This window comes from Electrona antarctica, assembly GCF_951216825.1.
Source record: "Electrona antarctica genome assembly, chromosome: 7".
Lineage (NCBI taxonomy): Eukaryota > Metazoa > Chordata > Actinopteri > Myctophiformes > Myctophidae > Electrona > Electrona antarctica.
The window spans coordinates 13,781,865-13,926,043 of record NC_136812.1 but is presented as its reverse complement, the minus strand read 5'-3'; the positions used below and the strand labels follow the sequence as shown (position 1 = coordinate 13,926,043).

General features: G+C 43.8%; 3 protein-coding genes across 3 annotated transcripts in view; 2 read left to right on the top strand and 1 right to left on the bottom strand.

The window, feature by feature from the left end:
- Positions 1 to 63,205: 63,205 nt before the first annotated feature.
- LOC306926126 (uncharacterized protein) lies at positions 63,206 to 80,270 on the top strand (the record flags this gene model as incomplete). The annotated part of the gene is made up of 17 exons (XM_079505386.1): positions 63,206 to 64,808; positions 65,198 to 65,337; positions 66,945 to 67,124; positions 68,037 to 68,379; positions 68,710 to 68,870; positions 69,787 to 69,815; positions 70,069 to 70,103; positions 71,344 to 71,572; positions 73,919 to 74,078; positions 75,710 to 75,839; positions 76,243 to 76,277; positions 76,415 to 76,505; positions 77,974 to 78,008; positions 78,262 to 78,325; positions 78,522 to 78,599; positions 78,782 to 78,807; positions 80,233 to 80,270. Exons 1-17 carry the CDS (start codon positions 63,499 to 63,501, stop codon positions 80,268 to 80,270), a joined length of 3,084 nt encoding a protein of 1,027 aa, XP_079361512.1. The 5' UTR covers positions 63,206 to 63,498.
- A 4,411-nt stretch (positions 80,271 to 84,681) lies between these two features.
- On the bottom strand, positions 84,682 to 115,130 carry prkaa2 (protein kinase, AMP-activated, alpha 2 catalytic subunit). The gene is made up of 10 exons (XM_079506700.1): positions 114,911 to 115,130; positions 112,452 to 112,593; positions 109,868 to 109,961; positions 105,966 to 106,110; positions 102,145 to 102,232; positions 101,195 to 101,419; positions 98,969 to 99,131; positions 97,478 to 97,816; positions 91,423 to 91,549; positions 84,682 to 90,001 (listed from the first exon to the last, which is right to left on the bottom strand). The coding sequence occupies exons 1-10, from the start codon at positions 115,005 to 115,007 to the stop codon at positions 89,748 to 89,750; spliced, it is 1,674 nt and encodes a 557-aa protein (XP_079362826.1). The 5' UTR covers positions 115,008 to 115,130; the 3' UTR covers positions 84,682 to 89,747.
- A 4,384-nt stretch (positions 115,131 to 119,514) lies between these two features.
- The window catches only part of plpp3 (phospholipid phosphatase 3), a gene marked incomplete at its 5' end in the record, with an annotated part of 52,694 nt that continues 28,029 nt past the window's right edge, over positions 119,515 to 144,179 (top strand). The window contains 3 exons of the mRNA XM_079505385.1: positions 119,515 to 119,520; positions 122,988 to 123,092; positions 134,969 to 135,023. Of these exons, the coding sequence (XP_079361511.1) occupies positions 119,515 to 119,520; positions 122,988 to 123,092; positions 134,969 to 135,023 (166 nt within the window). The remainder of the gene's footprint in view (positions 119,521 to 122,987; positions 123,093 to 134,968; positions 135,024 to 144,179) is intronic.

Genomic DNA, 144,179 nt, shown 5'->3' with positions numbered 1-144,179 from the left:
GTGTGTTTCATTCAATGAAACAATTGACGAATTTCATTTCTTCAAGACAATCTACGAATTTCATTTAATTTCCCATCCATTGGACTCCCATCATGGCAAGGTAACTATATTACCTTTACTATATGGATTAAGGGAATCTGCTAAATGCCTAAATAGTACATTGTTACATTGTTAAAATAATATTCAATATATACACAGCAAGGTGTGTATATATTTTTATTTTATCAACAATGTACAATTTAGGTATTTAACAGATGCCCTTAATCCAGAACAATTTACAGTAAGCAATAACAACAACTTGCTAATAATGAGCATTTTTGTTTTGTTTTGTTCTTTCTTTCTCTCAAGGTTACAGAGCCTATAGGTTGAAGCTATATATATTAAGTGACAGATCACATAATACTTCAAGAGAATATGATGCTACAGATCTTGACTCCTAACCACTAATGAAGAACCGTACAGTCATGCTACTTGGACTGCTCATGAAAGAAGATTGATATGAGGAAAATATACCAGCATCCCTCCAGAACCTGCACATCGACTAGCCAGTGAGCTTGGCCAGGACGGAATCCACAGTAAGAGAGGGCAAAAGTGCTGGGCTGGATGGCATTCCCCCGATGGTCTTAAAGAACTGATCTCGACCTAACATCATCCCGGTGCCTAAAGCTGGAGACCTCTCAAAAGCAGACTACTACCGAGGCATCAGACTGACACGTACCACCACAAAGGTCCGTCCATCCATCTTCAACAGCTTCTCCGTAGACGGGTCATGGGGGAAACCGCTCCACCAGAGAGCTCCAGACCTCCCTCTCCAAAGCAACATTAGTAACTTGATTCTGGGGGATCCCGAGGCGTTCCCGGAAGATTTTGGAGATAGAATTCCTCCATCTCATCGTTGGTCTTCCAGCGGGAAGTTCGCGGACCTCCCTAGGGAGACAATTGAGAGGAATCCTAACCAGATGTCTCGAGGTCAGTGACTCCACTCTGAGTACTCAAATGAACTTCTCACCCTAAGGGACATGCCAGCCACCCGTTTGAGAACTCATTTGGCCGCTTGTATCCACAACCTTATTATTTCGGTCATGACCCAGACTTGACCCAGGCTCTAAGTCAGGGGTCGGCAATTGAGATTGTCCTCGGGCCAATATTATTCCCAGACATTCCATCGCGGGCCGGCCGTCTGGCGCGTGCGCGCGCTTCGCGCGCGTGCGCGAAAAATTTCGGGTCTAATTCGGGTCTAATTCGGTCTAATTCGGGTCTAATTCGGGTCTATTTGACCAATATAAATCAACTTTTTTCTTTTTTTTTTGCTGGAAAAATATGGTGCTGACACGACGTTATGCTGCTTTCACACGGGCAGATGCAAAGCTACACTAGTACACCTAGTCACAGAACAGTGTCGTCGTTAAGCAGCAGGAGGATCCCACTGGCAGCACCTGTCCGTTTATCATTAGCACAACCACGAACGTCCAACACTAATGATAAACGGACAGGTGCTGCCAGTGGGATCCTCCTGCTGCTTAACGACGACACTGTTCTGTGACTAGGTGTACTAGTGTAGCTTTGCATCTGCCCGTGTGAAAGCAGCATAACGTCGTGTCAGCACCATATTGACTTAAAAAAAAAAAAAAAAAAAAAAATATTAAAAAAAAAAAAAAAAAAAAAAAATTCTCAAAATTATCTCACGGGCCAGATATTATTTCTGGGGGGCCAATTTTGGCCCGCGGGCCGCCTATTGCCGACCCCTGCTCTAAGTCATACTCCGCTAAGATGCTGCGTGTATCCACCCAAGCCCTGGTCTTCTCTGCAGCGGAATACTGCGCCGCCCCAGTCTGGAGCAGAAGCCCTCATGCGAGAAAGGTCAACGTGGCAATTAACAACGCCCTCTGAATCATAACGGGATGCCTGAAGCCCACCTATGTGTTCCTCTTGCCAGTCCTTGCGGGAATGGCACCGGCCGGCCTCCGACGGGAGGCTGCCACCCTCGTCCTGGCCAGGAAAGCTAAAAAAAAAAAAGCCTCCAAGCAGACTCAAGTCACGCCACCTCTACAACAAGGCAGCACAAGAGATGCTCAACTCCACCTCTGAGGACATCTCCAGAGATGCTTGTTTGGCAGCTACGTGGAAGCAGGAGTGGGAGTCAGCCGGGCCCTCCTGCATGCATCGCTACATCTGGGAACCAGGAGATGGCGCCATAGGAGGAGATGACCTACCTCGCCAGCAATGGACCACACTGAACTGCTTAAGAACTGTGGTTGGGCGCGTCAATGCATCAATGCAGAAGTGGGGATTGGCGGACAGTGCGGCGACCCTGAGCAGACCGCCGACCATATCAACACCTGCCCCTTATACAGACCACCCTCGGAAGCCAGCCTCTTTGACCTGGGACCAGAGATGCGGGCATGGCTCCACGACACCGAGTTGGACCTCTGACGTTACACGAAAGAAGAAGTCATACCCAGCATGCACTCCAAGAGATGACCAACAATCTACATGAGCATGAAGAAAAGGTTGCTTTACGGATAAGCCAAGAAAAGACCATGGCCATGACCGTCAGACAACACCAACACCTTCCACCACTCACCCTAGGCCAACACTACATAGAGTACATTGACAACTTCACCTATCTTGGAAGTAACATCTCAAATACAGGAGACGTGGAGAAAGGCGTCAAAATCAGAATCGGCAAAGCTGCAGGAGTGTTCCAACGGCTCTGCAACATCTGGTCGTCCAAAGCCATCACTACGGCTACCAAGCAGACTCAAGTCACGACTACATGTCAGTGGTCACCCTAACAGCGACCTACGCTGTGAGACGTGGATGAAGACAGCCAGCATCAACCAACAAGTTGGATGTCTTCCACCTGAACAAGACCCAGAGGTACTTAAACTTGGATTGGGGGGCACCTTCCCTCATCATTCGAGGGCCCTCGATCTGCGACACAAGCTGCTTCCACTTGTCTCTGTTGCTCATCGCCACACCAAGTTCATTCAGTCAGTCCTGTGTCCCTACTCACAACATCTGGAGATGTGAGGTCTTGTTCCTCTTGATAGGCAGGGTAGTCTCCACAGAAGAATATCCAAAATGACCTGGTCTTTTGCTCTGGTAGTGTCCAGCAAAACAGTCTTCTTTGTGCCACAACTGAGATGGGGGGAATGATGCCTCCATAAATCTGAGCTTTAGTTGGATGGTCCTTTCATGAAAGGTTCTGGACACACATGAGTCTTGTGTATGTTCCGTCAAGATCCCGAAACTCCTTATTCATTGTCCATTGTTGTTTTGGCATAAAGGATACTTTCCACACAGGCTTTGAACAGGTTGATCTTGGTAGCTCTTGAGATGTCTGACTGCCATATACGATGTAGCTTATTACAAGCACCCCAGGCCTGTCAAGTCCTTTCTGCTACTGACTACATATGATTCAATATATTTGAATACCTCTGTTTCTTTGATCACCCAAACATCCACTCCATAGACCGCTGTGACATCAGTGTCTTCATTTAGAAGCAGGCATTCTGTCTTTTCGGCATTCGGCAATAGGCCAACGTTCTAGTGATAACAGCCCTTGAGCAGAGGATATGTGTTCAGCAATCAGTGCAATGTCGTCCACATAGTCAAGATCGGTCAACCACTTCTGACTTTGCCTATTGTGAGACCTTTGGAGGAGATGGTATCTATCGCTTGCCTGAGGACATAGTCGGCGACAAAGAAAAGGAGCCAGTGTGTCGCCCTGAAGGATGCCTGTGGTTGTCTGGAATTATTTTGTTGGTCCCTCAATGCTCTGCACAAAGCAGACAGGGTTCTCATGCTTCACTGCTATTGCCTTCACCATTTATTCTGGTATTCCATTGTTGAGCAGCACTTGACCTACTTGGACTCCACAATCCATCGGTTTCCTGCTGTGAACCCTGGCCTCAGATGTGGAGATGCTGATCCTCACCTAAAGCCGCCATACACGACAGCAAAACCGGTCCAGTGAGAGCTGAAGGTCTTGGACCGATGGTGACATCAGGACCACATCTGCCAAAAGCAGTGAAGCAACCCTTAGCTCGGTTTACAACGCAATGATACTGACCAGGATGCCATTGACCCTCACCTGAGGGAGAACCAAAATGGTGTTTGAGAGGGAGGAATACCGTAGCCCAGATCTTGACACTAAGGAGAATGATTGAGGAGGTGTGTGTACTTCCACTTCAAAGATCCATTTGACTTGATTCACAGAAACACGATGGTGAAGTTCCTCAGGCCTGCGGTGTCCCTCCCAACTTACTCTGGGCGACAGACCATGTATGTAGGAACAAGGACCAAGGTGGTGACCCGAGATGGCAACAGTGAGGAGTTTGACTTCCTTCCCTTCCTCTTCATCATAGTCCTGTTTTATGCACTCAGGAAGGCCATCAGTGGACGAGAGCAGGATCTTTGCTTCACTCCAACTCCAAGGAGGTCAAGACGACACCCCCAGTTGTCCTGACAGACCTGGACTATGCAGACGACATCAGCCTGCACTCCGACAACATGAACAAGCACAACAACTCCTGAAGAGTAGAGTTAGTGTTGGCCTTAAAAGACAGAGCCATGAGCCCAGGACTAACTGGGCTCATGGGTTAACTCGGCCAAGCAAGATCTCAAGGAGGGGAAGGCGCTTGCATGGACGGTCCTTAACGGTTTTACTGCTCCTGGCGGAACGTTCCGTCATAAGGAATCCAACCAACAACTGCTTCTGGCATAATGTTCTGTCTGATAAGCTTTATTATTGATATCAAAACGGATTTATTTATTTTGTATTATTATTTTGGCTTGGCCTTTCCTCCTTTAGCGATCCTAGACCGGATTGCGTAACCGCGCTGCCGTCCCATTATACAGGCTGAATAACCCAATCTATGGAGCTCTCCATGGTTTGGATGAAATGTGCGATGTTTGGAGGTCTTTGCTGATTATCCGGTGGTTTAGATGGAAACATTGGTGCTTTCTAGAGCAAGGATGGCTTCATTTTAGCTCGCTAGCAGTGATGCTATTTATTTAGCATTAAAGATGGACGCTACAGACAGGATGTCAATCCAGTGTGTGCTGCATTGAAATAGGCTCGGCAGTCTGCGGTTGGCTCTGCGTCCAGCAGGAGGCAGTATATGGGTTCATGGCATGACCGGTGTATGGAACTCCAACCTCCCCATCAAATCAAGCTCTTCTTCTTCTATGCAACGGTCGTCTGTTATCCTATGAGTGAATGCTGGACCCTGAAGCCAACCCTGCAGAGGTCTCTAGACGGGTGATCCACCAGAATGTTGCGTGCAGTACTTGACATCAGCAAGAATGTACATGTTACCAACAAGATCCTGTATGAGGGAATACCACCTGTATGAGGGAATACCACCTGTATGAGGGAATACCAAGGGTGAGCCAGAAAGTAGCAGCAAGGAGAATGAGACTAGCGGGACACTGCCAAAGACAACCTCAAGTGCTGTTGGAACCAACACACGGACATCAATCACGAGAGACATCCCACACTAATATACGTGGATGTACTCAAGAATCATGCAGGAGTGCAGAGTACCAACGAACTGGCCAAATCTATGGAGAACCGGGATGACTGGAAGCCATGATTGAGAGTTCGTCTGGCTCCAGCAGATGGATATGGCATTGTCTTTTAAGCAACACCCACAGAGGAGGTCTCTCTAATCTGACGTCTCGCTGGTACATCCTGGAATGCCTCTGCAAAGGTCCTACAAATCTACCTAAACCCTGTTCTTCACTGCAGCCAAATACTGAAACTGGGAGGTCGGGGTTCCTACCAAAGATTGTAGAAATGGGACCCAATGCCTCCCTGCTTGGCACTCAAAGGGTTGGATTGGGGGTCAAATCAACTAATCAAATGATTCCCGAACACGGCACGGCTACAGCTCACCGATCCTTGGCTGCGGCTCACCTCTCAAAGAGATTGCTCAAATAGCTTTGGCTGGTAAGGGCCGAAGTCGGTTGTAGGCGATTTGTGCCTCCTGCAGCTACAGCTCATTGTTATACCATGTTGTTGCTCTCGCCAACTTTGTCTACCAAACTGCTGATCCCTGGTAAGTTGAGCAAGGACCCCAGTACAGCCTGATGAAACCGACAGCCACTGGGAAGAATCCCCCTAAATGAGAGGAAGAACCCATAGATTTCCAGGACCACTCCAATGATGGGACAGCAGACTTTGACTTTGAACAAGAGATGCTCAGATCCTTCCCTGAGGACCTGTGTCTACAAAGGCATGGATGTAGTCCTCCTGGAAGCAGGAGTGTGATGCTGCTGGGCCCACAGGTTGTCACCGCAACATCTGGACCCAGGAGAAAGCATCACAGGAGGGAGATCTGCCACAACGACAACTGACCTTGCTGAACACACTTAAAAACATCCATGAAGAAGTGGGGCCTGGCACACGGCACAGTATGCTTGAGCAGACTGACGATCACATAATCACCACCTGGTCCCGTTTTTAGACCACCATCGATGTGGTAGGCTGCCTGAGACGAGGGTGTGGTGGCACGGTATCGAGTTGGACATCCGATGAAGATACATGAAGACGCCCAAGTCTCACTCATGTTGTAATATATATTTGAAACAGAAGTAATGTTTGCTAATTGTTGCGACCGTACCCGTCAGTCCTTCAGTGACTCCATATATGGCCGTTAGTGCGTCACGCCTCGTGACACGTCACACCACCATATATGGTCGTCAGTCCATCATGCCTCGTGACACTCTCCATATATGGCCGTCTCCATAATATGAAGATCACGACACTGACCTCATCAAACCCTGGATAGCCATATATGGAGAAGACTGGATCATCACATATCTGCATATATGGAGCCGCTAGCAACTCTACATCTGACCTCAAACCCTTACATCTCCATATATGGAGCTGACCTGTTCTGACATCCATATGTTTATCCCACCCCACCCATCCTTCCTCTTTGATGTCTCCCTTTTGACTGATACCTGTCCATTCAAACTCTAGACGGAGAGCACTTGCCTGGAAATCTTTGCACGGGATGAGGAGGGTGTGGAAATCAGATATGGGAGAAGACCTTAAGAGGCGGCTGTTCATAGCTACTGTGGAGTCAGTAATGCTGTATGGGGCCGAGACATGGACCCTTACAATACAACAGGAAAAAGCCCTGGATGGAGTCTACACAAGAATGCAGGTGTCACATGGACGGACCGCATCAGAAATGTGGACCTCCTATGGGGACCTACCACGGGTCACGGACAAAGTCAGAGAGGGCAGGATGAGGCTGGCAGGACACTGCATCAGGCACCCAGATCTTGAGGCAAGTAAATTTACCCTATGGGAGCCAACCCAGGGCAAAGCCAGGAGGGGAAAGGGGGGAAAGAAACACCTATGTAGACGTGCTGCGGTGCGACAGCTTGGCTGACAACACTGAAGAGCTCAAGAACCTGATGTTGGATAGGAAATTGTGGAGGGCAGCGATCCAGGAATCCCGAGTTGGTGTTTGCTAGACCACTTTCGCAGCAACTAATGTTGATCAGACCTCATCAAACCCTGTACACTCGACTGCTGCATATATGGCCAGACCTCATCAAACCCTGTACAGTCGACCCTGCCCCCGCTGCCACCCATAGATCTCCATATATGGAGCCGACCTGTTCTGACATTCCAATATGTTGATCTGACCTCATCAAACCCTGTACACTCAAGACATGCTCCATATATGGCCAGTACAGAATTCATTCCATATGTTGATCTGACCCCCCCATGCCAAAGCGCCAGTGCTCGCCCAGCAGTCTGCCGGGGCGAGGTCGCTTCTAGCCCTCAGGGCGACTTACTGCATTATGCTTCATGTTGACTGTAATACTCAATTTACTGTCTTCCAGATCAATCACTTATTTATAAGCTCAAACATACCCCCAACTCTATTCCCAAACATTTTACTAATTACTTTCAAGCTAATTCTTAAATACACAAACACAACACTAGACAGGGTACTCATCTTCAAACTCTCCTTTATTGTACCAGTCATACCAGTCAGTTTTACATCAAATACAGATACTACACTATACGACACATACTCTACTGTCTTCTCTTCATTTATAGAACAACACATTGAAGTATGCTCTGATTAATCAGATCATGATTCTTATTCTAATTATTATCTTTATAGAAGCCGATGTGGCAACTATGTTGACAATACTGTCTCGATAATCATGTTATACTGTAGATAATCAAGTGTCTTTTCAATCATGTTCTAGGCCTTTTCTTTATACTATGCAATCATGTTATCTGGAAATAATTTGTATGTTGCTTTCAAATCATTTTTTTTAAATGCTTTGTTAAATGCTTTGTTGTACACATGTATACACCCTTTAGGCTTCTTGCCTCCTTTTTCACTTTTTCCTTTCGTATTGTTTTTATACTGTGCAAAATCAAATATTATTTATGTATATTTATTTGTATGTATACCCAGTGTGTTCCTGGCTGTGTTGTGCTCCCCCTCCCCCCACCTCAACAGTGAAGTAAACAGGGAACTGGACGTGTTCATAAACAACCACCTGGCGTTCCAGAAAGCCCCCAAAGCTACTTGGATAAGTCACTGTCTTTTAAGCAACACTCACAGAGTGCTCACGGAGAGGCGAAAGTGTCATCAAAGGTCTTGACATCTCGCTGGTACGTCCTGGGATGCCTCTGCCAAGTGTGGTGACTGATACACTCGAGAAGGTGCCAAACCAGGCAGAAATATTGCAGAAATTTGAATTGCACAAAGTCAACTTTTTCAGGGTAATGAGGTTCAACAGCATGGGCCAACTTTAAGTTCATTTCAGGGTAAAAGGATAACACTGTTGTCGTCTTCAGGGGAATGTACTCAGGTAGGTTTTTCACTCCTTTTCCATATTCCACTTTATTTGTGGATTTCTGCACATCACAGGTACGTAATTCAACTCAAATCACCACCGGTTGGTTCAGGTTAACTGAACAAGATCCCACAGAAAAGTACGGTTTAACTTTCTCTCTCGGGTTTCAGATAAGGCAGTTCAACTCAGATACCGGTAAGTATATAATCCAACAGTCTATGAAGGTAAATAGGATAGGATTTATCTCCGGTAAGTATTTCCGCTCAGCCTAGTTGAGTATTTTTTTGTTACTCCTTGTAGACTGTGTACTCAGGTAGGTTTTTTTTCACTCTGTTTCCATATCCCGTATATTACTCCTTTTTATACTGCTTGCCACACCTGGGCAATTCCACACAGGTGCGGCGTGATCAAGCTGATGCAGGAGATGGACAGGTGTGTATCTTCCTTCTATGACACGGCCCAGGCTGTGATGACGCAGCCTTCTTCCTCTGTGTCTCATCCGCTCTCCGGGAAGACCCATGAATTAGTAGGATCTTGCAGGCACACAGCGCAGCATGCTTGAGCAGACTGCCGATCACATAATCACCACCTGGTCCCCTTTTTATAGACCACCATCGGAGGGCCGGTAGGCTACCTGAGACGAGGGCGTGGCTCACGGCATCTAGCTGGACATCCCGTGATGATGACGATACACTAAAGAAGACGTCCAAGTCTCGCTCTCATCTTGTAAAGTGTATTTTGTAATATGCGTTTCATGTTGATTGTAATGTAATATTATTATATTATGCTTCATGTTGACTGTAATATTATAATGTCTTTACCCCATGTGTTCTGTGCTGTGTTCTGCCCCCCCCCCCCCCAACAGGGGAGGGGAGAGGTTGGGGGGGGGGTCCCCACTCTCGGCCTGCACCTTGTCGTGGTGAGTGGGCTTTAAACCAAGACAGGCCATTTTCTGCCATTTACTCATTTACTGCCACAGTGAATGAATACATTTGACTAATTTTCGGGTCATATAAAAGCAGGGAATCATAGCTTAAAATTGACATTGGTTGTTCAGTTTGACCCACCAGTTTTGGAGATGTGGCTTATAGAGTAATGTCTTGCAGAGAAACGGCGAGTTGAGAAAACAGGCTTGAAAGGTTCACTTCTGTGGTCTCTAAGATTACACCTAGCTACATGTTTAAGCATTTATTTACATGTCGATTTCAGCTCTGACATTTATTTCAGACATGCTCTAGTATGTGAAGAGTCTGCCTGTGCTATTAACTCATTTTGTATTAAAAAAAAGTTTTTCTCCTCTGGTGAAAAGCTGGAGGTTGCGCGATGGCAGGCTCTCAGTCAAATCTGGTCACAAATAATCCACCCCAGATTTTCTCTGTTCTTACGACCGAACCCACGACCCTGTTGATAAACACAGAGGTTTACTCTGTTCTTACGACCGAACCCACGACCGTTGATAAACACAGAGGTTTACTCTGTTCTTACGACCGAACCCACGACCGTTGATAAACACAGAGGTTTACTCTGTTCTTACGACTGAACCCACAACTCTGTTGATAAACACAGAGGTTTACTCTGTTCTTACGACCGAACCCACGACCGTTGATAAACAGAGGTTTACTCTGTTCTTACGACCGAACCCACGACCGTTGATAAACACAGGTTTACTCTGTTCTTACGACTGAACCCACAACTCTGTTGATAAACACAGAGGTTTACTCTGTTCTTACGACCGAACCCACGACTCTGTTGATAAACACTGAGGTTTACTCTGTTCTTACGACCGAACCCATGACCTGTTGATAAACACAGAGGTTTACTCTGTTCTTACGACCGAACCCACGACCCCGTTGATAAATGGAGGTTTACTCTGTAATTACGACCGAACCCACGTCCGCTTAGATAAACACAGAGGTTTTCTCTGTTCTTCCGCAAAAAAGAAAAAAAAACTTTTGTCGGTCATCCGTCCTAGCCCATTCTGGACGGGAACCCCTGTAGGTGTTCCCGTCCAGAATTATGTTATGCTTTTGCTATTGAAAAATAGCAGATCTACAAGCTCATATAGCGATCTTGCAGGTCTGCTATTTTAGAAAAATCGTGAAAATGTGGCGCAAATCTTTGAATATATATATATATATATATACTTTCAGAGCAAACGTTTTTTTAACTCTAATCTTTGCTACTGGGGGGGTCCCTGGAACTACATATTTTCAGATGGGGGTCGGCGGCCAAATCACCATCATCATCATCATATACTATAATACTATATATATATATATATATATATATATATATATATATATATATATATACTATAATAATTAACCAAATGTGTGTCTGTCTGTGTGTCAGAAACACTGCCGTAGCTCCTCACTGCCTGCACCAATCACTCTCACTTTTCACACAGGCATTGACCATAATAATATGGAGGTCTTAACAAAGCCCTTTTTCCAATTTAACAAATTATAGATTATAATGAATTTATTAGTGAATTAAAAATGCGCTCAGGGCGCAGTACCCCCTTGCGCCCACAAGGAGGGGGGGGGGGGGGGGGGGCAATATCTCACAATGGGTAAGGGCTATATCATTCTGGGGGTCTTTGACTAAAATAGTTTGAGAACCACTGGCATAGAAACAGGGTTTTCAGAAAACTGTCATGATTTAGAAGACTTTTTTTTTAGAGGGCTGTCTTACTGAGACATGTAGTCCAGGAAATTAGTGAGCCCAGTGTCCATGACATCATGGAGCCCATGGACACTTTGAAATACTGAAATATCTAAAAACACATATTCCCCACATAAAAAACCCAGGAAAGTGTTTCTTGTCTCCCAAACATCATTAAAATAAGATTTGGTTGCAAAAGGGGTGAAGTGGCCCTTTAACCCATTTAGACCTGAGTTAAAAACATTCACTTTAAAAGAATATATATTCAAAGATTTGCACCACATTTTTACGATTTTTCAAAAATAGCAGACCTACAAGCTATGAGCTTGTAGATCTGCTATTTTTCAATAGCTAAATTATAACGATGTTTAAAACACCAAAAGGGGTTACCGCCCAAAATGGGTTAATATGAAGAAAAACAAAAGAAACAACGTATTGACTAATTTATTTTCCCATTTTCTGCCTTTTCACTTTGGCCGACATCTTTGGCACCCTTTTTCCCAGCCTGGGAATGGCACTCCTGGTTCCCTAGGACAGGGTTCCATTCCCTGCGGTGTCCTGGTTCCCTAGGACAGGGTTCGATTCCCTGCGGTGTCCTGCTGATTGCATTTACAGGTTTAACACATTTAGACCCATTGATTCTACAGTACAAATATCTTCTAAATCCTGAAAATAGAGGAATGGAAGCGCTGCAGGGATCTGTTAGTGGCTCTTACATGGGTGCTCTTTGGTGATACAGGTAAGACAATATAGACAAAAGGTATCCTTCCTCCAAGTTGTACTGCTTGTCAAGGTGTAAATTGCAGACTTGAAAAGAGTCCAAGGCACTCTATCTTTGGTGAAAAATTAAATAGTTTATTTGATGATGAGCAAGGCAAATAAATAACAGGAACGTTTCGACCAAAAGGTCTTCGTCAGGGTCCGTCTGCCAGCTTGGCTGATTAGTCACCCTTAAATACAACCAGACCATGTCATTACATCGTTATTATTTCATTGTCTCCACCAGGCCGAAGGCATGGGGAGAGAGTATGTTTTGCACTCCGTCCGTCCGTCCGTGTGTCCGTCCGTCCGTCCGTGTGTCCGTGTGTCCGTCCGTCTGTGAACAGCTAATCTCCGGCACCGTTAACCCGGTCGATGCCACATTTTGCACACACACTCCCTGGATGCCAACGATGAACCTCTGCCCCAAAATTTCCAGAACGGCCTGTTATAGCGCCACCAGGAAGCCGCTTTGTGCAAAACAAGTTTTTGGACAGTACACCTACAGATTTTGTCCAAACATCACGGAAATTGGTACACAGTCTCTCTAGAGCCATTCAACGAAACGGGTTTTTCAGATTTCTCAGACTCCATCCTGATTGGCTAAGATTGGCTTCCAAAGTTCGCAGGAGTGCTCAGTTTCAAACAAAATGCTGCAAATCATGAACACATTGTGTGATTTCCGTGAAATTCTGCACGGACATTCCCACTAGGCCGAGGAAGAAATGCCACATGAACATTTTCAACTCAGCCTCATGGTGGCGCTATAACTGGCCGAAAAGTGTTTTTACCGCTAACTGCATCTGTGGATAACTTTGTATGCCAACTCCCTAGAGGCCAAGGAAAAACCTTTTCCTGGAATTTTTCACATCTGCTCTTTATAGCGCCACCAGGAGGCCGACATATGTAAAACACATTTTCTAATATTTCTCCTTCAGATTTTATCCAAATTTCACGCAAATCGGTACACATGCTCTCCATAGTCATGTGATCAAGACGGGTTTGTTTGATTTCTCATAATCCACCCTCATTGGCTACGATTGGCTTCTAAACTTTTCAGGAGTAGCCCGCTTTGTACCCGTTTTGTACAAATCGCCACAACTACTCAACGCAGTGTCCGATTGTGGTGAAACTGTGGATGCGTATTCCCACTACGCTTTGGAAGAAATGCCACTTGACAGTTTTCAAATCAGCCTCATGGTGGCGCTACAACAGGCCAAGCCACGTCACACACACACACACACACACACACACACACACACACACACACACACACACACACACACACACGTTTATATTGCTCCTAAACATTTTGCCAAACATCACACTCACACTCCTATCCTCCTGGTGGAGACCTGTGCCCAGAAGGGCACTTTTTCTAGTTGGTATATAAATTATTTCATTTTAGTTACATTATTTCGTTGTATAAATATTATGTTGATTACACATCATAAGAAGTTCAATAAATTAAAAAAACTAATTATAAAAATAACAAAACACCCAAAGTGACCAGCAACAAGTGAAAACTAAAAGACAAATATAGCTGCAAGCAGCGATAAGGCGGGACCAAGAAAGAAGACAATACGGAATAAGAACAATATGCACAAATAAGACTGACAAGCTGAGTTGTCAGTACCCGGATTTGAACACAACCTTGTGGTCCAAAGGAAAGAGCTCTACTGACTGAGCTATCTGGACACAGTCAGTTGTAATTGCAAACAGAACATGACCCTCTACTATTGCATTCAATTCAGTGCTATAGCGCCACCCTTTGGCCAATTGGAGTAAGACTGCTTTCAGTACTATTTGGCATGACCCTTTACCATACTGTAAAATATCAGCATATGACGCTGCATGTATGTATTAGGGGCAGAAGAAGTAGTTTCACAAAACAGCAATTTTCATTGGCTCATAAAAACGTCATTTTTTCACTTAACAAAAATGTGCTACGATTATTTGTCCGTATAGGTTCAAAGTTCACGTGTAGAAGTTTTCGTGCATTTTGATCAAAGATCCTGGGAGCAGATACACTTTAACTGTTTTTCATATAATTCAAAATGGCGGGTGATCTAAAGGTCAGAGGTCAAAAGTCAGAACACGAAAGTTGTTCGGCATGAGGAGACACATTATGTGTATCAAAGTGTCATTGCCAACGGTTCATGAGATATGCACGTTCAAAGTTTGCATTTTCAATTGAGTGCTATAGCGCCACCATTTGGCCAATCGTCATGGGCTTCGCATAGTCACCGTTTGGCATGGCCCTCTACCAGATTACCGCGTTTCGCAAAAAACGACTGCACGGTTCAGCCAGAACAGCTATTTTTGGCGGAAGAAGAAGGAGAAGAAGAAGAAGAATAAAAATAAACACAAAAACAATAAGTGACCAAAGTCACGTCGTGACTTCTTGGTCCCTTAATTAATGGGAATACAAAGGGAAAAGTATAAAGTAAATAATTATATTGACACATTTAAATAGTAACCCAAATCACAGAGAAAATGCAGGACCATCAGAGAAAAGGCAGGAAATCAACTTCATCATTTAGGCCAGGAAACATTGTGGCTTTTAGAGTTTTTTTGAGTCTATCACCACCTCTGATGTCGCTTGGGATAGCTTCAATTGCTGTAGCTTTCAGGGAGGAGGGGCTCCCGTGCCCTTTTTCATGATAATGGACAGCCATCGGATAGTTGGGATTGTTTGTGCGAATAGCCGTTTTGTGTTCTCCCAGTCTGTCCTTAAATCTACGCTTGGTTCTGCCTACATAGAAACAACCACAGGGACATTCGAGGCGATAAACAATGATGTGTTGCAGTTGGCAAAATGGTTGATTTTGTATACATGGTTGGTGAACACATCAATAAATGTATTTGTTTTGGGAATGTTGGCACAGTGGGTACAGTGACCGCATGGAAAATCGCCCAGGTTTCTGGAGCCAGCTAGATTTAGGTGGCAAATGCGCATTAGCTTGTTCTGTAGCGTGGGTGCCCTCTTGTTAATAAAGGTGGGTGGTGCAGAGAAGATCTCTTTCATAGCTGGGTCGCTGTGTAGCAGACTCCAGTTGTGCTTATTGATGTTGTGGATTTGAGCCGACTGTTTACTGAACGTCGATTGTTTTTGTATGGGCGTTTCTGTTTAGCACTCAAGAGGCTCTTTCTCTCCATCGCTTTTACCTTAAGGAGTGATGTTTCCATCTCTGTGTGTTTGTAGCCACGCTCCATGAACCGGTTCTTCATATCAACAGCTTTGGAAAAGTCATTTTCCTGGTCACATAATATGTGACGCTGAAATTGACCGAAGGGGATATTTTTGATGAGGTGAGAAGGATGAAAGCTGCCTCCCCAGTGTCCCCCCCAGTGCCTCCCCAGTGTCCCCCAGTGCCTCTCTAGTGTCCCCCTCCCCAGTGCCCCCCATTGTCTGCCCAGTGCCCAGTGTCTGCCCAGTGCCCCCCAGTGCCTCCCCAGTGTCTGCCCAGTGCCTGCCCAGTGCCCCCCAGTGTCTGCCCAGTGCCCAGTGTCTGCCCAGTGCCCCCCAGTGCCTCCCCAGTGTCTGCCCAGTGCCTGCCCAGTGCCCCCCAGTGTCTGCCCAGTGCCCAGTGTCTGCCCAGTGCCCCCCAGTGCCTCCCCAGTGTCTGCCCAGTGCCTGCCCAGTGCCCCCCAGTGTCTGCCCAGTGCCCAGTGTCTGCCCAGTGCCTCCCCAGTGTCTGCCCAGTGCCTGCCCAGTGCCCCCCAGTGTCTGCCCAGTGCCTGAAGTAGCCTGGGGTCCACCTATGCTTTCTATGGCATAGGCAGCTCCCGGCAGTTTAAAGTTAAGGGATGCAATAAAACAACGACCTCTGCCTCCACGGGATGCACTACTGTACTGTTTTTTTATTCTAGTTTATTTTGCTAGCTTTAGTTATAATACTCATTTCTTATTCTGTTTTCTACATGATTATAGCCATATAAAATTAAATGGGAGCTAAATGCTGCAATTTGTAAAAATGGCAAAAAATATGACTCCTAACGTCGTTGAAGTGGGACTCATAAAATGTCCCTGGGACTCATCTAAAAGACCATCCTGGGGCTCATCTAAAAGACCATCCTGGGGTTCATCTAAAAGACCATCCTGGGGCTCATCTAAAAGACCATCCCTGCATCATTACATTGAAAACCTATTTACAACACTGCCTGCCATTTTGAATTGTATCCATCTCCTCCCGCCAGAAATTGTCTACACATGAACTTTGGACCTATACCGATTTATGTATTTATTACATTAACGACATGAATCCTAGAATCACTATTCTGAGGGGAACATTAGCAAACAAATCAGATCTACAAGCTCACAAGCTCATGATTTTGGAGGATTTGAAAAAATATAAAAAATGAAAAAACGACATAGTATAAGTCCATGGTCTCGGACGGCATACTATAGTATGCTGTTTTTCATGATTTTGGAGTGGAGGATATGAAAATCACGAGAAAAAAAGGACATACTATAGTCCATGGTTTCGGACTGCATGAGAAAAAGATGAAAATAATGGCATCCTATAGCATGCGCTCCGAGACGATGGACTAGCCTGTCGCTTTCTGTGATTTTCACCTTTTTTTTCAATTCCTCCTAAATCGAGAAAAATGGAACCCTATAGCATGCACTCCGAGACGATGGACTATAGCCTGTCGCTTTTTTCCCCCTGTGATTTTGACCTTGGACGATGGACTACTATACTATACTAAATATCGGAAAAGGCTATAGTCACTATAGCCTGTCGCTTTCCGTGATTTCCACCTTTTTTTTCAAATCCTCCGAAATCGTGAAAAATGGTAAACTACTTATTTTAATGATTTTGTCGGACGTCGGAAAGAGTACGTTTAAAAATATAGCTTTGTGATTTATTATTTTATATACTGTTATTATTGCCTACAGTGTAAATTGTGAAATGACTACTGTTGAAATGTAATGAATGTGATTGCTGTTGGACCTGTAAATTACAACAAAACAAACTAAGGCACTGGTGTGGTACTTCCTGGTTTACCAGAACGGGGTTCAACTCCCTGCAGTGCCCTGCTCAATGTGTTGTATTTACATGATTTATCACCGCATGCGCTCCGAGACGATGGACTATAGCCTGTCGCGTTCCGTGATTTTCACCTTTTTTTCAATTCCTCCGAAATCGGGAAAATGGCACCCTATAGCATGCGCTCTGAGACGATGGACTATAGCCTGTCGCTTTTCCGATATTTTCACCTTTTTTTAAATCCTCTGAAATGTGAAAAATGGCACCCTATAGCATGCGCTCCGAGACCATGGACTATAGCCTGTCGCTTTTCCGATATTTTCACCTTTTTTTAAATCCTCTGAAATGTGAAAAAATGGCACCCTATAGCATGCGCTCCGAGACCATGGACTATAGCCTGTCGCTTTCTGTGATTTTCACCTATTTTTCAAATCCTCCGAAATCGTGAAAAATGGCACCCTATAGCATGCGCTCTGAGACGATGGACTATAGCCTGTCGCTTTCTGTGATTTTCACCTATTTTTCAAATCCTCCGAAATCGTGAAAAATGGCACCCTATAGCATGCACTCCGAGACGATGTACTATAGCCTGTCGCATTCCGTGATTTTCATCTTTTTTTTCAAATCCTCCGAAATCGTGAAAAATGGCACCCTATAGCATGCACTCCGAGACAATGGACTATAGCCTGTCGCATTCCGTGATTTTCACCTTTTTTTCAAATCCTCCGAAATCGTGAAAAATGGAACCCTATAGCATGCGCTCCGAGACGATGGACTATAGCCTGTCGCTTTTCCGATATTTTCACCTTTTTTTTAATCCTCTGAAATCATGAAAAAATGGCACCCTATAGCATGCGCTCCGAGACGATGGACTATAGCCTGTCGCTTTCTGTGACTTTCACCTATTTTTCAAATCCTCTGAAATCGTGAAAAATGGCACCCTATAGCATGCGCTCCGAGATGATGGACTATAGCCTGTCGCTTTTCCGATATTTTCACCTTTTTTTAAATCTTCTTAAATCGTGAAAAATGGCACCCTATAGCATGCGCTCCGAGACCATGGACTATAGCCTGTCGCTTTTCCGATATTTTCACCTTTTTTTAAATCCTCCGAAATGTGAAAAATGGCAGCATGCGATCCGTGACGATGGACTATAAGCCTGTCACTTTCTGTGATTTTCACCTATTTTTCAAATCCTCCGAAATCGTGAAAAATGGCACCCTATAGCATGCGCTCCGAGACGATGGACTATAGCCTGTCGCTTTCTGTGATTTTCACCTATTTTTCAAATCCTCCGAAATCGTGAAAAATGGCACCCTATAGCATGCGCTCCGAGACGATGGACTATAGCCTGTCGCTTTTCCGATATTGTCACCTTTTTTTTAAATCCTCCTAAATCGAGACAAATGGAACCCTATAGCATGCACTCCGAGACGATGGACTATAGCCTGTCGCTTTTTTCCCCCTGTGATTTTGACCTTGGACGATGGACTACTATACTATACTAAATATCGGAAAAGCGACAGGCTATAGTCACTATAGCCTGTCGCTTTCCGTGATTTCCACCTTTTTTTTCAAATCCTCCGAAATCGTGAAAAATGGTAACCTACTTATTTTAATGATTTTGTCGGACGTCGGAAAGAGTACGTTTAAAAATATAGCTTTGTGATTTATTATTTTATATACTGTTATTATTGCCTACAGTGTAAATTGTGAAATGACTACTGTTGAAATGTAATGAATGTGATTGCTGTTGGACCTGTAAATTACAACAAAACAAACTAAGGCACTGGTGTGGTACTTCCTGGTTTACCAGAACGGGGTTCAACTCCCTGCAGTGCCCTGCTCAATGTGTTGTATTTACATGATTTATCACCGCATGCGCTCCGAGACGATGGAGTATAGCCTGTCGCGTTCCGTGATTTTCACCTTTTTTTCAATTCCTCCGAAATCGGGAAAATGGCACCCTATAGCATGCGCTCTGAGACGATGGACTATAGCCTGTCGCTTTTCCGATATTTTCACCTTTTTTTAAATCCTCTGAAATGTGAAAAATGGCACCCTATAGCATGCGCTCCGAGACCATGGACTATAGCCTGTCGCTTTTCCGATATTTTCACCTTTTTTTAAATCCTCTGAAATGTGAAAAAATGGCACCCTATAGCATGCGCTCCGAGACCATGGACTATAGCCTGTCGCTTTCTGTGATTTTCACCTATTTTTCAAATCCTCCGAAATCGTGAAAAATGGCACCCTATAGCATGCGCTCCGAGACGATGGACTATAGCCTGTCGCTTTCTGTGATTTTCACCTATTTTTCAAATCCTCCGAAATCGTGAAAAATGGCACCCTATAGCATGCACTCCGAGACGATGTACTATAGCCTGTCGCATTCCGTGATTTTCATCTTTTTTTTCAAATCCTCCGAAATCGTGAAAAATGGCACCCTATAGCATGCACTCCGAGACAATGGACTATAGCCTGTCGCATTCCGTGATTTTCACCTTTTTTTCAAATCCTCCGAAATCGTGAAAAATGGAACCCTATAGCATGCGCTCCGAGACGATGGACTATAGCCTGTCGCTTTTCCGATATTTTCACCTTTTTTTTAATCCTCTGAAATCATGAAAAAATGGCACCCTATAGCATGCGCTCCGAGACGATGGACTATAGCCTGTCGCTTTCTGTGACTTTCACCTATTTTTCAAATCCTCTGAAATCGTGAAAAATGGCACCCTATAGCATGCGCTCCGAGATGATGGACTATAGCCTGTCGCTTTTCCGATATTTTCACCTTTTTTTAAATCTTCTTAAATCGTGAAAAATGGCACCCTATAGCATGCGCTCCGAGACCATGGACTATAGCCTGTCGCTTTTCCGATATTTTCACCTTTTTTTAAATCCTCCGAAATGTGAAAAATGGCAGCATGTGATCCGTGACGATGGACTATAAGCCTGTCACTTTCTGTGATTTTCACCTATTTTTCAAATCCTCCGAAATCGTGAAAAATGGCACCCTATAGCATGCGCTCCGAGACGATGGACTATAGCCTGTCGCTTTCTGTGATTTTCACCTATTTTTCAAATCCTCCGAAATCGTGAAAAATGGCACCCTATAGCATGCGCTCCGAGACGATGGACTATAGCCTGTCGCTTTTCCGATATTGTCACCTTTTTTTTAAATCCTCCTAAATCGAGAAAAATGGAACCCTATAGCATGCACTCCGAGACGATGGACTATAGCCTGTCGCTTTTTTCCCCCTGTGATTTTGACCTTGGACGATGGACTACTATACTATACTAAATATCGGAAAAGCGACAGGCTATAGTCACTATAGCCTGTCGCTTTCCGTGATTTCCACCTTTTTTTTCAAATCCTCCGAAATCGTGAAAAATGGTAACCTACTTATTTTAATGATTTTGTCGGACGTCGGAAAGAGTACGTTTAAAAATATAGCTTTGTGATTTATTATTTTATATACTGTTATTATTGCCTACAGTGTAAATTGTGAAATGACTACTGTTGAAATGTAATGAATGTGATTGCTGTTGGACCTGTAAATTACAACAAAACAAACTAAGGCACTGGTGTGGTACTTCCTGGTTTACCAGAACGGGGTTCAACTCCCTGCAGTGCCCTGCTCAATGTGTTGTATTTACATGATTTATCACCGCATGCGCTCCGAGACGATGGACTATAGCCTGTCGCGTTCCGTGATTTTCACCTTTTTTTCAATTCCTCCGAAATCGGGAAAATGGCACCCTATAGCATGCGCTCTGAGACGATGGACTATAGCCTGTCGCTTTTCCGATATTTTCACCTTTTTTTAAATCCTCTGAAATGTGAAAAATGGCACCCTATAGCATGCGCTCCGAGACCATGGACTATAGCCTGTCGCTTTTCCGATATTTTCACCTTTTTTTAAATCCTCTGAAATGTGAAAAAATGGCACCCTATAGCATGCGCTCCGAGACCATGGACTATAGCCTGTCGCTTTCTGTGATTTTCACCTATTTTTCAAATCCTCCGAAATCGTGAAAAATGGCACCCTATAGCATGCGCTCCGAGACGATGGACTATAGCCTGTCGCTTTCTGTGATTTTCACCTATTTTTCAAATCCTCCGAAATCGTGAAAAATGGCACCCTATAGCATGCACTCCGAGACAATGGACTATAGCCTGTCGCATTCCGTGATTTTCACCTTTTTTTCAAATCCTCCGAAATCGTGAAAAATGGAACCCTATAGCAAGCGCTCCGAGACGATGGACTATAGCCTGTCGCTTTTCCGATATTTTCACCTTTTTTTTAATCCTCTGAAATCATGAAAAAATGGCACCCTATAGCATGCGCTCCGAGACGATGGACTATAGCCTGTCGCTTTCTGTGACTTTCACCTATTTTTCAAATCCTCTGAAATCGTGAAAAATGGCACCCTATAGCATGCGCTCCGAGATGATGGACTATAGCCTGTCGCTTTTCCGATATTTTCACCTTTTTTTAAATCTTCTTAAATCGTGAAAAATGGCACCCTATAGCATGCGCTCCGAGACCATGGACTATAGCCTGTCGCTTTTCCGATATTTTCACCTTTTTTTAAATCCTCCGAAATGTGAAAAATGGCAGCATGCGATCCGTGACGATGGACTATAAGCCTGTCACTTTCTGTGATTTTCACCTATTTTTCAAATCCTCCGAAATCGTGAAAAATGGCACCCTATAGCATGCGCTCCGAGACGATGGACTATAGCCTGTCGCTTTCTGTGATTTTCACCTATTTTTCAAATCCTCCGAAATCGTGAAAAATGGCACCCTATAGCATGCGCTCCGAGACGATGGACTATAGCCTGTCGCTTTTCCGATATTGTCACCTTTTTTTTTAAATCCTCCTAAATCGAGAAAAATGGAACCCTATAGCATGCACTCCGAGACGATGGACTATAGCCTGTCGCTTTTTTCCCCCTGTGATTTTGACCTTGGACGATGGACTACTATACTATACTAAATATCGGAAAAGCGACAGGCTATAGTCACTATAGCCTGTCGCTTTCCGTGATTTCCACCTTTTTTTTCAAATCCTCCGAAATCGTGAAAAATGGTAACCTACTTATTTTAATGATTTTGTCGGACGTCGGAAAGAGTACGTTTAAAAATATAGCTTTGTGATTTATTATTTTATAGACTGTTATTATTGCCTACAGTGTAAATTGTGAAATGACTACTGTTGAAATGTAATGAATGTGATTGCTGTTGGACCTGTAAATTACAACAAAACAAACTAAGGCACTGGTGTGGTACTTCCTGGTTTACCAGAACGGGGTTCAACTCCCTGCAGTGCCCTGCTCAATGTGTTGTATTTACATGATTTATCACCGCATGCGCTCCGAGACGATGGACTATAGCCTGTCGCGTTCCGTGATTTTCACCTTTTTTTCAATTCCTCCGAAATCGGGAAAATGGCACCCTATAGCATGCGCTCTGAGACGATGGACTATAGCCTGTCGCTTTTCCGATATTTTCACCTTTTTTTAAATCCTCTGAAATGTGAAAAATGGCACCCTATAGCATGCGCTCCGAGACCATGGACTATAGCCTGTCGCTTTTCCGATATTTTCACCTTTTTTTAAATCCTCTGAAATGTGAAAAAATGGCACCCTATAGCATGCGCTCCGAGACCATGGACTATAGCCTGTCGCTTTCTGTGATTTTCACCTATTTTTCAAATCCTCCGAAATCGTGAAAAATGGCACCCTATAGCATGCGCTCCGAGACGATGGACTATAGCCTGTCGCTTTCTGTGATTTTCACCTATTTTTCAAATCCTCCGAAATCGTGAAAAATGGCACCCTATAGCATGCACTCCGAGACGATGTACTATAGCCTGTCGCATTCCGTGATTTTCATCTTTTTTTTCAAATCCTCCGAAATCGTGAAAAATGGCACCCTATAGCATGCACTCCGAGACAATGGACTATAGCCTGTCGCGTTCCGTGATTTTCACCTTTTTTTCAATTCCTCCGAAATCGGGAAAATGGCACCCTATAGCATGCGCTCTGAGACGATGGACTATAGCCTGTCGCTTTTCCGATATTTTCACCTTTTTTTAAATCCTCTGAAATGTGAAAAATGGCACCCTATAGCATGCGCTCCGAGACCATGGACTATAGCCTGTCGCTTTTCCGATATTTTCACCTTTTTTTAAATCCTCTGAAATGTGAAAAAATGGCACCCTATAGCATGCGCTCCGAGACCATGGACTATAGCCTGTCGCTTTCTGTGATTTTCACCTATTTTTCAAATCCTCCGAAATCGTGAAAAATGGCACCCTATAGCATGCGCTCCGAGACGATGGACTATAGCCTGTCGCTTTCTGTGATTTTCACCTATTTTTCAAATCCTCCGAAATCGTGAAAAATGGCACCCTATAGCATGCACTCCGAGACGATGTACTATAGCCTGTCGCATTCCGTGATTTTCATCTTTTTTTTCAAATCCTCCGAAATCGTGAAAAATGGCACCCTATAGCATGCACTCCGAGACAATGGACTATAGCCTGTCGCATTCCGTGATTTTCACCTTTTTTTCAAATCCTCCGAAATCGTGAAAAATGGAACCCTATAGCATGCGCTCCGAGACGATGGACTATAGCCTGTCGCTTTTCCGATATTTTCACCTTTTTTTTAATCCTCTGAAATCATGAAAAAATGGCACCCTATAGCATGCGCTCCGAGACGATGGACTATAGCCTGTCGCTTTCTGTGACTTTCACCTATTTTTCAAATCCTCTGAAATCGTGAAAAATGGCACCCTATAGCATGCGCTCCGAGATGATGGACTATAGCCTGTCGCTTTTCCGATATTTTCACCTTTTTTTAAATCTTCTTAAATCGTGAAAAATGGCACCCTATAGCATGCGCTCCGAGACCATGGACTATAGCCTGTCGCTTTTCCGATATTTTCACCTTTTTTTAAATCCTCCGAAATGTGAAAAATGGCAGCATGCGATCCGTGACGATGGACTATAGCCTGTCGCTTTCTGTGACTTTCACCTATTTTTCAAATCCTCTGAAATCGTGAAAAATGGCACCCTATAGCATGCGCTCCGAGATGAAGGACTATAGCCTGTCGCTTTTCCGATATTTTCACCTTTTTTTAAATCTTCTTAAATCGAGAAAAATGGAACCCTATAGCATGCACTCCGAGACGATGGACTATAGCCTGTCGCTTTTTTCCCCCTGTGATTTTGACCTTGGACGATGGACTACTATACTATACTAAATATCGGAAAAGCGACAGGCTATAGTCACTATAGCCTGTCGCTTTCCGTGATTTCCACCTTTTTTTTCAAATCCTCCGAAATCGTGAAAAATGGTAACCTACTTATTTTAATGATTTTGTCGGACGTCGGAAAGAGTACGTTTAAAAATATAGCTTTGTGATTTATTATTTTATAAAATTGTTATTATTGCCTACAGTGTAAATTGTGAAATGACTACTGTTGAAATGTAATGAATGTGATTGCTGTTGGACCTGTAAATTACAACAAAACAAACTAAGGCACTGGTGTGGTACTTCCTGGTTTACCAGAACGGGGTTCAACTCCCTGCAGTGCCCTGCTCAATGTGTTGTATTTACATGATTTATCACCGCATGCGCTCCGAGACGATGGAGTATAGCCTGTCGCGTTCCGTGATTTTCACCTTTTTTTCAATTCCTCCGAAATCGGGAAAATGGCACCCTATAGCATGCGCTCTGAGACGATGGACTATAGCCTGTCGCTTTTCCGATATTTTCACCTTTTTTTAAATCCTCTGAAATGTGAAAAATGGCACCCTATAGCATGCGCTCCGAGACCATGGACTATAGCCTGTCGCTTTTCCGATATTTTCACCTTTTTTTAAATCCTCTGAAATGTGAAAAAATGGCACCCTATAGCATGCGCTCCGAGACCATGGACTATAGCCTGTCGCTTTCTGTGATTTTCACCTATTTTTCAAATCCTCCGAAATCGTGAAAAATGGCACCCTATAGCATGCGCTCCGAGACGATGGACTATAGCCTGTCGCTTTCTGTGATTTTCACCTATTTTTCAAATCCTCCGAAATCGTGAAAAATGGCACCCTATAGCATGCACTCCGAGACGATGTACTATAGCCTGTCGCATTCCGTGATTTTCACCTTTTTTTCAAATCCTCCGAAATCGTGAAAAATGGAACCCTATAGCATGCGCTCCGAGACGATGGACTATAGCCTGTCGCTTTCTGTGACTTTCACCTATTTTTCAAATCCTCTGAAATCGTGAAAATGGCACCCTATAGCATGCGCTCCGAGATGATGGACTATAGCCTGTCGCTTTTCCGATATTTTCACCTTTTTTTAAATCTTCTTAAATCGTGAAAAATGGCACCCTATAGCATGCGCTCCGAGACCATGGACTATAGCCTGTCGCTTTTCCGATATTTTCACCTTTTTTTAAATCCTCCGAAATGTGAAAAATGGCAGCATGCGATCCGTGACGATGGACTATAAGCCTGTCACTTTCTGTGATTTTCACCTATTTTTCAAATCCTCCGAAACCGTGAAAAATGGCACCCTATAGCATGCGCTCCGAGACGATGGACTATAGCCTGTCGCTTTCTGTGATTTTCACCTATTTTTCAAATCCTCTGAAATCATGAAAAATGGCACCCTATAGCATGCGCTCCGAGACGATGGACTATAGCCTGTCGCTTTTCCGATATTGTCACCTTTTTTTTTAAATCCTCCTAAATCGAGAAAAATGGAACCCTATAGCATGCACTCCGAGACGATGGACTATAGCCTGTCGCTTTTTTCCCCCTGTGATTTTGACCTTGGACGATGGACTACTATACTATACTAAATATCGGAAAAGCGACAGGCTATAGTCACTATAGCCTGTCGCTTTCCGTGATTTCCACCTTTTTTTTCAAATCCTCCGAAATCGTGAAAAATGGTAACCTACTTATTTTAATGATTTTGTCGGACGTCGGAAAGAGTACGTTTAAAAATATAATTTTGTGATTTATTATTTTATATACTGTTATTATTGCCTACAGTGTAAATTGTGAAATGACTACTGTTGAAATGTAATGAATGTGATTGCTGTTGGACCTGTAAATTACAACAAAACAAACTAAGGCACTGGTGTGGTACTTCCTGGTTTACCAGAACGGGGTTCAACTCCCTGCAGTGCCCTGCTCAATGTGTTGTATTTACATGATTTATCACCGCATGCGCTCCGAGACGATGGACTATAGCCTGTCGCGTTCCGTGATTTTCACCTTTTTTTCAATTCCTCCGAAATCGGGAAAATGGCACCCTATAGCATGCGCTCTGAGACGATGGACTATAGCCTGTCGCTTTTCCGATATTTTCACCTTTTTTTAAATCCTCTGAAATGTGAAAAATGGCACCCTATAGCATGCGCTCCGAGACCATGGACTATAGCCTGTCGCTTTTCCGATATTTTCACCTTTTTTTAAATCCTCTGAAATGTGAAAAAATGGCACCCTATAGCATGCGCTCCGAGACCATGGACTATATATAGCCTGTCGCTTTCTGTGATTTTCACCTATTTTTCAAATCCTCCGAAATCGTGAAAAATGGCACCCTATAGCATGCGCTCCGAGACGATGGACTATAGCCTGTCGCTTTCTGTGATTTTCACCTATTTTTCAAATCCTCCGAAATCGTGAAAAATGGCACCCTATAGCATGCACTCCGAGACGATGGACTATAGCCTGTCGCTTTCTGTGATTTTCACCTATTTTTCAAATCCTCCGAAATCGTGAAAAATGGCACCCTATAGCATGCACTCCGAGACAATGGACTATAGCCTGTCGCTTTTCCGATATTTTCACCTTTTTTTAAATCTTCTTAAATCGTGAAAAATGGCACCCTATAGCATGCGCTCCGAGACCATGGACTATAGCCTGTCGCTTTTCCGATATTTTCACCTTTTTTTAAATCCTCCGAAATGTGAAAAATGGCAGCATGCGATCCGTGACGATGGACTATAAGCCTGTCACTTTCTGTGATTTTCACCTATTTTTCAAATCCTCCGAAATCGTGAAAAATGGCACCCTATAGCATGCGCTCCGAGACGATGGACTATAGCCTGTCGCTTTCTGTGATTTTCACCTATTTTTCAAATCCTCTGAAATCATGAAAAATGGCACCCTATAGCATGCGCTCCGAGACGATGGACTATAGCCTGTCGCTTTTCCGATATTGTCACCTTTTTTTTAATCCTCTGAAATCGTGAAAAATGGCACCCTATAGCATGCGCTCCGAGACCATGGACTATATCCTGTCGCTTTTCCGATATTTTCACCTTTTTTTAAATCCTCTGAAATGTGAAAAAATGGCACCCTATAGCATGCGCTCCAAGACGATGGACTATAGCCTGTCGCTTTCCGATATTTTCACCTTTTTTTAAATCTTCTGAAATCGTGAAAAATGGCACCCTATAGCATGCGCTCCGAGACCATGGACTATAGCCTGTCGCTTTCCCGATATTTTCACCTTTTTTTAAATCCTCTGAAATCATGAAAAATGGCACCCTATAGCATGCGCTCCGAGACGATGGACTATAGCCTGTCGCTTTCTGTGATTTTCACCTATTTTTCAAATCCTCTGAAATCGTGAAAAATGGCACCCTATAGCATGCGCTCCGAGACCATGGACTATAGCCTGTCGCTTTTCCGATATTTTCACCTTTTTTTAAATCCTCTGAAATCATGAAAAATGGCACCCTATAGCATGCGCTCCGAGACGATGGACTATAGCCTGTCGCTTTTCCGATATTGTCACCTTTTTTTTAATCCTCTGAAATCGTGAAAAATGGCACCCTATAGCATGCGCTCCGAGACCATGGACTATAGCCTGTCGCTTTTCCGATATTTTCACCTTTTTTTTAATCCTCTGAAACCGTGAAAAATGGCACCCTATAGCATGCGCTCCGAGACCATGGACTATAGCCTGTCGCTTTCCGATATTTTCACCTTTTTTTAAATCTTCTGAAATCGTGAAAAATGGCACCCTATAGCATGCGCTCCGAGACCATGGACTATAGCCTGTCGCTTTTCCGATATTTTCACCTTTTTTTAAATGCTCTGAAATGTGAAAAATGGCAGCCTATATGCGATCCGTGACGATGGACTATAGCCTGTCGCTTTCTGTGATTTTCACCTATTTTTCAAATCCTCCGAAATCGTGAAAAATGGCACCCTATAGCATGCGCTCCGAGACGATGGACTATAGCCTGTCGCTTTCTGTGATTTTCACCTATTTTTCAAATCCTCTGAAATCATGAAAAATGGCACCCTATAGCATGCGCTCCGAGACCATGGACTATATATAGCCTGTCGCTTTCCCGATATTTTCACCTTTTTTTAAATCCTCTGAAATGTGAAAAAATGGCACCCTATAGCATGCGCTCCGAGACGATGGACTATAGCCTGTCGCTTTCTGTGATTTTCACCTATTTTTCAAATCCTTTGAAATCGTGAAAAATGGCACCCTATAGCATGCGCTCCGAGACGATGGACTATAGCCTGTCGCTTTCCGATATTTTCACCTTTTTTTAAATCCTCTGAAATGTGAAAAAATGGCACCCTATAGCATGCGCTCCAAGACGATGGACTATAGCCTGTCGCTTTCCGATATTTTCACCTTTTTTTAAATCTTCTGAAATCGTGAAAAATGGCACCCTATAGCATGCGCTCCGAGACCATGGACTATAGCCTGTCGCTTTTCCGATATTGTCACCTTTTTTTTAATCCTCTGAAATCGTGAAAAATGGCACCCTATAGCATGCGCTCCGAGACCATGGACTATAGCCTGTCGCTTTCCCGATATTTTCACCTTTTTTTAAATCCTCTGAAATCATGAAAAATGGCACCCTATAGCATGCGCTCCGAGACGATGGACTATAGCCTGTCGCTTTTCCGATATTGTCACCTTTTTTTTAATCCTCTGAAATCGTGAAAAATGGCACCCTATAGCATGCGCTCCGAGACCATGGACTATAGCCTGTCGCTTTTCCGATATTTTCACCTTTTTTTTAATCCTCTGAAATCGTGAAAAATGGCACAATATAGCATGCGCTCCGAGACCATGGACTATATCCTGTCCCTTTTCCGATATTTTCACCTTTTTTGAAATCCTCTGAAATGTGAAAAAATGGCACCCTATAGCATGCGCTCCAAGACGATGGACTATAGCCTGTCGCTTTCCGATATTTTCACCTTTTTTTAAATCTTCTGAAATCGTGAAAAATGGCACCCTATAGCATGTACTCCGAGACCATGGACTATAGCCTGTCGCTTTTCCGATATTTTCACCTTTTTTTAAATGCTCTGAAATGTGAAAAATGGCGGCCTATATGCGATCCGTGACGATGGAATATAGCCTGTCGCTTTCTGTGATTTTCACCTATTTTTCAAATCCTCTGAAATCATGAAAAATGGCACCCTATAGCATGCGCTCCGAGACCATGGACTATATCCTGTCGCTTTTCCGATATTTTCACCTTTTTTTAAATCCTCTGAAATGTGAAAAAATGGCACCCTATAGCATGCGCTCCAAGACGATGGACTATAGCCTGTCGCTTTCCGATATTTTCACCTTTTTTTAAATCTTCTGAAATCGTGAAAAATGGCACCCTATAGCATGCGCTCCGAGACCATGGACTATAGCCTGTCGCTTTCCCGATATTTTCACCTTTTTTTAAATCCTCTGAAATCATGAAAAATGGCACCCTATAGCATGCGCTCCGAGACGATGGACTATAGCCTGTCGCTTTCTGTGATTTTCACCTATTTTTCAAATCCTCTGAAATCGTGAAAAATGGCACCCTATAGCATGCGCTCCGAGACCATGGACTATAGCCTGTCGCTTTTCCGATATTTTCACCTTTTTTTAAATCCTCTGAAATCATGAAAAATGGCACCCTATAGCATGCGCTCCGAGACGATGGACTATAGCCTGTCGCTTTTCCGATATTGTCACCTTTTTTTTAATCCTCTGAAATCGTGAAAAATGGCACCCTATAGCATGCGCTCCGAGACCATGGACTATAGCCTGTCGCTTTTCCGATATTTTCACCTTTTTTTTAATCCTCTGAAACCGTGAAAAATGGCACCCTATAGCATGCGCTCCGAGACCATGGACTATAGCCTGTCGCTTTCCGATATTTCCACCTTTTTTTAAATCTTCTGAAATCGTGAAAAATGGCACCCTATAGCATGCGCTCCGAGACCATGGACTATAGCCTGTCGCTTTTCCGATATTTTCACCTTTTTTTAAATGCTCTGAAATGTGAAAAATGGCAGCCTATATGCGATCCGTGACGATGGACTATAGCCTGTCGCTTTCTGTGATTTTCACCTATTTTTCAAATCCTCCGAAATCGTGAAAAATGGCACCCTATAGCATGCGCTCCGAGACGATGGACTATAGCCTGTCGCTTTCTGTGATTTTCACCTATTTTTCAAATCCTCTGAAATCATGAAAAATGGCACCCTATAGCATGCGCTCCGAGACCATGGACTATATATAGCCTGTCGCTTTCCCGATATTTTCACCTTTTTTTAAATCCTCTGAAATGTGAAAAAATGGCACCCTATAGCATGCGCTCCGAGACGATGGACTATAGCCTGTCGCTTTCTGTGATTTTCACCTATTTTTCAAATCCTTTGAAATCGTGAAAAATGGCACCCTATAGCATGCGCTCCGAGACGATGGACTATAGCCTGTCGCTTTTCCGATATTGTCACCTTTTTTTTAATCCTCTGAAATCGTGAAAAATGGCACCCTATAGCATGCGCTCCGAGACCATGGACTATAGCCTGTCGCTTTTCCGATATTTTCACCTTTTTTTTAATCCTCTGAAACCGTGAAAAATGGCACCCTATAGCATGCGCTCCGAGACCATGGACTATAGCCTGTCGCTTTCCGATATTTTCACCTTTTTTTAAATCTTCTGAAATCGTGAAAAATGGCACCCTATAGCATGCGCTCCGAGACCATGGACTATAGCCTGTCGCTTTCCGATATTTTCACCTTTTTTTAAATCTTCTGAAATCGTGAAAAATGGCACCCTATAGCATGCGCTCCGAGACCATGGACTATAGCCTGTCGCTTTTCCGATATTTTCACCTTTTTTTAAATGCTCTGAAATGTGAAAAATGGCAGCCTATATGCGATCCGTGACGATGGACTATAGCCTGTCGCTTTCTGTGATTTTCACCTATTTTTCAAATCCTCCGAAATCGTGAAAAATGGCACCCTATAGCATGCGCTCCGAGACGATGGACTATAGCCTGTCGCTTTCTGTGATTTTCACCTATTTTTCAAATCCTCTGAAATCATGAAAAATGGCACCCTATAGCATGCGCTCCGAGACCATGGACTATATATAGCCTGTCGCTTTCCCGATATTTTCACCTTTTTTTAAATCCTCTGAAATGTGAAAAAATGGCACCCTATAGCATGCGCTCCGAGACGATGGACTATAGCCTGTCGCTTTCTGTGATTTTCACCTATTTTTCAAATCCTTTGAAATCGTGAAAAATGGCACCCTATAGCATGCGCTCCGAGACGATGGACTATAGCCTGTCGCTTTCCGATATTTTCACCTTTTTTTAAATCCTCTGAAATGTGAAAAAATGGCACCCTATAGCATGCGCTCCAAGACGATGGACTATAGCCTGTCGCTTTCCGATATTTTCACCTTTTTTTAAATCTTCTGAAATCGTGAAAAATGGCACCCTATAGCATGCGCTCCAAGACCATGGACTATAGCCTGTCGCTTTTCCGATATTTTCACCTTTTTTTTAATCCTCTGAAATCGTGAAAAAGGGCACCCTATAGCATGCGCTCCGAGACCATGGACTATAGCCTGTCGCTTTCTGTGATTTTCACCTATTTTTCAAATCCTCTGAAATCATGAAAAATGGCACCCTATAGCATGCGCTCCGAGACCATGGACTATAGCCTGTCGCTTTTCCGATATTTTCACCTTTTTTTTAATCCTTTGAAATCGTGAAAAATGGCACCCTATAGCATGCGCTCCGAGACCATGGACTATAGCCTGTCGCTTTCCCGATATTTTCACCTTTTTTTAAATCCTCTGAAATCATGAAAAATGGCACCCTATAGCATGCGCTCCGAGACGATGGACTATAGCCTGTCGCTTTTCCGATATTGTCACCTTTTTTTTAATCCTCTGAAATCGTGAAAAATGGCACCCTATAGCATGCGCTCCGAGACCATGGACTATAGCCTGTCGCTTTTCCGATATTGTCACCTTTTTTTTAATCCTCTGAAATCGTGAAAAATGGCACCCTATAGCATGCGCTCCGAGACCATGGACTATAGCCTGTCGCTTTCCCGATATTTTCACCTTTTTTTAAATCCTCTGAAATCATGAAAAATGGCACCCTATAGCATGCGCTCCGAGACGATGGACTATAGCCTGTCGCTTTTCCGATATTGTCACCTTTTTTTTAATCCTCTGAAATCGTGAAAAATGGCACCCTATAGCATGCGCTCCGAGACCATGGACTATAGCCTGTCGCTTTTCCGATATTTTCACCTTTTTTTTAATCCTCTGAAATCGTGAAAAATGGCACAATATAGCATGCGCTCCGAGACCATGGACTATATCCTGTCGCTTTTCCGATATTTTCACCTTTTTTGAAATCCTCTGAAATGTGAAAAAATGGCACCCTATAGCATGCGCTCCAAGACGATGGACTATAGCCTGTCGCTTTCCGATATTTTCACCTTTTTTTAAATCTTCTGAAATCGTGAAAAATGGCACCCTATAGCATGTACTCCGAGACCATGGACTATAGCCTGTCGCTTTTCCGATATTTTCACCTTTTTTTAAATGCTCTGAAATGTGAAAAATGGCGGCCTATATGCGATCCGTGACGATGGAATATAGCCTGTCGCTTTCTGTGATTTTCACCTATTTTTCAAATCCTCTGAAATCATGAAAAATGGCACCCTATAGCATGCGCTCCGAGACCATGGACTATATCCTGTCGCTTTTCCGATATTTTCACCTTTTTTTAAATCCTCTGAAATGTGAAAAAATGGCACCCTATAGCATGCGCTCCAAGACGATGGACTATAGCCTGTCGCTTTCCGATATTTTCACCTTTTTTTAAATCTTCTGAAATCGTGAAAAATGGCACCCTATAGCATGCGCTCCGAGACCATGGACTATAGCCTGTCGCTTTCCCGATATTTTCACCTTTTTTTAAATCCTCTGAAATCATGAAAAATGGCACCCTATAGCATGCGCTCCGAGACGATGGACTATAGCCTGTCGCTTTCTGTGATTTTCACCTATTTTTCAAATCCTCTGAAATCGTGAAAAATGGCACCCTATAGCATGCGCTCCGAGACCATGGACTATAGCCTGTCGCTTTTCCGATATTTTCACCTTTTTTTAAATCCTCTGAAATCATGAAAAATGGCACCCTATAGCATGCGCTCCGAGACGATGGACTATAGCCTGTCGCTTTTCCGATATTGTCACCTTTTTTTTAATCCTCTGAAATCGTGAAAAATGGCACCCTATAGCATGCGCTCCGAGACCATGGACTATAGCCTGTCGCTTTTCCGATATTTTCACCTTTTTTTTAATCCTCTGAAACCGTGAAAAATGGCACCCTATAGCATGCGCTCCGAGACCATGGACTATAGCCTGTCGCTTTCCGATATTTCCACCTTTTTTTAAATCTTCTGAAATCGTGAAAAATGGCACCCTATAGCATGCGCTCCGAGACCATGGACTATAGCCTGTCGCTTTTCCGATATTTTCACCTTTTTTTAAATGCTCTGAAATGTGAAAAATGGCAGCCTATATGCGATCCGTGACGATGGACTATAGCCTGTCGCTTTCTGTGATTTTCACCTATTTTTCAAATCCTCCGAAATCGTGAAAAATGGCACCCTATAGCATGCGCTCCGAGACGATGGACTATAGCCTGTCGCTTTCTGTGATTTTCACCTATTTTTCAAATCCTCTGAAATCATGAAAAATGGCACCCTATAGCATGCGCTCCGAGACCATGGACTATATATAGCCTGTCGCTTTCCCGATATTTTCACCTTTTTTTAAATCCTCTGAAATGTGAAAAAATGGCACCCTATAGCATGCGCTCCGAGACGATGGACTATAGCCTGTCGCTTTCTGTGATTTTCACCTATTTTTCAAATCCTTTGAAATCGTGAAAAATGGCACCCTATAGCATGCGCTCCGAGACGATGGACTATAGCCTGTCGCTTTCCGATATTTTCACCTTTTTTTAAATCCTCTGAAATGTGAAAAAATGGCACCCTATAGCATGCGCTCCAAGACGATGGACTATAGCCTGTCGCTTTCCGATATTTTCACCTTTTTTTAAATCTTCTGAAATCGTGAAAAATGGCACCCTATAGCATGCGCTCCAAGACCATGGACTATAGCCTGTCGCTTTTCCGATATTTTCACCTTTTTTTTAATCCTCTGAAATCGTGAAAAAGGGCACCCTATAGCATGCGCTCCGAGACCATGGACTATAGCCTGTCGCTTTCTGTGATTTTCACCTATTTTTCAAATCCTCTGAAATCATGAAAAATGGCACCCTATAGCATGCGCTCCGAGACCATGGACTATAGCCTGTCGCTTTTCCGATATTTTCACCTTTTTTTTAATCCTTTGAAATCGTGAAAAATGGCACCCTATAGCATGCGCTCCGAGACCATGGACTATAGCCTGTCGCTTTCCCGATATTTTCACCTTTTTTTAAATCCTCTGAAATCATGAAAAATGGCACCCTATAGCATGCGCTCCGAGACGATGGACTATAGCCTGTCGCTTTTCCGATATTGTCACCTTTTTTTTAATCCTCTGAAATCGTGAAAAATGGCACCCTATAGCATGCGCTCCGAGACCATGGACTATAGCCTGTCGCTTTTCCGATATTGTCACCTTTTTTTTTAATCCTCTGAAATCGTGAAAAATGGCACCCTATAGCATGCGCTCCGAGACCATGGACTATAGCCTGTCGCTTTCTGTGATTTTCACCTATTTTTCAAATCCTCCGAAATCGTGAAAAATGGCACCCTATAGCATGCGCTCCGAGACGATGGACTATAGCCTGTCGCTTTCTGTGATTTTCACCTATTTTTCAAATCCTCCGAAATCGTGAAAAATGGCACCCTATAGCATGCACTCCGAGACGATGTACTATAGCCTGTCGCATTCCGTGATTTTCACCTTTTTTTCAAATCCTCCGAAATCGTGAAAAATGGAACCCTATAGCATGCGCTCCGAGACGATGGACTATAGCCTGTCGCTTTCTGTGACTTTCACCTATTTTTCAAATCCTCTGAAATCGTGAAAATGGCACCCTATAGCATGCGCTCCGAGATGATGGACTATAGCCTGTCGCTTTTCCGATATTTTCACCTTTTTTTAAATCTTCTTAAATCGTGAAAAATGGCACCCTATAGCATGCGCTCCGAGACCATGGACTATAGCCTGTCGCTTTTCCGATATTTTCACCTTTTTTTAAATCCTCCGAAATGTGAAAAATGGCAGCATGCGATCCGTGACGATGGACTATAAGCCTGTCACTTTCTGTGATTTTCACCTATTTTTCAAATCCTCCGAAACCGTGAAAAATGGCACCCTATAGCATGCGCTCCGAGACGATGGACTATAGCCTGTCACTTTCTGTGATTTTCACCTATTTTTCAAATCCTCTGAAATCATGAAAAATGGCACCCTATAGCATGCGCTCCGAGACGATGGACTATAGCCTGTCGCTTTTCCGATATTGTCACCTTTTTTTTTAAATCCTCCTAAATCGAGAAAAATGGAACCCTATAGCATGCACTCCGAGACGATGGACTATAGCCTGTCGCTTTTTTCCCCCTGTGATTTTGACCTTGGACGATGGACTACTATACTATACTAAATATCGGAAAAGCGACAGGCTATAGTCACTATAGCCTGTCGCTTTCCGTGATTTCCACCTTTTTTTTCAAATCCTCCGAAATCGTGAAAAATGGTAACCTACTTATTTTAATGATTTTGTCGGACGTCGGAAAGAGTACGTTTAAAAATATAGTTTTGTGATTTATTATTTTATATACTGTTATTATTGCCTACAGTGTAAATTGTGAAATGACTACTGTTGAAATGTAATGAATGTGATTGCTGTTGGACCTGTAAATTACAACAAAACAAACTAAGGCACTGGTGTGGTACTTCCTGGTTTACCAGAACGGGGTTCAACTCCCTGCAGTGCCCTGCTCAATGTGTTGTATTTACATGATTTATCACCGCATGCGCTCCGAGACGATGGACTATAGCCTGTCGCGTTCCGTGATTTTCACCTTTTTTTCAATTCCTCCGAAATCGGGAAAATGGCACCCTATAGCATGCGCTCTGAGACGATGGACTATAGCCTGTCGCTTTTCCGATATTTTCACCTTTTTTTAAATCCTCTGAAATGTGAAAAATGGCACCCTATAGCATGCGCTCCGAGACCATGGACTATAGCCTGTCGCTTTTCCGATATTTTCACCTTTTTTTAAATCCTCTGAAATGTGAAAAAATGGCACCCTATAGCATGCGCTCCGAGACCATGGACTATATATAGCCTGTCGCTTTCTGTGATTTTCACCTATTTTTCAAATCCTCCGAAATCGTGAAAAATGGCACCCTATAGCATGCGCTCCGAGACGATGGACTATAGCCTGTCGCTTTCTGTGATTTTCACCTATTTTTCAAATCCTCCGAAATCGTGAAAAATGGCACCCTATAGCATGCACTCCGAGACGATGGACTATAGCCTGTCGCTTTCTGTGATTTTCACCTATTTTTCAAATCCTCCGAAATCGTGAAAAATGGCACCCTATAGCATGCACTCCGAGACAATGGACTATAGCCTGTCGCTTTTCCGATATTTTCACCTTTTTTTAAATCTTCTTAAATCGTGAAAAATGGCACCCTATAGCATGCGCTCCGAGACCATGGACTATAGCCTGTCGCTTTTCCGATATTTTCACCTTTTTTTAAATCCTCCGAAATGTGAAAAATGGCAGCATGCGATCCGTGACGATGGACTATAAGCCTGTCACTTTCTGTGATTTTCACCTATTTTTCAAATCCTCCGAAATCGTGAAAAATGGCACCCTATAGCATGCGCTCCGAGACGATGGACTATAGCCTGTCGCTTTCTGTGATTTTCACCTATTTTTCAAATCCTCTGAAATCATGAAAAATGGCACCCTATAGCATGCGCTCCGAGACGATGGACTATAGCCTGTCGCTTTTCCGATATTGTCACCTTTTTTTTAATCCTCTGAAATCGTGAAAAATGGCACCCTATAGCATGCGCTCCGAGACCATGGACTATATCCTGTCGCTTTTCCGATATTTTCACCTTTTTTTAAATCCTCTGAAATGTGAAAAAATGGCACCCTATAGCATGCGCTCCAAGACGATGGACTATAGCCTGTCGCTTTCCGATATTTTCACCTTTTTTTAAATCTTCTGAAATCGTGAAAAATGGCACCCTATAGCATGCGCTCCGAGACCATGGACTATAGCCTGTCGCTTTCCCGATATTTTCACCTTTTTTTAAATCCTCTGAAATCATGAAAAATGGCACCCTATAGCATGCGCTCCGAGACGATGGACTATAGCCTGTCGCTTTCTGTGATTTTCACCTATTTTTCAAATCCTCTGAAATCGTGAAAAATGGCACCCTATAGCATGCGCTCCGAGACCATGGACTATAGCCTGTCGCTTTTCCGATATTTTCACCTTTTTTTAAATCCTCTGAAATCATGAAAAATGGCACCCTATAGCATGCGCTCCGAGACGATGGACTATAGCCTGTCGCTTTTCCGATATTGTCACCTTTTTTTTAATCCTCTGAAATCGTGAAAAATGGCACCCTATAGCATGCGCTCCGAGACCATGGACTATAGCCTGTCGCTTTTCCGATATTTTCACCTTTTTTTTAATCCTCTGAAACCGTGAAAAATGGCACCCTATAGCATGCGCTCCGAGACCATGGACTATAGCCTGTCGCTTTCCGATATTTTCACCTTTTTTTAAATCTTCTGAAATCGTGAAAAATGGCACCCTATAGCATGCGCTCCGAGACCATGGACTATAGCCTGTCGCTTTTCCGATATTTTCACCTTTTTTTAAATGCTCTGAAATGTGAAAAATGGCAGCCTATATGCGATCCGTGACGATGGACTATAGCCTGTCGCTTTCTGTGATTTTCACCTATTTTTCAAATCCTCCGAAATCGTGAAAAATGGCACCCTATAGCATGCGCTCCGAGACGATGGACTATAGCCTGTCGCTTTCTGTGATTTTCACCTATTTTTCAAATCCTCTGAAATCATGAAAAATGGCACCCTATAGCATGCGCTCCGAGACCATGGACTATATATAGCCTGTCGCTTTCCCGATATTTTCACCTTTTTTTAAATCCTCTGAAATGTGAAAAAATGGCACCCTATAGCATGCGCTCCGAGACGATGGACTATAGCCTGTCGCTTTCTGTGATTTTCACCTATTTTTCAAATCCTTTGAAATCGTGAAAAATGGCACCCTATAGCATGCGCTCCGAGACGATGGACTATAGCCTATCGCTTTCCGATATTTTCACCTTTTTTTAAATCCTCTGAAATGTGAAAAAATGGCACCCTATAGCATGCGCTCCAAGACGATGGACTATAGCCTGTCGCTTTCCGATATTTTCACCTTTTTTTAAATCTTCTGAAATCGTGAAAAATGGCACCCTATAGCATGCGCTCCAAGACCATGGACTATAGCCTGTCGCTTTTCCGATATTTTCACCTTTTTTTTAATCCTCTGAAATCGTGAAAAAGGGCACCCTATAGCATGCGCTCCGAGACCATGGACTATAGCCTGTCGCTTTCTGTGATTTTCACCTATTTTTCAAATCCTCTGAAATCATGAAAAATGGCACCCTATAGCATGCGCTCCGAGACCATGGACTATAGCCTGTCGCTTTTCCGATATTTTCACCTTTTTTTTAATCCTTTGAAATCGTGAAAAATGGCACCCTATAGCATGCGCTCCGAGACCATGGACTATAGCCTGTCGCTTTCCCGATATTTTCACCTTTTTTTAAATCCTCTGAAATCATGAAAAATGGCACCCTATAGCATGCGCTCCGAGACGATGGACTATAGCCTGTCGCTTTTCCGATATTGTCACCTTTTTTTTAATCCTCTGAAATCGTGAAAAATGGCACCCTATAGCATGCGCTCCGAGACCATGGACTATAGCCTGTCGCTTTTCCGATATTGTCACCTTTTTTTTAATCCTCTGAAATCGTGAAAAATGGCACCCTATAGCATGCGCTCCGAGACCATGGACTATAGCCTGTCGCTTTCCCGATATTTTCACCTTTTTTTAAATCCTCTGAAATCATGAAAAATGGCACCCTATAGCATGCGCTCCGAGACGATGGACTATAGCCTGTCGCTTTTCCGATATTGTCACCTTTTTTTTAATCCTCTGAAATCGTGAAAAATGGCACCCTATAGCATGCGCTCCGAGACCATGGACTATAGCCTGTCGCTTTTCCGATATTTTCACCTTTTTTTTAATCCTCTGAAATCGTGAAAAATGGCACAATATAGCATGCGCTCCGAGACCATGGACTATATCCTGTCGCTTTTCCGATATTTTCACCTTTTTTGAAATCCTCTGAAATGTGAAAAAATGGCACCCTATAGCATGCGCTCCAAGACGATGGACTATAGCCTGTCGCTTTCCGATATTTTCACCTTTTTTTAAATCTTCTGAAATCGTGAAAAATGGCACCCTATAGCATGTACTCCGAGACCATGGACTATAGCCTGTCGCTTTTCCGATATTTTCACCTTTTTTTAAATGCTCTGAAATGTGAAAAATGGCGGCCTATATGCGATCCGTGACGATGGAATATAGCCTGTCGCTTTCTGTGATTTTCACCTATTTTTCAAATCCTCTGAAATCATGAAAAATGGCACCCTATAGCATGCGCTCCGAGACCATGGACTATATCCTGTCGCTTTTCCGATATTTTCACCTTTTTTTAAATCCTCTGAAATGTGAAAAAATGGCACCCTATAGCATGCGCTCCAAGACGATGGACTATAGCCTGTCGCTTTCCGATATTTTCACCTTTTTTTAAATCTTCTGAAATCGTGAAAAATGGCACCCTATAGCATGCGCTCCGAGACCATGGACTATAGCCTGTCGCTTTCCCGATATTTTCACCTTTTTTTAAATCCTCTGAAATCATGAAAAATGGCACCCTATAGCATGCGCTCCGAGACGATGGACTATAGCCTGTCGCTTTCTGTGATTTTCACCTATTTTTCAAATCCTCTGAAATCGTGAAAAATGGCACCCTATAGCATGCGCTCCGAGACCATGGACTATAGCCTGTCGCTTTTCCGATATTTTCACCTTTTTTTAAATCCTCTGAAATCATGAAAAATGGCACCCTATAGCATGCGCTCCGAGACGATGGACTATAGCCTGTCGCTTTTCCGATATTGTCACCTTTTTTTTAATCCTCTGAAATCGTGAAAAATGGCACCCTATAGCATGCGCTCCGAGACCATGGACTATAGCCTGTCGCTTTTCCGATATTTTCACCTTTTTTTTAATCCTCTGAAACCGTGAAAAATGGCACCCTATAGCATGCGCTCCGAGACCATGGACTATAGCCTGTCGCTTTCCGATATTTTCACCTTTTTTTAAATCTTCTGAAATCGTGAAAAATGGCACCCTATAGCATGCGCTCCGAGACCATGGACTATAGCCTGTCGCTTTCCCGATATTTTCACCTTTTTTTAAATCCTCTGAAATCATGAAAAATGGCACCCTATAGCATGCGCTCCGAGACGATGGACTATAGCCTGTCGCTTTCTGTGATTTTCACCTATTTTTCAAATCCTCTGAAATCGTGAAAAATGGCACCCTATAGCATGCGCTCCGAGACCATGGACTATAGCCTGTCGCTTTTCCGATATTTTCACCTTTTTTTAAATCCTCTGAAATCATGAAAAATGGCACCCTATAGCATGCGCTCCGAGACGATGGACTATAGCCTGTCGCTTTTCCGATTTTGTCACCTTTTTTTTAATCCTCTGAAATCGTGAAAAATGGCACCCTATAGCATGCGCTCCGAGACCATGGACTATAGCCTGTCGCTTTTCCGATATTTTCACCTTTTTTTTAATCCTCTGAAACCGTGAAAAATGGCACCCTATAGCATGCGCTCCGAGACCATGGACTATAGCCTGTCGCTTTCCGATATTTCCACCTTTTTTTAAATCTTCTGAAATCGTGAAAAATGGCACCCTATAGCATGCGCTCCGAGACCATGGACTATAGCCTGTCGCTTTTCCGATATTTTCACCTTTTTTAAATGCTCTGAAATGTGAAAAATGGCAGCCTATATGCGATCCGTGACGATGGACTATAGCCTGTCGCTTTCTGTGATTTTCACCTATTTTTCAAATCCTCCGAAATCGTGAAAAATGGCACCCTATAGCATGCGCTCCGAGACGATGGACTATAGCCTGTCGCTTTCTGTGATTTTCACCTATTTTTCAAATCCTCTGAAATCATGAAAAATGGCACCCTATAGCATGCGCTCCGAGACCATGGACTATATATAGCCTGTCGCTTTCCCGATATTTTCACCTTTTTTTAAATCCTCTGAAATGTGAAAAAATGGCACCCTATAGCATGCGCTCCGAGACGATGGACTATAGCCTGTCGCTTTCTGTGATTTTCACCTATTTTTCAAATCCTTTGAAATCGTGAAAAATGGCACCCTATAGCATGCGCTCCGAGACGATGGACTATAGCCTGTCGCTTTCCGATATTTTCACCTTTTTTTAAATCCTCTGAAATGTGAAAAAATGGCACCCTATAGCATGCGCTCCAAGACGATGGACTATAGCCTGTCGCTTTCCGATATTTTCACCTTTTTTTAAATCTTCTGAAATCGTGAAAAATGGCACCCTATAGCATGCGCTCCAAGACCATGGACTATAGCCTGTCGCTTTTCCGATATTTTCACCTTTTTTTTAATCCTCTGAAATCGTGAAAAAGGGCACCCTATAGCATGCGCTCCGAGACCATGGACTATAGCCTGTCGCTTTCTGTGATTTTCACCTATTTTTCAAATCCTCTGAAATCATGAAAAATGGCACCCTATAGCATGCGCTCCGAGACCATGGACTATAGCCTGTCGCTTTTCCGATATTTTCACCTTTTTTTTAATCCTTTGAAATCGTGAAAAATGGCACCCTATAGCATGCGCTCCGAGACCATGGACTATAGCCTGTCGCTTTCCCGATATTTTCACCTTTTTTTAAATCCTCTGAAATCATGAAAAATGGCACCCTATAGCATGCGCTCCGAGACGATGGACTATAGCCTGTCGCTTTTCCGATATTGTCACCTTTTTTTTAATCCTCTGAAATCGTGAAAAATGGCACCCTATAGCATGCGCTCCGAGACCATGGACTATAGCCTGTCGCTTTTCCGATATTGTCACCTTTTTTTTAATCCTCTGAAATCGTGAAAAATGGCACCCTATAGCATGCGCTCCGAGACCATGGACTATAGCCTGTCGCTTTCTGTGATTTTCACCTATTTTTCAAATCCTCCGAAATCGTGAAAAATGGCACCCTATAGCATGCGCTCCGAGACGATGGACTATAGCCTGTCGCTTTCTGTGATTTTCACCTATTTTTCAAATCCTCCGAAATCGTGAAAAATGGCACCCTATAGCATGCACTCCGAGACGATGTGCTATAGCCTGTCGCATTCCGTGATTTTCACCTTTTTTTCAAATCCTCCGAAATCGTGAAAAATGGAACCCTATAGCATGCGCTCCGAGACGATGGACTATAGCCTGTCGCTTTCTGTGACTTTCACCTATTTTTCAAATCCTCTGAAATCGTGAAAATGGCACCCTATAGCATGCGCTCCGAGATGATGGACTATAGCCTGTCGCTTTTCCGATATTTTCACCTTTTTTTAAATCTTCTTAAATCGTGAAAAATGGCACCCTATAGCATGCGCTCCGAGACCATGGACTATAGCCTGTCGCTTTTCCGATATTTTCACCTTTTTTTAAATCCTCCGAAATGTGAAAAATGGCAGCATGCGATCCGTGACGATGGACTATAAGCCTGTCACTTTCTGTGATTTTCACCTATTTTTCAAATCCTCCGAAACCGTGAAAAATGGCACCCTATAGCATGCGCTCCGAGACGATGGACTATAGCCTGTCACTTTCTGTGATTTTCACCTATTTTTCAAATCCTCTGAAATCATGAAAAATGGCACCCTATAGCATGCGCTCCGAGACGATGGACTATAGCCTGTCGCTTTTCCGATATTGTCACCTTTTTTTTTAAATCCTCCTAAATCGAGAAAAATGGAACCCTATAGCATGCACTCCGAGACGATGGACTATAGCCTGTCGCTTTTTTCCCCCTGTGATTTTGACCTTGGACGATGGACTACTATACTATACTAAATATCGGAAAAGCGACAGGCTATAGTCACTATAGCCTGTCGCTTTCCGTGATTTCCACCTTTTTTTTCAAATCCTCCGAAATCGTGAAAAATGGTAACCTACTTATTTTAATGATTTTGTCGGACGTCGGAAAGAGTACGTTTAAAAATATAGTTTTGTGATTTATTATTTTATATACTGTTATTATTGCCTACAGTGTAAATTGTGAAATGACTACTGTTGAAATGTAATGAATGTGATTGCTGTTGGACCTGTAAATTACAACAAAACAAACTAAGGCACTGGTGTGGTACTTCCTGGTTTACCAGAACGGGGTTCAACTCCCTGCAGTGCCCTGCTCAATGTGTTGTATTTACATGATTTATCACCGCATGCGCTCCGAGACGATGGACTATAGCCTGTCGCGTTCCGTGATTTTCACCTTTTTTTCAATTCCTCCGAAATCGGGAAAATGGCACCCTATAGCATGCGCTCTGAGACGATGGACTATAGCCTGTCGCTTTTCCGATATTTTCACCTTTTTTTAAATCCTCTGAAATGTGAAAAATGGCACCCTATAGCATGCGCTCCGAGACCATGGACTATAGCCTGTCGCTTTTCCGATATTTTCACCTTTTTTTAAATCCTCTGAAATGTGAAAAAATGGCACCCTATAGCATGCGCTCCGAGACCATGGACTATATATAGCCTGTCGCTTTCTGTGATTTTCACCTATTTTTCAAATCCTCCGAAATCGTGAAAAATGGCACCCTATAGCATGCGCTCCGAGACGATGGACTATAGCCTGTCGCTTTCTGTGATTTTCACCTATTTTTCAAATCCTCCGAAATCGTGAAAAATGGCACCCTATAGCATGCACTCCGAGACGATGGACTATAGCCTGTCGCTTTCTGTGATTTTCACCTATTTTTCAAATCCTCCGAAATCGTGAAAAATGGCACCCTATAGCATGCACTCCGAGACAATGGACTATAGCCTGTCGCTTTTCCGATATTTTCACCTTTTTTTAAATCTTCTTAAATCGTGAAAAATGGCACCCTATAGCATGCGCTCCGAGACCATGGACTATAGCCTGTCGCTTTTCCGATATTTTCACCTTTTTTTAAATCCTCCGAAATGTGAAAAATGGCAGCATGCGATCCGTGACGATGGACTATAAGCCTGTCACTTTCTGTGATTTTCACCTATTTTTCAAATCCTCCGAAATCGTGAAAAATGGCACCCTATAGCATGCGCTCCGAGACGATGGACTATAGCCTGTCGCTTTCTGTGATTTTCACCTATTTTTCAAATCCTCTGAAATCATGAAAAATGGCACCCTATAGCATGCGCTCCGAGACGATGGACTATAGCCTGTCGCTTTTCCGATATTGTCACCTTTTTTTTAATCCTCTGAAATCGTGAAAAATGGCACCCTATAGCATGCGCTCCGAGACCATGGACTATATCCTGTCGCTTTTCCGATATTTTCACCTTTTTTTAAATCCTCTGAAATGTGAAAAAATGGCACCCTATAGCATGCGCTCCAAGACGATGGACTATAGCCTGTCGCTTTCCGATATTTTCACCTTTTTTTAAATCTTCTGAAATCGTGAAAAATGGCACCCTATAGCATGCGCTCCGAGACCATGGACTATAGCCTGTCGCTTTCCCGATATTTTCACCTTTTTTTAAATCCTCTGAAATCATGAAAAATGGCACCCTATAGCATGCGCTCCGAGACGATGGACTATAGCCTGTCGCTTTCTGTGATTTTCACCTATTTTTCAAATCCTCTGAAATCGTGAAAAATGGCACCCTATAGCATGCGCTCCGAGACCATGGACTATAGCCTGTCGCTTTTCCGATATTTTCACCTTTTTTTAAATCCTCTGAAATCATGAAAAATGGCACCCTATAGCATGCGCTCCGAGACGATGGACTATAGCCTGTCGCTTTTCCGATATTGTCACCTTTTTTTTAATCCTCTGAAATCGTGAAAAATGGCACCCTATAGCATGCGCTCCGAGACCATGGACTATAGCCTGTCGCTTTTCCGATATTTTCACCTTTTTTTTAATCCTCTGAAACCGTGAAAAATGGCACCCTATAGCATGCGCTCCGAGACCATGGACTATAGCCTGTCGCTTTCCGATATTTTCACCTTTTTTTAAATCTTCTGAAATCGTGAAAAATGGCACCCTATAGCATGCGCTCCGAGACCATGGACTATAGCCTGTCGCTTTTCCGATATTTTCACCTTTTTTTAAATGCTCTGAAATGTGAAAAATGGCAGCCTATATGCGATCCGTGACGATGGACTATAGCCTGTCGCTTTCTGTGATTTTCACCTATTTTTCAAATCCTCCGAAATCGTGAAAAATGGCACCCTATAGCATGCGCTCCGAGACGATGGACTATAGCCTGTCGCTTTCTGTGATTTTCACCTATTTTTCAAATCCTCTGAAATCATGAAAAATGGCACCCTATAGCATGCGCTCCGAGACCATGGACTATATATAGCCTGTCGCTTTCCCGATATTTTCACCTTTTTTTAAATCCTCTGAAATGTGAAAAAATGGCACCCTATAGCATGCGCTCCGAGACGATGGACTATAGCCTGTCGCTTTCTGTGATTTTCACCTATTTTTCAAATCCTTTGAAATCGTGAAAAATGGCACCCTATAGCATGCGCTCCGAGACGATGGACTATAGCCTATCGCTTTCCGATATTTTCACCTTTTTTTAAATCCTCTGAAATGTGAAAAAATGGCACCCTATAGCATGCGCTCCAAGACGATGGACTATAGCCTGTCGCTTTCCGATATTTTCACCTTTTTTTAAATCTTCTGAAATCGTGAAAAATGGCACCCTATAGCATGCGCTCCAAGACCATGGACTATAGCCTGTCGCTTTCTGTGATTTTCACCTATTTTTCAAATCCTCTGAAATCATGAAAAATGGCACCCTATAGCATGCGCTCCGAGACCATGGACTATAGCCTGTCGCTTTTCCGATATTTTCACCTTTTTTTTAATCCTTTGAAATCGTGAAAAATGGCACCCTATAGCATGCGCTCCGAGACCATGGACTATAGCCTGTCGCTTTCCCGATATTTTCACCTTTTTTTAAATCCTCTGAAATCATGAAAAATGGCACCCTATAGCATGCGCTCCGAGACGATGGACTATAGCCTGTCGCTTTTCCGATATTGTCACCTTTTTTTTAATCCTCTGAAATCGTGAAAAATGGCACCCTATAGCATGCGCTCCGAGACCATGGACTATAGCCTGTCGCTTTTCCGATATTGTCACCTTTTTTTTAATCCTCTGAAATCGTGAAAAATGGCACCCTATAGCATGCGCTCCGAGACCATGGACTATAGCCTGTCGCTTTCCCGATATTTTCACCTTTTTTTAAATCCTCTGAAATCATGAAAAATGGCACCCTATAGCATGCGCTCCGAGACGATGGACTATAGCCTGTCGCTTTTCCGATATTGTCACCTTTTTTTTAATCCTCTGAAATCGTGAAAAATGGCACCCTATAGCATGCGCTCCGAGACCATGGACTATAGCCTGTCGCTTTTCCGATATTTTCACCTTTTTTTTAATCCTCTGAAATCGTGAAAAATGGCACAATATAGCATGCGCTCCGAGACCATGGACTATATCCTGTCGCTTTTCCGATATTTTCACCTTTTTTGAAATCCTCTGAAATGTGAAAAAATGGCACCCTATAGCATGCGCTCCAAGACGATGGACTATAGCCTGTCGCTTTCCGATATTTTCACCTTTTTTTAAATCTTCTGAAATCGTGAAAAATGGCACCCTATAGCATGTACTCCGAGACCATGGACTATAGCCTGTCGCTTTTCCGATATTTTCACCTTTTTTTAAATGCTCTGAAATGTGAAAAATGGCGGCCTATATGCGATCCGTGACGATGGAATATAGCCTGTCGCTTTCTGTGATTTTCACCTATTTTTCAAATCCTCTGAAATCATGAAAAATGGCACCCTATAGCATGCGCTCCGAGACCATGGACTATATCCTGTCGCTTTTCCGATATTTTCACCTTTTTTTAAATCCTCTGAAATGTGAAAAAATGGCACCCTATAGCATGCGCTCCAAGACGATGGACTATAGCCTGTCGCTTTCCGATATTTTCACCTTTTTTTAAATCTTCTGAAATCGTGAAAAATGGCACCCTATAGCATGCGCTCCGAGACCATGGACTATAGCCTGTCGCTTTCCCGATATTTTCACCTTTTTTTAAATCCTCTGAAATCATGAAAAATGGCACCCTATAGCATGCGCTCCGAGACGATGGACTATAGCCTGTCGCTTTCTGTGATTTTCACCTATTTTTCAAATCCTCTGAAATCGTGAAAAATGGCACCCTATAGCATGCGCTCCGAGACCATGGACTATAGCCTGTCGCTTTTCCGATATTTTCACCTTTTTTTAAATCCTCTGAAATCATGAAAAATGGCACCCTATAGCATGCGCTCCGAGACGATGGACTATAGCCTGTCGCTTTTCCGATATTGTCACCTTTTTTTTAATCCTCTGAAATCGTGAAAAATGGCACCCTATAGCATGCGCTCCGAGACCATGGACTATAGCCTGTCGCTTTTCCGATATTTTCACCTTTTTTTTAATCCTCTGAAACCGTGAAAAATGGCACCCTATAGCATGCGCTCCGAGACCATGGACTATAGCCTGTCGCTTTCCGATATTTTCACCTTTTTTTAAATCTTCTGAAATCGTGAAAAATGGCACCCTATAGCATGCGCTCCGAGACCATGGACTATAGCCTGTCGCTTTTCCGATATTTTCACCTTTTTTTAAATGCTCTGAAATGTGAAAAATGGCAGCCTATATGCGATCCGTGACGATGGACTATAGCCTGTCGCTTTCTGTGATTTTCACCTATTTTTCAAATCCTCCGAAATCGTGAAAAATGGCACCCTATAGCATGCGCTCCGAGACGATGGACTATAGCCTGTCGCTTTCTGTGATTTTCACCTATTTTTCAAATCCTCTGAAATCATGAAAAATGGCACCCTATAGCATGCGCTCCGAGACCATGGACTATATATAGCCTGTCGCTTTCCCGATATTTTCACCTTTTTTTAAATCCTCTGAAATGTGAAAAAATGGCACCCTATAGCATGCGCTCCGAGACGATGGACTATAGCCTGTCGCTTTCTGTGATTTTCACCTATTTTTCAAATCCTTTGAAATCGTGAAAAATGGCACCCTATAGCATGCGCTCCGAGACGATGGACTATAGCCTGTCGCTTTCCGATATTTTCACCTTTTTTTAAATCCTCTGAAATGTGAAAAAATGGCACCCTATAGCATGCGCTCCAAGACGATGGACTATAGCCTGTCGCTTTCCGATATTTTCACCTTTTTTTAAATCTTCTGAAATCGTGAAAAATGGCACCCTATAGCATGCGCTCCAAGACCATGGACTATAGCCTGTCGCTTTTCCGATATTTTCACCTTTTTTTTAATCCTCTGAAATCGTGAAAAAGGGCACCCTATAGCATGCGCTCCGAGACCATGGACTATAGCCTGTCGCTTTCTGTGATTTTCACCTATTTTTCAAATCCTCTGAAATCATGAAAAATGGCACCCTATAGCATGCGCTCCGAGACCATGGACTATAGCCTGTCGCTTTTCCGATATTTTCACCTTTTTTTTAATCCTTTGAAATCGTGAAAAATGGCACCCTATAGCATGCGCTCCGAGACCATGGACTATAGCCTGTCGCTTTCCCGATATTTTCACCTTTTTTTAAATCCTCTGAAATCATGAAAAATGGCACCCTATAGCATGCGCTCCGAGACGATGGACTATAGCCTGTCGCTTTTCCGATATTGTCACCTTTTTTTTAATCCTCTGAAATCGTGAAAAATGGCACCCTATAGCATGCGCTCCGAGACCATGGACTATAGCCTGTCGCTTTTCCGATATTGTCACCTTTTTTTTAATCCTCTGAAATCGTGAAAAATGGCACCCTATAGCATGCGCTCCGAGACCATGGACTATAGCCTGTCGCTTTTCCGATATTGTCACCTTTTTTTTAATCCTCTGAAATCGTGAAAAATGGCACCCTATAGCATGCGCTCCGAGACCATGGACTATAGCCTGTCGCTTTTCCGATATTTTCACCTTTTTTTTAATCCTCTGAAATCGTGAAAAATGGCACAATATAGCATGCGCTCCGAGACCATGGACTATATCCTGTCGCTTTTCCGATATTTTCACCTTTTTTGAAATCCTCTGAAATGTGAAAAAATGGCACCCTATAGCATGCGCTCCAAGACGATGGACTATAGCCTGTCGCTTTCCGATATTTTCACCTTTTTTTAAATCTTCTGAAATCGTGAAAAATGGCACCCTATAGCATGTACTCCGAGACCATGGACTATAGCCTGTCGCTTTTCCGATATTTTCACCTTTTTTTAAATGCTCTGAAATGTGAAAAATGGCGGCCTATATGCGATCCGTGACGATGGAATATAGCCTGTCGCTTTCTGTGATTTTCACCTATTTTTCAAATCCTCTGAAATCATGAAAAATGGCACCCTATAGCATGCGCTCCGAGACCATGGACTATAGCCTGTCGCTTTTCCGATATTTTCACCTTTTTTTTAATCCTCTGAAATCGTGAAAAATGGCACCTAATAGCATGCGCTCCGAGACCATGGACTATAGCCTGTCGCTTTCCCGATATTTTCACCTTTTTTTAAATCCTCTGAAATGTGAAAAAATGGCACCCTATAGCATGCGCTCCGAGACGATGGACTATAGCCTGTCGCTTTTCCGATATTTTCACCTTTTTTTTAATCCTCTGAAACCGTGAAAAATGGCACCCTATAGCATGTACTCCGAGACCATGGACTATAGCCTGTCGCTTTTCCGATATTTTCACCTTTTTTTAAATGCTCTGAAATGTGAAAAATGGCAGCCTATATGCGATCCGTGACGATGGAATATAGCCTGTCGCTTTCTGTGATTTTCACCTATTTTTCAAATCCTCCGAAATCGTGAAAAATGGCACCCTATAGCATGCGCTCCGAGACGATGGACTAGCCTGTCGCTTTCTGTGATTTTCACCTTTTTTTTAATCTTCTGAAATCGTGAAAAATGGCACAATATAGCATGCGCTCCGAGACCATGGACTATATCCTGTCGCTTTTCCGATATTTTCACCTTTTTTGAAATCCTCTGAAATGTGAAAAAATGGCACCCTATAGCATGCGCTCCAAGACGATGGACTATAGCCTGTCGCTTTCCGATATTTTCACCTTTTTTTAAATCTTCTGAAATCGTGAAAAATGGCACCCTATAGCATGGACTATAGCCTGTCGCTTCCTGTGATTTTCACCTATTTTTCAAATCCTCTGAAATCGTGAAAAATGGCACCCTATAGCATGCGCTCCGAGACCATGGACTATAGCCTGTCGCTTTCCGTGATTTTCACATTTTTTTCAAATCCTCCGAAATGTGAAAAATGGCGCCCTATAGCATGCACTCCGAGACGATCGACTATAGCCTGTCACTTTCTGTGATATTCACCTATTTTTCAAATCCTCTGAAATCGGGAAAATGGCACCCTATAGCATGTGCTCCGAGACCATGGACTATAGCCTGTTGGTAACCTAACTGTAGGGAGTACAAACACAGTAAAGAACCTGGGGGCTATCTATGAAAATGCAACACAATGAGCAGAAAATTAAAATGAACCATGTAAATACAACAAATTGAGCAGAGCACTGCAGGGAGTTGAACCCCATTCCGGTAAACCAGAAGTACCACACCAGTGCCTTAGTTTTTGTTTTGTTGTACAGGTCCATTGGTTGAAATGTAAATTTTACATTTCAACGGTAAAGTAATTTCACAATTTACATTGTAGGTTTTTTTGCACACACACTCCCTGGATGCCAACGATGAACCTCTGCCCCAAATTTTCCAGAACGGCCTGTTATAGCACCACCAGGAGGCCGACTTTTGAAAAACACATTTTTTTATATTACTCCTCCAGATTGTGTCCACAAATCCCACAAATCGTTACAAGACAGATCTGTCCCATATTTCTTATTCCATCCTAATTGGCTAACATTGGCTTTCAAAGTTTGCAGGATTTGCCCGTTTTGAACAAAAAGCCTCAAATCATGAACGCAGCATGCAATTTACGTGAAATCTTTCACAGACTTTCCTACTAGGCTGAGAAATATATCCCACCCTTTTCACATTGGCCTGTTATAGCACCAGCAACAGGTGGATTTTTGCAAAACATATTTTTGGAACAAAATGCCTCAAATCATCCAATTGCCATCCAAGGCGTAAGAAGAAATGGCACCCTTTTCACATTGGCCTATAATAGCGCCACCAGGAGGCCATAACCTGACCTGCCCTGGTGGAGATCGACCTGTGCCCCGAGTGGCACTTTTTCTAGTTTGCTATGCTTTTTTAAAACTTTCTCTTGCCGACCTCCCACATTTCATTCGATGATTAACAAAAAACAGTGTTGGATTGATGACATACTGGCAGAAATGATACAGCACCTGGGACCTAACGCAAAGACCTGGCTCGTGGGGATGCTGAACACATGCATGGCACAGAAAACCATCCCTTCTGTCTGGAGAAAGGCCAAAGTGGTTACAAGCCACAAACCTGGCAAAGACCCATCATCCCCAAAGAGCTACCGACCCATTTCCCTCCTCTGCATCACCTACAAGCTCTATGAGAGGCTGCTACTCCAACGCCTCATGCCACTCAGACAACAAGCTGACTAAAGACCAAGCTGGTTTCCGTCCCGGCCGCTCCTGTGCTGGACAGAGCTCAACCTCACCCAACACATTGAGGATGGGTTTGAGGGAAAACAAATAACTGGAGCAGCATTCAGAGATCTCTCTGCTGCCTATGACACTGTCCAACACAGCACAATGGTCAGGAAAAGCCTCCTCAACAACAGGCGCTTCTATGTCCAGTTAAATGACCAGAGGAGTAAATGGAAAGCCCAAAAGAACGGCCTCACACAAGGTAGCGTGCTCGCCCCCCTCCTTTTCAATATCTACACAAACGACCAGCCACTACCCACAGAATGCCAGCGCTTCATCTACGCCGGCGACCTCTGCATTACCACTCAACAAGCAGACTTCCAGAAGATTGAGTCTGTCCTTGAAAGTGCCCTCCAAGAAATGTCAAGCTACTACAATACAACCACCTGAAACCCAACCCATCAAAAACCCAACTATGCAGCTTCCACCTGAGGAGCCGAGACGCGAAAAAACAACTGAGTGTCACTTGGGATGGTCACAAACTCTCCAACCATACACACACCATGTAACTTGGAGTTACACTGGACAGGAATCTCCTTCAAAAAACACCTGGAGAACACAAAAGCCAAGGTCAACACCCATACCCGTGAAATAAATGTTTACACACCTCATGCAGGCAGGCAGGCAGGCAGGCAGGCAGGCAGATCCATCCCAAAGCTTCCCTCAGGGAGCCCAGCTAGCCAGCAAACCCGCCTAGTCAGCCAATGCAGCCAGCCAGCCCCGCCAGTCAGCCAGTGTAGAAAGTCAGGCTGCCAAGCCTGCAGCGCACATCAGCCCTTGCAACCAGCCATGCAGCCAGCCTTGCTCAGTCAGCTCAGCCAGGCCTCTCTCGCGGCCTGTTTCTCTCTGTCTGCCTGGCCCGGTCTGCCCCGCCTGGCCTTGCAGCAACAGAACCAGCCGGCCTGGCAAGCCAGCCAGCCAGCTTGCGTTTTCCCAACGCACCTTTTTCCCAATGCACCTTTTTCCCCAACGCACCTTTTTCCCCAACGCACTTTTTTCCCCAACGGGACTTTTTCCCCAACGCACTTTTTCCCCCCAACGGGACTTTTCCCCCAACGCACCTTTTTCCCCCAACGCACCTTTTTCCCCCCAAAGGGACTTTTTCCCCAACGCACCTTTTTCCCAACGCACCTTTTTCCCCAACGCACCTTTTTCCCAAAGCACCTTTTTCCCCAACGCACCTTTTTCCCAAAACACCTTTTTTGCCAACGCACCTATTTCCCAACCCACCTTTTTTCCCAACGCACCTTTTTCCACAACGCACCTTTTTCCCAACGTAGCATTTTTCCCAACGCACCTTTTTCCCAACGCACCTGTTTTCCCAACGCACCTTTTTCCCCAACGGGACTTTTTCCCCAACGCACCTTTTTCCCCCCAATGGTACTTTTTCCCCAATGCACCTTTTTCCCCAACGCACCTTTTTCCCCAACGCACCTTTTTCCCCAAACTTTTCCCCAACGCACCTTTTTCCCCAATGGTACTTTTTCCCCAATGCACCTTTTTCCCCAACGCACCTTTTTCCCCAACGCACCTTTTTCCCCAACCTTTTCCCCAACGCACCTTTTTCCCCAACGCAACTTTTCCCCAACGCACCTTTTTCCCCAACGGGACTTTTTCCCCAACGGGACTTTTTCCCAACGCACCTTTTTCCCCAACGCACCTTTTTCCCCAACGCGCCTTTTCCCCCCCAATGGGACTTTTTCCCCAACGCAACCTTTTCCCCAACGCACCTTTTCCCCAACGCACCTTTTTCCCCAACGCACCTTTTTCCCCAACGGGACTTTTTCCCCAACGGGACTTTTTCCCCAACGCACCTTTTTCCCCAACGCACCTTTTTCCCCAACGGGACTTTTTCCCAACGCACCTTTTTCCCAACGCACCTTTTTCCCAACGCACCTTTTTCCCCAACGCACCTTTTTCCCCAACCACCTTTTTCCCCAACGCACCTTTTTCCCAACACACCTTTTTTGCCAACGCACCTTTTTCCCCAACGCACCTTTTTCCCAACACACCTTTTTTGCCAACGCACCTTTTTTCCCAACGTACCTTTTTTCCCAACGCACCTTTTTCCCCAACGCACCTTTTTCCCAACGCAGCTTTTTTCCCAACGCACCTTTTTTCCCAACGCACCTTTTTCCCCAATGGGACTTTTCCCCAACGCACCTTCCTTTTTCCCCAACGCACCTTCCTTTTTCCCCAACGCACCTTTTTCCCCAACGCACCTTTTTCCCAACGCACCTTTTTCCCCAACGCACCTTTTTCCCAACGCAGCTTTTTTCCCAACGCACCTTTTTTCCCAACGCACCTTTTTCCCCAATGGGACTTTTCCCCAACGCACCTTCCTTTTTCCCCAACGCACCTTCCTTTTTCCCCAACGCACCTTTTTCCCAACGCACCTTTTTCCCCAACGCACCTTTTTCCCCAACGCACCTTTTTCCCAACGCACCTTTTTCCCCAACGCACCTTTTTCCCAACGCACCTTTTTCCCCAACGCACCTTTTTCCCCAACGCACCTTTTTCCCAACGCACCTTTTTCCCCAACGCACCTTTTTCCCCAACGCACCTTTTTCCCCAACGCACCTTTTTCCCCAACGCACCTTTTTCCCAACGCACCTTTTTCCCCAACGCACCTTTTTCCCCAACGCACCTTTTTCCCCAACGCAGCTTTTTTCCCAACGCACCTTTTTTCCCAACGCACCTTTTTCCCCAATGGGACTTTTCCCCAACGCACCTTCCTTTTTCCCCAACGCACCTTCCTTTTTCCCCAACGCACCTTTTTCCCCAACGCACCTTTTTCCCAACGCACCTTTTTCCCCAACGCACCTTTTTCCCCAACGCACCTTTTTCCCAACGCACCTTTTTTCCCAACGCACCTTTTTTCCCAACGCACCTTTTTCCCCAATGGGACTTTTCCCCAACGCACCTTCCTTTTTCCCCAACGCACCTTCCTTTTTCCCCAACGCACCTTTTTCCCAACGCACCTTTTTCCCCAACGCACCTTTTTCCCCAACGCACCTTTTTCCCAACGCACCTTTTTCCCCAACGCACCTTTTTCCCAACGCACCTTTTTCCTCAACGCACCTTTTTCCCCAACGCACCTTTTTCCCAACGCACCTTTTTTCCCAACGCACCTTTTTCCCCAACGCACCTTTTTCCCCACACACCTTTTTTGCCAACGCACCTTTTTCCCAACGTACCTTTTTTCCCAACGCAGCTTTTTTCCCAACGCACCTTTTTCCCAACGCAGCTTTTTTCCCAACGCACCTTTTTTCCCAACGCACCTTTTTCCCCAATGGGACTTTTCCCCAACGCACCTTCCTTTTTCCCCAACGCACCTTTTTCCCCAACGCACCTTTTTCCCCAACGCACCTTTTTCCCAACGCACCTTTTTCCCAACGCACCTTTTTCCCAACACACCTTTTTCCCCAACGCACCTTTTTCCCAACACACCTTTTTCCCCAATGGGACTTTTCCCCAACGCACCTTCCTTTTTCCCCAACGCACCTTCCTTTTTCCCCAACGCACCTTTTTCCCAACGCACCTTTTTCCCCAACGCACCTTTTTCCCCAACGCACCTTTTTCCCAACGCACCTTTTTCCCCAACGCACCTTTTTCCCAACGCACCTTTTTCCTCAACGCACCTTTTTCCCCAACGCACCTTTTTCCCAACGCACCTTTTTTCCCAACGCACCTTTTTCCCCAACGCACCTTTTTCCCCACACACCTTTTTTGCCAACGCACCTTTTTCCCAACGTACCTTTTTTCCCAACGCAGCTTTTTTCCCAACGCACCTTTTTCCCAACGCAGCTTTTTTCCCAACGCACCTTTTTTCCCAACGCACCTTTTTCCCCAATGGGACTTTTCCCCAACGCACCTTCCTTTTTCCCCAACGCACCTTTTTCCCCAACGCACCTTTTTCCCCAACGCACCTTTTTCCCAACGCACCTTTTTCCCAACGCACCTTTTTCCCAACACACCTTTTTCCCCAACGCACCTTTTTCCCAACACACCTTTTTCCCCAACGCACCTTTTTCCCAACACACCTTTTTTGCCAACGCACCTTTTTCCCAACCCACCTTTTTTCCCAACGCACCTTTTTCCGCAACAAACCTTTTTCACAACGCAGCTTTTTTCCCAACGCACCTTTTTCCCAACGCACCTTTTTTCCCAACGCACCTTTATCCCCAATGGGACTTTTTCCCAACGCACCTTCCTTTTTCCCCAACGGGACTTTTTCCCCAACGCACCTTTTTCCCCAATGGGACTTTTCCCCCAAAGGGACTTTTGGGACTTTTTCCCCAAATGGACTTTTGGGACTTTTTCCCCAATGGGACTTTTCCCCCAAAGGGACTTTTTCCCCAACGGTACTTTTTCCCCAACGGTACTTTTTCCCCAACGGGACTTTTTCCCCAACGGGACTTTTTCCTAGTACAGAGAGATGCAGTGTAAGGTGGAGGTTAGAACAGAGAGATGCAGTGTAAGGTGGAGGTTAGAACAGAGAGATGTAGTGTAAGGTGGAGGTTAGAACAGAGAGATGCAGTGTAAGGTGGAGGTTAGAGGGAGATGCAGTGTAAGGTGGAGGTTAGAACAGAGAGATGCAGTGTAAGGTGGAGGTTAGAACAGAGAGATGCAGTGTACGGTGGAGGTTAGAACAGGGAGATGCAGTGTAAGGTGGAGGTTAGTACAGAGAGATGCAGTGTACGGTGGAGGTTAGAACAGGGAGATGCAGTGTAAGGTGGAGGTTAGAACAGAGAGATGCAGTGTAAGGTGGAGGTTAGAACAGAGAGATGCAGTGTAAGGTGGAGGTTAGTACAGAGAGATGCAGTGTAAGGTGGAGGTTAGTACAGAGAGATGCAGTGTAAGGTGGAGGTTAGAACAGGGAGATGCAGTGTAAGGTGGAGGTTAGAACAGAGAGATGCAGTGTAAGGTGGAGGTTAGTACAGAGAGATGCAGTGTAAGGTGGAGGTTAGAACAGAGAGATGCAGTGTAAGGTGGAGGTTAGAACAGAGATGCAGTGTAAGGTGGAGGTTAGAACAGAGAGATGCAGTGTACGGTGGAGGTTAGAACAGGGAGATGCAGTGTAAGGTGGAGGTTAGTACAGGGAGATGCAGTGTACGGTGGAGGTTAGAGGGAGATGCAGTGTAAGGTGGAGGTTAGTACAGGGAGATGCAGTGTAAGGTGGAGGTTAGGGGTACAGGATACAACTACAGGATACAACTACAGGATAAAACTACAGGATAAAACTACAGGATAAAACTATAGGATGAAACTACAGGATAAAACTACAGGATAAAACTATAGGATAAAACTACAGGATGAAACTACAGGATGAAAATATAGGATAAAACTACAGGATGAAACTACAGGATGAAACTACAGGATAAAACTATAGGATAAAACTATAGGATAAAACTACAGGATAAAACTACAGGATAAAACTACAGGATACAACTATAGGATAAAACTATAGGATAAAACGACAGGATAAAACTACAGGATAAAACTACAGGATAAAACTAGACAGTCGTTAAAAACAAAGTCGTGCTAAAAACAAAGTCGTGCTATACTGTGATTTTGTCTGGAAATGTTCTCTCACAAGCCATATGAACTTGTAACCTGAATGCAAAGGACCAAGTGCTGAAAACCACTGATCCAATGTGGTTTTCAGTGATCCAATGAGATGAGCGACCATGCATGCGCATGTTGGCTCATCTCATTGGATCAGTGGTCTGTCCACCCCCCCACCTCCATAATAAGCTTTTCAATCCCTTGGGAAAGTTTATATTAATTAAAGTATGCATGGGGTCTTGAACTTACAAACTGAGTGACTTGAGTTACGGTATGTGTGCACAACACACTCATCCACTGGGACTGGAATATCATAGCATCTTGTTCTCCAAGTTCTGCTCAGGCTTTCACCTGGAACACTGGCTTTCAGAATGTACAGTATCTATAGCAGGCAGCACCTCTGTTTTATACCAGTGGTTCTCAAACCTTTTCATGCCAAGGACACCCAAATTGATGTATTTGGCCATGGACCCCCTTCTGAATATATCCCCAAGAAGAGAAAATTATTCATCATTTTTCAATAACAGCAGATGTACAAGTGTCACAAAGTGACTCACTGTGAGCTTGAAATTCTGCTATTTTTGAAAATCCAAAGTATAAAATATGGATAAAGTGGTTAGAATGATTGTGATACTGATGCTGGTGACCCCCTGGAACCCTCCAAGGACCCCTGGGGGTCCCCAGACCCCACCTTGAGAACCACTGTTCTACAGGTAGCCTAGCCTCGGAGACCGCACCACATGCAGGCATTTTGTTTTACAGTTAGCCAGAGATCCTAAAGCCAAGGCCCTAAGTTAGGTTTAGAATTTCCTAGAAGTCAAAACACAAATTGGCCTAATTTAATCCTCTCATGTTACATTCCAGCAAGCCAAATGACATCATGATGGCGTTATGATGATGTCCTCCAGTGACTCCGGTGACGTTCAGGACTAGGCCAGATCACAGCCCATATGGGGATGATCTTTAAGACATTTCCAGGATGTCTTCACCAGTTGAAATAATGAAGCTTATTCGGGGCCAGATCTGACTAGTTATGATATGACTTAAGTTGATCGGGCCTCGATCGGACTCTCTCTGATCCAGGGTCATCAGTCTTAGTGGGCAGATTTTATGTTGGTTTAAATCAGGTGATATTCTAGGCCAGATGTGACTAGTCTTGGTTTGACTTGATCTGGCCCCAATAGAGACGTCACTAATTCGTCCAGGTCCTGACCGTGCTTGCTGGGATAACTGACAGAAAACGTTATTTGTTTGTCAATAGTCATATTGACATACAAACTGAAGATTAAGTTTGTTTTGGTTCCGTTTTTCCTGTTGTCCGAAAAACTAAAAGATGACGTAGGCCATAAGTAAGGTGATGAAATGATGTTCTGTCATAGCATACCTATTTACACACACATCGACGGTGGGTGCTGCTGCAGGGCCAATAGATCCAGTGAGATCGAAACGTTGTCTGATAATAAAATAATTCCTTTACCTGAAGCTGGTGTGGGGGCCTATACCTTCCATTATGGTCTGTCATCCAATCATTTTAACGCGAGACCTCATCAATTATTTTCCTCATTGAAACTATACGGTAACAATGTAACAAGATTATAAGAGAATCTTGCAATAAGGCATGTTTATTTGTATAGCAACGAGGCAATTTAAAGTACTTTATATAAAACATTAAGCATTAAGACTTTAAGACACAGCATTAACCACTTCAACCCGATGGCCTGGAGTCTCCCAAGGCTGTAAATCTGCTAGGACCCCACCTGTTTTCAATCGACACTAAATATACTTGCCAACACTAATTGATCTACAAGCTCACAATGTGTCACAACGAGATGCAATGTGAGCTTATAGATCGGCGATTTTTGCAGAATGTTCTCCCCAGTACATCCGGCTATCGGTTCAAGTTAAGAGTAAGTAAGACACATTATAAAATCACATTTTAATATTGTCTCTGTCGGGTGGAAACCTTATAATGTCCAAACAGTCCAAAACTGTTACTGTTACGAAGGATATGAGATGTCACTCTGACGTCACAGCAGTGCCGTCAGAGGCGACATCTTCGGACTATAAATATATCAGCCTAGGCAGGTTACAGCAGAATTAAGCTTGGACATCGATAGTTTGTGACCTTACTCACCTTTGACTATAAAACCACCTTCTAGAGTTCGCTTTCTGCCCTTTACTATATAAGGTGCAAACTCTCGGCTGTAATTCCCAGACCAGATTGAGACTCTATCAGAGCCTCGGGAACAGTTACTTTTCAGGATTAAAAAAGTAGAAGATCTGAAACGTGGCGCAAAGCTATAGCAGTCCCAAGATGACATATGCCTCTCTAGTCTGTTGGCCAAAGAGTGGCACTATAGACTAGACTAGAGCAAAGGTCACAGGTTTGTAACACAATTTGAGTTCCTCCTCCTTTACAAAATGCCGTTTGTTTTTTGGTTTTGTTTCACCACTCCCAATTTCACTTGCGTATATATATTTATTATCCTATGAGTTGAGTTCTCTTTCCTGATTTTCAATTGGGCGGTGACAGGCATTTGCAAACTGACCTGACCTGTAGGCTCTGTAGCCTAATAGGATGCAAGGCACAGAAAGTTTCCCCAACCTTTGCTGCAACTATACTGGTTCATCAAGTATGACAATTTGTAATAGCATTCTCTTTTGATCACATTGATTAGGCTATTGATAAGTTGTTTTGAGTATTTTATTTTGAGTATAGGCTATTATCTTGTTTTGCACTCCTATAGGCCATCAGTGGTGTACTGTATAGGCCTACTCGTACTGTACTCAATTTAACTATTTTTTCAAATTTAAATACTTTTACTTCTACTCCATCTCAGAGGCAAATATTGTACTTTTTATTCCACTATACTAGCCCATATTTGACAACTTCAGTTACTTTGTAGATTTAGTTCATTATTACATTAACAACTTCAGGCCTATATGACTCAAAGTTTATTGCTTTTTTTCCAGATCATTTTTCTAATTAGGAGATGCATCTCAAAGGAGATGCATGAGAATGTAAATAAAATAATCATCAATTTAGACAAGAAATGAAACAAAACAAGACAAAGTAAACAATACAATACCATACCATACCAAACTCTACAGAAAAGATTTAAATGGGGCATTGTGTATACGTATACAGCCTACTTTACTTACTGGTAACATATGCCTACTTTACTTATATTTTGATGCCAATACATTTTAAATTACATGGACAGAGTATTCCAACAGTGATAATACTTTTACAAACATATGTGTCAGTACTTCTTCCATCACTGGTGGATAGGCCTACTGGCCTACAGTATCACAAGTCATCATATTCGTTTATATGGAACAGCGCCACGCACACGCCTATATAGCCATCAACTCGCGGTGACACGCGTTTGCGCTCGTGAGCGCGCGCACGCTGTGCCAGCCAGGCTGCATTCCAAAGGTATGAAACCAAGCTGTTGATCATCACGTCTCCATGTGGCGTTACAAGCTCTGCAAAACCGGCGAGAGACCAGTTCGACGAGAGTTTTTTTTTGTTAAAGATGCGCGTCAATTTCCCCACTGGGTCATTCCTACACCGAAACCGTGCCAGCCTGCGCGCGGGACGCACTCTTCTTGAGCAGGAGTCTGGTGGCGTATCGTGAACAGAAGTACAGAACAACTCCAGAAGGGAACACATCGACGAAGAGCATCGGCAACGGGACATATTTATCGAAGCGTTATAATTACACACATTTAGCCCTAGGCTACTTTGTATTTGTAAAGAATGACGGGGGAATGGATCATGCGCGCAGCATGAGATACTGAAGAGGCCAATTGGAGTTTTCTTTATACCTGCTGACGTTCAAGTGGATAAAGCTGCATAATGGATCAGGTATGGAGCAGTGTTATTAATATCATAATCTATAACCCGATAGGATAGACCACGCTTTATTTTCACTGATAGTGCTTCGTGTATGATAAATTATGAAGGTGTCACTTTATTTATGATTGAAATGATGATGATTACTATATTTACCCAGGGTATCTGGGCTAAGCTCAAGAACTTGTTTCCAGCCAGGCCCTGTTCATAGAACACATTTCATCGTAGTGGTTCAATGCCTTGTTCAAGGGCACTTCAGCGGTGGTAATTTTAACGTGTCGGACCGCTGATTCGAACTGGCGACCTTCCGGTATCAAGACCGCTGCCACCGATAACACGATAGGATAGACCACGTTTTCTTTTCACTGATAGTGCTTGGTGTATGATAATTTATGAAGGTGTCACTTTATTTAATTCCACAAAGAAGAGTTGTGATATGATAAAGTAACACAAATCAAGTTCAAAACATGGCAAGCCAATGGCATCTCTAACATAAATAATAAGTTTGTTCCTTTTATAGCACTTAATTTCCCCGTATAGGCAATAGGCATGCATGGCCATGTACATGTATCTGTGTTGGGAGCCCCTCGAAAACGAGATGGTAGGCCTACATCTCAAGGGTCTTAACGAGATGGTAGGCCTACATCTCAAGGGTCTTAACGAGATGGTAGGCCTACATCTCAAGGGTCTTAACGAGATGGTAGGCCTACATCTCAACGAGATGGTAGGCCTACATCTCAAGGGGCTTAACGAGATGGTAGGCCTACATCTCAACGAGATGGTAGGCCTACATCTCAAGGGTCTTAACGAGATGGTAGGCCTACATCTCAAGGGTCTTTTTCCTTGAAACTTGAATCATCATATAAATATAGTAGCCTATACAATAGCATGGTATAGTGGTAACTATGCTATTAATTCTAACAGATACCCTGTATTGTTTGTATTTTCGCATGTGTGTCTTGCGGGGAGAGCAGAGCAGTGTGTGTGTGTGTGTGTGGGGGGGGGGGGGGGGACAGACGCTATTGTTCAGAAGTGATTTAGGTTGATCTGTGACAGGATTCCAAAGCTGGTCCATCCACTTTCTCTACCCACAGTCAGCTGCACAGCAACACGAGTAGACAAACGGCCCATTAGTCAACAACATATCACAGGGTTGCAAAATTACAGTTATTACTGAAATGATTCACCTGAAAAGCATTTCCTTTTCTTGATATCTAGGCTAACAGTAGTGAGGAAAACACAAACTCCCATTTCAATAAACGGATGCGTTTTTTGCAAACCCAAACATAATGTCTTAATATTGACAGTGATACCATATACATTGTCTGTTTATGCATCATGCATTCCTTTCTCCAGGACGATCTGATGGACTTCAACGCCCTGCGGGCTAAGTTCCAGGATGAAGACATCCTCCCGAAGCAGCCCAGGACCAAACCCGCTCTCCCACAGAAACCCAAGGTCGTCTCCCCTCCCCAGAGCCCCACGGCTAACAGCCCCACCCAATATCTGCCGGCTGGGGCGCGCCCGTCCGTCCTCACCTCCATCTACCACACGCTGGACGCTAAGAACTCCCAGGGTCCCAAGGTGGTCTTCAAGGAGGACAAAAAGGAGTCCAAGAAGCCCCTGATCCCGACTAAGAGCAAGGACAAGGGCGAGTCCAAGTCCAAGGGTGGCAAAGACAAAGCCACGAAAGGCAAAGACAAGCAGAACGGCGAGGGGAAGGCGGACGCCAAGGTCAAGAAGCTGCCGCTGCTTCCGGGGATGGCCCGGAAGGTGAGCACTGGCGAGCTGGTCCCCGTCACGGCGCCGCCCAAAGTTGCGCCGAAGAAGAAGGGCTTCCTGGGCTTCAGGAATAAGTCTGTGAAAAAAGAGGTCCCCGCAGTTCCGGCCGATTCCCTCCTCGACGTTCCCAGCCCGGACGTCCCTGGACTGGACCCGGTCCTCCTGATGTCCCCGTACCCCGCCCTGGGCCAAACCGAGCCGGAGCCCGCCTGTGACGTGGAGCCCCCCCAGGTGCGGAAGGCACTGACACCGCCCGTTCTCACCACCATACCCGACTCCAGTGCTGTAGTGGCCGACAACGTTACCTTACCCTCCCCTGTCATATGCCCTGTCATGCGACCTCCTATAATGCGCCCGACCATCACTCCCCCTCCCCCTCCTACTCCTACAGTTGTCCTTCCTGATATCCCAGCAGCCCTGGAAGATCCTATACAAGAGCCTGAACTCCCTGCTGAGATAGAAACCTCCGCTGTGTCCCTTCCCGTCTCTTCTCCTCCTCCTCCCGACCCTGTCACCCCAACCCCGCCCAACCCAGAGCCAATAAGCCTATCACCCAGCCCCTCAGAAATGGACGTCCCCACCTTTATTCCTCCGAGGCCTGTTGTCCCTTGTCCCTCTCCGCCGCCTGAGGATGCTGTGGCAGAGGCTGAGGTGGAGCCGGCGGAAGCAGGAGAGGCAGAGGCGGAGGAGCCCCTCCTCTCGGTCGTAGAGCCCCCTCCGCCTACACCTCCGTCCCCCCAAGTGGAGTGCCCGGTGTCTGCGCTGTCTGTCCTGGATCGGGCGGAGATGAGCCCCGGGAAGAAGACCCCTCCATGTGACCAGAGGATCTTAAATGCCCTGGAGAGGGGGGCCCGCAGAAAGTTCAGGTAAACAACTGTTCACCATAGATGTGTTCTATAACCAATGGCACTAATAACAGGCCATAACAGGTCGAGTAGCAGGCACCTAACCATTAACCATTGTGGGCATCTCAATTATACATTATATATATTTTCCAAAAAATGTAAAAAGGGAAATAACATAAACAGTATGATTTGAGATCATTATGAGACCTGGCGTTACCCTTGTTTATGGCCTAAAATGACTGGCCATCCACAGGTGTAGCTATTGTGGAAATATTAGGCCTTAAATCATTTCAATAATGATTTTAGGCCTATGTCAGGCTCCCCATTTATAAAATAAAAACATTAGGTTTATATGACGCTAATGAAACACACTAACATATTACATTATATCTTCTCATCCCGCTAACTAGCCCCGTCACATCAACCACTGTCACACCAACTCCTGAGGAGCCCCCCATGTCTGTCAGCCCCACCAGCTCTTCATACGAACTCCCACCAATTGACTATGACGATCAAAACAGACCGGTGGAAGTCAACGGCTTCGACCACAGTAAGACGGACAGAACACACTGGAGCTCTCTCTCTCTCTCTCTCTCTCTCTCTCTCTGTTTTCCACCACTTCGTGTTACCCTGTGACTTTACATTTTTTACTTCACCCTGAAGAAAATACACCTCTCATGTTGGCACACCGGATAAATGTACCATGCAGTCACAAAACCAGAACTCTAGCTTCTAAAAGTATATATGCAGGAGATGTCACCATCTGTACACTTTGATGTCGGAGGGTGCTATCATGTGGTGATTTTTATTAAGGCAGTGCTTCTCAATGTTTGATTGATTGCATAGTTTATTAACAAATGAACTTTGGTGGCAAGCTGGAATACTTTTCTAGGGCCTATTGTAATTTGTGGTCAGGTGCTCATTAATGGTGTTTTTTAATGGGGGTATAGGAGTCGTAAAGTTTGATGGCTGGTGGTGGTAGGTCAGTCCACATTTTGGTGGCAGAATAGTTGAATTGGTGTCCAGACTCTCAGGGTTGGAACCGAATGGACCCATAAGGTTGTACACTCTCAGATCTACGGGGTTCCACGAAATTAAAAAGTCTGAGAACCACTTTGAGAACAATAAGGAAAGAGTTTAAAGAGAACAAAAACAAGCGTGTTGGAATCTCCGTCCTGTGCCAATAATAACTAGCAAGGCAGGGTGGAGGAGGACAGGTATGTCAGCTATGAAACATCATTGTTCAAAAATTCAAGTTCAAAATGTGCTGTACACTACAGCCTGCCATGTGTGAAGAAGGCTACCTCCCAACCTAGCTGACGCACCCCCCCACATGGAAATATAAATTGCATAAGCTAGCTATATAGAGACATTCTTTTTTATCCACATATATTATGCAAATATATGAACCTGAATATGGCATAACATGTGCAGCATAGGCTATATTCTGCATATACTTGCCATATATTGGCATAATATGTTAATGTATTTAAAATAAAACCATAGCACCACCATTAGCCTTTTCATGTCATGCACCCCCTAGAAGGTGCTCGCGCACCACAAGGGGTGCACGCATCACAGTTTGGGAACCACTGGGACAGGCTATTTCAGGGGGACATTACACTACATAGGCTTGTAGTGTAAGACAGGAGCTGAACCCTCCTGTTCTTTCCAGGTCATGCCTCTGTTGTCAGTAGGCCCCGCAGAGTGCTCAACACAATGGCTTGGACTGGTTTGCTGTCCTCACAAGTCAAATTCTTCCACTTGGCTTCTTTTGTCCTTCTGTTTCTCCCCTTTGCTTCTCTGGACACTTCCTTGTAAAAACACTCATTGTTTCTTCTCCACGTGTTTGCTGTGTCTGTTATTATCACATACAAACTGCATACCTTCTCTGTCAGGTAAAAACACGTTACGCCACGTTTTGAGCTTGCGGATCTGCTACTTTTGATACTTTTTAGTGTGACACTGTTGTGTGATCAAAGTAGGGCATCAAAAAAAGTTAGACTTGCTTGACAGCAACGATATCATATGGCATATTCACTTGCATATCACTTCATATCTAGTTCAAATGTGAATTTGAATAGCAGCCACCAGAAGTCATGATAAGTGGTACGGTGAAGTACAAATTATTGCAAATGCTATAATTTATTTTTGCAGGGCAAGCATCCCCCCTTTTGGAGGGTATTACTGAGGAGGAGACTGACTTCATCCCTGAGCTTATGGTGGTGGAGCCGCTCCCAGACCTAGAGTCCCTGGGTTCAGCTCCAGAGAAGCCTGCCAGACCCCCCATCGTTGACCTGACTCCCTACCTGCCTCCGCCAGCTCTGGAAGACAACTGTATGTTCATGACTCCATTGTGACACAAAGCTATATCGTTGCTGTCGGGCAGAAACCTCTTATCTTCATATTCTTACTTTTCGTGTTTTGTCATAAATTAACGCCCTAATTGATCATACTACAGTGTCACTGACAAAAGTATCAAAAGCTGAAGATCTACAATCTTGAAACGTGGCACGACGCGAAGAGACTTGACCTTGCAGATCTGCTACTTTTGCTATTTTTGAATTTGAACCCTGGGAAATATGAGGTTTCCACCCGACAGAGACGATGTATTAAATCTCTTGATAAAACGTTAGGCAAAGTTGGGCACTTGGGTGGTGCAGTGGTAAAGTAGCTGCCCACCACCACGGGGTCTGGGGGTTCGAATCCATGCAGTGTATCTGGCTTTGTTGAGTGTCTATCTATCTATACGTGAGCATAACTGACCCCGTGTTCAGGGGAGGGAGCCTGAGCGACCCCGTGTTCAGGGGAGGGAGGAGGGAGGAGCGACCCCGTGTTCAGGGGAGGGAGGCTGAGCGACCCCGTGTTCAGGGGAGGGAGGAGGGAGGAGCGACCCCGTGTTCAGGGGAGGGAGGCTGAGCGACCCCGTGTTCAGGGGAGGGAGGCTGAGCGGGGACGGTGATAATTGTTACTGCATGTAATCCTACGGGCTGGGAGAGTGGTGGGCGGGAGGACAGAGGCTCTACCTTATGTCCTCCCGGTGGGGGCTCCTCACTGGCTGCTGACGGGTCAGTAGCATAGCAGCAGTGACAACACGCATAATGTGTATGTGGGTTGGAAATAACTGGCACAACGGCTACATAAAAAGGAGTAAAAAGGTTCGGCAAGGTCAAGTTCCACCCTTTATTTGTGAAGCAAATGTTATGTTTTCCTTTGTTTATACGATATATTGTTTCCCCCCCCTCTCAGCAATAGATATCCCTGCTCCTCCAGAGTTCTCAGAGGGAGAGGTCAGCGCCGAAGTCCTGGAGGTCGAGGACGTGGGGTCGGATGCGCCCGGTCTCCCCTCTTCAGAGTCGCCAGAACTGGAGTGGGGCACCGGGGTGACCGACAGTCTAGACAGCCCCGAGGGACACACCTTCCCGGAGATGGACAATGCAGAGTTCAACGGCAACGGCATAACCATTCCCGAGTCCGAGATCCACGGGTTTACGGAATATGACGGCGAATTCCAGGACGTTACGGAACCGACGCCGGAGGCACCCGACTCCTGCTCCTCTCCCGTCACTCAGGACACCCCGACAACTTCAGCGTGAGACAGACGATAACACACACACACACACACACACACACACACACACACACACACACACACACACACACACACACACACACACACACACACACACACACACACACACACACACACACACACACACACACACACACACACACACACACACACACACACACACACACACACACACACACACACACACACACACACACACACACACACACACACACACACAACTCTATTCCATGGGTATTTATATCAGAAAGGGGTGAAACTGTCGCCCCGAAATAAGCATTTCTGAGACCTTTTAGTTTACCTCTTGAATGAACCTTCTGTCCCACCCAGGCCTCTAACGGAGAACAGCATATATGAAAGTGGTGACATCTATGAAAGTGGTGACATCTATGAGAGTGGTGACGTGTACGAGAGCATCTCCCCCTCCGCCACCAAGAAGAAAGCAAAGGGCGACGGAGGCAAGAAACGCAAAGGACTACCAAAGGTCCTAAGTAAGTACAGTACATCAGTGTTTGTTTAAAACCTACAGTACAGTTCATGGAATATCAGATGGGCATGATTTAAGACAATTCAAGATCATAGCAATGTCCTTTATATATATATATTTATCTTTTATTAATTTTGTTTTTTGCAATAATTACAGAATTCTACACAAAAGATATAAATATAATTTTGTACTATCTTCATATCAGTTCATGTCAAAACCCCAACCCCACCTTGTACAAAAGTATAGGGTATCCTATATTAACCTTAGCATCCCTATTTCGGGCAAGTCGTTAAAAGAAGTACGTGTGTACGTCTGTAATCCACATAATTCGAGAACCGTTCGCCCCACCGACACACGCGTTCCACACCCCCACAGGGAGTGAAGTGCCCGTCGGATAGCCGGTTGTCCAGAACCAGCACAAAAGCCTATGCCCGGGCACTGGACCTGATCACCCCTATATCTCCATATATGGAGCTGGCCTGTTCTGACATCATTCTGACATCTGGATAGACTCCATATTTGGGCATGCCTGACAAAGAACTCCATATATGGGCATAAAAGGGACACAGACTTAATAACGGGGTGAGGCTTGCATTTCCAACTGGCATCGTTCCAAGTAGGCCAGTGCCCAACGGGCACCACTCTAGTTGTTTTAAGTAGTCAACAAACAACACCCATCTGGTCCTCCACGCGGGCCGAGAGTTCACTTATTTACTAATATTAGTTCATCCTAGTTACCATCGTTCTGTAACCTTCAGTTATCAGTCAAACTTTGATTCCACCCTCTATCGTACAATCAACAGCATAGAGATAAGATAAAGTGGCTGTTTACATGATGCCTCCATTATCTGTTGTATAGAAAGGTGATACAAAACGATATTGTGTGTTGTTTACATAACTGTTTTTCTCATTTAACGTAGATCCGTATGCTGAGACACAGCCGCCAAAAGTAAGTAAAGGTCTTTGTGTGTGTGTGTGTGTGTGTGTGTGTGTGTGTGTGTGTGTGTGTGTGTGTGTGTGTGTGTGTGTGTGTGTGTGTGTGTGTGTGTGTGTGTGTGTGTGTGTGTGTGTGTGTGAATAAGTGTGAATAAGTGTGTGTGAATGTGAATAAGCTTTAAGGAATAGAAACCCCTCTTCTTATCATGACAAAAGCTGTTTATTTATTGCAGCAATCTCTTTATCTCTCTTCTTTTTGTCAACAGGCTGAAGAGAAAATCAAGACGGGCAGGTTTGGCAAGTAAGGCCTACATTTTGACCCATTTCTGCTCTAATATCAGATGTGTGTTTTTGTCTCAGTTATCCCATAGAGGTACAATACAATACATTGTGAAATAGTGTCTCAGTTACCCCTTAGAGCAGCAGTGGTTCCCAAACTGGGAGTCATGATTAGCTTAATGTGCAACATTGTTTTCTCACTCAACAGTAAACAGACCAACATACCTGTAGTATACTGTAAGTGTATACAGCATATCTGCACATTTCTAAAGTTATGATTTAAAGGAGCATTCAGTGATTTGGGTGATTTGGAAAACCACCCAGTCCGCCCCGGTAACAAAATGTGCACATGCACGCTCTACAGTGGGGGGAAGTGCAACAGGCCAACAGCATGTGCACCAAGGCCCGCCCCCACTCGATCATGATTGGAGGAAGGCCCCACTCATCCTGATTGGATGAAGGTTTTGCCACCCGCCACCAAAACTGAAACTAGGGTTTTTTGACCCCAGGGGCTCACTGGGGACAGGGAGGAACTCCTTATATGGTCAGCACACTCTATAGTAGGGAGGATTATCCAGAAAAAAAGAAAAAATAAGTGATATTTGAATTAAGTCAAATCACTGAATATACCTTTAAAGACTTTTAAGTCCTTTTTAATATCTTAAGACCATTACTACGACAAAAATAACCAACAAACTACACTATAAAAATGATCAAACATTGGCCAAATTGTCAAATATTACCGTAGAATGCTTTGAAAATAGCCATTCTACATGCTCACAAGCATGTAGCCTGTAGATCGGCTATTTTCGGCCACAAAATGTATCTGTGGAATGCGAGACAACTAAATGAAATGTTTCCATTTCAAGTGCTTGTCAGGGTGGGGGCATATTTCCCAGTTCAAATACGATTATTTTGGTAGATCACAGCCTGAAAAGCCTGAGAACCACTGTCATAGAGGTACAGTACACTGAAATACAGTGTGGCTCAGTTTGGTCCCATGTGGAAACCATACTGTATATGTCCAAAACTGTTACTTTTCAGGATTCAAATTCTAAAACAGCAAGGTATCAGATCTACAAGCTCAAAATGTGCTGCTTTGCACTGCATTTCAAGCTTGTATATCTGCTTCTTTTGACGCTTTTGTGTGGAGCTCTAGTATGATCGAGTATGGCGTTAATTCACAAAAAAAGAATAAAAATAAACATAGCAAGTTAAAATATGGACTCTCACCTATAGTGGCATGCCCAAAATAGTTCTTAACACACTGACACCTGTGGCTGGTCTGTCTTCCTTCTCCGTCCGTCTCCGTCCAACAGGACCGACAAGAAGGCTGCTCCTCCCGAGGGACCCGACGAGAAGGAGCTGAGGAAGAGAGAGAAGCAGCGGCTGGAGAAGGAGAAGAAAGAGCTGAAGGAACAGAAGGAGAGGGAGAAGAAGGAGCAGAAAGAGAGAGAGAAGAAGGAGACCGAGATGAAGAAGAAGTTCAATGTGAGCAAGTGCTTTTCTTTTTGACTGACAAATAAGGAGAGGACGAGGGCTGTCACGATTACACATTTAAGTTGACGATGAATTGCTATACAAATAAGAGTGATTAACGATTTTATTGTGATGGCATGGAACTTTGGAACATAGGAATACAATTCTGTTTGCCTGGTAATCAAAAAATGCACAGGGCAGATATGACAAATAACTGAAATATACAGAGACTGATATATTCATATTTTTTATACTTAAAGGTAAAAAATAATAGCGGAAATAGCTGATCTACAAGTTTAGTAGCTTGCAACATGTTGTAAGATTGTAGATTAGCCATTTCAGCATGTGTCACACTTGCCTAATGTGGGTAGTATGAAAACCAGGAAAATATATAGAAAATAACCTCCAGGCAGATTCTGTTTGTCTTTATTCACACAGACCAAAAACAAAGGTATTTACAGATTACTGGACAGGTGGCCCTTACACCTCCACAGTCCTACTTTGACTGCCAGGCAGTGGGAGGCCTCCCTAGAGTCCCTACATATAAAGGCTAAGCCCCTCCCACTGGAACACGCCACCCTGAATTGATTCCACAATTACACCAGTACTTCATAATGTCCAGGGACAACACATATTATTCATCACATATTATTATACATCACTTATTATTCAATCAATTAACCATATCATACAAACAATGAGAAAGCAGGGTACTCTAAACAAACCCTCATACTGTTGGTATGTTCCCCACACCCCACAGCTGATAGTTGCTCCCTACCATGGAGACAACAAGCAATTAACAATCAAGAGTCAACCAATATACATACACAGACCGAAATAATATAATTCTCTGCAACATACACAATAAATAATAATTCAAACTTTAACCCATTTATTATTTAGAAATAAATAATCAGAATTTAATACAGGTCGTTCAATATATCATCAGTGGCAGGGTGAACTGCCACAGCATGAATATATGAAAAATGTTCAACATGGAAACGATTATGACAAAAATAATTGCGATTATCGCAAATAATTGTGATTAGACCATTATGTAATAATTGTGACAGGCCTAGAGAGGAGAGGCAATTTATGCATTTAGCAGACTTTATCCAGAGTGATTTACATTAAGAAACAAACAGATAGGCCTACATCAAATGCATAGAGACGAGACAGTGCAGTGCCTCAGTAATCTAGGATTACAGGTAAACCAAGAACCTAGCATTTGTACTCTAAATATCATGCTATCCAACTTTGCATTAGTCTGCATGGTTGTCAAGACTAGGTCAAGAGCTACAGGCTAAGGTGGAGTGGAGGCGAGTCTTCAGATTACGGTGGACATTTGGCAGCAAGTCTGCAGTTCTAGTTTGGGAGCCAGGACGAGAAGAGTCTAGGACATGTGGGGCGTTGTCACGGATGTTTTAGGGAAGGTTCTGACATCTGATCTGTAGATGAGAGGAGAAGAGAGGAGAGGGGGGTGTGTGTGCTTTGGCACAAAAACCTGTCCGAATTCATTCCTACACAGAAGAGCTGAGAGAACCAACATGGTGCCATAGAGACCTCGAAGGAATCTATAGTCCTGGTTGTCTGTTCTGTTATGCACAAAAACATAATCTATTGTAAATTACTACCTTTCTAGTTACTTCTAGTGTTGAAACGCAAACACTGGGCCTGCGTTTGTGAAAATATCTTCATGCTCTGCTATAACCAAAGCCAATGCATGAATATAAAATACCTGTCCTTTTTGACATGATATAGTAGTAAACAAAGGTGTTACCAATAATAATAATGAAGGTCACATTCCATTCAGGACAAACAGAGTCAGGGTCAGGCCCCCAAAGCGGCTGGGAAACGTGAAGCTGCCCCCACCCTACTGGCCAAAGCTGGAACTGCAGGCGGGCAAAGTACATGCACGAGCAAAAGAGCACGCAGCTGGGGTTTAACACAGCGCTCGTTCATAAATCGATTCAGGCGCGTTCATGGAGGTTAGCGCTTCAGCATTTTGGGCACCATTATGGTGGTGTGCAAATCAAGAAAATGCAGAAGTAGAGCGTTCTTCCACGTGCTTCAAATGCCAGTGAGCAACTTCCATTAAAACAAATAGCTGGGGGCGGGGCAGTCCACTCTCTAGTTTATATATAACTCTATGGTCAGGGTGCTGCATGTTACACTAAATAGAATGGAACCTTGATAGTATCATTGGTGTGTGTGTGTGTGTGTGTGTGTGTGTGTGTGTGTGTGTGTGTGTGTGTGTGTGTGTGTGTGTGTGTGTGTGTGTGTGTGTGTGTGTGTGTGTGTGTGTGTGCACGCGCGTCACCTCGCACACGTCACTAACCACCTCCCTTCCTCTGTCAGATCACGGGGCAGGAGGAAGCCATGTACCAGGCCACAGTAACCGTGACAACAAAGGGACGCAAGAATGACCTGCAGGTGCAGAGCGGTGACACCATCAGCATCATCAGAACAACCAACTGTCCCAAGGGCAAGTGGCTGGCCAGGGACGGCAGCAACACCTGTGAGTTCCCAACCTACCACGTTTAACCCTAACCACCAACCTACCACGTTTAACCCTAACCACCAACCTACCACGTTTAACCCTAACCACCAACCTACCACGTTTAACCCTAACCACCAACTTTTTTTCATGTAAGGACCGCCGTCTGAAAGCATTTTGTACCAGGGGACCCCCAGAAAAGAAGAACAAATTCTAGATTATTCAAAAGTTTCCAAACAATTTTGAGATATTTCAAAACGATTCAGAAATAGCAAGTGTACAAGCTCGCAGCGTGGCACGAAGTGATGCGCTGTTTTTACATGTTGGCAATTTTTTTAATAGCCAACACGTAAATGGATAAAGTGGTTAAAATGATTGTGATGTTATGTTAACTACTTTTGCTTGGGATCCTTTGCCACCCTCAAGGACCCCTGGGGGTCCCCGGCCGGACACTACTTTGAGAACCAGTTTAGACCAGGTGAAAAGGCTTTATATTGAAACAGGGCCGGGTGCTTCCTTTACCCTTAGTTGATAGGAGTGTAGAAAGGTGAGGCTGATTTGAATACAATCAGCCGACTGACAGCTGACAGTTGAGGCACTGTGTATGTCCCGCACAAACTAACGGCATGCTTTACATGAAGTGCAAAACATGCAAGTGATGACATCAGACCAGGACGCTACCAACCGCTGAGAAACCATATGCTGCGTTCACACTAGCAGCGACAAAGCAACGGGCTACACGTCTTTTTCAACGGAAGCCAGCGACATGGAACTACAAAGTGATGACTGTCGCTGTGTGTGCGTGACCGGCGTGAGAAAAAAAGTCGACTTGGCTTCAACATTTTTCACGGCTCCAATGACTCAGCACTGTCAGCAGTGAAGCGTCAAGCTGTCATGTTTTTGTTTCACCATGTGGGACAACCCAACGTCTGTCTTGAAATGATGTCATATGGCAGGCAGCCAAGTCTATGGACTTTTAATGTTTGTTTAGAGCACTTTTTTTTTTTTGGCTTTCGTCTTTATTTTATATTTTTGAGTGGTGTAAACCACTCCTACGACTGGCTTTGTTAGTTTACGTGTCTGTCTGTCTGTCTGTCTGTCTGTCTGTTCGTACCAAAAAATGAGCACGGTTTCTATGGTCACCCAGTTCACACGGGTGTGATTTCATTACGTCAGACATTACGTCAGACCACAGCTGATCAGTCTATATAAGACCTTACACCTCTCAGTTCACACAGGTGTGATTTTTTATAGAGGGACAGACATTAGGCTGATAGGAAATGGGGGAGAGATATGGGGGAGTGACATGCAGTAAAGGCCGCCGGGATCGGCAGTCGAACCCGCGGCACACTGCCAGACTCGGGCTACCGGCCAAGGTGCCTGGACCGCTGAGCCACGGCCCAGGCCTGTTTAGAGCACTTATAACAAACAGTAGCAGCCTAGTCTATGGAACTTTGAATGATTTTTTACAGCAGTAAACGTCATGTGATGTCACGACGGTCACGTAAAGGAGTGAGGCGTCCCTCACTTCACACGAGTGGGATTTTTAGTGTCAACAACAATTATCCTAAAGAACCCCAAATTACATTGTGTTCATAATTTGGATTTACTATTGCTAAACACGTTGTTATTACATACCTGTGTGTGTGCAGATGGCTACATTGCTGTGGACCACGTAGAACTGGACATCAAGGAAATGTTGGAGCTGGGGAAGAAGGCGGCCATTAACCGTAAAACTAGCACTATCGCCATAGACCCAGAGGCAGCAAGTCTAGGGAGCAGGTGTGTACCAATTTAACTTATTTGTCCTTCATAGCACGACCAATTTGGAAAACTTTACCCAACAAACACAACAGGCTCTAGTTGTAGTGTGGAACTATGCCATATATTACATGACGTATTCCTCCAAATGTGAGTGTGGGTGGGTGAACCCCCTTATTTGGGCACAATTTGGGGGGACATACATGCAGACACTGTTCTAAACATCCAACTCCAGGACAGTATACATCCATTAGTAAATAAAAATGTTGCATTTATATTCACTCAGTCATTCACTACACACACATGGTTCAGTGTCTTGCTCAAGGACACTTTGACACTAACTCAGGGGTCATCCAGGTTTACAGTCTTACAAGTTGCAAGTCATACAGTAGATTATATATTATTATTTTCTTCTTTTCATCAGGACATCAAACCACTATCCACTCTCAACGGGCAGTTGTAAGTATTTATTTTTAGTTGATATAGTATAGTAGGCTAGTTAAAACACTATTAATTATCTACAGTATGTGGATTCAATTTGACACTGTGTGTGTGTGTGTGTGTGTGTGTGTGTGTGTGTGTGTGTGTGTGTTCAGTTACAGACGACAGTGATGAAGAGTGGGCGTGTGATGATGAGGAAGTTCTGTCCTCACCTACAGAAACCACAGACCCCTTCAGTACAGCAGCGTAAGTCCACACTGAGCTAAACCGACTTCCAACAACCTCCATTTATCTTTCACCTGAACTCAGCATAGTGTAGCGTAGTAGTAGTGTAGTCGGGGCAGGAACCTCTTATCTCCTTTATTTAAGTTGTTTTTTTTTTCTTCATAAATTAACTTTAGCGTACGTTCAATTGTTAGTATGAGGGTAGGCTTGGCACTTTTTGGCACATTTTCTTTCCCCCCTCGGCGAGTTGCCCTACTCGCAGTGCATATTGCACGTATACTTAGCGACTGCAATAATATATATATATATTATTTTTTTTGAGTGGTGCAACCACTCCAAGGAACAGCAATGTCCGTGTTCACCTACCTATGTGACTCGTGTTAACCTATGTGACTCGTGTTAATGTGTGTGACTCATGTGTGACTCATACCAGTAGGGGCGCTGTTGTGGCAGAAACAGCGACAGAGAGATGCACTGTTGCCTGCTAATGAGAGAGAGAGAGAGAGAGAGAGAGAGAGAGAGAGAGAGAGAGAGAGAGAGAGAGAGAGAGAGAGAGAGAGAGAGAGAGAGAGGCGGGGTGGGGGATTTGCACCACTCAGTTCACACGGGTGTGATTTTTTTTATTATGAGAAGAAACAGTTTTGGACATATGAGGTTTCCACCTGACGAGACGATAGCCAGTTCCCTCACCTGGTCAACTGATGAATGTAGATTTATATGCTACATTTACTGTACATTACATTTACTGTCAGCACGCGACACAGCGTGCTGAAATCATAGAAATTAAGTAGTGGAGGAGGCTGAACACACAGTCAAAAAGGACACGCACATCTATACCTTTTGGCTGGGTGCTGGATCAAAATGAAGTCATATAAGAAATGAAAAAATCGGCACACCAATTTCGGCTCCCAAGTTTCTTTACTTTTATTTCAGGTAACGTTTCGGGCTGCAGCCCTTCCACAAACACCTGTTGTGTTTGTTGGGTAAGGTCTGAGGAAGGGCTGCGGCCAGAAACGTTACCTGAAATATAAGTAAAGAAACTTGGGAGCCGAAATTGGTGTGCCGATTTTTTCATTTCTTATATAAAATCATAGAAATTAACACGAGGCTTTACACAAATGGATAACTAACTGAAACCGTATATACAAAACTAACTCAAACTAAACAAAAATCATGGAGAACATAGGCTTAGTTTATTAGTCAATTTATTTCATACTTAAGCCTAGTATTTCAGGGTGGATATGAAATCTTATCTTCCAATTCTTTAGCTGTGCAAACTGTTTTCAATGTATGATGTTTTGTTAAGTTTTTACTAATTTATTAAAAGGAATAGCACTAAAATAACAATTAAAATTAAAGCTGTGGCCCACGTACTTCCTATGTACTGCATGTATGAACTGTATGCAGGATCTGTGTGCGTTTTGTATTGTTTACATTTCTTTCTTTTGACAAGATTAAGATCTTCTATGTCCTTTTTTTCCACCCCCAGGGGTCACACCAGGACACACTCAATGCCAGATATGGGTAAGACACCACACCACTGATACTAGCATAGAGACTCCGCTAAGCCAACTTTGGTTAAAGGAATGTGTGTTGTTATAGTTATAGTATAATAACTATAACAACCCCCCCTACTGACTTCAGGAAGGAACATAGCCTTTTTTCCATTATAACGGCTCTCTAGATCATGCACAAAGTTCCCTTAACGACTATATCTGGTTTCATATTTATCATATTTACATGCAGTATAATGCTTTACATTACGTGTTATTTTCAGGAAACGAGGTGGTCAGCATAATCCACCAACACAGTCACAGTGACATCAGCACCGAGGGCCCACAGTGAGTCTGTCTGTCTGTCTGTCTGTCTGTCTGTCTGTCTGTCTGTCTGTGTATATCTGCCTACTACTCTGTGAATCTCTCTCTATATTCTCTATATCTATCTCTCTATCTCAGCCACTCAAACCTGATGTTCCAGATATCATATCTGGGCGAGATATGTGTATGATTTAAATGTCTGCATGTCTTTTTAATGCAGAGCGAGACATGAAGCACTTCAGAAGTTGGCCACGTTCTTCCATGCACCCAAACCTGTGGAAGAGGAGCCCACTCCCAGGTATGACACGCATGCACGCATGCACGCACGAGCACACACACACACACACACACACACACACACACACACACACACACACACACGCACACGCACACGCACACGCACACACGCACACGCACACACTTAAATACTGTACATACCAGTACATGTAATGATTTTGTTTTTCTTCTAATTAGTTCCAGCCACAGTACAGAAGAGGAGGCAGGAGGTATGTAATGCTTAACTCATCAAACTATGAAACTATGTATTCCTGAGTGTCTGGGTGTGGCACTGAGTAAAGCACTTACCCACCATCATGGTGATCGGGGTTTGATTCCTCCATTGGGCAGATAAAGTAAGTAAGCCTTGCCAAGCCATGAGGCCCATAGGGCAGGAGCCTATCTCCTGTTTCTGTAGTGTCAGGCAGCTTGTTGTACAAGTACACCCCCTGGACATGGGACTTATCCAATCCAACCCTTGATGCTAAGTGCCAAGCAGGGAGGCACTGGGTCCCATTTTTCAGAGTCTTTGGAATGACCCGGCCGGGGATCGAACCAGTCTCAGGGCGGACACTCTAACCACACTTTGTCACATTCCTAAGCCAATCATTTGATGGCCGGCGGAAAGATGATAATGTCTCCGGTAGGAGACACCGCAAGTCTCCTTCTGGAGACTCGGCCAGTCATCACATTTTTGGCTTAGGAATGTGACAATGTCAACTTCTCCTTTAAAGTACATGTCAAGTCTAGAGGGTTCGAATCCAGTGCGGTGCATCTGGTTTGGCTGATCGTCTAGACTCTATTCAAACTCAATTGGCCGTGTTTGGGGGAGGGAAGCCACCCAGGAAGGGTGATTATTTGAGCTGGGGGTGAGCAACGCCTGGAGCCAGCGGGGAATGTTGAATGGGAGGAGTAGGACAGAGGAGCTACATTACGCCATCCTCCCAATGGGGGCTCCTCACTGGCAGGTACTAGGTAGGCCAGAAGCAGTGGAAATACAGGAACAGAGGATTAAATTCAGTGTTGCCAGAGTTTGTGAGGGAAATAAGCCACCAGGTCTATGAAAACAAGCCCAAAATAAGTGACTGAAAAGAAGCGATAAAATGTGAAATATTTGGAACATCTTCTAAACATTAACAACACAAATGTGGTAGGGGGCTCCCTGGCACAACATATTTTCAGGTGGGGTTTAGGGATGGACAAATGCATAGGCCTATTCATTTGGGTGTCCACGATGACATGAAAATGTTTGAGAACCACTTATTTAAACAACATTAGGAAGCAATCCCAAATAAGCAACTACACAAAACATATTTATGAGCAACTATACAGAAAAACAAGCCCAAAGTCACGTATAATAAGGAGACATGGCAACAATGATTAAAAAAAAAGGTAGTAAATATAATTGGTTACTCTAAATGTATAAAAGACAAAAAGATTAATATAAAGAATTTGCATTTTTAGTCACAATATTAAGTCAACCACACACAGTTGTAATCTACCTATTGTCTAAACTACACATAGCTGGATTTGGCTGTCAATCAGTGAATGGAATGTGCTCCGAGCACCTGACCAGTCTGGTGCTCGGGAAGTTGAAGATTACAGGAAGTTGAAGATTACAAACTAAACACTATGATGTTTGTCTCTTTCTTTAGGTCCAGAGTTTGTGGAGGAAGAAACGCTTTGCCCGTGAGTATAGGATTGTCTCACACACCATACACATTACACACACACACACACACACACACACACACACACACACACACACACACACACACACACACACACACACACACACACACACACACACACACACACACACAGAGAAAGAAAGAATGTCAGACATGCTGTGCAGCCTGTTGGCAGACAGGTTTAGTGAGCGAGGGTTGAAGTGTTGCATGGCATTGGAGTAGCTAACGTATGAGTCAGTGAGTATGAGGGATGACTGACTGAGTAAACAACTTATACATGATGTATACTTAATCGCACGCCAGTGTTGCGCACACAGAAATTGCAGACACACAAGCCCACGACGGCAAATAGCCAATTTACAAGCTCACGACTGAAAATAGCCGATCTACAAGCTCACAACGTTGTGAGCTTGTACATCTACTATTTTTGGTGGGCACCACTTGCATGCAAATATGTATAAATCAGGGGTTAGTGTTTATACAGGCATCAATTAGCTTAGATATTGGCAATCGCAAATATTTTGCATAATTGTCTAAATGGTTTCCATGTTGAAAAAAATTTTCATATACATGTTAATACAAAAAAGCGGAAATAGTAGATCTTCAAGCTAATTTCTTTGTATATTTAAATTATTCGTCGTCTCTGCTGATTTTCTTTACGAATGACTACCTTTTATATTAATGCACACACGTTTAATGTAATGTTCCAATGGTCAATGCCAAAAGCACAATTAAATTGTTAATTATTTGTAGTATTTGTATGACCGTCAATTTAAGTAAAATGTCATGATGGTGACAGACCTACTGACACCACTGTCTACAGACACTACAGCTGTTCAACACAGGAAGTGGATGCTGACCGTGACCATGCCATGATCATCTTACCGCCTCCAGACCTGTATGCTGACATCACTGTCCAGTACATAGAGGTCAGTGGAACAAGAAGAAGAAGAAGATTAGAAATACCACAGTATAGAAACACTGTTACAAGTAAATGCCCTACATAAAATTCTTTACTAAGAAGTAGCCTATGAAAGTCCTGACGTCACTCGCTCATCCCCTCGATTCCCCTGGTTCACGGAAGTAATTTCTCTATGGAGGATAACACGGGGTCATCTGAAAATCGTTTCATGTGAGCATTGTGGTCCAAAAATAAACAAGCTGTCTCGGCGTTATTGTCAGGGAGGTGGCTCTGTATCATTTGCGACAGTCAGTCACTCATAATATGAGTGACTCATCATATATTATATGATGAGTCTGTTTCTAGCGAAAATGTAACTAATTCAGTAGCAGTAACAATAAGAGTAACAGCGTTTTCTCTGAGTCAGTTGATTCTTCATATCCATATGAGTGTAACGGCCGGGATGACATGTTTATTTTTCAAACACAGTTCTTATACGAGGCAATCTAAAATCCCCCTATGGGGATTACAATGCAAATAAAAAGTACATGAACCTGTGGATTTGCGCCCTCTACTGATATTGTCAGACGGTGCTCTATAGAGACCCTGATGTTAGATAGGCGGGTCACGGGTGGAGGGCAACGATTCAGGAGTCCCGAGTCGGTGTTGGCTAGTTAGACCCCATTACAATCCAGTACAGTACTTGAGTAAATGTAGTTAGTTACTTTCCAGCACTGCGAAAAGGCGACTATGATCAATGTCAACTGGACTACTCTGCTCAGTCTGCTGTAATGTTGTTAACATGGTGAATTCTTTCTTGTCTGTGTCAACAGAAATAAGCATTAGGGGAAACAACATCTCTACAACTGTGACAATCATCTGCTCTGAACTGGCTCACCTCACCTTCACTACGGACTCACCATGGAGATACCATGATGGCTGTTATGAACTTCTATAGATGGCCAATGGAACTTTGTAAGGATCTAAAGAATGGAGCTTTCTCCACACCGACCCTAGAACTGGACCTCTCCTGCAGTAGGCTATATGGGATTTCCTGTCTTTCTGTAGCGCATGGAACTACGCTCAACCAGTGGGAGACAATTTTGCTGGTGACTTTGGCCTAATGCTGAATTTATACGTGGTATGAAGGTGTTGCACAACAGAAATACTTTGCTGTACTTTGCTGAAGTTCACAATGTGTCGCAACGCATTGTGAACTTGTAGATCAGCAAATGTTTTCACTCGTGATGCGGTTGTTCGACTAAGTAATAAGGATTTACTTTTTTTTTGGCTGCTTCCCAGAAGGAGTCTGTTTTATATATAAATACAGTGCTCACCATACAAGCCAGGTGTTTGGTTGCAAAGTGGCCTATTAGCCACATAATCTGACGATGGACACAACTAACAAATACATATTTAGGTTTGGTTTCAACATCTTAGAAAGCTACCCTACCGTTCACTTTTTACTTTATCACTGCCTCTTAGGACTGTTCAGAGACATGATTCACACACACACACTGTACATACCGTACATACATACATACATAGTATATAAGTATTCAGTTTTTTAAACATGCAAATATTATGTTTTTCCTCCTCATTCCATTCCATGGTTGGACTTTATATTAAGCATTGCAGACTTTTTACAAAACGCTGGTTGCGGTCCAAACTGAAGCATATATAGCAAAGACATTGTTAACCTTTCTTACACATGTTACAGACGTCCCTTTTCTGTACGTTTTACTTCCCTGACGAACAACAATAAGTATTAAGTAACAAAAATGCAGATGATGAGACAATTAACCACTGTTCCCGTCTACAGTCACATCAGCTCGCCAAAAATAACTGATCTACAAGGAGCTTGTCGATCAACTATATCTTGGCAAAGTGGTTAAGGTCATGTTCAAGTGCTATAATTCTGCTCATGTGTGGGTGTGTTTATTTTTTATCTGAAATAAAAACACAAGACATTAATCGTGTGCGGTGTATGTGTAGTACTATATGCATAACAGTGGTTCTCAAAGGTGGGTCTGGGGGACCGCCCAGGGGTCCTTGAGGGGGTTCCAGGAGGTCCCCAGCTAAATGACTGGTAAAGCTGAGTGTACAAATGGAACCAAATTGCATTTGTACACTCTTAGAGTTACAGGGGTCTGTGGCCTAATGCATAGTAAACTGAGGGTCCTTGAAATTAATACTTTTGAGAACCACTGGTACAATACGCATGAGTGTGACATGTTTCAGCTTTATGTATACCAGTAAGCTCCAAACCTGTTAAAAAAAAATCACACCCGTGTGAACTGAGTGGTGCAACTCCCCCCCCCCCCCCCCCCCTCTCTCTCATTAGCAGGCAACAGTGCAACACCATCTACCTCTCTAGGTAGGTGAACACGGACATTGCTGTTCCTTGGAGTGGTTGCACCACTCAAAAAATACATGAACAAAAAAAGATTTAATGATTTTGTTTATTTTTGTTTTACAATAAATACTAATTGTAAAGTGCAAATCATCAGAACAGCAACACCATGCAGTGTAAAACAAGAGAAAATCCCCAATCCCCCCCCCCCCCCCCCCAACCCCACCACACACACACACACGAGAACATGAAGAGACACTAAGTGCGCACTCCCTCTCTCACACACACACACACACACACACACACACACACACACACACACACACACACACACACACACAGAGAGACATAAATCATATAACCCTTTCCACAGATAAAACACAGAACAGAGCTTGGTTATGGTAAACACTGGCTTTGGTTGCAACTAGAAACATCTTTCAGTCAATGTATAAGCCCCTCTGGCTCGTGTTTCTCCCTGTCCGATAGTAAGAGTATAGAGTGGACCAACATGCCACTATTATGGTAGCTGCATATACACCTGTAATAGTACAGTACTACACTTTAACAGGAGATTATGAATATATCAAAGATTTTCAGCTTTTTAAAGACATCTCGCCTTTAAAGATAATGACCTTTGGTTGATCAACTATTCTAAATTGTTGTTTTCAAAAGCAGTGCGGCTATCGGATTAATTTTGGCCAGATGTGGCCATGGTGTGATCAAGGCAGTGCACTATACAGGGGTTAAAAAGCCATTTGTGAAAGGACTAATGGTCGAAGTATATATTATAATGCTGCTGTTTGCCGTCTGCCGTTGCAAATGTCTAGCAGCAGGGGGCAGAGTTTAACCCTGGCCATGTTTAGTAAGAATACAGTAGTGTAAGTACAGAGGGAGAAAGACTGGCACCTGAAACAGGTGCAAAAGGAGACATAAAAATACAACAAAAGAAAAAACACGAACAGATACCGTAGGTTAAATTAACTAGCCTTGTAAAGGCAACACCTGTTTTCAAAGGCGTTTTCAAAGGACAAAAGGTGCATGTATGTTCAAGCAAAGCGAACTTGGTTTGTAGTCACTCTTCTGACTGATACACACATGTTTTAGGTAGGTGTAGGGGAATGACTGGTGTGGCCTAAAACAAACGGTGACAAACGACAGGCGCATGTGGTTATGATTTATTCTGCAAATCTGCTCGGTGTAGATATTTTGTCACTGTCACAGGACATGTTATGATACAGCTCAATACTGCTTAGTTTGGTTTTATACAGAAAACACTAAAACTTGGTGTTGTGTATAAAGCCATAAATCTATGAAAAGAAATGCTTTAATAATTAACCATATTAACCATGCAAAAAAATAAGTCCTAATGCTGTCATGGGCATTTTCTTTTTACCATTTATGCAAAAGGAACATTTACTGCCCACTGCTTTCAATTTATCACTTTTTGCAACACACATTTCAACTTACATTGCATTGCAAAGGATGCTACATTGGCTAGCTAGCTAGCTACTGCCTTGCTTGGAGAATAACTATGACCCATTTAGTTATTCTTATAACCAAGGGGACATATAGCGTCTGGTTGAACAGTAGTCATTTGAAATACAGTACATCTTATCTCATCATCCACCCACATTTTATACTGATACCAGTAGAAAGACTTTCAATATGTCACTGCAAAAGTTAACAAGACACCTCCAAAGAAACAGAGAGAGAGAGACAGAGAGAGAGATAGAGAGACAGAGAGAGAGAGAGAGAGAGAGAGAGAGAGAGAGAGAGAGAGATAGAAAGAAAGAATGAAAGAGCAGAGACAGAGGGAGGGAGAAAGATAGAAATTCACCTAAGCAGCAACAGCTTGTATTTTACATTCAGTCCTAAAATATTTTTTTAGGAAAAACAAAAACAAAGTCAACTTGATAGTAGACAACTACAATGGCAAACAGGAGGTACAGACATTGCAGAACAGGTCAGAGAGGACTACAGTGTCATGCATCAAACACGGTGGATTCACACTACAAGGTTAATTTTAAAAGCCTTAAATTATACTCTGTAGTGTACTTGTACGACAGTGATAATCTGTTCTCTTCCGCAAGCAACACCGTCACACAATGAAGTATAAATTAAGCTGCACACCACATCAGGGTTGGGGTCAAAAAGATTTAAGTTCATGAAACCACTAGAAAACTGAAACACCAACATGGGGTTTTCATTTCCATGTTCTGTGTTTGCGTGTTTGTGGCCTAATATGTTTTTATAATTAAGTTCTCATACTGTAGTTAAGTCCACCTTAAAAACAAAGACACAAAAAACAAAACAAGAGAGTGGACTAAACGGCCAACAGCAATGTCTGAACAGTGTATACACAACAACCATCTCTACAACTGACCAAGTTGTCCAAGCATTATTTTTATTTATCCCGCTCTTTTTTCTATCATTCGCTCTTTCAATCCCAGTCCGCCGACGTCAGAGAATACATTTTAATTGGCAATACAATTACAGCATGAACCTTCTTAACCGGTCACTATCATTGTCGAGCCAGTGAGCTCGTTATTAAATCTGTGACAAACAAGATGGATGCTACACCTTTCCACACAACACAACACACACACACACAAACAAGCGTCCATATTCTGGCCATGTCATGATAGATGAACATTCGGCAAAAATAGGCAAATATACGCAGCAAAAACTGGGTGAACATTCTGCAAAGCGATCAGCTATTTTTGCTATTTGACTTACAACACAGTGTAAAGTGGTTAATGGGAGTGTTTGCATTCTTTTTAAGGCAACCTGGGAAATGTTCCTGTGGCTTATTCTGCGCTAAGGTCTACATTCTACAGATACACACCATCTCACATCAACATCAATGTCTTCATCTCCATCCTGCTAGCTTCCTTCTCTGGGCCTCCTCATAAGGGCATCGCCAATTTCAACATCAATCGATGTCAAATCAAAAATTGAGAAATTACATGAGGGGTCGTGATTCTCGTTATTTCCTTGTGTTAAGCGCGCGCGCAGACACACACACACACACACAGTTGAGCTCAGTTCGTTTTAATACAACTGTAACGGTGTGTGGATGTTTCCTTTGTTGTTCCGCTCATGAGCCAGGCATAGTACTGTACTGTACTGCACGGTACTGTACTGCCATACCTGTCTGCTTGATGCTGCAGGCTGGCTGTGTGGTTTTTAAAATTTAATTATTTATATGCATGGCTGAGCAGCAAAATAACTCCCTGTGAGGGGCTACACTGGGGTAGAAGTAGCTCTGGTCCATAGCTCTAATATCGTTGCATTTAGAGCCATGTTACTGTCGACTTCCGGTTTCATTTAGAGCTATGTTACTGGCGACTTCCGGTTTCATTTAGAGCTATGTTACTGGTGACTTCCGGTTTCATTTAGAGATATGTTACTGGTGACGTCCGGTTTCATTTAGAGCTATGTTACTGGTGACTTCCGGTTCATTTAGAGCTATGTTACTGGCGACTTCCGGTTTCATTTAGAGCTTTGTTACTGTCGACTTCCGGTTTCATTTAGAGCTATGTTACTGTCGACTTCCGGTTTCATTTAGAGCTATGTTACTGGTGACTTCCGGTTTCATTTAGAGCTATGTTACTGGCGACTTCCGGTTTCATTTAGAGCTATGTTACTGGCGACTTCCGGTTTCATTTAGAGCTATGTTACTGGTGACTTCCGGTTTCATTTAGAGCTATGTTACTGGCGACTTCCGGTTTCATTTAGAGCTATGTTACTGGCGACTTCCGGTTTCATTTAGAGCTATGTTACTGGTGACTTCCGGTTTCATTTAGAGCTATGTTACTGGCAACTTCCGGTTTCATTTAGAGCTATGTTACTGGCGACTTCCGGTTTCATTTAGAGCTATGTTACTGGCGACTTCCGGTTTCATTTAGAGCTATGTTACTGGTGACTTCCGGTTTCATTTAGAGCTATGTTACTGGCGACTTCCGGTTTCATTTAGAGCTATGTTACTGTCGACTTCCGGTTTCATTTAGAGCTTTGTTACTGTCGACTTCCGGTTTCATTTAGAGCTATGTTACTGTCGACTTCCGGTTTCGCATAAATGCAGACCATCCTCTCATCTGTAGCGTAAATATAAAGAACGCTTTTGCTACTCACCAATACAAAGGCGGCTTGTGTTATTAGAAAGCTACGGTTAAAATGTTTATTTTTTATAAGAGCTTGTAGATCTGCTATTGTTCGGCCTCACAAGTATAGTACTACGTGTGTGTGTGTGTGTGGGCGTGCGTGCGTGCGTGCGTGCTCAGTCCTGACTATATGAAATGAAAAATGAAGGGCTTATTGAAGACGGCTACATGAACCCAACATCAAAGCAAGCCAACATGTGCGCAATACAATATGCACTTACTGTAACAACGAGTTGGATTATGCAGTTATGAGATGGTCTGTATCTGTGCTCTCTAAACCTAACAGTTAACCCGCAGTAGAACAGTATGTACAGAGTAGTGGGTAACACTTTCCTTAAAGGTTGGGTCTATAATGCATTGCAATCCATTAACAAGTCATAAGGCTTCATAACACTTGTCGTAAATGTCTATAATTGAATTAACAGTCTAAGTCCCCCCCACTAATTATCCATAATATATATAAATTATATGGATATGGAGTCAGGACAGATATGCCTTTTCGGGGAGGGGTCAGAATAAATTATGGACTTAAGACTGTTATTCCTCTCAACTATTATGCATAACAACTCACATAACAAGGTTTTATGAAGTATTGTACGTGCTGGTCATAATGTATTATAAGCTGAGCGGGAACAGCACAATATAACCTCCATTCCATTGGTCGGTTATAAAGTGTCTATGTATAAAGAGACTTTATGAAGCCATAGTGCCTTGACAGGCCTGACCTTTAAGGAAAGTGTTACAGAACTCTCCTTGCTGTCCATCGTTTCACAACAGGCTCTTCAAAAAAAATCAGGATAAACTCCTCAATGTTGATACAGTGCATAGAATAATGTTTCTACAGTGCCTAAATAAACAATCTTAAAAATAAATACAGATCTGATATATAAGATAATAGCAACCCTCTCTCTCTAGATATATATATTATGTATATATACTGTTTGAATAGACTCTTATTTGGTATGCCTTTTCGTCAACCTCATCTCATCTCATTCTCATCTACGTAAAGTGATCGTAAATATAAATATATCATACATGGATAACAAAATTGTCTTTACAAAAAAAAAAAATAGAAAATCTGAAATTAAAATGTTTGCATGTGTTTAAATGAGGACCGCAAGAGACACTGAACTAGATGCCCTCTCTGATGTACTCATCTTAATATAGAACTGTGGAGGGGGGGGGGGGGGGGTGTTACACTGACCTGGGATCAGATCAGTGTGTGGGGGTAACCTCAGAAGGCTCTTCTTTCCTGTCGTTTCACAATGTAGTGTTTGGTTGACATTTCATTTCAGTCAAGTCGGAAATCACAAAAGCACTGTGGGAAAGGAGAACTTGACCTTATCTGACCCTGTGTTCCAAGAACTGTGAACTCTGACCTCTAACCTTCTCACCCCTGGCCTTGGTCTAAGTTTCACAGGTTCCATTTCGTCGCTGTCGGGTGAAAACCTCATATGTCCAAAACCGTTACTTCAAATTCAACAGTATCAAAAGTAGCAGATCTACAAGCTCGGGTTCGAGCTTGCGGATCATGAAAACAACACAAAAAGTTGGAATATGGAGATAAGAGGTTTCTGCCCGACAGTTTCTATTTACAGGATCAGTTGCCACACAAGCCATGTGTGGACAGACCTTCGTCTTCGTCTCTGACCCCCATATATCCCCATATATCTGTGTCAAAACAATATATACCCCATATATCTGTGTCAAAACAAAAACAAAACCAAGCTGTGATTCTGTCAGCCCTTAATGGCTTCCTCTCCGGATCTCTTCCTTTACCTAGGGGCGAGTACTGAATAGCTGGTTTTCATCACCATCCAAATCTCACAATAAGCTATGGTATCTTATTGTCCACTCAATCCATTCAACTTTCTAATCTTTCAGAATAGGAACAGAGATAAAGGAGAAGGAGCAAAAGGAAAGGAGACTACTCAAGACATTTCTGAGATAGCCTACATAAAGTCATCTGTGATTGGCTTGAATTCCCCCCCTCCCCCCCCCAAGTGGATTTCACCCGTGATTGCTGGGGAAAGCCGCGGCGGGGGTCAAGTAGGTAAACCTGTCAGCGTGCCAGCGTGGTGATCAGACTGGCACACATCTCAAAGAAGTCCATGGTAACAGCTCCTTGGCGCGGGGCGAGCATGGGCGAGCTGCCGGTGAGCGAGCCGGGGAGAGAGGAGCTGAGCTGGGGCAGGTCCACAAAGGCGGGGCTGGCCGAGTCGATGCTCAGTCTGGGTCTGAGGAGGCCGGTCGCGGAGCCCGACCTCTGCGGGGTGGATGACCCCGAATTATAGCCGGTCGCCGCGATGATGTCGTCTGGAGGCAAAACAAGGCGAGGTAGGAAGCATTCATATCCAGTAGAATAAATAGAAAAGCTGTTCAGTAATAAACAAGATAGGGTCTAATGACGACGTGTCTGTTCCTAATATGGAGGGAGGGCGGATGGACAGACAGACAGACAGACAGACAGACAGACAGACGGGATCACGGAATGGACATAAGTACAGGATGGACATAAGGACACAAGCACGCTCTTGTGTCTAGACAGATTGGCCCTCACCACGCCATACAAATGGATGGAACTAAACACGTTATACTCACATTATGCTCCGTCTCATTTGTAAGGATAAACGCCCCCCTCACATTATTAGGACGGGTGTGTATAGGAAGGGGGCATGTATGATTACATTTATATCAAATCTCTAAATGCTGAATCAAGCAACTTAAAAACTGCCTGGGGTGCTCACAAAACCTTGAGTAGAAGCTAAAATGACATGTTGAATGTTGAAAAGATTAAACAATTACGTTTGGAATGATGCTGTGTACACGCTGTCGCGTGGAAACCTCCACATTTCAACGTTTGTTTGTTTTTTTCCTCACTTAAAAGGGGAAAACCACCCATTTTCAACATTTTCCAATGTCATTAATATACCTTAGAGCTGTTGTGTGGAATAATAAAAAAGTCCCCCCATTCTGTGTTTCCTAGAACTGTTAAGTATGAAAGAAATCACACGCGTGTGAACTGAGTGGTGCAAGGTCTTATATAGCCTGATCAGCTGTGGTCTGACGTAATGTCAGTGACCATAGTAACCATGCTAATTTTTGTGAAATCACACCCGTGTGAACTGAGTGACCATAGTAACCATGCTAATTTTTTTGGTACGAACACGGGTACACAGGTACAAAGCCAGTTGTTGGAGTGGTTTGCACCACTCAAAAATCATTAACATGGTGAAACGCATCATGATGTCATCATCAAGATGTGTTTCACCATGTTAATGGCCAACAACTGGCTTTGTACCCGTGTACCCGTGTTTGTTCGTACCAAATAAACGAGCATGGTTGCTATGGTTAGCAACCAAAAGAACGAGCATGGTTGCTATGGTTAGTATGTGACGTAGTTGCACCACTCAGTTCACACGGGTGTGATTTTTTCCAGACCTCTAGTTCTAGGAAACACAGAATCGGGGGGACTTTCTTATTATTTCCAAGGTATATTAATGACATAGTAAAATGTTGAAAATGAGTGGAATCCCCCTTTAATGCCCTACTTTGTCCTACAAGAGTGAAAATAGCAGATGTCAGAGCTCGGCACGTTGTGAGCTAGTAGATTGGCTATTTCTGAACATATTCAGTCCAGTTCCCGAAAAGTTGGGATTTTTCGGAGATAGATAAGTGCAGTACAGTACAAGAGGACAAGGTTTCGGAGATGGATAAATGCAGTACAGTGCTCCTACCGTCAATGCTCTTGAAGTCCAGGAGGTAGGATCTGTTGTCCACCTGGTACAGCTGCAGGCTCATCTTCACCAGGTTGCCCGTCACTGGGTTCTTCCTCCGCACGCGCAGGTGGTACGGGTTCACCACCTTACAAACCACACAATAGAGAATCATTCATACTGTGTGTGTGTGTGTGTGTGTGTGTGTGTGTGTGTGTGTGTGTGTGTGTGTGTGTGTGTGTGTGTGTGTGTGTGTGTGTGCATGCATGCAAGCAACTCTACCCATGTGCTACAACTTTGTAGCTTTAGGATAGAAAAAAAGAAGAAAGGAAAAAGTGACAGTTTATGGAGATATGAGCAAGTGTCAATGTGTGGTTGTGTCCCGCAGGCAGGTGCATAAGACATAAAAGGGCCGGGGGCTTGAGCCCCTGCAGGTCCTCTCTCCAGACCTTTGAGCCCCTGCAGGTCCTCTCTCCAGACCTTTCATTGCCCACTCTATAGACCTTTCATTATTTGCTGTGAAAGAAATGCAATTTCCATGCTGTACCTCTCGAAGGCAGCATTCAAGAGAACAGCCTTTTCCAAACTCCCCTGAACCACCTCATTGCAACTGTGCAACATTTTACGTTGACTGAAATAATGCAACATCTCCAGTAGGTTGGCTATTTTTGGGATAGAAATGTCAAACAAAATTTGCCAAAAGTGTCCTTTTAGACACATGACAGATTCATATCGATCAAAACAATCCTTAGCACATCCCTTACAAAAGCGTGTTGCACAGCGTGAATGATCTTAGTAATCACCGACCTGGCTGGTCATCCATTGTGTGACCTGCTTAACGAGCAACTGTAGGCAGCCAAGGGGTAATTTTACACAACAACCAAAGGACTGTCCCCCCCAGTGGCCCCACCACCACCAGCTTAGTAAGTTAATAGTCTACTGTAGCTGTGTGTCAGATGTTCTGTCTGAAGCAGTCTGTCAAAGCCAAGGAGAATGTTACAATTTAATTCACAATCGAGCATCTTGCCCTGCACCGAATGAATATCACATGATAGAACAGCAGGATAAAAACGGATAGTCTGTCTATCCATCCATCCATCCATCCATGAGCAACATAGAAATGAATTGATTATCTATCTATCTATCTATCTATCTGCATAAAACACAAAGAGTCTATCAGCATAAAACAAATTGGTTATATAGATTATATAAAAACAAACATAAAAATTATATCCTGATGAATATCAATATTTTGATAATTGCTGAAAAGATATTGTGATATAATATTTTGCCATATTGCCCGCCCCTACCTCATATCACTTTAATAAAGAAAAATCACACCTGTGTGAAGTGCACTCTTATTATCTCTTATTATCATACATCATCATGAATCATCTCATTCTGCCAATCAGAATGCCTGTGATTGGTTAGCTGATTTGCTCGTTTGCATATGACATACATTTTCCATTCAATGTCAATGGCATTTAATGTTTTGATGTTTAACTTACGTCATATTTAGCTGAATTTTGACCAAATTTCTCCGTTCATTGCCAATGGCAAATATTGAGACGTGTGTGGGGACAAGATTTAGCGGACATTTGACCTGAATTCCCCTTTCATTGTCAATGGCAAATCTTGAGATGTGTGGGGACTAAAGCTGTATCAAAAACACATTTGATAACTTTTCACCGAGCCCCTAAAATAATTTGTGTGCTACTAGATTTTTCAACTTAGTAGCACACGTGCTACTTGGCAAATGCTAAGCGTCGAGCCCTGGTCCCACCGGAAAATAACATTGAATGTTGCGCAACAGCCTGTGGAGCGATGCGATCGGTTTTGCTATCAATAAATCTCCGTCCTTTTTATCAATCTCCGTCCCGAGCGCTGGGCGTTTCTAATTGATTGAACGGACAACTCCATCCTTGCCGCTTGGGGTGTTAAGTGTAGAACAAAACAGCAATTGCAAGAAATCTTGGGAATCACAGAGTTTGAGGATGTCTGAGTGAAATATTTCCAACTAGGAGTAAAACCAAGGAATTGGGGAGTGATTAGTGGGGTGCCACTCATGTCACTAGAATAGTGAAACATTTCATTACATTGAAGGTGTGTGTGAAGCTAGGAGGAGGAAAGGAGGACAGCAAATCAATCTGCTTGACATTCAAAGAGGAGTAACCAGATAGAGTATGTGTGGACTACATATGCCACAGAGGAGTAACCAGATAGAGTATGTGTGGACTACATATGCCACAGAGGAGTAACCAGATAGAGTATGTGTGGACTACATATGACACAGAGGAGTAACCAGATAGAGTATGTGTGGACTACATATGCCACAGAGGAGTAACCAGATAGAGTATGTGTGGACTACATATGCCACAGAGGAGTAACCAGATAGAGTATGTGTGGACTACATATACCACAGAGGAGTAACCAGATAGAGTATGTATGGACTACATATGCCACAGAGGAGTAACCAGATAGAGTATGTGTGGACTACATATGCCACAGAGGAGTAACCAGATAGAGTGTATGTGGACTACATATGCCACAGAGGAGTAACCAGATAGAGTATGTGTGGACTACATATGCCACAGAGTAAGGCCGTTTGAAGAAGCACCACTGCAGTATTTTTGCTATCAAGCGTATGGGCATGTGGACGCAGTATGTAGAGCTGAAAGTAGATGCAAGACATGTGGAAAGATGAATTGTGGTGGGAGATGTGACGAAGAGCAGGGACAACCAACGTGTGTGAACTGTGAAGGGAACCAACATTACAGGAGCAATGCAATGTCCAAAAAGAGTCAAGGAAGTAGAGGTGAATAGGATGAGGAGGAAGGAAAATGGAATGTCATACGCTGATGCTGTTAAGTCTGGAGGGAAAGGAATGTGTGGCAGAGCAAAAGGAGCCTGAGGGGGGAAGGAGTGGAGATGACATGTATGTAGACATAAACAGATTCCTGGCTTTCATTGCCATGGTTGTGATTGAACCGGTCCGTGCTGTAGAAATACCTCGCAAGTCAGAATGGATTAAAATGGTGCTTGACGCAGCCAGGAGGTTCTTAAATGTGGAGAGATGGGCAATATTCTGACAAGAGAGCTTTGTGCCAACTCAGCCAACAGGGGATGAGAAATAGAAAAGGAATGGCAGCAGGGGGATAATTTAGGAAGGCACTATAAATAATTTGTTTAAAAAGCAGGTGGCTCGCACACATCCAGTTCCTGGCTGGTGCTGGACTAAGGTAAGTACAGTGAAGAGAAGAGAGTCCGCACACAGGTTTGCTCCAATGGTGTTTTCTTTTATTGAAACACCATAATATAAGACACAACGTTTCGACCGCAGATTCTTAAAAACAAAAAATTATTACAAAATCTCAAATGTATTTAAAATATTTATAAAATATATAAAAAATATTAAATCAGTCTGCAACAAACTAAAAACCAACAAGTTCTCTTGAAACTGTTTTTGTTTTGAAACTGTTGTACTATTGTAAACTGTGGTGGTTATTCATACTTTGTCATATGTATTGTCATGTCACTCATTGGTGTTTGTAAATTTCCTACATCAGTCACGTGAGGTGACGACCTAGATAAAAGGGAGGTTGTCACATACTAACAATTATCACCTGATGAAGGCCGCCTGCGGTCGAAACGTTGTGTCTTATATTATGGTGTTTCAATAAAAGAAAACACCATTGGAGCAAACCTGTGTGCAGACTCTTCTCTTCACTATAAATAATTTTATAGAAGAAAGAAATACATTTATTATGAGGTTTCTCCCGACCTGTGGAGAGCAGTAAAACGCTTGGCGGCGTCAAAACTGCCGGAAATGAAAAATAAAAATAATGAATGTCTGGTTCTCAATGCGCTAGACCCTTAGGAGATGGATAGGGGAGGTGGAGCGCCACACCTACAATCAGCTCCATCCAGCACTTACCGCACGACTTGTACGGCGAGTTGGCGGAGCCCGGGATCGAACCTATGACCTTGTGGCCGAAAGGCGAGCGCTACCAACTGAGCTACGCGGACACGAGGTGTCCAGTAAACAGTAATGATTCCAAACACTCTGAGGTGGATGCATGCATTCATGCATGTGAAAAAGAGAGTCAAGGTGGTTGCACACCGGCCGCGTTTTTCGGAAAACCGATGGAGAAACGCCGCTAAAAATCCAAATTCGCATCTGATTCGCGCCCGGTGTGTGGAGACCTTAAGTGTGCCTTTTAGTGATAATTAGAGCATGTGTATGTACTGTACTAGAATTTCGCGGGCCTTCGGCCCGCTCATCCCAGAGTTGCGTTGCCCCGCGTTGCGATACAGAAGTCCACAGATACAGAAGTCCACAGTGACACGCGTTTTATGCAGCTGTTTTGTGTTGCAGCGCGTGCACGCGCGCGCGTGTAGTGTTGTTGTTCTTATCCATAACAATAAATGGATCAAATATGCTCTATATTAGTTATGTATAGATTTAAAGCAGTGGCTGTCAAAGGTGTGTTCCAGGGACCCTCATGGTTCCTTGAGGGGGTTCCAAATGGACCCATTATAGGTCTGTAACTCTGAGAGTGTAGAAATGGAACCAAGTGGACCCTACAGGTCTGTAACTCTGAGAGTGTACAAATGGAACCAAATGGACTGTTTTATAACGTTTAACTGTGATACTGTACAAATGGAATCAAATGGGACTGTTATGGGTCCATTTGGTTTTACTCTCAGAGTTATGGGGGTCCTTGAAATTAAAAAGGTTGAGAACCTGTATGCAATGGCTTATGTCTTGTAAAAAGAGAGAGCAGCCTATTCTCCAAACCATCATATCTTATGCTTTGCTAGGTTGTACAAATTAATATAGGGTCAATATAATGTGCAGGACTCACGTGTGTGCTCTCTGTCTCTGTCGCTCTCTTCTCTCTCCTCCGTCTCGGTGGTGTGTGGGGGGGGGGGGGGGGGGGATTAGTTGCGCTGCCTGCGACAGTGCTATACTTCTCCAGCAGCGGTGCAGAACCGAGAGAGTGACACATTCGTGTGGATGTAAACTGCGCAAGTTGTAGCTTGAAAGTTCGGATTGTGTAGTCGCACCGGTGGTACAAAGTGAATGTTACAACTCGCACGGTGATGTTGTAAGGCGCAAATGCGAGTACCTAGTCGCACTGTCGAGCCCTGTGTAGTGTAGTGGCATTTGCGCTGCATCGCGAGGCGAGCCAAATTCCCCCCCGCGCACGCACGCACGCACACAGACACACACACACACACTGTACGTAGCTGTGTGTTGTTGCAGCGCGCGCGTGTGCGTGTAGTGTTGTTGTTGTTGTTGTACCACGCCAGGTTTGCACAGTGCGCTCAGTGCGATATTTCCGAACGTGGGCGTTGTGTGTGTGTGTGGGTGGGTGTGTGTGTGTGTGGCTGGCTGTGTTTTGTTGCGTGGGGATCGCCATGTGAGGGGGCTAGCCAATAAGGGCCCTGTGTTGCATGTGGAGAATGGTGTAGGTTAGTGTGTGTGGTGTAGCCGAACGGGGTGTTGAGAACATGAGGGGGATGTAGCACAGCAATCGGTGACCCCTACATTAAGCTGTGTTGCTCCCAAGATGCAGTGCAAATGCGTGTTGTAGCAACCGTAGCCAATGGGAAAACAGGATGCAGTGTTGCCAGGTCCGCGAATTGTAAGCGAGTTGTAAGTAGCGTGTTGAATGGCATTTTTTCTGGGCTAGTTTTCATAGACCTGGCAACAAATTAGGCGGGGGTGTCGGTGCTTGTGGCGTGTTTGTGTTTGTTATTGATATTGATGTTGTTTGTGAGTGTGGACGGGAGGCGGCTGTAGTGGCAGTGCAATGACAGTTTTTACGCGGGTGTTGTTGATTGTGGGCGTGCGGCGCGACATGAGGAGATAGCCGTGGATCGACGCGGAGGGTAAGGCTGTGTCGTGTTAGTGTGTTGTTGCAGTGTGTGTTGCAGCGTGTTGCAGCGTGTCAGTGACGTAGTAGCTGGTGCCTTTTGTTCCTGTGCGTGCTTTTGGGGACATGTTTTCAATTGTAATATAGGATGTATGCCATTTGGTATTTTGAAATGGTCCACTTGTCTATCCCTTTACCTTCCAGTCAAAGCTGAGCTGTCTCATGGCTCTGTACACTTCAGCCATGATGTCGTAGGGCCGGCTCTGGCTGCGGATGCCAAGGTGCCACTTGGCTTTCTTCACCGTCGTCGGCTTGGGCCGGGTGGTGTTGAGGGCGTCCAGAGGACAGCGGGCCTTGGGGCTGTCGGCCATGAGCGGGGGCATCCTCTCCGGATGGGGCTTGACCCCGGGGGGCAGGGGCATCCCCTCCTCCATGAAGGAGCCCTGAGGAGGGCTGGAGGCCAGGTAGAACTCACTGGCCTGGGTCATGATGCGCCGGTTGTCTATGATCAGGTGGTAGGCTACTGCAAGCTGGTCCTGGAGGCGTTGGAGAGAGAAGAGAAACACAGATTATTAAAATTCATGACTGGAGTTTTTCTAGCACTGTACTGTCAGTTAAAGTTAGTTAACGGCCATTCACACTCGGCAGCAGGATAACAATGACGATAACACAAATAAATATGTATTTTGTTTACATAACTGTATCGTTCTTAATAGTTAAGACAACCTGCAGATCTCCGCCTAATAAGACATGTAAAGTTAGTGTTGTTACTACAACTACACCCAGAGTGGACAATCTGACCCATACCTCCCCAATATGAACGACCGCCAAAGGTCTTTGCACTGGTTATGCAGCAACGCTCTTATTTATGTCAATCTCAGACTTGTTTCCACCTAGCCCTGGTCCAATGCCCTGCCAGGAAAGCCTTTGCTGCTCACGGGTAAAAAACAATCCACTGCTGCGGGAGGGGTCCAACTTTACCAAAAATAAACAAAACTACTCCGCTAATCACCGGAACAAAGCCTGTTTTGTGTTTGTGAAAGTCTATTCTCCAGGCTGGGAAGCCTCTCAGCCTCTCTGTATAATATACTTTTTGGGCATAAAATAAAACAAAATATTTTCTTTAGAGCACCCTCTACAGAGCTGGTCAACATAAATTACCCATTGACCAGATCTGCAGAGGGCGCTCTATTTTGTTTTATTTTATGCCCAAGTTGGACCCCTCCCACGGCAGTGGAATTTTTACCCGTGAGCAGCAGAGGCTTTCCTGGCAGGGCGTTAGTGAGAACTCGCTAACACACTGGACCAGGGCTAGTGTCCACCCAGATTGGGAGGCGGAGATCTCCCATATGTCTGGTTATGCAAGACCAATACAGTGTCAACCCTTCTAAAAGCCACATCTCTGTCCGTTTGCCACTCTGTCAGCAGATTTGTCCAACAGAGGGTGTTGTAAAACACCAAACTAAGCGACTTACATCAACTATGCACATCTCTATGTGAGTGGGGAGAGTGCTGGTGACACGTCGGGCACTGTCTGGTACCATCGCACCAGGCGCATTTGGTTCCATTTGTATTCTCTAATTCATAAATTAACACTCAGGAATTGTGTACGGTGCACCGTTTGAAAGACGGTTCCCCAACAACCATAGAAGCACGTGAGGCAGTGAGGCGAGGTGAGGTAAGCCTACCTGTGGGTCTCCGCTGTACAGGCTGGCCATGACCTCAGACTCGGTGCATTCAAACTTGTCACACACCTCCCTGACGGCCTCCTCGTCCATCACGGTGGCGTCATAAGAGGGGTCCTCAGGGAACAGGTAGCCGGGCAGGTCCTGCTTGAACCAATCGTGCTCCCTGACAGACAGCACCACAGACAGACAGCCATATCAGGATAATGTTTATGTTTATTTATTAGATATGGACATAACCATTACATTGCTCATTGCACAGTTGTACAACTTAGTAGATGTATTGTTTACAGTGTGTTAGCACATGTGCTGGTTTTCACCACTTGTCCACAGGAGACTTTTCTAAAAAATATACAGTGACACTATAGTTTAAAAAACACCCAATCAATACAAAAAATTATACATTCTAATAATATTTACAGCTAAATCACAATACCCATTACATAATCTACAATACAAAAGTATAATCACTCTGGTCAGAAGCTATACATGTGAACACAGTTGATTTGGTGTTTCAACCATAGTTGTTGTACATCATTGCTGTCGGGTGGAAACAAAACAAACATTATATTTTTTGTTTTACTTTGCACAGTTTAGAGGAAATTAAATTAAATATTTCTAAAACAGTGACACTAGCCGTTCGAACCTACAAGTTTCACCATGCATTGCGTTGTGAGCCTGCAGAGTGACTATTTTCACTACTTTAGCTTGACACTCTTATGCGACAAAGTAGGGCATGTTTTCATCTGCCCTGCCCCCCCCCCCCCCCCCCCCCCAGCAATACTAATGGCCATGGCTAATGGGGATCCATGGGAAATACAGTAAATCTCAAAAATAATCTAGGTATGAATGGTCTTTTATTTTTCCTGTATGTTGCGACTGATGGCATCAAAACTCTCACTTTGCGGTACTAGCATAGAATGTCTGTTTAATCTATGTTTGCACTGTATGTGAGTTCAGAACTAATATCTGACTCAAAAACATCATTTTTTTACTTTATTTTTAATTTATTTTTACTTTATTTTTGTATCTACTGTATACATTTCAAGTAAGTGCATGTGTAAGTATATATGAATAATTTAGGTTTAGTACAAATTATGCACCAAAACCTTTCTATATGAAAATATGTTTACCTTAAATACAGAATTCTGATTCTGATTACATTATTGTAAGCTACTAAATACCACTGCAGCAGAATTGGACATTGGTCTATAATTAGTTTATATGAGATTATAGAGGCCCACAGTCTGTTCTTCTTCATAAGTGGTTTGGCAACCCCTTTTGCAGAGAAGGGAAAACAACAGATTGCAAGCAGGTGTTGATTAATAATGTCCTCTTATTTTATTCATAACAGTTCTATCGTCGCTCTAAAAGGGATCTTTGTTTTATCGACGTTTGTCTTCATTTATGTGTCATTTGTCTTCATAACAATAATAATTGAATTAATTTGATCTAACGGATTATGTTCTAGGGATGCTCCTCACTGTGTAAAAGCCTGGTCATCGTGTTTATTTTCCATAGAAATGTTAAAGATAGATAAGAACATTTGTAGTCTGTAGTACTTTTTGTAAGTAAAGCTGAGAACATACAATTTAGCATTGTATGGACAAATGTTTTTGTAGATACTACAAATACCATATTGTGCAGGATATAAGACGACTCTGATTATAAATCGTGCACCATCTGCACGTGGGTCTGTTTCTGTCCCTGCTGCTTCTCTTCATGAGCAGGGTGTGACAGAGCTGTCAGACAGCCCCCTTCAATCCTCCGTCCTCACTCATATCATGTTCTCTTACTGTGTTAGTGGCTGATAAGCCACTCCCGACCAAATTAAATCTTTATTTTGTCGACAAAAAACATGTTGTCGACAAAATATATTTTGGTGGGCCTTGATGGCATCGTAATGGCAGATTTTACACTTGGTTGCGGGAAATAGCCAAACTACACACTCAAGCTTGTGGATCTGCTATTTCCAGAGCACAACACCCGAGCACCACCAAACGTCTTGTCTTTTAGTTCTACTGGATCTCTTCTCCACTATAGTCCTCCCTAACATTTTAGACAATTTAACTATTCATTTATTTTGGACGTTATATTTAGTCTTGGTTTTAGTCATCATAGCTTTTTGTTTAGTTTTCATCAGTGAAAAAAGGTAGTCAGCAAACATGTTTCGTCATAGTTATCGTGGACGACATTAACACTGCAGTGAAGGTTGAGTGTGTAGGGTACCTGATATCTTTGATGGTGGCCCTCTTCAGAGGGTCCACCTGCATCATGAGCATGAGCAGCGAGGCCACGGAGCGGTTGAGGTACTCGGGCATGTAGAACACCCCTCCCCTGATCTTCTTGAACAGCGTAGGGACGTGCTCGTCGTCGAAGGGCAGGGTGCCGCACAGCAGGGCGTAGAGGATCACCCCACAGCTCCAGATGTCAACCTCTGGACCGGCATACAGCCTGGCAGCAAGCAAAGGGACACACACGCACAAAGACACAGAATTTACCATTAAAAAAATATGAGGTTTCCGCCGACAACATGTCAGATTGTAATCTGACATGTTGTCGGCGGAAACCTCATATTTCCAAAACCGTTACTTTTCAGAATTCAAATTCTGGATTGAGGATTCAAAAAGCTCAAAACGTGTCAACACTTGGAGCTTGTAGATCAGCTACTTGTGATACTTTTGTGTGACTTGGTAGTATGATCATGTAGGGCGTTAATTTACGAACAAACTCCAAAGGTTTCTGCCAAGAGCAACGAGATGTGTGTATGGGTTTGTGATTGCGTGTATGGGTTTGTGATTGCGTGTGTATACTGTGTACATATTTATATATACACACACACAACTGCTACAGAGACAGACATGCTGCTACAGGCACCCAGATAAACTGTACAGTAAATACTATTGTATGTAACTAATCTTGTTTCTTATTGAAGTATTGCTTTCTGTATTTATTTTACCATATTGTTGTTATTATGTACAACTAAACCACACGCACGCACGCACACACACACACACACACACACACACACACACACACACACACACACACACACACACACACACACACACACACACACACACACACACACACACACACACACACACACACACACACACACACACACACACACACACACACACACACACACACACACACACACACACACACACACACACCTCCCCGAGATGACCTCTGGAGCAGCGTAGTTGGGCGATCCACAACTCGTCCTCAGGAACTCGCCGTCTGACATCATGTTTGACAGCCCTGTAGGCCAATCACAAGACAAAAGGACTCAGGTAATCAATCACACACCTCCATCCATCCATCCCACTGCTGAGATTGACACGTAACCTCTGGAGCAAGATGGGTTTCATCATCAAGACTGCACTACACTGTATCTGCTACAGTGCATGGTGTTTAGTATATTATCATCACAAACTAATGCTTGGAATGAATTCAGCATCATGAAAACCCCCTAGTTTGACACGTCACATGCTACATAAAGCATGATGACATTTTGAATTTTTTGCCTTCTATAGGTTGTTAACCCCTTTATGGCCATGACATATTACTAACGGCCGATGTAATCTACCTAAAACCGGCCGAAATCATCTGCGCGTGCACGGTCGATCACGCACGTGTGTGATCGCGCATGCATCGCTGCGTAAAATGCCATATTTTGGGCTTGATTAGAGCTTCATTTGACTTAGTTATTAAAATAAACAATGATCGCTTAGCATTCCGGACATCTGATAGTGCTGCACCAGTCCAAACTAGTCCCGGATGTTGTGATTCCTTAAACCGGAAGTGATCATCGCTCACTCGCTCTATTTGGTCAGAATCGGCATAATGGTGACGTTACCGCCACCATCAGGACTGATTGTCCAATACTATAGTCTTGCCCCGTGAAAATGAGATATAGTGTGTATAGCGCGGATTTTTCTATTGGCATTAAAATGACAAATTAAACATATGAATAGTGCTGGCAGAAGGCACACTCCACTGTTAATTAGGCTGGCAATAAGCCAATGGTATGGTCACATTATGCCAATTATGAAAATTGCTCAACATATGCAAGTGAGCATCCGGCAGTTTCTAAATGCTGGGGACCCATACTCAACATTTCTAACATAAAACCTTGGTGTACTCAACATGTCCGGGTTCACAATGGGGCTCTATGGGCTGGCAAGTAGAATAAAAGGGTGATGCTGCTGCGTTCACACTGGCAGATACGAAAGATACAAAGTCATATAGTGATGTCGTTGCTGTCGGACAGAAACCTCTTATCTCCATATTCTAACCTTTTTTCCCCCGTAAATTAACGTCCTACTTGATCATACTACATGGTCGCACAAAAGCATAAAACGTAACAGATCAACAAGCTCGAAACGTGTCTAGAAGGTGAAACTAGAACTAGAGGAATAACAGGAGGGCATACTAGTCTCATTGGGTGTTATTCGCCTCTGCAACGTGGTAGGCACTGTTGGGTAAAAACATCGCTCAACCAGGAAGAGTGTCTACTCTCCACCCAGTGGATTATTTTACGTTTTGGCCAAAAAGTGTATTTTAGGTGGGGTGCTCAGTGTTCCCACTAAGAAATGTAGGCTTTCAACTCCACAAAACCGTCTTTGTTTTGGTGAGTAGCAAAAGTGTACTTTTTATTTTTTTACTGAAGACGAGAGGCTGTGCAGCCTGTGATGCATGCGCAGAGGTTCGAAAGTCCCTTAGCGTTAAGGAGAAGTCCTTAAAATGCAATGGACCAGAACTAATGGATATGAAGCATCGACTGACGGCGAGAAAATGCAAATGTTACTGCCGCCGAATTAGTTACATTTTCACCAGAGACAGACTGTCTCACATCAAATGTGAGTGACTGACTATCGTAAACGATACAATATCGCAGAGACAGTTGATTATTTTGGGACCACAATGAGAAGATTTTTAAGATGACCCAATGTTATTCTCCATAGAGAAAAACGCCCACGACCCAAGGGATGAACGAGTGACGTCAGAACTAAGATGCTCTATAGCCTGTACTGTAGCTTTGTAGCTGTGCCAGTGTGCGAACCATAGACTGTAAAAGGGTCGAGACACGCCTACCTCCCGTGAAGCTCGCACGTCAATCAAAATCATCCCAAGGTAGCCACGCCCCTCAGAACATACTCGACTTTATGGTAATTTTTTTAATAAATGGGACCATAATTTTCCAAAAAGAATATTATGACATGAGAAATGAGACTTTAAACTAGTGACTGGAAGCAGAAAGTATTCATGACCATGTTTATTAAGCTAATACAGTCTAGGTGAAGTTGGGCCCAAATACATGGACCTCTATGGAGCTATGGGGTTTTTTGGGCCCAATGACAGCGCCACAACAGGCCATTATATGAACTTTCAGGAAGTCAGGATTTCCTACTGGCTTCACACAAATCCAGTCTCACTGCCCCCCTGGTGCGAACGCAGCATGAGAGTGTTACTAGCCTGTATAGTAGGCCCCACACTGATACCTTTATCCCTGCTTGACGAGCCAAGCCTGTAAGCCCCGAACACACGGCCCATCTAATTGGATGAACCTGCCACCAAAGGCTAAACGCCAGTCTGCCATGTCCAACATCACTGACCTTAGCCTTTATCTCCTAGAACTCCTTCCCGTCCCTGCTCTCTCACACTGTGTACCGGCGTCCTTAGCTCTTAGTCATAACATTTCTCCCGCTGTGACCCTCCCCTCCTCTCGCTCTCCCTTGCTGATCAGATGACACTGGGGCCTCAAGATTGGATATCGGTCGTTGTGCGAGTTGGGAAAACCTTGCATATGCCCATAAGAACCGTTGTACTTTTCAGGAAATGGAAAACGTGTTTTCCAGTGGATCCAAAGTAGTGATGAATATGATAGTTGCCAGATTGGATATTGTCGCTGTGCACGGTGGGAAAAGCTTGTATTTTTCCCATTTCAGAAAATGGGAAGAACCCGTCAGGTTCCAAGATGGATCCAATGTACTGTAGATATTATTTAGTCACACGCTCCTGTTATTACTTTTTAATTGGTTCAATATTTACCCACGGACACACTTAACCCACTTTTACTTGTGTATTTTCAAGCTTGAAGATCTGCTATTTTTGGTACTTTTGTGCAGTATGACGAAGTAGGGCATTCATTTATGAAAAGTTGAATGGAGATACAAGATTTCTGCCTGACGACAACATGAGTCCTGCCTGTTGCTAGGAGACCTCTTCCCTGACTCTGCTGAAGCTTTCCATTCGCTGTCTCTCACATCTACTTCTGATCCCCTTTGGCTAAGATTGCCTTCCAAAGTTTGCAGTATTGGTTCGTTTTAAACAAAATGCCTCAAATCATGAATCATTTGAGGGAGATTTTGCATGCAGATTCTCACTAGGCAGAGGAAGAAATGCCACTTGAACATTTTCAAATAAGCCTCATGGTGGCGTTACAACTGGCCCATTTGTGTTTTCACCTATAACTGCACCAATCTGTGTAAAACTTTGTATGCACACTCCCTAGAGGCCAACGAAAAACCTTTGACCTCCATTTTTCACATTTGCTCATTATAGCGCCACCAGGAGGCAGACTTATGTAATACACATTTTTTTATATTACCAAGACGGGTCTGTTTGATTGCCCATTTTGTACAAACTGCCGCAAATCATTAACACTGCATCCGATTGCTGTGAAACTGTGCAGTGTGCACGCATATTCCCACTAGGCTGAGGAAGAAATGCCACTTGACATTTTTCCAAAAACGCTCCTATCCTGGTGGAGACCTGTGCCCTGAGGGGGTCTAGTTGTAGATGTATTTAAAAGGTCTTAAAAGCCTTTAAATTGACACTTTAGAAATGTGCAGATACCCTGTTATGTTCAATATGTTGGTTTGTATACTGTTGAATGAGAAAGCAATGTTGCACATTAAGCAATTTGGGAGGGGACCCCCTTGGAGGAGAGGAGAGGAGAGGAGAGGAGCTCTCTCTGTGTGAACTGTACCAAAGTCTGCGACCTTGGCGTTCTTGCTGGCATCCAGCAGGACATTCTCGGGCTTGAGGTCTCTGTGGACCACCATGTGTCTGTGGCAGTAATCCACCGCCGAGATGATCTGCTGGAACAGACGGCGAGCCTCCGTTTCCTCCACCTGGAAGAGACAGTGGAGACATATATTACAGTACTGACTCCATACTGCATCAGATATCTGTATGGCTGCTGCAGTCTCATCACCATTCTAAATGTGTATCATCACTGTCGGGCAGAAACCTCTTATCTCCATATTCTAACTATAGTTTTTTCTCGTAAATTAACAACGGAGGTGTAGATATGCTACCATTTGAATTCCGACAACTAACAGTTTTGGACATTCCACCCGACAGACGATATGCGTAAGCAGCACTTCATTTCAACCGTATCTTCGTATAACTGGTCTTCACTAATGCTCACTAATGCTCATTATATGAACACATGTCAGAATGAACAAACATTTCGGCCATCCAGCCTTCGTCAATGGATAACCAAAACGTCTACTCATTCTGACATATGTCATGTATTTATCATTAACTCATTTACCGCAGACAGGCACATCTGCCCATCTGGTGTCTGAATTGTGTACTCCAGCAGAACCAGCCAGTAATTTTCAATGGTGGTCACCTTTAGTTTGAATGCCATTTCACTCGGAAACCGAGAGTCAGGACGTGTACTGTTGCCATGTAACGGGTGCCACGATAGTTATTTAATTCACCCAAAACATACATTTTGTAACCGGGATCATATAGTTTAGAGAAATGAGGCGCAAATCAAGTTTGTTCTGAGCCAAAAAGAAGAACCCGAGATATTACGATTCTAAATTTCCCATAGACCGCATAAGCCAGCAGAATTTTCATTTCCGGCATTTATTAATTTTTTCATCGCAGCCAAACAGTCTTTACGAGCGCGTAGAGAACACACTTGTGGACCGTAATCAATTATGCTAAGGACATGTATACACGTCCTCTCAATCTAAACCGGGATGTGCCTCGGACGTGTATACACGTCTTCAGAGTGATATCTGCCCATCTGCTTGGCACTCTAGCGTCTTTATTCTGAAAGATTAGCCAAAAGGCGAGCTCAGCGCAGAGGGCGTTTGGACGCTCACTCAAAAGGCGATATCGGCAGTAAATTAGTTATAAGATGTCACCATTTCTGTTCTCTTTATCTCATTGGTGTGCTTTGGACAGTTCAGAAACCTTCCTACCAGTGACATCATCGATAGGCAGGTTTGGTAATGTGTAATGTCAAACAAGCTTTCAAACTTTTTTATTCGTTCTTTTTTTTAATGAATGCGAGAACAATAGCTTTTATTTCAGCTTGCTAACTTTCTAGGAAGAGGAAAGGCTGTAGTTTCTATTTATAGCTTGGAATTTCCAAACTGGTCCATAAGATGGCACAGAAATGGTGCCATTGGGGACAGAGTGGCATTCTGACGCACCCCTATTCAAACTATGTGGCTTCCACGTGCGGTTAGGGTTAAGGCCTATTCATAGTCCAGTTTTCGGCAACGTCATGTTGTAGTTTTCGGTTGTTACCGAAAACTGGACTATGAATAGACCTTTAGGGACAGGGTTAGTAATGTACCGAATCGGAATAGCAGACTGTTGAGCTTCCAGTGTTGAGCATTAGTGAGGGCAAATTACATGAAGATGAGGTTAAAAATAGGTGCTCTTTGATACATTTTGTGTGTTATTTAAGCCAACATTACCTGGAATCTATACTTACGAAACTACATGAATTTGAATATAACCTTCAACATTTTGGGAGAACAAAATAATACACTGTTTTTGTTGAGGAAAAAGATATGGCTATTATCAGAATGACACAGCTGGTACTCATTTCTGGGTCGTTACTATGGCTGCTCCCGGTTGCTGGAGTAGTGCACGAACATTTATTCCAAGGTTGATGAGACAGTGCCAACACAAACACGTCCTACTCGAAATGTGAACAAAGTAACAAACACTACTTAACTTTTAATTGCTGGTAAGTGGCCATGGTATACAAGAAGATAATCACCTCTGAGCCATGCGGTTTTCCACAAAATTAAAATAAAAACCACAGGGGCTGGTCGCCGATTACCCCTCACATATAATAGTTTTAATTGCATATTTGTCAACCACAATAACAGCTTTTTCAGTGTCTAGGACAGAAGAGGGACTGGAACTTTATAGCTCAGATGTCATCTTACAGTGATTTGTTGATGGTGGGAGGGAACACACTGTACCAGGCCTCATTCCAGAATCTTAACCCATTTAGGCCTGACCTCAAAATTAAAAAAAATCTTCTAAATCCTCCGGTTTTCTGAAATAAAGACCTACAAGCTCGTAGCACGCCACTCGGTGGCGCGCTATGAGCTTGTAGATCTGCTATTTTTCAATAGCTAAATTATAACATAATGTTTAAAACACCAAAAGGGGTTCCCGCCCAGAATGGGTTAATTGTACAAGTTGGCTCGAGTTCTGATAACTTTATCGTTTAGCTCCAAGGGATTGAAACAACACAACTCATTTATTTGTGTGCTCAACTAAGCACTTTGAGACCAAGAGGATTTGGAAGTTATTGTCCTCGGGTGAGACTGCGCTCAAGCTCATATTAAGAATGAAATGATATTATTATTATGCAGGGAAGCTTGTCATAACTTCACTGCAAGAAACTAAAGTCTAGTACCTGAGACTACAACTTTTTTCTGTTTTATAACAATTACTATCATTATCATTGTAAGATAACGATGTTTTCATGTGAAAACCCACATCTTTTATTTTGTATCTTATATCACACCATAAATACTTGTCTGACATTCATGACAAACCGAACCTCGTTAAAATCGGTTGAGAATTCAGTGAGTTATGATGATTTGAATAGTGGAGAGACCTCCTGCTTCAGTAGACATACAGTACAGTACATGGGGCAGACAATGCATTAGGACTAGGAGGCACGGTTCTGCTCAAAATATTGCGGCCGCGATGACACATCGCTCCAATGAACCGCAACGGCCAATGAGGCATCTACGTTTATTTATCTATGCCATGGGCTAGACACCTGCTTCCCCCATCCAGAATCACACCCACCTCACCCTCCACTGGCCCACAACTGAATGCATATTCCAGACACAGGCTCCCCCCTGTACCTGACAAATACCATACGCTGTCGTCTCTCTCGAAGAGGAGAACATACAACGGGAATAGATAGACCAATATTTTATAATGTAATGTAATTATAATAGTTCTCCCCGCTCAGCACAATTAGACAACCATCATGAACCATTAAACATTAAGAGCAGGGAGATAGATATACAATAGCAACACTGCCCCATGGGGAACAGAACTAATAGCAGATCCCACTGGTGGGAACAGGCGCATACCAACAGACCAGGTACACAGACAACAGACGGAAGAACAGAGACTGAGGTGACCGTAAAAAACCTGCCCGGGTCTTGCATAAAACCGTACACACCCACAAAGCCAACATGGACCAACATATACAATACATCTACAGTATATTATCTATAATATATCATATTCTGTAAAGCACTTTGCAAAGTTTGTTTAACCACAAAAACCCTGTATATGTATATATGGTGCTATATAAATACAGTTTATTATTGTTATGATAGAAGATATGTACTCAGGCCAAGTGCTAAACCATCACATTAGATGGTTCTGAAAGTGGGGTTCGTGGACCCCCAGTGGTCCATGGGGGGTCCCAAGCTAAATTAGTAAATACAATATTCACAATCATTGTAACTACTTTATATTTTGGGCTATTCAAAAATAGCAGATCTACAAGCTCACTATATTTGTGTCACTTCGTGCAATTTTTTAATAATTTACACCCCCCGACCCCCAAGTGAACCACTGCATTTGAAGCCTTACCCGGCCATGTTTGCAGATGTAGTCAAAAAGCTCTCCTCCAGACACATACTCCATTACCATGAAGAAGTCTGTAGGGGTGCTTATCACCTGGTATCTGACACACAAAGAGAGAGAGAGGGGGATTAGGACAAATATGTCTGACCAAATACCTTCGGAATTGTGATGACTATATTGTATTGTGTCGATAATCTCTCTCTTTTGTCTTGTCCGTGTCCAAACAAGGACTTTTGGTCCTCGCTAATACTTTTGGAAAGCATTAACAGAAGGACAGGTAAGTGAATCATCACTCCATATCATTAAATACTTTCCATAACTCATCACCTCCAAGCGTGCATTCACAAGACTGGAGCAAAGAGAGAAACACATACAGTACAATACAGGAAACAGTCAAACACACAATCCTTCCTAGGAGATTATACGGAGCACAATTAATGTGAAAGAGAAAAATAAATGTGTTGTTTTCACACAGTTACTGAACCACTACCCAGTTCAGGTATAAATGTGTTGTTTTCACACAGTTACTGAACCACTACCCAGTTCAGGTATAAATGTGTTGTTTTCACACAGTTACTGAACCACTACCCAGTTCAGGTATAAATGTGTTGTTTTCACACAGTTACTGAACCACTAGCCAGTTCAAGTCGACACTAAGGCCTGAGGGCATCAATAGACATGCAGAGTTATGTGTAAGTGTGTGTGTGCTATGTATGTGCGTACATGCATGTGTAGTGTACGTGAGTGATTCCCTTGCCGGCCTAAGTTCTGACAGAAGACACTTGGGCAGAGTGAACACATGTCTGCCATAGCTCACAGCGTCAAAGTGGGCCAAGCCTAACCCTAGCCTAAAAATAACGAGAGAGCGAGAGAGAGAGAGAGAGAGAGAGAAAGACAAGCGTCCTGGAGTCCTGGAAGTAAAAAGAGATTTGTTCAAGGGGGAATCACTTTAGTTTCTATTCACTTAGCTGGGGATAAGTTCCACTTGCCTGACTCAGACTGTACACTACAGGCAGCCCATTTTTACAGTGTGTGTGTGTGTGTGTGTGTGTGTGTGTGTGTGTGTGTGTGTGTGTCCTGCCCCCTAGGACCCCTATAGGCATGCTCAGTACAGAGCAGCTGTAGTAAACAAACAGAGGGACAAGTGAAGCGTGCCACTCAAAACACACTGACTGCAGCACAGAAAAGGCCCTGGGCTCACACAGCACATCAAAATGATTCAGGGTATGTGTGCGACATCATCACGAAACCCGGAAGTTATGCAGGAATGCCGACTGAGTGGCAAAAAACTACTTTCTGGCCTTGTTGACAGCCCATACATCCAAACAGAAACGTCCTATCTGATTGCATTAAAGGACATTAAACAATGTTAAACTCACTTTGCCTGTCGCTTTACCACTCGATTTGCCATTCGCTTTATGCATACGTCGTGAAATCGTTGCTATCAGGTGGATGTTCACAAAAACCATTCCCTTTATTATTGGTTTTAAATCATTTTAAAATGACTCTCGTCATGATTGCTGCTGAACGTCAACTGCTTAACGGTTACCCATAATGGCGCCCATTCAAACAATGCCACCTCATAAACTAAAGAGCGAGCTCGCGTGCACGCATACGCCTCGTTGACGGCAGACTGCTGGGCGAGCACCGGTGCTTTGGCATGGGGGGCATCAGCTATAGGTTGTCTCCATATATGGAGCATTGGAGCTCAAGGTGAAAGCCTTCGTGATTTCACCTAGAGCTCCATATATGGAGACAACCTATAGATGAATTCAGAAACGGGTCTCATGGTCGCAGCAAACGTATTTCCTGTAGGCAGGTCTTCTACTACATTGAATGGTAGAGTGACTGATGTTAGTCTGCTCAAACGTTACTCTTTTACCTGCTTTTCACTAACACTAACTTTACAAAGATGCCGAGAACATCGGGATGAACCTGTGTAGTTTATGGCTGCTCCAACAGTAGTGGCAACATTCAACTTTGGAGAAAAACGGAATGTTAAAAAATACACCGCGGTGGCTGAGACCAGAGCCATAGAGCAATGGTTGAGACGAAGCAGTGAAAGGTCCTGAAAGATACATAACGTCGGTCTTACCCAATACCCAAACATTCTGTTGTATGAACACAAGGCTGATGTACTTTATACCTGATAAATGCTTAGTATGAGGCCACGGCTAAAACAGAAGCTAATGGCTATGGAGAAACAAAAACAGTGCGTGCGGGGCCCTGGCAACCGTGCATACGGTGCAGTTCCAAAAATGAAACACTGCAAGGCAATCTTATAGCGATTTCAAACGCCTTAAGACGAGCCTGCTCGTGCTCGCTATAAGTACCCAGCGTAATTCATTTATAGGATGAGTATACCTGTCCTAGGGATCCAATATGTTAATTGTACAGCAATGTAATGACTTTATTTTCTCATTATGGCAAATTGTATAACTCCTCATGCATTTGGGATGCACTACATATTGCACGCACATATGATTTGGGTGCCCTACCAGGCAGCTACTGCGACATCCTGGTTTCATAAACCATGTCACCACCCCTCACCATTATATTCTCTCAGTAAAAGAAGACATGTGTGACATACAGTTTGATGATGTGCGGGTGTCTGAACAGCTTCAGGTTTTGGATCTCCCGCTTGATCTTCCCCACCACATCCAGACTGCGGATCTTCTGTCTGTTCAGGATCTTCACAGCCACTTTATGGCCCGTCAGCTGATGCACTCCAACTGAAAGAGAAACAATACAAATATAAAGCTGATATTCACAAATATTCAAAATAGGAAAAAGGATAAGATGTAGAGAAGGGCGGGGGGGATTTCATACGTATTATTACAATATCCAACTCAACTATACACTATTAATTGTGGGGGCGGCTGTGGCTCAGGAGGTAGAGCAGGTCGTCCAATGATCCGTGGGTCGGAGGTTCGAATCCCGGCTCCTCCTGTCTACATGTGTCCTTGGGCAAGACACTGAACCCTACACTGCCTCCAATGAGTCGGTCGGTGTGAGCTTGCCACCATGGGTCATTGGTGTGTGAATGTGGGAAGTGAGGACGCTGGCGTCGACTGTTCGCCGCTTCACCTCCCAATGTATGAATGAATGAATGAACCAACCATTGTAAAGCGCTTTGAGCACTTGGAAAAGCGCTATAAAAATGCAATACAAATGCAATTCATTAACGCATCAGGCAGGATTTGATGAACTCCCCTCATGCAAAATACATGCTGCACATAATTCTACAATCATTCAAACTCCTAACTTTGACAGGGGATGGAGTCTGTGAGATAGGTGGGTTATTGCTCTCAATTCTCCGAGTCTGATCACCAGTAAGACCTAGGTCGCATGCACGCATCCGCCTGGGTGACGGCAGACGAGTGCTGGCACTTTGGCATGGGGGATATAACTTTGGGGAGGGCCCGTCTAGAGTTTGAATGGACAGGTAGGCCTATCAGTCAAAAGGGAGACATCGAAGAGGAAGGACAGGTGGGGATGGATCAACATCAGAACAGGTCAGCTCCATACTGTATATGGGTTTGAGGTCAGATGTAGAGTTGCTGGCCGGCTCCATATATGCAGATCTAGTCTTCTCCATGTATGGCTATCCAGGGTTTGATGAGGTCAGTGTCGTGATCTTCATGGCGTGTCACGAGGCGTGACGTGTCACAAGGCGTGATGACTGAAGGCCATATACGGTGCCGTGACTGACCGTCTGACGGAGCAACAGGTTTTCAAAGTAATTTGCGACCTCCGATCGCAATTACATCATGATGCGAAAGAAAATAATGCTAAGACGAAGAAAAACATTAACTGTTGGAAATGTTTTATTTTGATGGGGTGTCATAATCGACAAACAATGTTGATATGGCACACTGACTATCAAGAAAATAAAAACATGGCACTTCATGTCAAAAAGCTGACCCCTGGTATAAACCGTTGCTGGCCTCCTATTTCTGTCTATGAGGGGAGTTTGGCCTAATGTAGCCTTGCTTCATGGTTGGAAGGGGCTGGTTCAGCTGGGAAGAGCCAGCTGGTGACCTCCTCGGGACATTAGTTAGTTGACACCGTGTCTGCCTGCCACATTTTAGTGACATCAACAACGTTGCTATCAAATAGCCTTGGTATTTAACTCTGTCATGATGATAATGATGATGGCATGTTATGTCAATATGTATCAAATATCAAGGCTAGTTTAGCCTGATTGTAGTGTAGACTGCAGATGCTCTAGCCTACACTCACTGTACACAACCAACCTGTACAGTAGAGGCTACAGTATAGCAGAATCCTTAGGCAGCAACAACCATCGCCAGCCAGCGAGAGAATCGCGAGAAAGAAGAAGCCCCCCATAGTGGCTGAGTGGTGTTAAAATTCCACAAGGTCACGCAGACATAATGAAAACTGTAAACTGAGAAGCTTAGAATAGAGAGCAGAGCACGGGCATTCAACACTACGCAAACTTTACGGTCCCCTGGATTGTGCCTGGTCGTCCCCCAGTCTGTAGACGGCATATTATTTACTAACCCGGGACTGTGATAAGATAACATATCAGACCATTTATTATAGCATTATCAAGAATATCTCAAGATAACATTATGCTATGGCGGTGGGTTTAGGGTTTGTTTACTCTTTAAAATGCCCATTGCTGCTGGACATTACAGTCCTAGAAAGCAAATAAATGATAATGATAATAGTACACGCCAGTGGGTCTATTTGCAGGCTATCTAATACCATTGCTCGCAGTGTCGCTGAGCGACAAACATTAGGGCTTTGGTGAAAGAATTTGCCTTTGAAGCCGTGCTATTCTCGAAATCCCTTAACGTCACGATCCATTCTGTCGCTAATGGCTACGGGTGTGCAGCTACGCAAACTGCGCACATCGACCCCACCGGGTAACTTCAACCACTGCTCGGTAAAAAGAAGAAAGGTAAACGGTGATTATTTCCTCTGGGGAAATACACACCGTGCACACACACACACTGACACACACAACACGTTTGGATTCCGCACGGCCGCGGCGTGACAAAGAAAGGAACAACATGACTCAACTTTTTACTTTGCCGAACGTTCCTACTCCCAGCGTGTCTCCGAGGATGTAGTGTCCGATTTTTACCCTGCCTTCGTGCTTCTGCTGCCGCTCTGCCATCTTCTCCGTTACCGACAGCTCTGTCTGAGGCGAGGCTGGGCTTCCTCCTCGCCTCGGTGTGGTGGGCGGGTGTGTGGGTGCTGGGTGGGTGGGTGTGTGTGTGTGATTGACTGTGTGTGTGTGTGTGTGTGTGTGTGTGTGTGTGTGTGTGTTCGGTGCTGCTGGCCTGGGTGGGTGGGTGCTGCCTGCCTAGGGATGCACCGGGGAGGCGGGGCCGTGAATTCCCACACTCACTCACTCAACCGCCCTGAAACACGACTGTCACGTCGTGAGTCGTGACGACTCGTGTGCCCATCGGAGGCTTGAGAAAATAATCTCCGTGGAATGGAATGAATCCCAGCAGGCAGGGGTGACGGTGGGGTCGTAAACGTTTTTTCAGACCGCGACCCCATATTCATATTAAAATTGTGTTGACAGTGCATGTAATCAGACAGTAGTGTTGTGTTTATTTGTATTTTATTGGATTGTTAATAGGCTATGTATTTTCAGACATTTAACCACTAAAACCCTCATGCCCTCAATTAGTAAACTTGACCTTTTACTCATATGCCCACTTGTTCTGCTCTTTTTTCACTCCCTGCGATTTTTGGCTAAAGTTCTCATCAGAATAGGGATATGCTATAGGTTAAATTGGTTAATGTAAACAATAGATCAAGTTCCTATCAATCACACAAAGTTTTGTCTGACCCCCTGTACTAACTGAGGACCCCCTAGGGGTCCCGGGCCCCCTGTTGAAGACCTCTATGGGATGGGATGAGATGCTTGAAACATCCTGTCATTATCAAGCATTTTGGAAACATTGTTGGCAGGCAAATGCTTTGGCCGGGCTCATTTAAGCCGAAAATCAGATGTGTCTCTGTTGTTGTGCCAAAAATATTTAAACAAAAATATTGTGCCTGCCAACAACAACCCAAAAGGGCATAGGACTACTGTGTAATTGAAAATAAATACAAGAAACAGGATGGGTGGCATCTTGATGGGTGGTCTGGGCATAGCTATGGTACACATATTGGACTCAAGTCATGTGGCAGTCACGTCTATGGACTTTTAATGTTTGCTTTAATCAGGCAGCCAAGTCTATGGTGTAGTAGCCTCGGAAACCCAGACGTTTTATTTCCTGGAAGTGTAGAGTAGATTGCAATATTTAAGTATCCCCCACACACGTCATGTGGCAGCCACAGTGGGTGCCCCTCACTTCACATGAGTGTGATTTTTATATTAATTGTGGATAATATACCAGTAGGCTACATATGCTCACACACACACACACACACATTTTAGTTCTTTATTTGAATCCACAAATTACAATTACTTTTACAGCGAAACAGGGTTGACAGTTCATGCACCTACCTTCTCCACACAGACAAACTGCCTATATACAACAGCTGAAACAGATCAGTATTCGAAGGGCCGGTTATTGCGCTGGGCATGCTAGGCAATTGCCCAGGGCGTCAAGCCACGTTTGGGCGCCAAGCCACAGTAGGAGGGAAGAAAGTGACAACAACTACAAAACAAAATGTGACGGTCACTAACACGTTCCAAATTACTGTAAGTGTGAAGTAAATTTGTTATTTCATTTTCAAACCGTAGCCTTTCTCTCTGTGTCGTTATTTTAACCTTTCAGAGGCTCATTGGGGGGGGGGGGTGGCTGCGGTGACTGACGGCGCTCGCAGATCACCTCTCCGTTCTCCCATATAGTTAAAGTATAAGTAAAAACTATCAGTCACACACACACACACACACACACAAACACACACACACACACACAATACTGTGCGTGTCAGTGCTGCAGTTGAGAGGAAAGTAGGTGAGAAATGCATGCTGTTGATATTTTATGGTGGGGGGGGGGGGGGGGGTTGCCCAGAGCGCCCCGTCCCTGAGTATTCGGCAAGTTGTTTGGCTTTGCTCTTTGTCATGCCAGCTATTGTTAGGCTACGTGGTCAGTTTATGTAGGCTACATGGCCCAGGCTTCCAAATATCAGTATAGAGAATCAACATCGGTACCAAAGATTTGTTATGATTCTAAGTAATGGTTGGTGCTTAGAATGTTTATCTTGAAATGACTGGTGCATGTACAAATCAAATACACAGACCACCTCCAGAATCAGGACCTGCTTATGACTGATGTCAACAAACAAAAACAACATAAGGTGTATTTGAGATGCTAGCAAAGACATCACATCATGCACAACTAACCCAATCTGGTAACACTCTTGAAGGTTTATACATTGCTGCACTGGATGGCATACATTTTTAACTGCATCAGACACTAGGTCAACAATGCGGTCATGGCAAGCAATATACAAATGTGTATGCACTACATCCATTTGTTATGTGTGCAAATGGATTCTTGGTGTTCAGAATCATGGTGGTTTATACATTACATAGTATAACAGAGTACACACACACACACACATATTTATACTCCTGAGAAGTGATGAAATTGTAAGTAGGCTAAGACACAAAGAAGTCTAAATAGCATACAGGTCAGGCAATACCTCCCTTTGCTCAGTATATTCCTTGAAAACGGTAGGGTAACTAGTACTACTGATAATAAAGATATCTGACTATACAATTGATTGGACCAAGTTGGAGGCCCCCGATGTCAAACGGTATGTTAATACCTGTTTATTAAACTCACACCAGGCTTTTCTAAAATTCTCTAATGAATTCTATACTGGCCATATGGAGCGTGTCTTGAGTGTACAGGGTTTGATGAGGTTAGATCAACATATGGAATGTCATAACAGGTCAGCTCCATATATGGAGATCTAAGGGTGGCAGTGTCTTGAGTGTACAGGGTTTGATGAGGGAGGGCCCAGGTGGGCCTTAATTTTCAGGCCTGTTGCAATCTCTAGTTTTCGCCGGCTGCCGGGCGCGGCTGCACTAATAACTTTGGGGCAGGCCCGTCTAGAGTTTAAATGGACAGGTATCGAAGAGGAACGATGGATGGGGAAGGATGTCAGAACTCCATATATGGAGATCTAAGGGTTTGAATTTTGAGGTCAGATGAAGAGTTGATGGCCAATATTGCTGACATCAGGACATCTCCAGACATCTCCATATATGGAGATGTCCTGATGTCCTGATGTCCTGATGTCCTCGTGACACGTGATGTCACGAGGCATGACCATAATGTGGTCATGCCTGGGGGTGACTGACTGACTGACTGACTGACTGACTGACTGACTGACTGACTGACTGATTGACAGGAAATGCACGATTTCATAGTAAATGGGACCTGCAAAAATAATGTTGTGGCGGCTGTGGCTCAGGAGGTAGAGCAGGTCGTCCAATGATCCATGGGTCGGCGGTTCGAATCCCGGCTCCTCCTGTCTACATGTCGAAGTGTCCTTGGGCAAGACACTGAACCCCAAATTGCTCCCGATGTGCTGGTTGGTATACCTTGCATGGCTTCCGCCGCAATTGGTGTATGAATGTGTGTGTGAATGGGTGAATGTAATGCAACATCTATGTAAAGCGCCTTGGATAAAGGCGCTATATAAATGCACCATTTACCATTAATTTGCTAAAGATATTTGCCTCACCATTGACTTTTCCACTCAGCCTTTATCTCTGCTGTTGGGAAGAAACCCCCTCCAAAATGTTCATTTTTCAGGAAATGAAAATACATTATTCAGGAAATGAAGAAAAACATTTTTAAAATATAGCAATACTGCAGTTTGAGAGTCCAATGGAGTTAAGAGGTTTTGTCCGAAGCGCTTTTTAATACTTTTCATTGGTTCAATATGGAAAGGATCCAGTACAGCCGGTCGGTTGTCACTGTTGTGTCGTCAGCATACAGTACTTCATGACATTGGAACTGTGCATGGCTGAAACCATTTTTATGAAAGTCAATGAGTTCATAATTATCTTGTCTTTTTAGACACTGAGACAATGGTAAAAACAAAGTGTTGATAGATGGTATGACTACAGCAGTACACACTCCACGATTTGAATTGATTGATTGATTACTTTATTAACAGTTTGAAAAAGGAGCACATAGGAAAGTACAGTTCAATACATGGACTGCTACGAGGATTTAAATCCAAGAAAGCCTATAGGGCTCAAAATTGTGCTGGCAAAAATATTTAGGGGAAGAAAATACAAACAACTGTTGGAAATATATCATACCTCCTGGCTCATCTTTTCACAAGAAGCAGTCTTTCTTGACTAATTACTAGTAATAAACACATGTTACTGGCCCCTATGAAAAATGGCTATATGTCTACATTAAAACTGGGGAACACTGACCTCTGCTGGCAATGTGAGAAGCAAGTTGGCACAAGGTTATGTATATAAGTTATTAAGTGCTTAAAGTGGTGTTACACCCTCCTGGCTGCATCTTGGAAATAGGTCAACAAATTAGTTTATCATGGTGTCATCTGGCTATTAACAACTGGTTATAGAACTGATTTAAGACAATGTATGGCGGCAACCTGTTGCCTGTTGCCTGCGGCAAGTATGTGGCACCTTCCTTGATTTGTCTATAAGGGAAATAAACAGGATGACGGTATAGTAACATGGACATTGTAATATTTGGAATTCATAGCATGTCTATGTAGGTGATGTTTTAGGTTAGCTTTTCTTTCCGTTTCCCCCTTTTCCCCTTGTAATACATTTTTCTAAACATTTTTTTGATTAATGTTTAAGGCCTATGTCTACTGTCTATGGGGGGGGGGGGGGGGGGGGGGGGAGTCTGTAAAATAGAAGGGGTGGAATGTCCTTGAGATCCGTGAGATCTTATTAATGCTCATATCTTCTTGTGGTCATGGGAAGCTGACATTTGGCCATCTGTTGGCTGATACATTTTTTCTGGGAGACATCCAGATTCAGTGATGGAAGAACATTTTACTTAAGTAAAAGTATCAATTCTGCAATGTAGAAATACTCTGTTACAAGCAGAACTTATTCAATATGTAGGCTACGGTATACAAGTACAAAAGTATCAGCATCAACTAAAGGGGAATACCACTCATTTTCAACATTTTACTGTCATTAATATAATATTAATAATAGAGTTGTTGTGTGGAAACAGTGTTGTTTTTGGCAGCAAATTTAGATTTTAGTTTTAGTCATAGTCTTTTGAATAGTTTTCATTTAGTTTTAGTCACATTTTAGTCACCTGGAATGTTTAAGTGTTAGTCTAGTTTTAGTCGACTAAATATCATAAGATTTTAGTCGATTAAATCTACGGTTGATTTAGGGCCTGTTATACAGACGAGGACGATTTCGGTGTTTCTGGGGCAAGTAATTAGCCGATCTGCCCTTTTTGTGAAATTAAATTAAATTAAATCTATATTTACCCAGGGTATCTGGGCTAAGCTCAAGAACTTGTTTCCAGCCAGGCCCTGCTCATAGAACACATTTCATCGTAGTGGTGCAATGCCTTGTTCAAGGGCATTTCAGCGGTGGTAATTTTAACGTGTCGGACGGCTGATTCGAACTGGGAACCTTCCGGTATCAAGACCGCGCTGCTATCCGTTCGGCCACCGCTGTCACACGGAGACGGCCGTTAGACTTTTTCAATTTTAAGGTTTTTTATTAAGCATAGTAGAGGGGTTTGGACAGGGAAAAATGCAGTACATGTGATATGTTATGCTTCTTTTTCTTTTATATAACAAAACAAAACAAAACAAGACAAGACAAGACGAAAACAACCCCCCACCCTCCCACTTGGAACTTTGACACCTTCTCCTTTCACCTTGTAGGTTTTCCTTTTCTTTTTTTTTTAATAAAGTAAATAGTAGCAATAGCCAGCACAGAGAAGTAGAAAAGAGAGAGAAATAGACAGAAGTGAATAGTGACTCCATGATGTTGTAGGAGAGAGTGGTTGAAAGAGATAAGGGGTACTGCTGTTTATTTTGGAAGTAGATAGGAAGAAAGAAAGAAAGTAGGAGAGGAAAGGAATGAAAGGGTCAAGAGGGGAATGAGGTTGGTGTGCAGAGTAGGAGGGGAACATCGTGGTTCATAACAAATGGCCTATGGGGTGTTCGAAAGACTTGACAGATTCTCGAGATAGGTTATTGTCGCACCCCAGGAGGAGGCGAATCCTCCTGGAGAGCAACGTAGATCGTATTTAATTTTCTCGAGATTCAGGAATAACATGGCATCTTTCAGCCAGTGGTCTGATTTAGGGGGAAGTGAAGATTTCCAGTCTAGGAGGATTCTCCTTCGAGCGAGTAATGATAGGAAGGCTATACAGTCATGAACCTTTTTGTTACACTTAATATTGTTAGAGAGTACACCAAAGATTGCCACTTCAGGACAGGGAAGTAAGGGTATACTAAACATTTCTGATAAGGATCGAAATATGGCAGTCCAGTATTGTATTAATTGAGGGCATGACCAGAACATGTGTGTTAAGTTAGCTGGGGATAAGTGGCATCTATCACACTTGTCGTCAACACTGGTATACATTCTAGCTAGTTTAGCTTTGCAGTAATGAGAGCGGTGTAGAATTTTAAGTTGGATTAAGTTTAGCCTGCCACATGAGGTACTACTATTTACCCGAGTAAGGGCGTTACTCCACGTCTCATCCGTTATGGTTTCACCCAGCTCCCCTTCCCAGCCTGATTTGGTTCTATTGAGAGAGGTGGTCCTTAAATTAGAAATAATGTTATAGATATAAGACAAAAGGCCTTTTACTTGTAACGGGGCATCTAAGATGGATTCAGTTCCAGATTTGGAGGAGATGTTAGGAAAAGAAGGATTGTGTGACTGGACGAAGTGACGGATCTGGAAGTATCTAAACAAATGAGAGTTGGGTAAATTGAATTTGGATGCCAGTTCCCTGAAGTTAGCAAAAATACCGTTGACATAAAGATCCTCCAGTCTAACGAGTCCTGATCTAGACCACAGAGAGTAAGTTGGGTCTGACATTGCAGGAGTGAACAGGTGGTTATTACGTATCGGGCTATAGGGAGAAAGTTCTCTGAGGTTGAATGAGGATCTGAATTGGGACCATATTTTCAAGGTGTTCCTAACGATAGGGTTGGAGGTATAGCGGTTCTGGGAAATGGGTAAATTGGATGTAATAAGAGCCAATAGAGATGTGCCCAAGCATGAACTGGCTTCATTTTGGCACCAGTCCAAATCAGGGTTGTGAATCCAACTGACCAACTTAGATATATTAGCAGCCCAGTAATAGTACTTAAAGTTGGGGAGGGCAAGTCCCCCATCAGGTCTGGATCTTTGTAGGTATTCTTTTTTAATTCTCTGAGATTTACCTCCCCATATAAATGATAACATGAGTTTGTCCAGGTTACGGAAAAAATACACAGGTATAAATATTGGCAATGCTTGAAACAAGTACACGAAACGGGGTAGGACATTCATCTTTATACTATTCACTCTACCTGCCAAGGATATATTCATGATCTTCCATCTATCTAGGTCCAGTTTAAGTTTTTCAACAAGAGGTAAAAAATTATCCGTAAACAAGGAATTTGTAGTCTTACGGATGTGGATTCCAAGATAGCGGAAACCAATTTCTGTTACCCGAAAGGGCAGGGAATCATTGGGTATTTGACGAGCCAGGCAGTTCACTGGGAAGCATTCACTTTTATTAAAATTTAACTTATAGCCTGAAAAAGAGCCAAATCTGTTCAGAAGTTCGATGATCTTTGGGACATTACAAACTGGATCAGATAGGTATAGCAGTAGATCATCAGCGTATAGCGAAAGTTTATATTCTGTTCCCCATCTGTGAATACCTTGTATAAAGGTTGGCGATTTGAGTGCAATCGAGAGGGGCTCGATTGCGAGTGCGAACAGCAGGGGGCTTGCAGGGCAGCCCTGTCTACAGCCTCTTGAGAGAGTGAACATCTGGGATTTCATCCCATTTGTGACCACTGAAGCCTTAGGCGAGGAATAAAGGAGTGAAATCAACGATATGAAGATAGGACCAAAGCCAAAGTTCTTGAGGATCTCCAATAGGTAGCCCCACTCGACCCTATCAAATGCCTTCTCCGCGTCCAGGGAGACCACTACCTCCGGGGTCTCCAAGGACGCGGGAGAGTGGATGACATTGAGGAGGCGGCGGATGTTAGAGGAGGAGTGGCGGTCCCTGATGAAGCCTGTTTGGTCAGTTGAAATGATGTCTGGTACCACTATCTCCAACCGTGATGTTAAGGTTTTTGCGAGTATTTTATAATCTGTGTTTAGGAGCGAAATGGGGCGATATGAGTTACAGTTCAATGGGTCTTTGTCTGGTTTCAAAAGGAGAGAGATTGATGCTTCTGTGAGTGTTTGTGGAAGAGACCCCTGGTCCAGAGAGTCAACAATCATGTCCAGTAGAAGTGGAGCCAATTTGTTGGAAAATAATTTATAGAATTCAATTGGGTAACCGTCTGGGCCAGGGGACTTACCATTTTGCATTGCTGAAATAGAGTCTATTATCTCACTCAACTGTAGCGGTTGTTCTATAGATTCACGCTTTGTGGAATGAAGGGTCGGAAATCGGAGATCCCCAAGAAAGTTCAGCATGTCTGTATTGTCCGCTGGAGATTCAGAGGAGTATAAATTAGAGTAAAAGTTTTTAAATGAGTCATTAATCTCTGAAGGAATAACTGTGCATGCGTTGGATGGTGTCTTAATCTGAGAAATATTTCTTGATGCAATCTCCTTTTTAAGCTGGTGTGCTAATAAGCGACTGGCTTTCTCTCCGTGTTCGTAGATAAGACCTCGTGAGCGCAGTAAAAGTTTCTCCGTTTCCTCTGTAGTGAGTAAGTTATACTGCATTTGTGCATTCAACCTGTCTTTGTAAAGCTCAGGTGAGGGTGAAGCTGAATATTCGTTGTCAAGTTTTGTAATACGTTCCAATAGGTGGACCTGTTGTTGTCTTTTTAATTTATTGTGCTTTGAGCAATAAGATATTATTTCGCCTCTTATTACAGCTTTCAAAGTTTCCCATAATAAAGATGGAGATACAGAGTCTGATTTATTATTTAAAATAAATTCATCAATTTTATTTGAAATGAATGAGCAGAAATTGGGATCGTTTAAAAGTAGAGGGCTTAGCTTCCAAGGAGGACGTGGCTTATGCAAATTTGAGAAGTTTAAATCAAGCAGTAAGGGGGCGTGGTCTGAAATGACAATTGCTGAGTATTCAGTATAGACTTTAACGGCTAATTTTGAAACTTCCTTCCAGAGTGGGAAAGTTTGGAGACGCGACTTTCACGTCTCCGCGTGTACAGCGAATGCCGCCTAATTTGCTGAAACGGTGATGTCATAGTCCCCTCGCCCATAGGCGGCGGGTGTGTAAGGCTAGGGAAGGCTTAGCCTTCCCAAAAATGTTGCTGGGTATTTTTTTAATATATATAATATATGTGCGCAGCATTATATAGGCTATTGTGTGTGCGTGTGTTGTCGCTGCCCCCTGGTGATCGCTGATCGGGTCATATGATTGGCTACTTGGTAGCCTTTCTATTCTTTCTTGGTAGCCTTTCTTTTCTCTTCCTTCCAGTCGCTTTGTAGCAAACAGACTAGTAGCGCGCGCTGGTTTGTTTTGGAAAACAGCAAAACGCAAAATGGATATAGCCTACGCCCTACGGTCTTTTTCAAGGCAAAGATAAAGTAATTCAGAACTAAGAAGAAGCTGTGAGTCCGAGTCGGCTCGGCTGTCAGCACTCAGCAGCACCACCAGTGACCGCACGGTTCACAGTTCACACCACTGCAGCAACACTGACACGTTCAGCGGAGTGGCTGCTGTCTCTGTGCCGTCTGTGAAGAGCCATGCGCCGGGAGGGGCAGCAACACCGCCGGGTAATCTCCACACTGACTCGAAAATTAAGAATACCCATATCGGCCAAAATATCCCAAAACAATGCCCGGGGAACTTTAATTAAAAGCTAGATGCAGTGTCTATAATTGGGTCAAGGGTGTTGCTTTCGTGAGCAATGGTGTACGAGATTGGTAATAAATTGGTCAAAGTAACTAATTTTTAGACCATCTGGGGGAAATAAATAAATAAATTTGCGCGGCCTCGCTCCGCTCGGCCGCGAGAGTTGCCCCCCCCCCACGCAATTCTAGCCTACCCAAAGGTAAAATCCACCCGCCGCCTATGCCCTCGCCCCCTCCAAACTAACCAGTGTTAATGGTTTATTTCACCATAACCACTTACATATAAGTATCACAGCTATTTTATATTTGCACATAATGTCTATAAATCTCTTCTCCAAAAATAGCCGATCTGCAGCCCGTGCACGCAAACAGTTGCTGAGATTGAGCAGGCATGCACGAGAGAGGAGTTGTGTGTGAGGAGCTGATCACAGATAGAGGGAAAGTGTTATATTTGGCCTATTATTTATGCTATATATTATTGACAGACCGCGTCTGTGTCAGACGCAGTCACAGTCACAGAGAGAGAGAGAGAGAGAGAGAGAGAGAGATGCTGCGTGTTAAAAAATAGAAGGGGTGCGCACGCTCTCTCTCTCTCTCTCTCTCTCTCTCACACACACTCTCTCTCTCTCTCTCTCTCACACTTACTTTGTGCTTGCTGCTGTTTTCAGAAGGGACTAAATTCTTTTCGCTCCTATGCCACCAAAATGTGGAACGCCCTACCAACTGTCATTAAGACATGCGAATCCCTTGACTCTTTCAAAACCGCTCTCAAAGGGCACCTACGGACGGCTGCAATTCGAAACTGGCCCCTGTAAAATCGGAATCCCTCAAACACGAACGCATGGACAACACAAGAGACGGTCGCGGCCACACAGCCAACTCAAGGTATGGCCACTGAGCCAACTTGGGGACCCAACGCAGCTCCTCCAAGGAAAACAAACAAATTAACGGAGCTGAACGTGAATCCCCCCCCACCGCCCACCCCTTTTTTTCCCCCTCACTGTATATGTTTCTTTTCCCTTTTTACCTCCTTTATGATGAATTCCTGTTCTGTCTATAGAAGTGTCTATTTGTACGTCTCTAAATGTTTTGATGATTTGAACATGGTGGACCCTATTGGAAACAAGTGTAATGCTTAATTGGGTCGTCCACTCACAGTTAACAGCCTTTGTATTGAGTTTGTGCTTGAAATGTACTGTAATTCTGCAAACTGTTAATAAATTCTTCAATCAATCAATCAATCAAATTAATCCAAGGTTTGTCATATATTATGGTTTAGTAGGCATACACTTTAGCTGGTCAGTCAGTGTGTGCAGACTCAGAGAGAGAAGCAGCACTGCTCTGCTCATTAAATTGATATGACCATATGCGCATCTGATCAAGATAATTAGTTATTTGGCAACACCTGTGTGAAATACCAACGCTTTCATATAGCCTACTTTTAGAATAAGCTTTTTCTTTTTTTGTGGCCATCTACAGGCCAGCCATGTGTACTGCATATTTATCTTGAAAACGGAGCAGTTTACCGGTCTCGTGTGTAAGGCAAACATAATTAACATAACCGCAATGTAGACGCAGTAAAGTTTTATATCGTTCACAAACTTAGGCGGGGAACAGCCCGCGACGTCCTCGTGTAGTGGCCCTCTTAGTCGACTAAAATGTGTTTTGGCGGGCCTTGATGCCGTCGTAATGGCATATTTTACACTTGCTGAAAATAGCCGATTTACAAGCTCACAATGCTGCAACGCGTTGTGAGCTTGTTGATCTGCTATTTTCAGCATGCATGAACCAAGTGTAAAATGACTTATACTGGATCTCTTGTCCACTATAGTCCCTTCCTAACATTTTTGTCTAGTTTTTATTTGTTGACGACATTGTCAATATATTTAGTCTTAGTTTTAGTCATCATAGCTTAGTTTTAATTCAGTTTCCATTTAGTTTTTGTCAGTGGAAAAAGGTAGTTGACGAACATTTTTCGTCTTAGTTTTAGTCGACGAAAACAACACTGTGTGGAAATAATGGAAAAGTCCCCCCATTCTGTGTTGCCTTGGAGGTCTGAAACATGATCAGTAACACTACGAAGTACAGATGTCACTGAGATGTACTTCATAAAAAACTTCATAGAAAACAGGCTGTCTTTCTGTATGTACGTGTGACTGAGGCCTAAGAAGTTCCCCCCAGTTATTTTGCACACACACACACACACACACGCACGCACGCACCGCACACGCACGCACACACACACACACACACACACACACACACACACACACACACACACACACACACACACATACACACAGTCACACACACACACACACACACACACACACACACACACACACACACACATTGTTGATGACATTAGGCATAATGTCTACCACGTGCTGTTTACATATAAAGTATTCGATCAATCCTCAATCGATGGAGAAAAACATAATAATTTCCCACTCACTTAGCCTAATTGTGCTTTTTATTTGGCCTAATGTTATTATCGTCATTTCCACCACTAGATGGCAGTAATCACTAAGGGTTTGACTTTGCTTTTCCTGCATAATATTGCGGATAGCTCCTATATGTCCTATATGAACTTCATTTCGACAGAGCTGGTGAATCGTGTGGAATCCTGTGGATGCATTGAATTCAGTGACTTACAGCAGTGTTTACATTTTCTGCATTTGCATTTTGCTTTTTCTTCTGTGTTGTTATCAGCTAGCCTATATTATTTCCTGTTTGTTTTAAATTAAGTTAGGGTTAGCAGATTTGAACATAGCCTACACAACATTGAATATGTTGAAAAAATTAGGACTATTCAAGTAAGAACAACTTGTAATTATATTACAAATTAATTGATATTGCTATATGCATTTTACTGTGTTGTTTTCTGAAAGTTGCTCCTAAAGGGTATAACTTGAGCCTTATATCCACATTGTTATTATTGTAGCTGCAAATGAGTCATTTGTATTTAAATTCACAGTTTTGCAAGAGGTGTTTTGTTTTGGATGCTGGTGTCGAAATTCTCACTGTGTGGAACTCTCTTCTCTCAATTCCTTCCCCTTCCCCCCACCCACTTTAACCCTAAAACTGTATATGTTTTTTGAGTGGTGTAAACCACTCCTACAACTGGCTTTTGTGTGCAGAAAAAAATGAGCATGGTTGCTATGTTCAAAATAATTTCTGACGTAATTAAATCACACCCGGGTGAACTGGATGACCGTAGCAACCATGCTCATTTTCTCTGCACAAAAAAAGCCAGTTGTGAAATCACATCCAGGTGTGATTTCATTACGTCAGATCAGAGCTGATCAGGCTATATAATACCTTACCTTATATAATACCTCACATCGGACAAAAACTCCAGCTGAATCAACTTCATGGTCACAAATCATCACATCAGAAGACGAGTCTACCTAGCCAAAGATCTTTAACGTCAGACATTACGTCAGACCACAGCTGATCATGCTATATAAAACCTTACACCACTCAGTTCACACGGGTGTGATTTTTTTTTTACACATAGAAGTGTATATTTGTACGTCTGAATTGAAAATGGTGGACCCTGGGCCTAAAGTGCTTTATCATGGTGTCGTCCACATGCAGATTATGTATCAATAATCAATAATAATCAATAATCAATCCTTTAGCCTATACTTCTTCTCCCATCTGTAGTTTATTGTACAATATTGCATAACCTGAAACTGAGATGTACTGGGGTTTTGCTAGTGTCATGCGCGTTCTATTATGTTCTATTCTATTCTATTCTATTCTATTTTAAGCGTTTATGGCTTAAACTCACGGTTCAGTCGTGACTCGTAAGCTTTACATGCTCCTGTCATTTGAAAGCGTTAACATGATAGATTGACGGATGAAAATAGATGGCATATGTGTTGCAGATTTGCAGAAAGCACGCTGTTTTTCGGGCAGCAGTCCAAAAAGTGCGCTCTATTGGCGAACTCCCCTGTGGTGCGCCTGTCGTGCCCGCGCGCCACCGCTAGGCGCGCCTCGCTCCTGCTCCTCGTTGCCCCCTCGCACCCTCGGCCTCAGAGAGAAAGTTTTCCACGGAGGGATGGAGGTGATTACCCTCCACTAGCAGAGAGGGAAGAGGAGGGCTGAAGCCGCTGAGAGAGGGGACTTGAAGAGAGAAAGGGGGAGGAGGAGAGAGAGGAAGGATTGATATAACAAGAGCGGCTCTCAGCGCGAAGCGCTATTTCTCACCCTCCAAGCCTTTGAGTCTGAATGTAACGAGTCTGAACGGGAGCTGGGCTTTCCATTCATTTTTGTTGCTCAGACAACTTTTTTTTAAACCAGCGACGTAGGGGTGAACATTTATTTTTTTAACGATTGTCCAATACAGCCGAGTTTATTTAATTTCTCTTCTGAAAGTTTAAAATACGAACGGGGGACATCTGATCGCATCGCTGGGCTGCGCGGCTGATCTGCAACTTTTTTACGAGACCTCCGAGTTTTGGGAAGTTTAGTTTCCCATTAGAATTGCATGACATTTCTGCAGCTGGCCGGTTTACCTTTACTGGACTGACAATAAGAGAGTTTCTTTTACCTAAGTGCACCGGCGTGGGATTTTAAAACCTAAACAAAAAGAGGGGAGTTCTCAAATGCAAAAGTATACGTATGAGAAAGCCATGGCTCAAGAGACAAGGAACGGAGGAACCTCTACCTTAAACAACAACAATGGTATTGACAACAGCAAGAGGAAACTGCTAATAGGTCTAGATATCTTCTGCCTACTTCTTGGTGAGTTATTTTCCCCCTTTTTCTTTTTTGAACATAAATGATCTTATATATCAATGTAAACAATAATTTGACTGTATGCCTTATGCTTGATTACACACACCATCATCATTCACGACCGTTCATATTTGACACCAAACACAAGAAGAGATCAATACAGTTCAGTTGGAACCCGCGCTTTCCTAATGATTGGTAATTATTGCTGTTTATCATTTGAAAAGGATGACTATTGCCTTGTTATCAGTGGCGACAGGACACAGTGCTGTCTTATCAGACTGTACAACACACACCGCCCCGTGCCTGGAAAGCAGCGCAGGACAAAACACTGACTATAAAGCCTCAGTAAATTACAGTAATATACATTATAGTTGCGTGCCGGTATGTGAGCTTGTAGATCTGCTATTTAGGACTACTGCAACAGCAGTGTGAAACTATACAGTAGGCTACAAATCAGGCTTAAACCGAATGTTTACGGGTTGTCACAATGTCACTCATGGTTTGGCAACAACACTGTTTGTAGTATAAACAGTGTCATTGCCAAACCATGAGTGACACTGTCATATGATGGAATATTCCAAAACAATTCAAATAGGCCTAAAGAAGAAGAAAAATACGTGTATAAAACAAGTAGGCCTAGAGATAATATAAAAACAAGCAAAGCAATTAAGCAACATAAAATGTTGTTTGTATCCGTGATCAATATATTGATCATTTCAAAGTCCATTTGATGGTCACAGTTTGGCCCTGCGGTTTGCTGTCCAGTGTGTGCCTGCCTGGGGCTTCAACGTTTTGAAGAGCGCTGCATAAAACCTGCCCGTTTTACTGCCCTTTAAATAGCCTGTGACCCCCCTCAGGTGCACCCATAACCCTGTTCCTATGCCTCGGGTGCAGCCCGTCCCATAACCCTGTCCCTATGCCTCGGGAGCAGCCCGTCCCATAACCCTGTTCCTATGCCTCGGGTGCAGCCATAATAACCTACCCCTGGTCCTCTGCCCCTGTACCACCCCCGAGATGCAATGCCTTTCCAGTTAGAGCTGTCCATACAATCCCGGACAGAAAGATGCAGCATGCCTGCAGAGAGAACTGAAATCTAAAACAAGAGATTGACCGATATTTGATTACATTTTAAACATGCTGCTCAACAGTGATTCTTATTTACATTCACCATATGGGACTTAGCCTACTTTCTCCAGTATAGACAACCCGACTCTTTGTGACATGTATTGTGTGTCCTCGCAACTTGTTATTCTATGGGTGTCTCATCCAGTGGGTGTGTGTGTGTGTGTGCGTGCAATGCCGTGCGTGCGTGCTTTTGTGTGTGTGTTTATGTGTGGCTTTGAAAGCTGATTTTCTTTTGGCTGTTGTCACTGTAGCCCAGTACTCAGTCAGTTCCCAGCAGTGCCAGCAGGCCCCTCTTCTCTTTTCATTTCCTCTCTCTCTCTCTCTCTCTCTCTCTCTCTCTCTCTCTCTGAGAGGGATTAAGGGAGTCAACTCAAGCCCAACTTCTACACATTTCTCTTCCAGAATCCAGAACCCTTATAGCAAAGCCTCGGCCAGCTGCCCCTGATCACTCCACATCGAATCACCAGCTCTCTTCTTTCTCTCTCACCCACCCACCATCTCTCTCTCTCTCTGTCCAGGGAAGCAGGGGGGGAATGCATGGAATAATTGCTTAAGCATGTGTTGTAGCAAGGGAATGCGTCTCCACTCAAAGAGAGAGAGAGAGGCAGGTAGAAAGGGAGAGAGAAAAATAAACTGGACCAGTGGCTGACCAGGTTTAAGGGGGAGCAGGTGGGAACCACTCTTGAAAAACAGCCTTGAAAAACGTGAAAGATTTGGTCATTAATATAGTATGTGAGAAACAACGCAGTAGAATGCCTGGACCCTAAACATCGAAGATTGTTAACGTGCAGACTCAAGACTAAAGAATCTGATTTGGTAGGTTGATCAGATCACATCTCAAAACAAAAACAACCAAAAAGTGACATTTGTTTCCTCAAGACCAGTGGTTCTCAAAGTGGGGTCCTGCAGGGTCTCCCAGGGCTCCTTGGGGGGGGTTCCTTGGACCTTGATTCCATTTGTACACTGTCAGAGTTAAGGGGGGTCCTTGAAATGTAAAAAGTTTGAGAAACACATATCCAAGACATTACAAATGTTGAAGCCTGACCGTTTGGTTGGTCCATTGATGCAGTGCGGTGCAGTCACAGCAGATTGCTGCTGGCAGACAGACACACAGGCCACAATTTTCCAGTGGGGGTTTATATTGGTTTGCCTATTAAAGGAACCTCAGACACAGATACACTGTTTCATCTGTAGCCATATAAACGTACGCAAGGCTTTGAGTCCATGTGCAGCCAATTTCCTGTGTAAACCGACTTCCTTCACACTGTATACCAAAGCTGCGGGCTTTGGGTCTTCTTTTTGTGCCCTAATAGAGGATACACATGCACGCACACAGCGAATATGTATGAGCTCCAGTGTTTCCAGAATTTTGAAGAGAATCAAGCAACCAGGTCAATGAAAAGTTATTGAAAACAAGCCCAAAAGAAGCGACTATAGGCCACATGAATGATGAACATTTCTAGATGGAGGGTCTGTGAAAAGGTTTGAGAAGCACTGGTTTAAACAACATTTAGGAAGGAACTCCAAATAAGCAGCTACACACACTTCAGTTGCTACGCGCAACTGACACACACATGCACGGATTGCACGCATAGCGAATGTGTGTGTGCCACTTGTGCATGCGCACACACACAAAACAGTCACACAAGGATTCCCCCCTTTGTTATGCTAAATGTGGACTGGCTGATTGGTTGGCCTGCTTTGGTGGTGGGTGGATGTAGGGAATTGTGGTGGTGGGGGGTGGTGGGGAGAGGGAGGATGGTGAGAAAGACAAGCAGGAGGAAAAAGGGGGAGTTATCAGGGGGTCCAGAATGGGGGGAACGAGGAGGAATGCGGGTGTGTGTGGACTGTGGAGGACAGGGAAGCATGCCGGTTTTTCAAAGGGTCCTGTCCCCCCATGCGTGTGTGTGTGTGTGTGTGTGTGTGTGTGTGTGTGTGTGTGTGTGTGTGTGTGTGTGTGTGTGTGTGTGTGTGTGTGGGTGTGGGTGTGGGTGTGGGTGTGTGACAAGAACGAGAGAGTGAGAGAGATACATACAGTGCCCAATAGAACAAGGCCATTAATAAATATTGCATTACCTTTTATCAATTATGTTTAGGTGCAGACACTCTGGCAGGCCATCTGCCAGCTGGTGTCAGACACATGCACACGCACACACACACACACACACACACACACACACACACACACACACACACACACACACACACACACACACACACACAGGTTATTGACACTCTTTTGTATGCCTGTCTGGCTCTCAGAGAGACCCTTGGGTGATGCTAATGACTCTATGCACAGGGGCCATCTGAGACCACTGTAATAATCACGCACGCACGCACACACACACACACACACACACACACACACACACACACACACACACACACACACACACACACACACACACACACACACACACTATACGATACGATTCCTGCGTCTTTGTGCTTCTGATCCCCAACCACTGATATTAACTGTTATTAAAATCCTAATTTACCTGTGTGAGTGTACAAATTAGCCCTGCATTCACAACAGAGTTAAGTTCAGGATTTTGCAGTGCACTAAATGAAAGCTAATGGTGCATTAAAAACACAATATTTGCTATTCGTCATGCAAAGAAGTATACAAAGCTTCACAGTAAAGTGGTTAAACCAGTGCGTCGTCATTACACTTTATATGAGTTTGGCAGATGCACACATGCAGCATCTGCTCATTCGGACTTGGCCACGCTCCCGAATGTTACTGAGTAGCGGCGGGATGATTTAGCGACATAGTAAAAAGCACGCACAAACACCATAAATATACAAACTAGACCACAGGCTTGGGAGTATCATATACTTTTCTCCTATATATGACCGATCACACACTCTATATACATTGAATCAATATATAACGTATACAATTAGGGTGGTTGTATTTGGTCCCTTCACGCTCTTCTATTGAGACATTTAGATCGTGTCAAAGGTCATGTCTCACCTAGCCTCGGAAACCCAGACGTTTTTATTTCCAGGGAGAAAAATAAAGTCTGGGGCCGAGTCCACTTCAATTCGGCATACAGTAGCGCAAACGTCGCTCCCTCTCTGCTGATATATTGATCGTCTGCACCTTTGTTAAATTGACGCACACACGTACACACACACACACACACACACACACACTCCTCTCTCTCTCTGTCGCTCTAAGCAATTAGTCTCATGTCCTGCAGCTGCGTCTAGTTAATCCCGGCGGATCCTGCCGGGAGCTGCCTATGCCATAGAAAGCATAGGTGAGTTCCAGTCTATGTCTCACCTAGACACAGGATCTGACACAAAGTTTGACCCGACGGTCAAGATTCAATTTATCCCCTGAGCAAGCCGGCAGGCTCTATTAGCTCAATTAAACATTTCATCACTTGTGCAGGTCAGGAAGCCGGGTTCAAAGATGTGGTAAAAGAGGAAAGTTACAGACTGGTAGTCCATCCATCCATCCATCTATCCATCCGCCTATCCGTAGTCGGGTCGCGGGGGCAACAGCTCCACCAGTGTTCCAGACGTCCCACTCCAGAGCAACATTTGTGACTTCCTCATGGGAGATCCCGAGACGTTCCAAGGCCAGTGAGTCGATGTGTTTCCTCCAACTGCGCCTTGGTCTGCCCCGGGGTCTCCTCCCAGTGGGACGTGCCTCGAGGAGCTCCCTAGGGAGATGCCCGAGAGTCATCCTAACCAGATGCCCGAACCACCTAAGCTGGCTCCTTTCCAGGCAAAAAAGCAGCGACTCTACTCCGAGTCTCTCTCGTGTGACTGAACTTAGTTCTCACCCTATCTCTAAGGGAGATGCCAGCCACCCGTCGAAGAAAACTAATTTCAGCCGCTTGTATTCGCAACCTTATTCTTTCGGTCATGACCCATACTACAGATCGGTAGTACAGCTTTAAATTTGAAAACAGCAGACCGAGAACCTCACAGCGCGTTGAGCTTGCTGCAAATGTCTTTCCCAGAATTCTGATGCTGGGGTTTAAGTGGTTAATGAGCGGTTGCTGACTGTGGGAGAGAGACACAATGGCGAGGCGCCAGTTTGTGACATTTTTCAGGAAAGACTACTTTCTAAAAGTAGCCCTCACTCTGATTATGTTTTACACAATGGGGGATAGAGATTATGTGTGTGTGCGTGTGTGTGTGTGTGTGTGTGTGTGTGTGTGTGTGTGTGTGTGTGTGTGTGTGTGTGTGTGCGTGCATGCGTGCACGTCCTCTCGTGTGCATGGGTACAGGCGTACATTAGTAAAGTGCACGAGGAGAGGGAACACGAGAAACAGGACGACATGGGTTTGGATGACGTTCAAGGATTGGAGCCCCCAGGGTTCCTCTTGCAGTGCAGAATCTCAGGCTGTCCCAAGACTGCTGTGTGTCCTTTGACTTTTAGTAGTACTTTGAAAAAAACAAGAGGCATTCCAAAAGCCCTGCCTGCGTGTTGTTAGAGTAGCTAATCGCTCTATATTAGGTATCGTTGTCGTCGGGTAGAAATCTCTTATCTCCATATTCTAACATTTTGTGTTTCTTCGTAAATGAACGGCCTACTTGATCATACTATACAGCGCCACGCGAAAGCATCAAAAGTAGGAGATCTGCAAGCTGTTTGACCTTGTAGATCTGCTATTTTCTTTATTTGAATCTGAAAAAGTAACAGTTTTGTTAGCCGACAGAGACGGTATGCGGTGGCCTATTTGATATTGGGGCGTAAAGACGAGGGTGTGCGGTTCGCTTATGAATACCTCAAGAACCGAGTCAGAGAGGGAAACAGACTCCGGCTCCAAGTGAACTAGAAGAAAGCCAATTTCCATCATCATCTGATATTCCTGGTGGCTGCCTATCTGGGCTCCCATCTGTCCTAGCAGGCAGTCAGGTGTTTGGTGATGTGAGTTTCCATGGAAGGGGGAGGGAGCTAGGTCCCTCTGTTAACCTTTATTATCCCAGAGGAATTGGCTTCATAACAGACCCTATAGAATTAACCCTATATGGTTTGAGCCTCCTGCTCGGCTCGGCCCCCTCCATTAGCTCCTATAGTATTACAGCGCTCCATCAGGCGGGCCCTCATTAAAGCTGGGAAGGTTTAACCTCTGCCTCCCCGGCAGCCACCAGCCACTTCAACCCTGAGCCGCTCTGCAAATATTTTCAGAGAATTGCTCAAATTCTTCATCTGGCTGCAGCAGTGCTGCTACCCTGCTTCTTGATGTGACATCTGGCACAATTTTCTAAGTGAGTGAACGAGCGAGGCATGGTGAGCGTCTATGTGTGTGTGTGTGTGTGTGTGTGTGTAGGGGAGCTCAGGAAAGGGTGGGAAGCGGAAAGGTAGTGTCGGTCGGACATAGGTGTGGTTGTGAAATGAAATCCTGGACGTTTCTTTTTATTTTTTTGCCGTACAGCCCATTTCCATTCTACCCTCCGTCCCCCTTAACCCCCTTCCTCCCCCTCCCTCTTTCCCTCTCGCCTCAGCCCTGCCATTGGTGCTCCCTCGATCACTTTAGACTAAAGACAGGGTATAGGTCGTTGCACACCGGCGGTGGCCCGTGGTCCGAAAATAGCACATCTACAAGACCACAGCGCCTTGCACCGCGACGTGTTGTGATCTTGTAGATCTGGTATTATCGGTGTGTGGTAACATAGTGACTAAGAAAAAGAGAGAAAAAAAAGAAAGAAATTGGACACATCTGCATGCAGACTTCACATCTTAGTTCCAAAACACGAGCGCTTTGGAAAATACCTGCTTCTCAGAAAGCACAACTTCCTAAAGAGCTCCAGGGAAGTGCATGCATGGCGCTTATTGCACACTGGATGACTATAATCTAACTTAACTGTGGGTTTCGAGGCTCCAGCACCACCACCGCGTGTCCAAGAGCACTGACCCTAATCTTAAAGACAAAAACACCCACAAGGGGTTCTAATTCAGTGTGGCTGAACTTGTGTACACTGGACACAAGGACGCTGGAAATAGTCTACCGGTATATACTGTACATTTGTGCATTCTTCTCAGTGGCTGAGTGGCTACATTTTTCACAAAAATTATGTTTCTCAAGTAACCAATTTGTGCTTCCTTTATCCATGCTGTTTGGCTCTTGTTGTTGGCTGTAGATTTGTAATGTTAACAGGAATGAACAAAGACACACATGTGTCGATTGCGTTTAAAGAGAAATCTCAAAAATTGTCTCAACGGATCAAATCAATCAAAACTTGATTTATAGTATATAGCTCATTTCATACCACATAAAATGTGCTCCACAGCTAAACGGATGGGTTTTTATTTTTAATTACCTATATTCTAACCGTACTCTTCCGTTCAGAAGGTCGGCTCATAGACTCACATACGTAGGTCAGGATAATAGCCAGTCATCTCCCCATGACATTTACCACTGCTGGGAGGGACACCTCAGCTTCCACACACTTACACGCACGCACGCACGCACGCACGCACGCACGCACGCACGCACGCACGCACGCACACACACACACACACACACACACACAGAAACATGCACATGGTACAACATATAAGAAACCACAATACAACATCCATCTCCTGACAGTTAGTTACCTCAGCTAAACTCGCTGTGTAGAAGGTCAACATTTAGGGTTTGCTTACATCACCAAGCGCCACTCTGTTATCACAGGGCTTGAGGGCAATGGCCTATAGCAGGGCTGTGGTCACTGTGCGTGCGTGCGTATGTGTGTGTGTGTGTGTGTGTGAGAGTGTGTGTGTGTGTGAGTGTGTGTGTGTGGAAGCTGAGGTGTCCCTCCCAGCAGAAGAGGCGTTCTGCTGTTATTATGTAATGAGATAAAGATCACTGGATGTTCACGGAAGCAGCAGAGGCTTTGGCCAAAGGGCAGCCAGCCCTCTTTACAAGAGTTATGTGCTTGTTAGTTTAGCCGTGTGGTCGCGCGTGTGTGTGTATGCGAGCGTGTGTATGCGCGTGTGTGGTTCATCACTCAGACATACGGCTTGGCTCTGAGGCTGCTGGCATGATGGCTAAATGACAAAAACGCTGGGGTATTTGTGTGAGCGTTTATGATTAGAGGTGTGTGTGTGTGTGTGTGTGTGTGTGTGTGTGTGTGTGTGTGTGTGTGTGTGTGTGTGTGTGTGTGTGTGTGTGTGTGTGTGTGTGTGTGTGTGTGTGTGTGTGTGTGTGTGTGTGTGTGCGTGCGTGCGTGCCCGCGTGCGTGCCCGCGTGCATGTGTGTGTGAGTGTGCGTGTGTGTATGAGTCCCATGTGGTTTATGAGGGAGCGGGAGTGCCCAGAGCTGTCATTAGATGGGCGCTATGGCCTGAAGATGTGTGTGTGTGCGCGCGGGTGCATGCTAAGCATCCTTGCATGTGTGGGTAGCATGTGTGAGCCGTCTGCGGCCGGATTTGAAACGTGTGTGAGTGTTATATGTGCGGTTTACCCGTGGGCATGCTGTAGCCTTCAGGTTGACTGATGGTGTCTGTGTGCGTGCGTGCGTGTTTGCGTGCATGCGTGTGTCACATGTGTGCTGGTATACAAACCAGACTCATTCATCTGTCTCTCTCTCTTTACTACCTTTTCTTTCTGTCACTGACACAAAGACTGAACATGCACAAAAGGCCCCACAACAGAGTCTAGTTTGCCGTTGGGCAACAACCGCTGTGGTGAAGCTAAGCTAGTCTCTGTCTCCCTTTCCTCCCTTCCTGTCTGTCTCCCTGTCTGTCTGTCTCTCGCCCGTTGATTACGACCCCCTCTGTCTCCCTCTCAGGTAAACACACACACACACGCACACATCCAAACTGCTCATTTAGATAATGTGGATGACTGGGCTGAACCTCTCCAACATAAACTATTGTTAGCAAAGCAGTAGCTGCATGTGTTACAGCCTGTGTTTGTGTTTCAGTGGGAGGTGCAAATGAGCATCGTTTAAGGAACTTCTGCGTGTGGGCACGGAGGTGCTTTGGAAAAAATAAAAATAAAACTTCATCATTATGCCTAGTCATTCTTTCCATCTTCTCTCAACCCGCCACCCCATCATTTTCAAAAACCCAGCAGGTAGACAAATGAATCGACCCAAGCCTTCACAATGGTTCATTTAGTTGTGCGTTGTAAAATGCACAGTACATTGGTAGCTTGTTTTGTTTTCAGGTCACACACACAGAGGAACAGCAAGGACAACAGAATGAATGGAAAAGACGTGGGGGGGAAGAAAAGAATACAAAACAAAACCATCTTAAATTATAAGGTGCGTCGAGTACATAAATAAAGGACACGTACAAAATAGCAACATGTGTAAGAGTCTGTTCCTAAAATAAAATGAAGTCCATTGTGGCATGAAGTAAAACTGTACTACTTTTGAACCCATTTTAGTACAAAAAAATAGAAAAAAAACCCTGAACAACACTGGCAGTCTTCTGTCATCAAACTAGACTTGTGGCTTTTGAAAGTGAGACGTGCCAAGTGCCAAATTTTGGTCCCTTTCATGATCGATTGAGGTGTAAAATGTCAGCATGTTAACTTCTGCTGGCTTTAATTGTGCTCGTATGAGGTGTGATAACGTACCCACACTGTCTATAAGCACTCTCTCAGATAGGCGTGAGGATATTCACCATTGTCCCGACAACGGGAATTACCACAACAAAACGGCCTTGAATGTTTTTATTGCAGTAAAAGATAACGTCGTCTCTGTCGGCTGGAAACCTCATATGTCCACAACGGTTACTTTTCAGGATTCACACAAAAAATAGCAAAAGTTTTATCTTTTGATACTTTCGTTTGACGCTGTAGTATGATCAAGTATGCGTTAATTTACGGGGAAAAAAACACACAAAAAGGTTTGAGAACATGGAGATGAGCCCGACTGCAACGATAACATCTTATATCTTAGCACATAATAGTTTCACATATAGTTGTTGTTTTTGGCATCTAAACAGCGTTGGGGACAACATACAATGCTCTCCCCTCGGTGGAGTCCTTTACCTACGGTCTGTCTGAGCATTTCATGTGTGTGTGTGTGTGTGTGTGTGTGTGTGTGTGTGTGAGAGAGAGAGACGGCCTGTAGGCGACAGATGATCACATACAGTGGTTCTTCATAACAGCCATCTGGCGGAGGCCTGGGATGCCTCATTAAGGACCCCGCGTTTGTCCCTGACTGGGCCTCCTTTCTACTGTCATACAAGAACCCTCTGTGTGTGTGTGTGTGTGTGTGTGTGTGTGTGTGCGTGCGTGCGTGCGTGCGTGCGTGCGTGCGTGCGTGCGTGCGTGCGTGCGTGCGTGCTTGCGTGCTTGCGTGCGTGTTTGTGTGCGGCGTGGGTGTATGTATGTGTGTGTATGTGTGCATGAGCGTGCGCATGTGTATTATTACTATACTTGTGAGCACCAAATAGTATAATAGACATTTGAGACTTTATTAGCGAGGACCATTTTCCTTGTCCTCACAAGAGAAATGTTTGTTTTAGGGTTAAAAACACAAATTAGGATTACAATTAAGAAAAAAATATTCAAAGCTTTTTCCTATTTTAGACTTAGTTTCGTGGCGATGTCACATATGTCACATGCTGTTCTACGAATCAGATGTACTCAGAAGTATAGTAATACCGGTAGTCATGCAAACCACTCTGTGTGTGTGTGTGTGGGGGGGGGGGGGGGGGTGGCGGCTCAGGGAGATTTTCACTGTCTCAGGGAACAATGGTGCTTTTGATGCATCTCAGTGTGCTTTTGTCCCGCTAACGAGCGCTAACTACACAAGCCCACATGGACACAGAAGGAGGACGGGCGGATGGATGGATGGAGGGGGGAGGGGAGGGGAGAGCCAACGGAGGGGCAGGAGGGGTAAAAAGAAGGAGAAGAAAAAAAGAGAGACACTCCCTTTTTCGGGGGGCTCCGGTCGCCTGCTGAGTAGCTGTCAGTAGTTTACAGCCGTAGCTTTGGTGTTATTGTGCTGCTGCTGCTGTGTTTGTGGTCTGTATCGGAGGGCTTATCGGGACATCTGTGTCTTTTTATTGGCTTGCCTGTTTGTTCCCTTATCTTCACTGCAGTTACTGATGATATGAGGGCCTATCCTGTTTACATACAGAGAAAGAACTGGCCGACCTGGTATCTAGCATCTATTTTTGAAGCTTCACCCAGACACACACACACACACACACACACACACACACACACACACACACACACACACACACACACACACACACACACACACACACACAGTCACCCAAGTGACACGATCCAACAGAGAGCCGCTGACACTCTGTGCCCATGATCCTCTGTGCCATACACACACAGCATAGCATCAGCAGGGGTTCTCAAACTTTTACTTTTCAAGGACCCCCCCCCCCCATTGTGGAGGGGGGGGGGGGTGGGAAGGGTTCTAAATTGACGCTTAAAAGTTTGTAACTCTGACAGTATACTAGGCCTACAAATCTACAAAATCTACAGGGCAACTGTGGCTCAGGGGGTAGAGCAGGTCGTCCAATGATCCATGGGTCGGCGGTTCGAATCCCGGCTCCTCCTGTCTACATGTCGAAGTGTCCTTGGGCAAGACACTGAACCCCAAATTGCTCCCGAAGTGCTGGTTGGTGCCTTGCATGGCTTCCGCCGCAATCGGTGTGTGAATGGGTGAATGTAATGCACAATCTATGTAAAGCGCCTTGGATAAAGGCCCTATATAAATGCACCATTTACCATTTACAAAAGGAATCCTGAGTCCCTGGAACCCACTGTTGTAATGGATAAAAAGAGAAAGAGTATCATTTGCTGTACCCGCCCTGGTTTCATAACTGCCATAACCCCCCACGGGATCGCCGAACGTCTATCTACCCATCTAGGGAGGGAGAGAGATGGAATGAAGAAGCGAGGAATGCAGTGAAAGAAGAGCAGAGGGAAAAGGAGTGCATTATATATATAGACTGAGAGAGTAGCATCAGGTTTCAAAGGCTGTTCAGCCAGGCCTTTGTCCTAGGGGGTAATAATGCCATTATGGTAACAACAACAGCAACAATGCCCAGCCCGCTAGCAAACCCAACCGACCCAACTAGCCAAATAGGCTAGGCTCTGCACGGCCCCTGGGGGAGGGGGGGGGGGGGGGGGTAGCACTCAGGTTTCCCTTCCACGCAGGCAGCTGTGCATCAATATATATGTCACACTACAGGGGGAAGTACAAAGAATGACTCGCAGTTGATCGTTTATGAGCAACATTTTCTTTATCGACCATTATACTAGGCAATGACATTGCCAAAATAAGAATGTCGGGTTCAAAGGAACACCCTTTGAACCCGACATCCTTATTTTGGCAATGTCATTTTTATTATTATTACTTTATTTGTATTTTTTTTTTATTGATTACAATTGATTTGCACTTTTGGACTATTGGTTTATATCGGTGTTGGCCTAATGACAGTCTGAACTAAACTAAAGCCTGTACCTGATTCGGCAACGGGCCCAAAATTCGGACACCGCCGGACACCGCGTTGCGTGATGTCGTGATCACACAATGCGGACATCGGACGTGCGGTAATTTCCCATGAAACAATGTAGCATCCCTATTGATCTATAGTACTGTAGAAAACATCAGAGGTCTTTAGTACAGAGCCCTGAGGGACTACTTTCACACCAACAAGAGGCGAAGCAGTGCTAACATCGACAAGCCCTCAGCCCATAGGTTGCCCTTACTGGTGCCTGTACAAAAAAAAAAAAGACCCCAGATGGGTGTCCTAACAGGTGCCTGCATGTAAAAGGCATTTATTCCTGTGAATAAAAATCCCTCTGAGTAAGCACATGCTTCAGCCGGCGGGGCCCCGGCCGGCCGTGGCTGGGCATTCACACACACTGGCAAAAAGGACAGGGGATTCATTGCTGTACCCCCGCACTGCTGACCTCAGCCGCTTCTGTGTGTGTGTGTGTGTATGTGTGTGTGTGTGTGTGTGGCTATGTGCGTAGCAGCTTGCAAAAAACAAAAGGTAAATGATATGCCGGGCAAAACACATCTGTAACAGTGCATGGGTATGTGTTTCGTGTGACGTGTGTGTATGTGTGTGCATGGATTCCTAAACAGTCCCCCCCCCCCCTCTCCCCCTAAAGGCCAGGGATAAATCCTGGGTGCCGGTTAAGGGTTTGATTTATTTTTTATTTTTATTCTTTTAAATTCTTGGGACATTTTTGAAAAGGTTCTTTGCGGTTTGGAAACTGCTGCAGTGCTGAAGTAGCCAGCACGAACCACAGCAATCCACTTCCACACCCACACAGCCACATGTGCTCTCTCTGTCCCTCTCTCACACACACACACACACACACACACACACACACACACACACACACACACACACACACACACACACACACACACACACACACAGTCACCCAAGTGACACGATCCAACAGAGAGCCGCTGACACTCTGTGCCCATGATCCTCTGTGCCACGGTCCGATCACAGCTCTGTGTTGGGAGGGGGGGTGACCTCTGACCTTTGACCTCTGTCACACTTTGACTCAGTGCGAGGTAGTGTGTGCAAAGGGCACTCGAATCAGCTCTCCAAAAAATACTCAAATAGTCAAAAAGGACTGAAAACCAAAAGAGTCTTTGGGGCACAATCAAATTATGTTTTTATTCACCTTATGCAGAGTGTCCACATGAAACGGGTGTTCAAAACAAACAGCACACAAAAATAAGTATTTACAGCCCACTGGCCAGGTTGGCTCTCTCTGCTCTGCTCCATGGGTAGTGGCAGGTGCTCCTTATAAAGGCTAGGCCCCTCCCATATGGACCAAACCAACCCTGGATTGATTCCACAATCGAACCAGTCCAGAGACATCACAATTCATAACACACATTTTAGTGTCACATATTACTAAACTTTAACCCCATTTGTGCAATTCAGACTCAGTGGCAGGGTGACCTGGCACAACCTCGAACCCCTCAGGCTATGCCAGCTAGGTCTTCGTGTGGACCCCGTGCACAACTAATTCCCCCAAGTTCCTGGAACGCCACACATAACTGAGTCACACGGATATAGGAAGCACTTAGAGTTTACACACACACACACACACACACACACATAAACGCACTTCCGAAAACGCCTGCCTGAATGATTGCCCGTGAGTTTCATCACATACGAAGTCGTCTAATTGACATTTTGAGACTCCCAGTTGGTTGCTGAAACACCCAGCAACCAACACGGAGCTGGATGGGCTCCAGTTGATGGAAGAAGTACTCACATGTTTTACTTAAGTAAAAGTAGCAATAATTACACTGTTGCAAGTAAAAGTCTGTTATCCAAAATCTACAAAGGTTTTGGCATTAACATATATTTAAAGTAACTAAAGTAAAAGCAGTCATTATGCAGAATGTGATGTCCCACTTCGCACATTTTCAAATGTATACAAATCGTTTGAAAATAGCAAGCTAGATCTGCTATTTACCAGTATAGCCAAAGTTTAAATAGGGCTGAAGTGGTTAATGTGTGTTTTGTAAGTACCTAAAGTTTTAA

Excerpts from the sequence above, each read along its gene's own strand:
- prkaa2 (XM_079506700.1), bottom strand. The coding sequence starts at position 115,007 with ATGGCAGAGCGGCAGCAGAAGCACGAAGGCAGGGTAAAAATCGGACAC. Across the intron at positions 101,420-102,144 it reads CCAGAGGTCATCTCGGGGAG|GCTGTATGCCGGTCCAGAGG; the intron begins GTGTGTGTGTGT and ends GCTTGCTGCCAG. Across the intron at positions 90,002-91,422 it reads GGACTTCAAGAGCATTGACG|ACGACATCATCGCGGCGACC; the intron begins GTAGGAGCACTG and ends TTTTGCCTCCAG.